General features: G+C 44.2%; 1 protein-coding gene and 1 long non-coding RNA gene across 6 annotated transcripts in view; both read right to left on the reverse strand.

Annotated features, from left to right (window-relative positions):
* Positions 1 to 8,342: 8,342 nt before the first annotated feature.
* On the reverse strand, positions 8,343 to 121,670 carry Uggt1 (UDP-glucose glycoprotein glucosyltransferase 1). 2 transcript variants are annotated; one of them, NM_133596.2, is made up of 41 exons: positions 121,334 to 121,356; positions 112,726 to 112,861; positions 107,770 to 107,852; positions 104,838 to 104,968; positions 99,067 to 99,179; positions 96,299 to 96,473; positions 90,553 to 90,649; positions 89,296 to 89,374; positions 86,553 to 86,653; positions 81,971 to 82,070; positions 80,948 to 81,008; positions 77,110 to 77,201; positions 75,826 to 75,976; positions 72,418 to 72,537; positions 68,484 to 68,569; positions 59,141 to 59,276; positions 57,203 to 57,334; positions 55,391 to 55,555; positions 51,219 to 51,339; positions 49,656 to 49,754; positions 48,839 to 48,862; positions 48,279 to 48,373; positions 47,002 to 47,208; positions 46,186 to 46,317; positions 45,516 to 45,646; positions 42,231 to 42,326; positions 38,285 to 38,387; positions 37,300 to 37,379; positions 36,297 to 36,486; positions 35,576 to 35,734; positions 35,022 to 35,107; positions 33,619 to 33,703; positions 31,937 to 32,025; positions 31,456 to 31,557; positions 30,164 to 30,248; positions 28,629 to 28,811; positions 22,653 to 22,813; positions 21,378 to 21,492; positions 15,219 to 15,335; positions 14,673 to 14,826; positions 12,201 to 12,658 (listed from the first exon to the last, which is right to left on the reverse strand). In NM_133596.2, exons 2-41 carry the CDS (start codon positions 112,845 to 112,847, stop codon positions 12,633 to 12,635), a joined length of 4,584 nt encoding a protein of 1,527 aa, NP_598280.1. In that variant the 5' UTR covers positions 112,848 to 112,861; positions 121,334 to 121,356; the 3' UTR covers positions 12,201 to 12,632. The 2 variants fall into 2 exon arrangements, with proteins under 2 accessions (XP_006244797.1, NP_598280.1); XM_006244735.5 differs by lacking the exon at positions 48,839 to 48,862 and having other exon boundaries at positions 8,343 to 12,658; positions 121,334 to 121,670.
* A 3,055-nt stretch (positions 121,671 to 124,725) lies between these two features.
* Positions 124,726 to 127,877, reverse strand: part of LOC100909803 (uncharacterized) — a 16,701-nt gene continuing 13,549 nt past the window's right edge. The window contains exons 5-6 of one of the 4 annotated variants that reach the window (XR_001839787.3): positions 127,073 to 127,877; positions 124,726 to 125,114 (exon numbers count right to left, since the gene is read on the reverse strand). The exon at positions 127,073 to 127,877 is cut by the window's right edge and continues 1,235 nt beyond it. This is a non-coding gene — a long non-coding RNA (uncharacterized LOC100909803). The remainder of the gene's footprint in view (positions 125,115 to 127,072) is intronic. The other 3 variants (XR_010054752.1, XR_010054751.1, XR_010054750.1) reach the window with 3 other exon arrangements.

Below are 127,877 nucleotides of genomic sequence, written 5' to 3' on the forward strand. Positions count from 1 at the left end.
ATCAAGAACAACCTGCCTAGCGGAGGCTGTCCCACGGATTTGAGGCAGTATGACCATAGCTGTTTTATGCCACAGTTTGTGTGTATGTGCATGCATGAGCTTACATGTGTGTCACTGCTCCATGCTGGCCCGTTAGTACTCTCTGACCCGGACCATCGCTGGGCCATTCCAGCCTGGCACCTTGCCATACTGCTCCCTAGAGTTAGTTCCATCCCCAGAGGGCCATATGGAACTAACCTAAACTCAGGGCTCTAGAAGTCCAGCAGCGGCCGGCCTATCGCGGCTCCCTGCCATGGGCTCCGCCCACATTCTCAGCAACTGCCCCCAGTAGTTAAGGTTTAAACTCCCAACTAACCGGTGAAAGGAAGACTCAATAAACTGTAATCTAACAATCAGATTTATGTGTTAAATTCTCAATCCACAATACATCCACACAGTAAACTCACAACCAATTGATAGAGATATAAAGCACCCACCTAGATAAATTTGTCTACAGAAATCCACCCCTTAAGATATATACATAACTACATTGGCAACTCAAGACCACCATCATCTGGGCCCTCCTTCTCTGTCTCCATCTTGATTCTCCCTCTCCTACCCCTTCTCTCCCTCCTAACAAAAGCTTTGTCCCCACCTTACATTTTTACTGTCCAATCATGGCCTTGACCTAACTTGTGCCAGCCCTCACCTGCATATAGACATCAACCTACATTTATGTGTCTGCATATGTTTGCATGGGTAACTGTATCTGTGTGTGTGTACATGTGTGTTGTGTAAGTACTCACAGGTGTACTTACACATGAGTGTATCTGGGTTGGGGGTTATCGAGCATGGTACCTTACACTGACAAACTCATGCTTCTCCCCCGGGGTTAACACCAGCCAGGGTCCTGTTTGCTTCCTTCCAGACTTCCTCTTCCTCTCCTATTGACCTGTTTGCTCTTCATGACCCTATTGCTCAGGGTGGCTCCAAAACTTTGAGCTTTCCATTCTCCTGCCTCAGCTTCTCTGTAGTGGGATTACATAGAAATATACATAACTACCTAGGGCCATTCTAGATCACCCAGATCTGGGTCATCCTGCACATTAAATGCAGCTTTGCCCTGTTCTCACATATCTTCTAATAATAACCTAATCCATGGGCTACCTACTGCCTATGATTTCCTCTACACTCACATGTCATAATAGCACACATGTGTACACTGAAATATATAAACATGGAGAGGGTTTTAGTGAATCTGAGTTACAAAGACCAAGTGCCACAGCCTTCTGCTTCTTGATTTCCTCATTCAGTGGCACCTTGTAGAAAGCTCTATGGAACCCTCTGATCATACCTCCTCCTGGCCTTTTCACGGCTGTATAATATTTCACAGCAACTCACCCAGTCCTTGATAATGAGCTATCCTTGGTTATCAGTTTGGGGCAGGGGTGAGCTAAGGTCAAAGCTCAAAATCTGGCAGCCTCCCTAATATGTCAGGTCTGGCCATCTGTTCTCTGGGAGTCAATCAAATGAAGAAGAATACTGAAGGAAAAAAATGGAGATTTGTTTAATTTGTATATCAGAAGAGGAACAAGGGTGCTAGGTGACAGCACTCCCATGTCCATGTGTGCGGTCCAGATCCAAAGATTAGGGTTAAATTGAGAGCAAGAGGTATGAGAGAGACACGGTGGTCCCTGTCTGCCCAACCCCTCATCATTGTCTGGAAAGCAGTCTCTGTTGCAAAGTGTTGCAAAATTGTAACTCTTCTGCCTGGCCCAGGGTCTCAGCCTCTTTTTTTCCTCCCAGCAGGAGATACCAAGGAAATGTCAGTTTCTTGGAGTCTGTTCTCTCACCAGTCTGATAGTTAAAAGTAGAGAGACCAACTAACTGTCTTAGACCTAGCTTCCTTCCTGCTGGAAGTCCTTCCTGCCTGGCCTCCTTGATCTTTATATCTACAAGCACCTGGCCTGCTAGGACTGTGAGACCTGAGGACATATGTCCCTTAAATTTTAGCAGGACACTTGCCAGAGCATCCACATCCAGCTAAGGCAAGACTTATGCTAAGGCCATTGCTATTTGCTCTGGGCCATTGCTCAGTGTGATTCTCTCAACCCAGTCACTTGCCTCTGTCACTTCACTGGCTCAGCTAACCTTCAGGGCTCATCAGCACTGCTTAAGTCTAAATAAAAATCTCTCGTGAATTTCCTTTGCTAGTTCCAGCCCAATGAGGCAGGGAGGCGCACCCTAGCCATCCATCCACCTGTGTGGTTCCTGCTTCTCCAACAGGGACTGTCTAGCCACAGATATGTACCCAGTCCTGAAGACAAATGTTGCTTTTTATAAGTGCTGGGGGCGGGTCAGTCCCACTAGGGATGGGAGCCGGGCACCACATTCTCACTGTCAGAGCCACCTAGTATCTCAGAAAATGTCAGGCTTTAGGACCCAGGAAGCGACCAGGCTCATATGTTAAGTAGTTTGGTTCACTGTACTTAGCGAACACTGATAAGCTAATAACACTGTTGTATTAGGTGCGGGAGAAAGCCTTGGGCATAGCCAAAAGAGATCTAAGATGCCTGACGCATGAGGGATTTCTGAACGAGATCACCTCCAGGCAGAGCGGAGCCAAACAGACCCACAGCGGTAGCAATCAGCAAAGTGGAGAATGCAGAGGACCTGAGGCTGGGAAGGAAAGAGGTGCCTTCCAGGCCGCAGCGGCTACCAAGGTGATCTGTAATAAGCAATAAAACCCAGAGGACAGAATGCATGGTATAGTGAGGAACAGGCCAGGCAGACTCCAAGGCGACCAGGCAAGAAGACCACCAGAATGCTGGGTGGGACCTTTGCTCTGTGGTCCTGGTTCAGTAGGATGCTTGAGGCTGCCATCCGCACTGAGGCAGTGGGCTGGGGACACAGAAAAGGTGGAAATATCTCTAAGTACCAGCAGTAGGAGCGGACTATAGGAGAGACCTTGGGGAGACACTTTAGGGCTTAGTGAACTGAATAGGGGTGGGGTAAGGAGATATCAGGGAAAGATATCCTCACACAAAACTCAAGATGAAAGGGCACTTGTTTCTTTGTTCATCTAAATGGATTTGTGACAGGGCTCATCCAGTACTTGCCACCAGCCCTGACAACCCTGAGTTCAATTCCTAAGACCCACATAATGGAGCTTTGGCAAGTTGTTCTCTGACCTTTACATGCATGCTGCGATGAATGGTGAGGACACACACTACCCCTCACATAAATGTCACTTACATTTTAAACTTATTTTTATTTTTTATCTTGTTATTAATATCCTGTTTGCATGTATGACTGTGTACTACTTGTGTGCAGTGTTCATGGATGCCAGCGAGGGCATTTGATCCCCTGGAACTGAAGTTGTAGACAGTGGCGAGCCACCACATTGTGCTGGGATTTGAACCCTAGTCTCTGGGAGGGCAGGCAGCACTCTAAATCACTGAGCTAACTCTCCTGACCCCTAATTTATTATTGTTTAAATTGTCTGCATTAAAACTAGTTGGAGACAATGGTGGATGCCTGGAAGGAAGGCCAGCGGATCCTCAGCGGGTAGAAGAGCTTCCTGGGTAAACCTGAAAAGCCGACTGATCCCTGATCTTGCCATGGAAGGGAAGGGCCATCTTGAACAGTTGTCCCCCACACACTTCCCTTCCTGTGTTCTAGTCCTGCCTGGTTTTACTTTTGTCTCTTTTTGTTGGTTTTGATAGTTTTCACATTTACAGGTTTTCCTGCAATCGTCAGTGTATATCCTTCTTCCAAAAGCGGGTAGCAGGAACTGGAGGGCTGGCTCAGTGAAGAGCATTTGCTGCGCATCCACAAGACGAGAGTTCAGTTCCAGCACCTAGGCTGGGCAGTAGCCGAGCTCTGGCCTCAGGGGATCTGATGCCCTCTCCTGGCTTTCACCAATACTGCATGCACAACCACAGTGTCATATATGTACACAGACACATGCAAAAAATAGCTCTTTAAAAAATAGGTAATAGGGCTGGAGAGATGGCTCAGTAGTTAAGAGCGCTGACTGCTCTTCCAGAGTTCAATTCCCAGCAGCCACATGGTGGCTCACAACCATCTGTTACAGGATGTGTCTGATGACAGTGACAGTGTACTCACATACATACATTAAATAATAAACCTTTAAAAATAGGTAATAATATTTCATTTCTACTTTTGAGTATTTGCTCGCGCTCTCTCTCTCTCTCTCTCTCTCTCTCTCTCTCTCTCTCTCTCTCTCTTCCCTCATCCCTCTCCTTCCTCTCATCCTACTAAGGGTCTCTCAATTTTGTTGACATTTTCTAGGAAGTAATTTCGGTTTTATTGATGCGTATCCTCCCTCTTGGCATTTGATAACCCGTGCTCTTGCATTTCATTAAGACATTCAGCTGGTAGTGAACTTGAGACTCTCTTCCGTGCTGAGGACTGCCCCCAGAGATGCCCACAGCCCTCTTGGTTTATAACATGGCCATTTATAACTAGACATTTCCCAGTTACATTTCAAGAGTTTCACCTGCTGTAGTTTTTCACTTTAAATATATCAGAGTATTTCCAAATTTCCCTTTTGATTTTTTTCTTTGATTCACTGGGGAAGAATTTGATGTTGCCAGGTACCCAGGATGTAGCCTGAAGACCTAGCTGCTAAGGAAACTGAGGCAAGAGGTCCACTGTGAGGACACACAGGGACTCATTAAGTAACCGGAGCTTCACTCGGACTGAGTTAGACCCACTCCCCTTCTGACAATGCACAATCTCCTAGGGCCTTCTATGTGGCCACTCGTCCCTCTCCAAACTGTGGACCTGGTTTCTTCAGAACCTCCTCAAACCCCCACTTTCAAAGGACGGTATGTGCTCTCTGCAGAACAGTACAGATTCTCACTCCTAATGACAACCTCATTAGACCATTTTTATTTCACTTTATTCCCTATGTATCCATCAGGAAGAAGAGAAGTGGGGCACACACACCACCGAGGTACACTGTGTCCTTCCAGGTTACCTTGAGGTAGACTCCCCTCTTGACCATCTTCTGCCTATGTATAATTGCGGGTAGAGTAAGATGCATTATGGGAAGAGGCACTCAGTATGACGTAATCTACCAATCAAAGTACAATGTAACTAGCTGCCTCAAGCTCCTGTTTCCACAACTTCCCTCCGGTGAAGCACAATTGGGAGCCAAAGGAAAGCCTTAAATTGCTTTTGTCACTTTGTTGCAGCAATGAGAAAAGTATTAGCATGTGACTGTGACTTCTTTATATGTTTCTAAAAACAGACAGTGTGCTGGGAGCATAGGATAGCGAGCGGCAAAGCATGGACTTGGCATGGCTGGGGTTCTGGGCTCTGGATTGGAAACCCCAGAAAAAGCAAAACCAGGAGTAGTGATGGATGATTAGTGGAGAAAAGACACACATGCAGAGGATAGGTACTGAGGAGAAGTAAGGTTGGTGGAGCCCTGGGTTCCAGCACTTAGGGGATAAGGGAACATGATTAAGAGTTTAAGGCCATCCTGGAGCCATACGAAATCTGAGGCCAGTCTGGGGTGGGATGGAGAGACACACAGAGACAGAGAAACTCTAGTTTTGTAGTACAGCTCCGGGAGGAACAGCTAACTAGGCAGCAGTAAACGAGGGTGACCCTTCCACTAAGAATCATGGGAAGGAGGAGGTGAGGCAGGGCGAGCAGGCTTAACCTGCTGTCATTTGATCTCAGCAAACACAGGACATCAGTTGCCCCTATGTGTCCAGACAAAGCCCAAGGGTGACATGGCTGGTGGTCTGGAGTGTGAGCCCAAGAGAGAAGTGGCTGAGGGATTAATTTGACCTCTATGTCTGTAGAGGACAGACCTCTAGTCAGAGCCTCCTGTTTGAATCAAAGAGGTGTTAAAAAGAAAAACTATTACAGGGTTATCAGACCCAATGACCTGAGTTCAATTTCTGAGAGAAAAGCTAACTCCTATAAGGCATTCTCAAACCTGCATGTGTTGTCTCTGGTGACAGGGCCTCTGCTCACTGCAGTCTCAGTTCTACACACAACAAACTGATCCGTGCATTGGTCACACCAAACAGAGCCAATGAACACTGCCTGGGAAACAGTGATTTAAGTACAGAAAATGCACACTTTTAATACTTTCCACCCCTATTTCCCAGCATGTATCAATACATCTTTGTATTGTGTTAGACATGTTGGTTTTTTGTTTGTTTCTAATTACTGCTTGGGTTGGAGAAATGACTCTCAGTGATTAAAAGTGTCCCCTCTTTCAGAGGACTCAGCACCGATATCAGGTGGCTTGCCACTGCGTGTAACTGCAACACAGGGGATCGGACGCACTCTAACGTCCTCTGGTTGTACCTGCACACACATGGCACACACAAATACACACAGGCTCACAACACACACATACACACAAGCTTAAAATATTTTAAAACTGCTGCTTAAGTTGCATCTTTAAAAAAATCATTAAAAGATGGGGCAAACTGGGTCAACGGCTAAAGCGCTTCCTGCACAGGACACACAACCTAAGGTGAGACCGCTACAAGCCACGTTACAGAAAAGGGGGATGTTGAAGGATAACTGTTCCCCGTGAACTTACGGGGAAATGGGAGGTGGAGACAGGAGAGTCTCCGGCAGCTCTGAAGCTAGCTAGCCTGGCAGAAGGAGTGGAGAATGAGACCCTGTCTCAAAGTGGAAGGTGAGGGCCGTCAACTGATTATCCACTGACTTCCATGTTGTGTAGATCCTTTCGGAGCAGTGGTGTATGCTCTGGACCATGTGTGGTGGGCATCTGTTTTTGCTTTTCGATTTTATAGGGACCTTGCCTTGAGTCTCAGAAGAGACTCTTGGTGTTGAGCTTCATGCACTTGGCATTCTGATGTGGTCACAAGACAATGGGGCCCAGGGAATGGAACGTGGAGATGTCCCCACCATCTGATGCATTTGGTTACTTTATCTGCAGCTGGGGAGTCGTAGGGTATGTGGTCATGTTGGAGCATCTGCCTGTCACTGAAGGCTTTCTGGGTTTCGCTTGCCCCATTCCTAGTTCTCTCTTTCCTGTCTGCAGTTCAGGAGATGAGCCCTCAGCTTCCACTCCAGCCTGCTGCTTGCTGCCATAGTTCCCTCCCATGACAGGCTCTTATCCTTTTGGAATCACAAGGGTAAATAAACCCTTCCTTCTATAAGCTGCCTCAGTCATGGTGTTTTATCACAGTAGTATAAAGGTAACTGATACAAATGATAAAATTATATTTATACAAATGTTCTAAAATACATCTTTGATTTATCATCAATAAATGTCTGATGTGTGTACTTATTTTCTATACCCAGGGACACATAAAAGTTCTTCAGGCAAAAGGAGACCAGGATGAAGAAGGGTTGAGAAGCTCTGAGCTGGAGGTGAGTTGAGGTAATGGAGGATCCTGCTCAGATAGCCTTCCAGCTGGAAACCATCTTTGATGTTTGGTGACAGGCGGCAGGTGTCATGCACCCATTGTGGCAATCATCAATATACTTACATTTCAAGCTTTCACACTGAGAACCTTGAGTACTCATACATTTATAAATTAAAACTTGCGAGTAAAGGTGCAAGTGCAGGGCACATTAAGAGCAAAGGAATTACCAAGTGAGATCTAAGAGGCAGAGCCCGGAGATCCCTGGGGATTGCTCCCCAGCTGGTTAGGTGGGTTCTGTCACAGAAGAACTTGTCTCAAACAGAGGAAATGACTCCTGAAGAGTAGTGATGGTACCCTCTGGCACACACACACACACACACACACACACACCCCAGTCCCCCATACACAAAACCAAACACACACAGAACTCCCCCTTCTTTGCCAGGCTGTATTTAAGCTTCATTTCCCTGTAGAAGCTTCTCCTGCCCACTAACCTCCTCCCCGCATCATGCACCAGGACTTGACTACCACCACCTCAGCAAGGACACTGGGCACATCGGTCTGAAGTGTGGACTGATCCTGGAGTGGTCAAACTGGACTTGGCTCCACTCCCACCCCCGAGCAGCTCAGAGAAGGGGAGTGGGGCAGAACCCACATGTCTCCTGGGGGACTCAGTGAAGAGGTCTGCAGCACGCTCTGAGGCTCCATGCACCTGCCTCTCATGGTTGGCACTGTGCTTGTCACCCAGGCTCTGCTGGGGGCAGGTCCCAGAGTTAGGGGCCTGGCTGTTGGCCCAAGACCTGTAGGACTAGTTGTGGCCAGACCCTGGAGCCCTCCAACCTCTGAGAAGGAAAGGGCTAGATTACCTTCACACACACACACACACACACACACACACACACACACACACAGACACACACACACACACACACACACACACACACACACACACAATGACCAAGCAGACAGCTGTAAGAAGAGAGGAGGGATTTTATTGTGTTGGACAGAGCTTACTCTCACGGTGACACCTGCATTGGACTAAGACATCCACAACATTAACCTCATCGCTGAATGAGGTGAGGTGTTGGTTTGAATGGATGGTGGGACAGAGTTTCTTTTTAAAACCTAAGCTCTGTCTCCATTTTCCCTTTTCTGGTAGGAAAACAGAGTGCTTGGTAGTCTCTTGTTCCAAACTGCCAATCTTAGGCTAATGTAGTTTGCATCTGGCTAAAGGAATGGTGCCGAGTTCTCTGTCGAGAGTTCAGTGGGGACAAATAAGGTGGTGGGAACAGGCTGGAAAAGACCCCGTGGCGCCAAGTCCTGCTCATACAGCCGGTCACAGACCCTCCACATGCTAAGGACCCAGGAGACTCGGGAGAGGTCTCCTGCTCTCTGTCCCCGGTTTGATGGGCTTCCCTGTGGCATGTGGATACTTGGCACTGACCCTCATCTGCTGCTGCAGACTGTCAGCACACGATGACTCCGTGAGGAGAGTCTGCACGCTTGGCCAATCCACCACTGTTATGTAACACAGAAGAGCTTTCTGTTATTATACAGAGACACAAGACAGCAGCAGTGAATGAGAGAGGAGAACCTTCCAGACACCTGGAAATTTCTGTAACTTCCTGAGTGACAGTGTTTAATGTGCTTGATCCAGCATTTGAGAAGTCCTCAGTACCTTAAGGCAGAGAAGCGGGAGCTCATGAAACTCAACAGAAAACAGCTACCTACTTACTAAACAACAGTATGATGAGCCGTTTGATTGACTCTGTCGCCACACAATATCCCATAAAGCCAAGGACTCAACAACTCAAGAAGACTGAGCCCTGGAAGCCATGCTCTGTGCTGCCAGCATCTGTCCCTCTAGACAGATAGGATCTACCCAAAAAAAGTGCAGGCTCACCCTCCTAACGCCTCCAGTGCATCCTTTCTTTGAGAGTAAGCTCTAACTGGGAAGGGTAATTTTAGAAGGCCGTTTAGTCCTGGAGGATAAGGGCACATGAGGAGCGACTTCATGCTGGTGACCATGTCCAACCAGTCTAAAATATGCCAGTCAAGCTTGCTTCCTGGTTTCCTCTTCCTTCTTTATCTCTGGGCTCTCAGCTCACCCTTCAGCGATTCAGACGAAAACCAGGTAACATACCTGCTGTGAAGTCTGCTTCTGACCAGACAGGCCCAGCGCAGTGCATGCACGCCCGGAGACGATCACGTTCAACCAGAAATGCAGCTCCTGCCAGGGCAGCGATGCCAACTATCCTCTGAAGTCCACCCACATCTCAACATGGGCACCTCCAGTATGCTTTTGGCTAAGCCCAGGACTCTGGAGACCTGTGCCCTGGCAGCTCTAGGTGCCAGTCACGTGCCGCTTTTCACAGAACACAGCAACCGACTCACACTGGCACATGTGACTCTGACATGTCACAGGTCACACTGCCCTAGTGATTCAGAAAGGAAACAATTCTACTCCTACATGACAAGAGGTCAAAGAACCGTTTAGACGCAGGCCAAGAACTTGGAACTTTCCAGAAGCCTGAATAATCCATGTGATCAGTTACTTCCTGCTTCTTGGAGAATAATTCATTTCTTTCTTCAGTCACAGTATGCTCTTACATGGTGATGTCAGGTGAAACTGACAGGGATGCCCTTCCGAGGGGCACTTGAAGGCGGCATCCCATTTGTGGCAGTTGCTTTATCTATAGAGATGATTAATCCACAGGAAGCGAGGAAGGAACCGGCAGAGGAGGGGCCTGGACAGCTTTAGAAGCAGGCTGGGTCTGGCTAAGCCAGCATCAACTGTGAATACATCAAGGTGGTGACACACTAGTGGGTAAAGGACCACAGGGGACCTACATCTTCCTTTTCCACAGAGGATGCACACATGTCTTGGTAAAAAGGAAACTGGTCACCGGGGCCAGCATTTATAAGCACGGACTATTCCCTGCCCAACACTCCAGGCTCCTAGGACACAAGGAGGACGGTTTCTGCTTACAGTTGGGCACAGCAGTGGGGCATCCCTGAAAGCTTAATCCAGTGTGGACATGAAGCCTGAACAAAGGCTGGATCTTAAGATCACAATTGGATTTGAAAATGGGGCAAAAAAATTAATTACTTGATATATGTGTGGTAAATTTTTTTATTTTTAAAATTCATGTTGTAATATACATTGTATCAATAAATGTGCTAGTTAAGCTAAGACGCTAGCTATGGGACATGTTTACCTCAAAGTATCCTCCATGGCCTTTGTCTAGGGATGTGTGCCCCTCCCCAACTTCATAACAAATGACAAAACAGTTTGATACTCCAAGAGTCAAAATACAACATCCTTGGAAACAGCCAGGAAGTAATTTATCCCCAGACACCTTTCCAAGGTCAGAGGGCTCAGCTACAGCCTGTCCTCAACACGAAAGCGCCTGCAGTGGGAGAGGGATGGACGGACGCACGCCCGGGGAAACTCTGGCTGACCGTGTCAGCTTCCCAGCTGGTTTCTTGGGGAATGTTGAGAGCACCGAATTGGATGATGTTATTTTTAGTGTCACTCTTTGTTCTTTTACTTGGAAACCTCAACTGAGGGGGGACACTTGTGCTCTCCCCAGGGCTCTCAGCAGGGAACTCCAGCTGACTGAGTTAAGGGATTTATGCTGGTTCTCTGAGTTCCCAATCGATTTATTTTTTTGTCTCTCGCTATTTATTACTTAACAACTGTCCACTCAAATCCCCAACCATGGCTCAGGTAGGTCATTCTTCCTTGAAACCTAACTTAGATAGATGGGGACTTAGTCACCTACAGTACTCCTTCCTCATATTCAGTCTTTATTTTTTTTGTGTATGTGGGGGTATAGTGCCAGACAGAAGGCAAGGCCTTGGGTTTGCTGGATAAGCTCTCTGTCTGCCACTGAGCCACACCCCAGCTCCCTTCTGATTTTTTAAATCTGCCCCTGTGAGGTGGAAGGCAGCCTGGTGCCCAGCAACACTTACTCTCTGCATAGATCCCTGAGTCCTGGGCAGAGGTGATACTACACACCTACACCTGTCCAGCCAGGTTAACAACCCCTCAAAGGCTCCTCAGCCCAGGCTGCTCCTGAGGTGATGCTGGGCTGTGGCTGTGAAAACACACAAAGCAATGAAGGGCGCTGTTTCAGATAGCAGCAGGTACCTTACAACCAGACCGGACCTTGGCAAGTCTCAAAGGCCAAAAGTGACCGACCCTCAGAGCCAAAGCCAAAGGGAAAGACAGAAGAGTATAGGAAACTGAGTTCCAGAGATAGAGTCATTCCTGGTCATAGGTCTGAGAGCACTTGGGGGAAGAAACATCCAAAGACACAGTCTCCAGGGTCCGAGAGAAAACTCTACAAGGGAAAGGGCAGACAGAATGGTGACCATCCGGATGGAGGCCGAGTAAGCTGAGAGGGGTTACTGAGGGACTCGGGACGCCTATGCCCAGCCAGGTAACTGATAACCAACAGCTTTTTAGAAAGTAGGAAGAAAAGGCAAAACATTTTCATAAATATAAAAATTGTTTACAAAACAATTACCTAGAAAGTTCACTGGGAACAGAATCAAGCTTCCTTTGACTTCAGCCATAGTGGACTGAAGAGAATGGCCAATGTTTCTATCTTCCCTTGAACATCCCAAAACTCTGCTACCTGCTGTTTGTCCAGTCTTATCCACACCACCCCAGTTCTCCTGAAGACCGATTTGCTTAGCAACTGTACTGAGCCAACCCTGAAGACACATGATTATTGGTTTGGCTCAATTAAACAAGGAGCCCAATGCTTGGGAAGGGGAAGGGGAGGGGAGGAGAGGAGATGGGAGGAGCGTGTTGGCGTAGACCTCGAGGCATGGATGAAGCATCTGCCGGCCTGACCTGGTACAGGGTGGGCATCTGCACTGCAGCGAGGGCTGCAGGTAAACTGAGGTAAGGAAGAGCATGGTGACCTTTCTGGCCAGCTCCTGGACCAGCACAACAATGTGTGCTCTGGGATGTGGGCACCGAAGGACTGGGCTTCTTTCAGTTCCCTCTGGCGAGAAGAGAGTCCCAGAAGATCGGTCACTTGTCTTCCTCTGAGGTACAAATCCAACAGAGCCTTAGCCCCAAGGATCTAGCACCCACTAGGGTGCAGTAGTCTAATCAAATGCTCAGATCAATAGGTGTGATACACCTGCCCAATCAGTCAGTTCATCAGCAGTTGTTTCAACAGATCAGAAAAAAACAGCATTTAGTACAAAACTGTCAGACGTGGGTCCCCTATCTTCCTCCAGAGATCATAATTCTTCATGCTTCTGAGATCCTGGGGAGAGAACAACGGAACATGAGGTTTAAGTCATAACCCAGTGTGAGCACAGCCCACAGCACATCTGCAGTCCTCAGATGGTTTACAGAAGCTTGGCATTCACCTTTCTGTATGAAGGTCTGAAAGCAAACCTAAGAGAAGGAGATGGTTTCAGTTTTAAGAACTGCCGCTTGCCCTTGGGCTCTCACTGCCTCTACAAGGGCAGCGCCACACACTTCTTGGAGGCCTGCTGCACTGACACATTCTTTCTGTGAGCCAGGGGAGCTGTTCTCTGATCCTCAAACTGTTTTAACGATGCTAATTGATATGTATCAGGAAAGTAAGCCTCCCTCTCCGCGTGTATTGCTTTTCCCTTGAGTTATTTAAGATGATTCTCAATAGAGGCATTGCTGAAGAGAGAAGCATTTCTTGCATAACATGCTTGTACTTGCTACCATTATTGTACACGTGTCACGGAGCACACGTGCGCACAGGACAACTCTGAGGAGTGGGTTCTCTCCTTTGCTTTGACCTGAGTTGTGGGAATGAGAACTCAGGTTATGAAGCAAGCACTTGTCCTGCTGAGCCATCTCTCTGGCCCATTGGTACAGAATTTAAAGGCTCAGACCCGCTGCTTTTAAACAAGGCTTTCCAGACACACGGACAGCTTCAGCAAGGCTCGTTCACCAGTCTCACCACCGTCCTTCCTCTATGATGGCTTTACCACTCCATCTACATTTGAGGTACAGATACTAATGGTGACTAATGTGATCACTGTCTCCATACCTCACGTATGGCTCTTCTTTTGAACAGTCTGTTCCTTTTCTTTGTCCATTTATCCATAGGTAACTGCATAATGAATTTCTTAAAAATACCTATTTTCATTCTTTATGTGTCTGGGTATTCTGCCTTGTGTCCCTGTACCACATGCATGCTGAGCTCACAAAGGCCAGAAGAGGGCATCAGATGCCCTGGAACTGGAGTTACAGTGATTTTTAAAGCTGAGCTGTCTCTCCTGCTCCAGATCCGAGTTTTTGTGGTGAGTGTGTGACTGTAACCTTCTAGCTATGACACTTATATCCTGCAGTCTCCAGGACGGACTCTCAAGTCACTCCAGATCCAAACTCTGCACTTGCTTCTTAGGATGAGTTTAAAGGAGGAGAAGTTCATAATCAAGAGTCCAATTTACTCACTGGTATAGGCTGGTGCAAGTGAGTTTACCTCTTGGTCCTCTCACTTCCCAGCCTGGCGCAAACCCTCTAGACTTGCATTGACAGACAAGCATATGAGAGTTTATTTGCAAGCTTTAGTGGCTTCAAAAAGAAAACCCCACAATTGCCCCATGAGCGGTTTGCTGTAAGGCTGTGGTAAGTACACTGGCAGAAGGAGAGAGCTGGCCACTCAAAGTAAGCTGTCCTGACGTCTACAGGCGTGCTGGTGGTACACACCAACACCTGTGTGCACCCCACCACCAAATACACACATAGGTACATACACACATACATACATACACACACATACACACACCAACACCTGTGTGCACCCCACCACCAAATACACACATAGGTACATACACACATACATACATACACACACATACACACACCAACACCTGTGTGCACCCCACCACCAAATACACACATAGGTACATACACACATACATACATACACACACCAGCACCTGTGTGCACCCACCACTAAATACACACATACATACATATACATACGTACATACATACACACATACACACACACCAACACCTGTGTGCACCCCACCACTAAATACACACACACACACACACACACACACACACACACACACACACACACAATTTTTGACCAAAACAAGTAAGCACGCATGTTTGTTGGGTGGAGGACGACAAAACTGCATTGAATGTGCTGTTCAGAAGGCTGGCTGAGGGACAAAATGAAAAACAGACCCTGGATGGGGTCAGGGCAAGGGACCCCTCCATTGTCTCGGCAACAAATCGGAAGCTGGGAATGACTTATCCAAAGTCAGGTTCACACTCACCTTCCTGTGTCTCCTCTTCATGCAGGGTCCCCAACTCTTTCTCCTCTTGGAAGAGGGTCTGCAACTGCTTGATCTCCTGGTCGTAGTCTTGCCACTCAGGGACGATCCGCACAGCAGCCTCCAGTTTGGGCTCCTTAGTCATGGGATTATTACACTGAAAACACAACCAACACACCTCAGTGGTGCAAAGGCACTCTGTCCAGATGCCACAGGGCTCCAGCAGCACCCGTGAGACTAAGTAAGGGAGAGCAGGATTTTAGGGCTTGCCTGGCTAATCAGTAAACTGCTCTCAAAACCAAGGTCAGCAACGGTTACAGGTTAAACAGAAACCTGTCCAGGCACAGGGATGAAGTGGAAGACAAGGGTGACGCAGCAGAAAACAGCCCTGCAGGCTGCTGCATCTGGCAAGCAAGGAAGAGCCCTGCAGACGTGACCAGGACATGCTTTGCAGCTCCAAGCACAACTCAGAGAACGCCAACTTGAATGGGCGTTGGCAGCCGCCAGGCTCTGTCACAGGCCCCAGGACAGGGAGGGAGGGCAGCTCACCAGGTCGATGGTCTTGGCCCGCTTCTTAGAGGCATCATCACACCACGTCTCACACCAAAGCCACTCCTGAGGGAGCGATTTGATTGGCACCTGATGGATCATGTTATTGGGCAAATCCTATTTGGTAAAGAAATAAAACACAAAGATCTAAAATGCAGAAAGAAATTTAAGTAAGCAAGCAGTGTTGGCTTAGAGTTCAACTGGAGGGCTGGAGAGCTGGCTCAGCATTAAGAGCATCCTGTTCTTCCAGAGCGCCGGGTTCACCTCCCAGAACCCAGGGGATCTGATGCCTCTTTCTGGCCTCTGCAGACACCTACACACACCTGCACATTTCCACGTATAAGCACGTGTACACATAAGTAGAACTTAAAAAAAAAAACACAATAATTCTCCCTCAGCTAGGAGCCAAAGGGGTGACTATGCAGTTCATTCAGGGCATTAGCACCTCTTACAGAGGATCCAGGTTGGTTCCCACCATCTGGCCGCTCACAACCATCTGTATCTCCAATGCTAGGGAATCTGGTGCCCTTTATGGGCTCCTCCAGCTCTAGGCACACAGATGGTACATATACACACATGCAGGCAAACATGTATACATATAAAAAAGAACCAAAACAACACAAGCAATATTCGACTACATTTCCCAGTATGAAAGTAAATTTAAAAAATTCCCATTGTTTTGCTTTGTTGAGTCTGTTGCCCATGCTGGTCTGGGTCTTGGGAAGTCCTCGTGCCTGGCCTCTCATGTGCTGAGATTACAGAGGTGAGTCACCATGCAGCCTGCTCACTTCTGAAGGGTCTTACACTCTATAGTTTTCCAGAAGAGAAGCACTGACTTCCTGCTCCCAAGTGCCGGGGCCCACATTTCTCCCACAATAAAACGTTCTACTGTCCTAACACTCTGGGGGAAATCCAATATACCACTGGAATAAATGCATAGAACTGACTGGCTGAAGCTTGTAAAGAATGGCTGAGTGTAGCACTGTGCACTGCAATCCTAGCACTCTGGAGGCAGAGGCAGGAGGGTTCACAGTCACTGAGTTCCAGCCAGCGTGGCTACGTGAGATCCTGTCTCAGAACCACAACCAGGCCACACCAAGTCATCTGTTGCAAGCAACAAGCACCACAGCCTTATATGCAATGGGGTAAGACAGACAGACGGCTCCTGTGCTGGTCTGAACACGGATCATAGGTCTGAATACTTGATCCCACATGGTGGAACTATTTCCACCAACCATATGGGGCCGGGTCAGGAGGTGTGGCCTTGTTGGAGGAGGTGTGTCACTGGGGGCAGACTGACATTTCAAAAGACCTACACCATCTCTCTCCATCTCTCACTCGTAGTAAAGATGTGAGCGCTCAGCTGTCTCTGCTTCCATGCTTTTTGGTTTTTGGTTTGGCGTTTTCTTTGCCTGACTATCAAGGACTCTGACCCTCTGACACCACAGGCCTAGCTAAGGCTTTGCCAATGGCCTTGGTCATGGTGTTCTGTCACAGAAATAGAAAGTGACAGAGAAGTTTCCTTCATCAAACCCTGTCAACAAAATAAACTGAAATGATCAAATGTCAGTCTTGGTCTGAGTTTACCTCTAGACACTGGAACCTGCACTACTGTGGTAAGAACAGTGTCCACTAAACGCCATGTTCTTCAGGAAGAACAAACCTACTTCCAGCATCAGCAGATGAGGTAAACGAGACTATGGATCCCTGAGATGCCGAGTAGCTGACGGTGTTAGGAAAGACACATGGTTGAGGCTGGGAGTCAAGTGGTTCTGTGGTGTGTGCTCTGCATGTACAAGGCCCCGCTCACTGTCACCACCACCATCAAAGAGAATAAAAGCATAAGCTTGCAGGCCTCAAAGACCAATAAGAGAACAGCGACTCTCAAAGCCTGGTGTTCTTTCTCTAGCACAGGTGCTTAGAGATGCCTTCTAAGGGTTTCAGTAGCCACCCATCCCCAGCAACTAAGATTCACATACAACGCTTGTTGTTGACAGGAGTTCTGAGGGACCAGCTCTGCATACTAAGGACACAGCTGCAACTTCAGGGTGAACTACTGGGGTGGTTTGAAGGAGAATTCCCCTCACAGGCTCAGTTCTTGAGCTCAGTTCGCAGCTGGCTGGGCTGTTTGGGAACATGGTGTGGCCTCTCTGGAGGAGGCGCACTGTGAAGCACTGTGAGTTCATAGCCCTGCTCCCTGCTCTACTCTTGGCCTGGAGTTTTCAGTTGATCTCAACCCGAGGATCTGGGAGCCCACTGTCAGTAACACACAGTAGCTGACCTGATTTAGTCCCAGCCCACAAGATGGAACCCATCCCTGTCACTGCTTGACTGACCAAGAACCTGAGACTAGACAGCCCAGGAACCTAGGTAAAACAAAGTCCTTAAAAAAACCTATTGTCCTTCAACAAAACAAAACACAGAAATAAAACGACCCCTACTGACATTCTGCTACAATCATAGTTCAATCATGGGCCTGCACAGGGTCCCAGAGCTGAATGGAGAAGTGGACACTGTTCCATTGCTAACCTAGAAGCTAGCTCCAATTAACAACCACTGGCAGAGGAAAACTTAGTTTCCTTCAAGGAAGTCTCCTTGGTGAAACAAACTACTTAAGGGCAGGCTGCACGCCTAGTAGGAGAAGCCCAGTAGGAGAAGCCTAGTAGGAGATGCCCAGTAGGAGAAGCCTAGTAGGAGAAGCCCAGTAGGAGATGCCCAGTAGGAGATGCCCAGTAGGAGAACCCAAGTAGGAGATGCCCAGTAGGAGATGACCAACAGAAAAGCTCAATGGTATCTTTGGAGGTTCTCGGATTCATAATGTCACCTTGGGGCTTTTTCCCTTTAAAAAAATTTTTGTCTTCTTTTAATTATATATATAATGTCTATTATAATAATTTATATTATATTTTATATTATAAAATATACCTACACCTCCTTTGCAATATATATCATGGCTTCCAGTTTGGGGTTTGGTTTTTTTTTTTTTTTGGTTCTTTTTTTCGGAGCTGGGGACCAAACCCAGGGCCTTGCGCTTCCTAGGCAAGCGCTCTACCACTGAGCTAAATCCCCAACCCCCCAGTTTGGGGTTTTTATGGGATTGCTAAGTATGCAAATGAGTGGGTTTCTGATTCTTGTGCTTTTTCTTGCTTCTATTGGTTTTGTGAATGTGTTAGCTTTTGTTTTATCTTTTTATACTGTATTTTATTATTATCCCTTAGAAGCTATTTTTCTACTAAGAGACAGAAAGCAAGTGAATCCAATGTGAGCGGGGGAGGAATGGGAAACTAGAACCAGGATATATTATGTGAGGGGGAAAAAATCTATTTTCAATAAAAGAGAAAAAACAGAGAAAAGAAACACGGCTGAGAGAAAACATGAACAAAAATAGTCATATGCACAGAGGTCATGAGGTGAAAGCCAGCAGGTGGGTCACAGACCTTGCAGTCCAAACAGTTGCTCTGCATGAGACGGCTGCTAAAAATAAAGGTAGAGAACTTCAGCACAGACTGAAAACAAAAATACTGAAGTGGAAGCAAATCTGTTAACTAAAATTAGGGACGAACCCTGAAGAACAAAGTACAAAAGACTAAAATAACAAATTAAATGAGAAGGGAAGGGGAGGGGGAGGGGGAGGGCACCGAGTAAAGGCAGATAATTAGTCAGGAAGCTCTACAGAGGCTGGAGAGATAGCTCAGTGGTTAAGAGCACCGACTGCTCTTCCAGAGGTCCTGAGTTCAATTCCCAGCAACCACATGGTGGCTCACAACCATCTGTAATGGGATCCGATGCCCTCTTCTGGTGTCTGAAGACAGCTACAGTGGACTCATACATTAAATAAATAAATCTTTTTTTAAAAAAAGGAAGCTCTGCAGGGCGCTGCCTAAAGACAGTCAAAGACAATTTCCAAAATAGAACAGAGTCACAAATTTTAAAGAAAAAAACCACAAACCCTGCTAAAACCAAGTAAGAAAGAGGGAAATGGAGGCAGAAGTACCTGGTAGAGGGATCCCTGGGAACGTGATACTAATGTAGCATGAAGCGGCCATGCGGCAAGCGCCTGTGCCCTTAGCCCTCGGGAAGCTGAAGCAGGAGGATGGTAAGATGGAGGCCAGCCTGGCTACAGAACTGAGCTCCAGGCCAGCCTCAGCTACAGTGTGAGCCCATCTCAAAAAAAAAAAAAAAAAAAAAAAAAAAAAAAAAAAAAAAAACCTCACAACAACACTCCACCAGCCAACCACCACCTGCCCGTGCCCCTGAAATACAGATCTCGAGCACAGCCAGAAGACAGTGATCTCAAAACAAATTATTCAGGGCGGCAGGTAACAGCCCAGCTGGAAACTCAGAAACCAAAGGCAGGAAAGAGGAATGACACTAAAACTTCTAAAAGACAGAACTGCCAAGTTGCAGGCTTAAATTCACTGAATATATACTCCAAGCACATGGAGCTGCAGGTGTGTCTGGTGCTGGGGTCCGGCCAGCACTATGAGGTCCTGGTTAAACCACAGAATGATGTTCCTCCAAAGTAATGGGGATAAATACAAAAGAACAAAGACAGATTCTTTCCTCACATTCTCTGCAAACCAACCAAACTTGTGGCAAAGACACAACTGCTAACAGTCCAAAGGAGGAGCAATGGAGTGGCTCTTATATATACACTTCTAATGCTAGCTAGCACTCATGCAAATCGTACTGACATAAATTAAGATGTTAACGGCACTCATCAGTACACAAAAACCAGCTCAAAAACATGCAGCGGCATGGTTCACATAAGTGAAATGTTACAAATATTTCAGGACAGGGTGGCACAAGCTTGTAGTGCCTGCTTCTCAGAAGGCTGAGGCAAGAGGACTGCTGGAGTCCAGAATTCACAGCTAGTTTGGAAAGCGTATTTCCCAAACTTTGTTTTGTTTTTGAGACAGGGTTTCCTTGCTGTCCTAGAACTCTCTATGTAGACCAGGCTGTCTCTTCCTCCAGAGGCTAGAATTCAAGGTGTGCTTCACCATGCATAGCTAAAAGGAAGGACAGGAGGAAGAGGAGGAAGAAGAGGCGCAAATGGAGATCAGCTAGTGAAGGACACACAAAACTACAAAGGAATGTGAATAGAGGGCACACATCTCCAGGGCAGCAGGGGACAAGAGACTGAAAAGAAGCATGGTACCCAGGCGAGACTACAGGCTCAGTACTGAGTCTACCGAGCAGCAAAGAGGGTTGAGTCCCATCAAAGTCGGGGTGAAGGGCAGCAGTCTGGTGTCCGTGATGACATGCCCCTGACGGGGTTCTGGTTATGACCTTGGCTTTGTGCTGACTCTGGGATACACCTGAAGATGGATTCTTTTCATGATGCTACATATCACAATAAATGACAAAATATTTTAAGAAAGACTTTAAACAAAATTCTTAAAATACATGAGACTAAGCTGGCATGGTGGTTCATGCCTTTAACCTCAGCTCTCGGGGATAGAGGCAGAGGTGGGTGGATCTCTAGACCAGTCTTGATTACAAAGTTCCAGGCCAACCAAGGCTACAAGTAATACCTAGTCTCAAAACAGCAGCAGCGGCAGCCACAGCAGCAGAGTGGCAGTAGGTATCTAAAACACCTAAAGCTACAACTAGGGCTGAAGAGAAGGCTGAGGGTAGGAGCACTGGCTGCTCCTCCACAGGACCCAGCACAGCATCTAACAACTGTCCGTCCCTCCAACTCAGGGTGATCAGACTCCCTCGCTTTTCTGGTCTGTGGGAGCACAGCACACACAGTGCACAGCCCTACACGCAGGCAAACCACCCATGCACATAAAGACGAACAAACACAAACCCAAACAAAACAAACCTGAAACTTCACTTCTGAAAATCTGCTATTTTAAAAGTTATTCCGCAAGCCTTCCTGAAAGTTTCTGACATGGGGGTCAGTGTTAAAAAAAATTTAATACTTTATTGTGTGGATTCTGAGCTATTTGACAGTCTCGGTCCCTTTGAGATCAGACATAAGTCAGTCTCTCTCTCTCTCTCTCTCTCTCTCACACACACACACACACACACACACACACACACTTACTTTCTATGAAGGAACAGTTCAGTCTGACAGAGCACACAAACACTACTTCATTTTCAGACACAAGCGGCATGCTTTTATGTGTCCTGCCAAAGCCAATGGTCACTTACTTGATCAAGATTTGAAAGACTGTTGGGATCCTGACTCAGACCTTGGTACTGTCCTCTGAGTCTGTCACCAGCAGCTATTTTCCTAAACTTCTTCAGATCCACGACATACAGCGCACTGAGCAAAGAGGAGACACTTGTTACAATCAAGCCATCGATGGGTGTCAACAATGAACCCAAGTGAACAGTGTGACAGGCCATGAATGGAACAGGCCAGTGTCCCCGAGAGAGTGAGCGGAAGATGGTCATGGAGGGTGTGGCCACACAGCAGAGAGGGTCACACACCCTGCTCTGATGGCTCACTTTGACCAGCTTTTTATTTTGCTGTCTAAAAAGGAAATTAATTCCTGAGGCAAGATTTCTAGCTAATCAGAAGATTTAGTGATAAAGATCATTAAACTGATAAATAGTAACAATCGGCCAACACTATCCTGATGACATCTTAGATGATGGGGCTGGGGGAGAGGCAGGGAACAAGTATAAAACTGAATCCCTGTATCTCATCATTCATCTCTGTATGCGTTCATTTCAGCAAGGAGTTATTTAGGGCCCTGGAGGCTCAGAGGTTGAGAGCCCTGGCTGCTCTTCTAGACGGTCAGAGTTTGGTTCCCAGCATGCACACAGGGGCTCACAATCTCCTGTAACTCCAGTTTCAAGGAATCTGACACCTGCTGGCCTTCATGCATGCAAAATACTCATTCACATAAAACAGGTAAATCTTTTCTTTAATTTTTTTTTATGTATATGGGTCTATGCATCTATGTCTGTACATCATGTGCAAACGGTGCCTACACAGGCCAAAAGGCATCAGTTGCCTGGACCTGGGGTTACAGACAGGTGTGAACCCACGTGTGGGTGCTGGCGATTGAACCCAGGTACTAGGGAAAAGCAGTCAGTCTTCCTCACCTCTGAGACATCTCTCCAGCCCTGTGGTGGTGGTGGTGGGTTTTGTTTGTTCGTTTGGTTGGTTTTTGAGACAGGATCTCACTTTGTAGACCAGACTGGCTTCAAACTCAAAGAGATCTGCCTATTTTTGTCTCCCAAGTGCTGGATTAAAGGCATGTGGCACCATGTCCAGCCCATACACTGACCCAAGAGGCGACAAATATGCTTGAAATAGGCAAAACAATGTTTTGAATAGATTATCTGTCAGGACACGCTAACAGAGAAACTATGAATAACAGAGTGCAGTATATGCAGCTAAATAAATTAAGGCTCTCTTTATACACAGGTAAAGAGCCCTAAGCAAGGCATTCTGCAGGGAGCGCCCTTCAGTACCTGATGTGATACTTTCGTCCAGCCAAATGACTGGCCCAGTAGCCTGACTTCCAGAAGCGGTAGCCATCCATCTCTCTCCTGCTGTCGCAGAAGGGCGTGTAACCGTAAGGTGCACCATCCAAATTGAAATCTCTTAACTCCTTCAGATCTGTCCGCACAATCTGCAGTAAAGGAAACCAAACCATTTGTTAACCGAGCTAAGGTAGCTTCCCTACGCTATGATACACTTCACAAGGCAGCAGGAAGGGCGGGGCACTGGGTAACAACACAGACTCTAGAACACAGGCCGAGTTTCCCCAGTGTTACATGTAACCTGAAACGATCCCCATACACTCATGTATTTCAGTTGGTCCCCAGCTGGTGAATGGTGCTACTCTGAAGGCTATTTTTAAAAGTACTGAACCAATTTCAACAGGGAAATGTCAAGACTGCCTTGCTATCAGGCTGCAAGATGGTCCTTAAGCTCCCTGCTTTGGGTCAGATGTGTGTACAATGAACCGGATCAACAGGAGAGGAGAAGGATATCAAAAAGTTTAGCAGTGTGAAGACAGCAGCTGTAACTCTTAGAGATGAGCATCACCGAGGGGAAGGTATGCACTTTGTACCGACTGCCCGAACCGTCTGCAGCATTCTTTTCATCAGAACCAAGCATGCCCCTGAACTTCAAGTACCATCCATGCCAGCGACTCCTGTCCTGGCTGGGTATGGTGGCAGAGGCCTGGAGCCATAATTGTCCTAGCTGGGTATGACAGCACAGGCCTAGAGCCCTAGTATTCTAAAGGCAGAGACAGCAAAACAATTTGGATGACAGAGAAAGGCTCAGCTTCAAAATCAATGGAGGAACTGTAACTAAACAATGAAGTAGCTAACTTTTGGGGATACGGTGACCAAGTAATATTAGCCTTTACTTTGTAACTTTGGTATTTATGGTAAGTGAATTAATATGTAAGATATAGGACTGCACACAATCTGACTCTGGTTAATATCCACAGGCATGCAAAGGTCCACAGCTCAGAAAAGCTGCAGACCTAAGCAAGATAACCACATTTCCACAAGATGGCACCCTCATAGGAAGGCATAAGATCAAGACCTTGTTCCTATAAACGGGTCCCACACAACAAACAGCACCTCAACCCTACTACAATTTAGTCCTCCCGTGAACACTACAACCACCACCACTAAAAGACAAGAAAAGTTTATTTCAATTTAAAAAACAAAAAGTACAAAAGAAAGAAAAACTTAACCAATAAACTATGAAGTCCCAGAGCAGAAACAAAACCAAAACAAGGTAACATGTCTCCTTCAGGACTAACCCCATTGTTTTGGCTCCTAATGAAAATAGCTTGGAAGAACTTGCAGCCAGAGAGCTTAAAAGAATAATTATAACTATAATCAACAACTTAAGGGCATGGGTATATTCTGAGAACAAAATAAAAGAGCTAGATGAATAAGGAAATCAACCCATGATATAAAAATCAAATGAGAGAGAGAGAGAGAGAGAGAGAGAAAGAGAGGAGAGAGAGAGAGAAGGAGAGAGAGAGAGAGAGAGAGAGAGAGAGAGAGAGAGAGAGAAATACTGAAGAAAAACCAAAGAGATTGAAAAGAAAATCTCAGTTAGCCAAGTTAAAGCTCAGTTGGAAATCCTCACGAACAGAATGAATCATGTGGAAAACAGCATCAGGGCAGGAAGATAAGAGAGGGAATTCAAATCATGCAGTAAAGGTCAACGATAAATGGATGGAGGAGAGAGCGTGGATACAAAGGAAGAGATTTGGGACAACATGGAAAAACCAAAATATTGAATCTTCTAATTATAGCAGATAAGAAGCCTACTCCAATGGCATAGACAATATTTTTAATAAAATCATAGAAGAAATTTCCTCAAATCTTTTTTTTTTTTCCGGAGCTGGGGACCGAACCCAGGGCAAGCGCTCTACCACTGAGCTAAATCCCCAACCCCTCCTCAAATCTATAGAAAAAAAAGATGCCTAGTAAGGTACAGGAAGCTTACAGAATTCCAAGTAAGACAAACCAGAAAAGAAATTCCCAACATATTAAAATACTAGAAACACAGAATAAAAAAAGGGTACTTAAAACTTCACGAGAGAAAGGTCATGTCATCTATATGGTAGATCCATCAGAATAGGTCCTAGTTATTCAACAGAAACACTTAAAAGACAAAAGGAAAGAAGAATTCCAAGCTCTAAAAGAACATAACTGCCAAACAACCCTATTATACCCAGCAAAACTACCTACTAAAATTGAAGGAGGGTGGTTAAAAGCACTGGCTGTTCTTTCAGAATACCCAGGTTTGAGTCCCTTACCTGGCAGCTCACAACTATAATGCTGGTTCCAGTGGATTTTCTGTAAAGTTGTACCAAAATTTCAAAAAATATATGAATTCTATTCAAATTATTCCATAAAATAGAAGAGGAAGTCTTTTGTGCTCTTCTTATGAAGCCAGTATTACTCTGACACCAATCAGATAAAAATATATAACAAAAAAGAAAATTACAGGCCAATCTCCTTGATAAACATAGATGCTAAAATCCTTGAAGAATGCTACATCACAAATATCACACATCATGACCAAGTTGGCTTTATTTCAGCAAACGTAGAAGTGATTCAAGATATGTAAATTAGTTAAGTTACATCAATGAACCAAAGAACAGAAATCAAGTTTCTCTCAAATGGGACAAAAAATGTCACTGATAAAATTCAAGATTTCTTTCATGACAACAATCAAAGAGAGTCTGGGGATGGTGGGCTCACACTTCAATAAAATAAAAACTATATAAAAGCAACCTGAAGCTAACATCATATAAAGGGAGGAAAAACTCAGAGCATTCTCCCAAGATCAGGAACAACTTCTATTTAATATAGTGCTTAGAGTCTTAGCCTGAACAATGTGACAAAAGAAGAAAAGAAATACAAACAGGAGAAGTCACTGTATTCCTTTTTGAAGATAACAGTATTCTATATAAAACAGATGCTTAAGACTCCAAAAAAGTCTTTGAGCTGATACATTTCAGCAAAGTGGCATTAAAAAAAAAAAAAAAGTCACCTTCTTATATTCCGATAATAGCCTGGAAAAGAAACCAGGAAAAGCACAAACAGACATAGGAACAACAAAGACCATGGGGAATAACTTAACCAGGTAAGCAAAAGCAGCGAAGGAAACTGGGGGTAAGGGGTGGGGGGCTGTGACAGAAGAGAAAAGAAAGAGATGGTCTGCTCAGGGTCTTAGAGGGGTCATCATGAAAATGCCATCCCCCAAAAGACTGTAAAGACACTGAGTGCAGTTCAAACAGAAATTCCAAGGCCATGCCTCAGAGACGAGGCACAAAGACCAAGGATGGCCAAAACAATCCCAAGCAAACAGACAGATCAGGAGGCCTCGATGTAATATATATATATATATCTCATTTCACATTATACTAGCAATAAAAACAGCAGGAACGGACACCAGAAACAGACATGGAGATCAGTGGACTAGAACGGAGGACCCAGATACAAGACACATTACGAGTTTTGAATTTTTTTTTTTTTTTTTTGGTTCTTTTTTTCAGAGCTGGGGACCGAACCCAGGGCCTTGTGCTTCCTAGGCAAGCGCTCTACCACTGAGCTAAATCCCCAACCCCACGAGTTTTGATTTTTAACAAAAAGTATCAAAAGTACTCACTGGAGAAAAGACATCATCTTCAACAAATGGTACTAAGAAGATTGGATTTCAACATGCAGGAAAAATGAAATTAGATTCTGATTTCTCACTCTGCAAAAACTAAACTCCACTTGTTAAAGAACTTCGACATAAAACCTGATACTCTGGGCTGGCTCAGTGGTTAAGAGCACTGACTGCTCTTCCAGAGGACCCAAGTTCAATTCCTAGAGCCCACATGGCAGCTCACAAGTGCCTGTGTGTGACTCCAGTTCCAGGGGATGCAAAAGCCTCACACATAGGAATGCAAGCAAAACACCAATGCACATAAAAATAAGATGAAATTAAAAGATCTCGTACTCTGAAGTTGTTGGACAAAAGAGTAAGGGACCTCAACTCACAGCAGTGGTTCTCAACATGTGGGTCGAGACCTTTCATGGGCCTAAGGCTGTTCTGCGCTTGGATCTTTATTTACGTTACAATTCACAACAGTAATTAAACTGCTATTACAAAGTCGCAACAAAAGTAATGTTCCGGCTGATGGCCACAGCATGAGGAAGTGTGCTAAAGAGCCGCAGCATTAGGGAGGCAGAGAGTCTGAATAGACTCTAATAAGCCCAGGAAATAAAGTATTCAGTGAACAAATGTGCTCTTTTGGAACAAAAAGCTTCTGTCAAGCTTTGCTGTAAGGTGTGTGTAAACAGTCCACAGAGTAGGAGAAAGCGCTGGCACCAGTGCAGCACGGTGACTATTATGGGATGACTAATGGCTTTCTGACTGGATTTGAGGCTTGCTCCACAGGAGGAAACTTCATACCTAGTATTGAAACTATGGCCAAAAGCCCATAGGCTACAGAGCAGAACCTGATATTGTTATTTTATTAAATAGTGATGCTCTCAAGGTACCTTCTACATATTTATGTTAAAACCTTCTGAATATTTATTATTAGCACTGCCCTTAGCCTTGGTCAGAGAAGCTTATGCAGTAGGCAGCAGATACAAAGCCGGTCAAAGTGAAAAGGAGACTGAATGCTCAGTGCTGAATGGAGTATCTGCATCCTGAGACTCAGAGAACAATGAGGAAAATGAGACAGAAAGGACAGGGAGAACTGCTGCAGAAGGATGGGGAGGACTGTTATGGAAGGATTGGGAGGACTGCTATGGGAGGATAGGGAGGACTGCTATGGGAGGATAGGGAGGACTGCTATGGGAGGATTGGGAGAACTGCTGCAGAAGGATGGGGAGGACTGCTATGGAAGGATTGGGAGGACTGCTATGGGAGGATAGGGAGGACTGCTATGGGAGGATTGGGAGAACTGCTGCAGAAGGATGGGGAGGACTGCTATGGGAGGATTGGGAGGACTGCTATGGGAGGATAGGGAGGACTGCTATGGGAGGATAGGGAGGACTGCTATGGGAGGATTGGGAGGACTGCTATGGGAGGATTGGGAGGACTGCTATGGGAGGATTGGGAGAACTGCTGCAGAAGGATGGGGAGGACTGCTATGGAAGGATTGGGAGGACTGCTATGGGAGGATTGGGAGGACTGCTATGGGAGGATTGGGAGGACTGCTATGGGAGGATAGGAGGACTGCTATGGGAGGATTGGGAGAACTGCTGTGTGAAGGATGGGGAGGACTGCTATGGAAGGATTGGGAGGACTGCTATGGGAGGATAGGGAGGACTGCTATGGAAGGATTGGGAGGACTGCTATGGGAGGATAGGGAGGACTGCTATGGGAGGATAGGGAGGACTGCTATGGGAGGATTGGGAGGACTGCTATGGAAGGATTGGGAGGACTGCTATGGGAGGATAGGGAGGACTGCTATGGAAGGATTGGGAGGACTGCTATGGGAGGATAGGGAGGACTGCTATGGGAGGATAGGGAGGACTGCTGTGTGAAGGATGGGAAGGACTGACGTGGAATGCTGTCTTCTGGACTCAGAGCAGCTGTGGCACCTGTACAGCATCAACCAGGCACAGTGCGGATGAATGGACACCCATTACTGTGGAGAGCTGCCAGGAAGGAGGATCTTTCTCTTTTCAGGATATGGTCACTAACAGGATCTCATGCTCCAGTGGATGGCTCTGTGCCCATGTACCCATGGGCTGCTCTAATTGGATATAGTGGGTTATTCATTTTATTGTATACAAGCATAAACTCTCCAAAAGTTTTTAAAGAAAAGATGTGCTGATGGAACGTAAACATAAAAAGTAATGACATCTGGGTGATTTCTTTTCCTATTTCTGAAATACTGATGCAAACACAGGTGCTTTGCCATCTGAAAAATCATGTTAACCCCGTGTGTGCGAGCTTACCTGATCAGCATCCACAAAGAGGAATTTGTCAACAACCAACGGGAAAAGCACATCCAGGAAGAGGATCTTGTAGCCCCAGATAATTCGCTGCTTCTCGGTCTGCTGGTGAAGCCACCGTGGCCATTTGTACTGAACAAGCTCATACTGGAAATTGTATTTTTTGGCCATGTAAGGTATAAACTCCTATTTTTAGACAAAGGGAACAACAATCATTCATTCTGATTAAGAAAACCAATGCCGGGGTTGGGGATTTAGCTCAGGGGTAGTGCGCTTGCCTAGGGTTCGGTCCCCAGCTCCGGAAAAAAAAAGAACCAAAAAAAAAAAAAAGAAAACCAATGCCTTAATGTAAGTTAGCCACCATTATTATTACCATACAACTAAAACACACTAAAACAAGGTCTAGAAAAATCTGGCTTTAATCCACTTTACTCACATAAGAAAACATCTAAACTCTGGTCCAATCCCTATTTCTTGGCAATGTCTATTCACCACAAGAAATGATGGAAATCTGCAAGGGATGGCTTTTAGATTTACAACTTTATAACTCGTGTGTGTGTGTGTGTGTGTGTGTGTGTGTGTGTGTGTGTGTGTGTTTGTGTGTGTGGTGGGGGTTGGTACATAAGCTCCGGGTTCACTTATCTAAATTTAATTTTAGTAAAACACTCGAGTTTGATATTAAGGTCTTCTCAAGGCTGAGTCTAACCCAGGCTATCACACAGCAGAGCCAGAACTCTGAGTAGGCTCCTGGTGTTGACAAATCCGAGTTCTGTGCTCCAAATAGCAGCTCTCAGGAGATCAGAGGTAAGGTAACGACTCATCTGAGATGAGTCACACTGAATACAAAGTTGTCTACAAATACTAGAGAAAAAGTGAGTTCAGGAAAATCAGGCCAAGCTAATACGAGCCACGCTGGAAACTTTTCTTTTGGCACAGGGAAAGCAGCCCCCTCAGACCTTACTCATGAGAAAAGTATTCATTCTCAAAACACACATCACTGTGCTTTCTAAACTAAGGGACGACACGCAAGCCTCCAAGGCAAGGACTGTGATCTTTTTCTAAAACATTGTCTCTTAGAAAAGACAAAAATGGGCTGGAGAGATGGCTCAGTGGTTAAGGAGTACTGACTTCTTCCAGAGGTTCTGAGTTCAATTTCCAGCAACCGCAAAGTGGCTCACAACCATTTGTAATGGGATCCAATGCCCTCTTCTGGTATGTCTGAAGTCAGTGACAGTGTACCCATATAAATAAAATAAATAAAAAAAAAATAAAAAAGTAAAAAAGAAAGAAAAGACAAAGATTTTCCTCCTGTATCACCTAGCTTCAAGCAGGCCATAATTTTGGGTTTAGATTCATAAACACTATTACCCCAAACAGAGCAACCTGGAAAAAAATACCAACCCAGAAAGGGAGAATGAAATTAGAGTATTCTAACAAAGGGATAAAAGGTAAAGATACAGATAAAACAAACATAGAAAAGAAAATGTTACAGTGCACGTATTCTCTTAACAAGGTTTACCTTTTCCCCATGAACAAACCTTAAATGTGGGGGACAAATAATTCTTCAAGAACCAGAATTTCACAGGAGTTTTGGTATTCTTCAGGACTGATAGCATCATGATGCTGCCAAACAAAACAAATAATCATTTCCCAATGCTTTTTAACCTCAGCAACATCAAGCAGAGAAACTCACAAGAATGACAGCAGAGCTAACTCACGGTTCAGTTAGGCAGAGACCTTTGCTAATGGGAAAGTGTACGTACCGCACTCTAAACATGTCACCGAGAGAGACAAGCATTTCCCTGTAAGGATATTCCAACAGATAGAGGCAGACACTAATTATGCTGCACTTCGAATGACCCATCCCATCAACTGGTGGTGTGAGTGAGTTAGCACTGAGGGCCATGGTCAGGACTACACCACTCTCCAAACCCATGCTCAGGCACAGCAACATTTGGTACAGGGCAAATGCAACATACATAGCCTCTGTCAGCCCGAACAGAGAGCTGTGAGAGAAGGGGAGTCAGTAATGAGGAAGGGAACCAGAGGGCACAGGCTCAGGAAGGCTATCATCACTGCTGTCATTTTATTGGAAAAAGGAGTAAAAATTAACCAAATGACTACTTTTATTATTTTCTTATCAGATTTATAATGAAAACTAAAAAGACAAACAACTGTGAAATTGGGACCTTCAGGTAATGTGTCTTCAAAGCTGAGCTCCCAGTCACCCTGAGACCTCAGGATCCCACACTGATCCTGAAAGTCTCCCCACCCGCCCCACCCTTCACCCTCCCACCCTACCCCCCACCCCCGTAACCACATCAACAGCTGCAAGCAATGACCTGCCTGCTTCCAGCTGCATGACCCAGACAAACTCCCTCCCATTCTAGCATCAGTGTGCAAGTAAAGGAGTTCTCAAATAAAACTGAAATCTTGCTTTAATGTCCTGTGGATCTGTAGAAGATGGCCAAATGTGTTACATAGTTTCTGTTCTTTCTACGCTAAATTCCCTATTTTCTGGGTTTATGCAATATTCAATGGCCAAAAAAACCCCCAAGAATAATCTATAAGGTGTGCATAGGATACTAAAGGTCTATAGCTTTGTAATATCCACACAGAGCACCATGTAGCTCTACTTCATTGGAGTGAACCAGTTCGAAACAAACAGAACTTTATGCAGTGAGCTAGCCACAGCCCTAAGAGTACTACACACACACACACACACACACACACACACACACACACACACACACACAACACATTGAGCAAATCCTTTCGTGCAAAGAATACTGTAACAAATTCATTTATATAACAAATAATGAGAACTAACCGAAGAAACCTTTCGTAGAGATGACCAGATGCAACAGAGAAAATATTGATTATGTCGTCCTTATCTTGCTTTACTTCCTCAGTCTTCTGTCCTGAGAAGCCCCTGTGACGACAGAATTAAAACAGCACTTACAATGTGGGGCCAACACAACCTGTCAGGAGAGGAAAAGGACAGTTGCCTGAGCCTTCCTGCTCCAGAGGGAAGCAACAGGAGATGCTAGGCCGGGTATGGGGACAAGGAGGTAGTAAGGAGGGTGCTCTCCCAAGGCTCCTGGTCATTTAGGAATACTTGGAACACAAGCTACTCCAAAGAAGGCAGCTGTCCAGTGGAAGGTCAGCAGAATAATGACCGTCACCTATCCCAGCAGTGGGCCCCACCCACCAGGAGGGCAGAGTGCATTCCAGAAACCCCTTATTCCAAGGGTGCATGGTTCCCACCTCTCAGCCCCCCTTCCCATGTAAGCGCTTCCAATTCGACTTACCACTTGAATGAGTCCCAGAATCCAGACTCATTCTCATTCGTCCCGTCGCTCAGCAAGTCTTCATTAGCCATGTCGGCCTTCTTCTGAACCTGCAATTGTACACGATAGGTCTGACAGGCGCAAACCTGATCTTCACTGGCTGCACGCTAGTACTGCCAACAGGAAACAATCACCCAATTCAACTAAAGGAAACCCTCACCCAGACAGTCAGTACTACAGCAGTGTGTTTATCAGAATACTCATGTTAAAGCCTTCAGGGAGCAGCTAGCAACCTCTTAGAATTGTACAAGGAGCCAAGACCAAGGTCAGATGCATAGAAACAGCGGGAGTAAACCAGAAGACTATTTCTTCTAGCTGGCAACTTCAAGGGAAGAATGCAGCCTGCAGGAACTGTTGAGAGAGCACATCAGGCCGTGGTCCCTGCTCAGGACTTCTACCACAAAGGATTCTCTGGGGCCGTCCTCCTCCAGCCACTGCATGGCTGACTTTAGGTTTTACCATGTGTAGCAGTTATTTATCCTACAATCATTTTACTTTAAGACAGAGAATTTCAAAATGCTGAGGAGAGAGAGTAAGAAAAGACTTTAAATAAAGTCACCTGCTTTTGGACTCTATGCTTGTTTTTGTAGATAGTGTCTCATATCATGCAAGGTAGTCTCGAACTCACAGTGCAGACAGGGCTGACCTTGAATTCCTGATCTTCCCAACTCTAATTCCCTAGTACTGGGTCTGTCGGTGTGCACCATCCTGCCTATAAAAACTGTCACTTACTGTCCTTCCCAGTCTTCTGAGAATAAAATAATAACGCAGTGAATTGTGGGTATGAAAACGTCCGAGCCAGAGCAGGAGACATGGCTCGGTGGTCCAGGGCACACACATACTGCTCTTCCAGAGGACCTGAGCTCAGTTCCCAGTACTGGGTAGTTCACAAGCCCGGAACTCTGGCTTCAAGAGATACCAATGCTCTCTTTTGCCCCTCACAGGTGCACATGTGCCATGCATTCACACAAGCACATTTACATATGTATAAATAAAGACTTAAATAAAAGGCAAAGCTGAGCTGGGCAAGGCAGGCACAACTGCCTTTAATCGTAACACGTGGGAGGCAGTCAAACAGATCTGAGTTCGAGGCCAACCTGGTCTACATAGCAAGTCCCAGTCAGGTCAATCAGGACTTTGGAGCTACAAGTGAGATAGGACGCAGAGTCTTTGTGGGAACATTTTGTATAAAATGGGACTCTAAGATTACCAAAAGTGACAATCTGTTGACTGAAGAAAACTAGAAGTTTACTTCACAAAGACATTTTCTTAAGCAGCATCCCTAGAATTATTAAGACAAAAACACTTCCAAATGGAATCCCAGAATGACTTCAAAATGCAGCAGTCCTACTTTATCTGATGGGAAACATTCCAAGCCCCCAGTGGATGCATGAAATCTAAGAGAGCACAGAACCTTGTATGTCTATTATAGCTTTGTTCATTCTATTTATAATAAAGCTTAATTTGTAAGTTAGGCAGGGTAAAAATCACAACAATAATTAACACAAAATGGAACACTACACAGTATCTTAATAAGCTACAGTGAGAATGCTCTCCTGACAGCCACTAGAGTCAGCGTCCTCAGGCAGTGGCTGACCGCTGTCTATCCTCAGACGGTGGCTGCCAGAGCAGAGCAGGCTCACCTTCACTTTGATGATCTTGCTCTTGAAGTTATTGAGGATGACAACAACGTCATTTGCATCAGGAGGGGAATCTGTTCCGTCATGGCTTAGAGAAGTAAGACAGAGAGAGAAATCACAATCCCAGAATGCAGTGAATACTCAGGACCACTGCTGTGCTTGCCCATCTTCATCACAGAAAGCTTCAAACCAACAGTTTCCTCAGTCTAAAAAAACACCTTTACAGGACAAAGAAATGTTCACGAAAAATTTCCATCTCCAGGCTAGAGAAGTGAACTGACTTCCTTTCAGAGTACCAGGCAAAGAGTGAAGGGTTCTCAGGCAGGATGAGCACAGGACAGACCATGACAACGCTCATATGTTCATAGGTCCTGTTTACACTAAGGACATTATAACAGCACAAAATTCCCATAGTTGTTGACTTAGAAATCTGCACAAAGCTAGGTATGGTGATGCACGCCTGTAGTTTCAACTACAGGAGACTAAGGCAGAAGACTCACCTGAGTCCAGTTCAAGCCCTGACAAGAGAGTAAAATTCCACATCAAAACCAAAACCACGGGGCTGGGGAGATGGCTCAGTGGTTAGGAGCACTGACTGCTCTTCCAGAGGTCCTGAGTTCAATTCCCAGCAGCCACATGGTGGCTCACATCCATCTGTAATGGGATCCAGTGCCCTCTTCTGGTGTGTCTGAAGACAGCTATAGTGGTGTACTCATATAAATAAATACATCTTTAGAAAAACAAAAACAAAAAACCAAAACCACTGGTCCACACTGCCTCCCCATATCAAATAAGATGCCATGAAGCCAAAGCAAATACACACATTAGGATGTTCACATAAACCATAATGAGAACCATTCCCTATACAAACTGGCACAGAACTAAGGACTAATTTAAACTGTTAAACGGGAAAGAGACCACAACTTTAAAATAGTGTTCTGGGGTTGTTTGAACTTTAAGACAATTCCTGTCACTGACAGTCTGTAATAGAGGACATCTATACAACTGCAGCCCAGGGACCAGGGCTGACAGTCAGACTTCACAGAGAGCTCATGTGCTCTGTGCACGCACAAAGCACCCAGCCCGGGATCAAGATAAACACCTCCCAACAGTGTACTAAACAGGGCCAATCCCACTCCGCTTCCCAGGAAGTCAAGCGGTCAAAGCTCCTGTTGTCTGCATCAGGGACAGAATAACTTCTGATACAGCTCTGACAGGGAAAGCAATGGAGACCAGACCTCACACCAGTCAGCTCTATACCCCTTACTATCCAACTCATTGCTACAACTTCTCCCACACTTACTGTCCCTGAAAGCTAGGCTTTGTCACACACGACGCCTGGGTAAGGCCAGATACCGTGCAACTAAAGCTGAGTCTCTCTATATGAAGCCATCACCTGGTCCTACCTGTAGATCCTATAAATGTCATCCGAGCGCCCCTTCCTCAGTCTCAGAATCCAGGCTCCTGGGTTGGCTTTGAGCTGAAAATATCCCTAGGACACAAACAAAGTACAGGTTCAGTTCTCTTTAAATTTAAAATGTTTCTGATGAATACTAACATTTTCTTTTAAAGTGTCAGATCATGTATGTGTGTATGAAAACCCATCTACACCTCCCTCTCTCATTGTACTGGCTATTGAACCCAGGGTCTTGTGGCCATGATAATTAAAAAAATTTAAAACATAGTTAACAACTTAGGGGAAAGTAAAGCAAAACAAACCAAAAAACTATCACCCAACAAGCTAAGAAGCAAGGACTCAGGAGAGCAGGGCGGTGGAGTCGAGAAGCCTGCCTGCTGTGCTCCATGGAGAGCAAGCCACGCACTTTTACACTGACTACACTCAGTCCACTATTGATTCTTATTTCACTCCATGGTTCAGAATGTTAACTGTCCTGTCATAAATTACGGCATCTAAATAACCACCACGGAAGTTTTCCCATCTGATGAACCGAATACCTACCAGATTGGCCATCACGATTGTGTCCACAGTTGTTGGGTTGGCTGAAGTTCCTAACGTGAACTGCAGTCCTCGAGGGGGCTGGCCTGTGGTGATGTCGTAACAATGACCTTCCAGTAACAGATACTCCAGCTCATACTCAGCAGCCACTATACTGTCCACCTGAAAGGTCAACGTTAACCTCGTCACATTACACATGTATACTCAAAACGCAATCTGCAGGACCCAGGGAAATAATCACAAGGATAAAAATCACTGAGGCTGATGTTGAACTCGATCCTGGATTCTATGACAGAAGGAGATCTGATGTCCACAGAAATTCCCTGACTGGCTCCCATGTACACCATGGTACTCCCCAGCCCCCACACAAACAAACAAACAAACAAACAAACAAACAAACGTGTCAAAAACCAACCACTTCAGCCATGAAGACTACCCGTTGGGTAACAGCTCAGACATCAGAAACAAAAATAAATTCCTAACTGCCAGAGAGACAGGGAGTGGGTGTTATATGCACACACCTCAGCTTCTAATGAGCGCTTTTAAAGGGGCAGCCTTTACTGAACATGACGGGCATCTGAACAAAGCTACTGCTGTAAGGAGGGCACTGACGTATGTGTGAGCAGCGACACACACCACCCTGCTCCAGCGGTCGCCACTGACTGAAGGACAAACGGATTTTACTGACATGTGATTCAATATTCAAAATCAATTACATTCTTACCTCTTCTAGGTAAATATTATCAAGATCATAGGGTGTTCTGACAGATTCTACCATCCAACTCTCGGGTGTGTTCAAATTCAAAGTAAACAGCGGAGACTGAGGCATATCCAGAAACTTTGCTATTGGTCCCTTGGCAAAGCTGTTGTCTGCAGTGAAAGAAATCTCCGGCTCTAAGACATAACGGTAAAAGCTGAAATGAAACACAAGTGTTAGGCTTTCTTGATGCAATCACAGAGTCCACACAGTGAACAAAAAACTGAATTTGGACAGTATCCTTCAAATCAGGACAATAAGCCAAGCCACCTTTTGGTCTAGTGATGCCTCCCAGGGCTGCTGTAAAGTCAAGGGAAGGGAGACAGGAAGTATGCAGGAGATGACCCCTTCACACTTTGGCCATCAGGGTCACAACCACTTTCCTGAGCACTGTCTTCTTTGAGGAGAACCCTTTTCCTTAAAATTAGAGCACTAACTGGTACTGGTGTCCTCCGCCGGCACTGAGAACATAGTATGCAATAAACAGTTAACAGCAGCTCACAGTGGAAGCCGCAGCTCTTTCAGTCCAAAACTGTTGCAGTCCATAAAGAATCCAAGTACAGAACTCTGCCCCTCATTGAGGAAGACATTCCCCACGGCCAGAGCATATGCTAAGCTACCACGGTCATTGTGGCACTTCCACAAATGGCCTCCCACAGCCAAGTCTGCTCCTATCCCAGGAAGCAGGAGAATGAGTAGAGTAAGCTTCCTACATGAGACCTAATGGCTGCCGTTCTTTTAAAGTGAGACATAAATGCGCCAGCAGCTTGTACTGATGTTGTCTAAGTGCTTCAGAGCCCTGCTATGTTCTCAGAATGTCTAACCAGAGCAGAGAGGCGACATCATCAAACCGTCAGGACACATCCTTTCATACACAATCAACCTGTCAACGTTCCCGATTCCTCCCACCCAGTATTAACTTTTAGATTTGGTACTGTTATAAAACAATATTCCTGAAATGGCATTTTACCTTTTTAAAGGCATGTCGGAAAGCTTGGATTGGCAATTCATGAATACTCTCAGACTCATGTTTATCAGCTGAGCCAAAACCTAAAAAAGCAAGCCAGATGACAAAATATTTAGGTTTTCTCTTCAGAACTGTTTCACAATTACTTGGGAGGCAAAGCATTTTAACATCTCAAGAAGATACACCAAGGAAACGCCTGTCGTTGCATCTGCAGTAGAGAAGTTTTGGGCATCAGAGCTCCAACGGAGTCCACACAGAAGGCCTGGTTCCTAAGAGGGCAGGCGGGTGGCAAAGTAGCTCAGCCAGGCAAGGCGTCTGCTGCCTGGCTCACAACACATTTGACCCCTGAGACCCCAAAGGCAAAACGGACTCTTGCAAGATGCCCTCTGAACTCTACCCATGTACTCATGGGTTCCCACAGACAGACTGACTGACTGAATGAATGACTGAATGAGTGAATGAATGAGTACATGTATCTTTTTTTTAAAAGGCTATTGCAGATCACTGCTCCTCACACAGAGTTTAGCACTCGCTTGTGAGGAAACAGCAGGTAAATGATGGAAAACACAAGAGCTCACTGCTTCAGTTCACATTAAAAAGCATGTGGATTAACATTTACAGAGAGGCCTAGATGATCATACTATCCTAAAAAGAATACCAGCTAGGGTTAGAGATACACCCCATTGGCAGAGTGCCCACATAGCAGTGTAATGTTCCAAGTCCAGGCCCTAGTGCGTACACACACACACACCCTCAAATGAAATGTTAGGGTACTGTATTCGTTTTTTTTTTTTAAGCACACATAAAAGTGTCCATATGTAAGGACATGATACAATCCTTGAGGAAAGCAAGCCTGTGTCAGTCCTTATGAAGACACATTGTCTGCCTCCTCTAGAAGATATTTAAGGGACAAAGGAAATGCCTAGACAATCACAGGGCCCAGGACTACTTTGGTTAAAGACATGAACCACCTCCAGAGCAGGCCTACCAAGAGCAAGGGGGCGAGCCTCTGTGCTTCTCTTGTGACAGGGTCGACAACAGCTACCACATCATAGTATGTCTCCCCTTCTTTGGGCTTCAGTTTAATTGCACTGAAAAAAAAAAATCAAAAGAACCAAACATTAGCATGGAGGAAAGAGGAAAACAGTGAGGCCAGGGTGCAGGATACCAGCAGAGAGTATCACAGTTCAGACGTCTTAGCATTTCACATCTGCAGATGAGAACCAACAAGCCGAAATGTTATTCAACTGTGAGACTAAAGCTACAGCCTACTCTGCTGAACCTTGGAGGCAAGGGGTGGAAACCTCTGTACAGACAGGAAAGCAAGACTGGATTATACTTAAACAAAACCTGCTCAGTTCTGGGTTTTTTTGTTTTTGTTTTTTTTTTCTTCAGTTTTGCTTTCTTTTTGTTAATTTCCTAGGCAAGAGCCCTATCTGCCACCAAGCTATGTCCCTCGTCCTATTTCGCTTTTCATTTGAGACGCTCTTACCAAGTTGTCTAGGCTGGCCTTGAACCTGCAATTTTCTTGCCTCAGTCTCCCAAGTACCCAGTACATGCTTGCACCACAAAGCCAACTATAAAATATACTGGATGTTTACTTCTGACATTTATTGAACCTGATGCCAACTTTATTTTCAGGCAAGAAAAGTAGAAGAAGAAAAACACCAATAATTAAATTAATGATAATGGGTCTGGGGATGTAGTTCAGTGATTGAAAGCTGTGTGTAACACACATGAGGCTCTGGATTTAATCTTTAACACTGAAATCAATAATCATCAATTAACCAAACATAACAATCTAGAAAACTTGTAAAACAGAAAAAAGAGAGCATCTAAAGAAATCTCACGACTATGTATCTCACTGTATATCTACATGATCCTTTTTAGATGCTGTATAAAAATTAGTTATTCTTGAAGACAATTTCTTGGGCCAGCAAGATGGCTCAGATAATAAAGAAGCTTTGTCACAGAGCCTGGCATCTGAGTTTGATCCCTGGCAGCCCTGGTAGAAGGAGAGGACCAACTCCTACAAGCTGTCCTCTGACCTTAAATGTGGGTCACGTATACATGGCCCCATCACCATCATATGCACAAGAGAAATAAACCAAATGCCGCTTCCCTCACTATTTCAATATAAACATGTACGTGTTCCTATACACCCAGCATTCTGAATAAGAAACCTCTTACGTTCGCCAAGTAAATCTGTTATATTCTGAAATTATCTTGTACTGCTAGATATTGAGATGGCTTTTGACCTTTCAACAGTTTGTGCATCCAGCCTTCTCCATACCCAGGTCTCTTCCAAGTCTCAGAAGAGCTAGGCATGAGAGGAGAGTATTGTTGGGGCTGGTGTGTACTGTCAGACCAATTTCCTCAGAACCTAGAACAATTCACAGATGAGAAAGGCATACAGAATTCTGCTTTACCGCTGAGAGGATTTGGTTATATATTTCGACTTTTTATTCATCTTAATTCCATCCTGTTAGTATTATGGGGGCATTTATGAGCCACAGTGTGCATGCACCATGGCAGCTGTGTGCACCTCTTTTGGATGACTTGATGGGGTCAGTTCGCTCCATTTTTCCACGGGTTCTAGGATCAAAATTCAGTCACCGGGCTTACACACCAAGCACTGTCATCTGCCGAGTCAACCTGCTCGTGCTTCCTTTCTATTTTACTTATTTCTGACTTCCTGAAACAGGTTTGCTGTGCAGCCAGTCCTTCTAAATGACAGAAAGAGAGAGGACCAGCATCTGTTGATTCCCATAAATCTTTGTGGTACAGTGCCTCTCTCTAAACCACAGTGACTCGGGTGATGTTAGAAGAGCAGGACCTTCTACCCCACTAGGATAAGGATCAGCAAAGTGTTACTGATTAGCAGAAGGAGGTAGACCCAAGTGAGGTGTGTGCTTAGGGAAACCGGAAGCCATGAGCACAAGCCAGCCAGCGCCCCCATCCGAACTCAGAAGTGTGTTCAGCCACTTCCTGAGGTGAGTCTGAAAGAGATCGTTCCTGCTCACCACCACTAGCGGTGCGGCGGTGTGCCCAGTGGACACTCTTACAAACAACGGGCAGAGCTAAGAAAAGCAGCGACTCTCAGACGTTTAAAACATCACCTCTTTGTGCAAAATCATATACTGCATGTTTGATCTGATGAAAATTCTACAGAGCAGGAACATGGCCAGCAAAGCATGCAGCTAGAGGTAGGTCACCTGCTCTCCAGGGACACTGCACGTGGGCGTGCTCAGGTATACACATGGTGAAACACCCATACTCAAAAATTTAAATTAAATGTTTTGAAAATAAAAATCACACCTACATTCTATAGCGAGAGGCAAAAGACTCAAGGAAGTAAGACACAGAGGACAAACAGTACAAACTGACACCACCATGCACTTGATGTACCGGGGAGAGAAAACTGTAGAATGTCCAAATGGGACAGGACATCATATATTCCCACTGAATGGATAAAGCAAAGGTCCAAGAACACTGCTCTCCCAAATCACTGAGGGATCTCGCTAAGAGGCAGACACTGACGCTATCGGCCTGCTGTAGGTGGAAGACAATGAAGCAGGCTCCCAGACAATGACCTGCTGCTGGCCGGTCTAAGGCTCACACTAAGTAAGGACTCATAGAACTGATGGTGTAGTCATTTTTACTTGAAGCAGAAATAATGACTATTTTTATATAACAATTAAATGGGATTTATTTGATTAAAGCAAGTTTCAGGCATATTGAAAAACTGGAAACAAAAAGATCCATATGATGAGCTGAAGGGATAAAAACCTTTGTAAAAAAAGGGTCTGGAGAGATGGCTCAGCAGTTAAGAGTGCAAGCTGCTTTTGCAGAGGACCTGAGTTTGTTTGCAGCCCCTATATCAGCTATGTCACAACCACCTCTGATTCCAGTACCAGGGAGGACTGTCAGCTGGTGGCCTCCACAGGTACTGCACACATGTGCACACACCCACACAGACACATAATTACAAATGAGATGAGTAAATATTTTAAATGAACAGCCAGAACAGATGTTTCAGGTTCTCCAGAAAAACAAACTAGTCCAATATTAAGGGAATAGCCATACTGTGGGGCTCCACAGATACCCTGGGCCTTTAAGAAGTCACTGCCATAAGAGAAAGGGGCAGGGGAGGGGGGTACAGAAGACTTTCAGATTAAAGGAGACTCAAGACATGCGGATAACTGTAATGTGTGGTCAGGGACATCAGGGAATCTGAGCAGAAGTTTATATTAGCATCACTGGATGAAGGTCACATGTGATCAGTAGTGGGGATCAAGTCTCCATATGCTAACACTTTAGAGAGTTTATAACATGTCAGCAATAAGTTTTCAAATGCTAGAAAAAAAGATGTGAGTACATGTGTGTGCAAATATGCAGACAAATAGATGTAGTGTGTGTATGCACGTTGTACACACAGAAAACACTGAATGCGACACACTCATAACTGGTAAATCTGGACTACAGACGTGCAGGTTAGACAGGAGGCACATCTATAATGGTGAAGATAGCTACAGACACATGGTTGTTCTTCATCTATTCATACATTTCATACATATTCAAGACATTTTCATATCCTAAGTCTATTTTTTCTTGGGAAACAATGGGTTTGTTAAATAATAATAATAACAAGAAACAAGTATTTAAGTGGTATATTTAAGCAATCCAATTACTCCTGAATATCAGGAAATTATAGCTGGTTATTTCATTAAATGCTATTTTCATTAAAAGGGTATGAACACAATTACTTCAAGTCTATCTAGAAGTACCATCTCTTACAAACGGAATTTTACATATGAAACTTCATTTCATTTCTCTAACAATGTATACAGAAACCTTATCTGGGAAAATGAAGGATGTGAGAGGAAGGAAGCCTCGGGGTTCAGGACTGTGTGTGAGTTCTGCATCCACTGTACCTGTGCTTATCTTCAAAGAACTGGTACTCGATCCTCGCCTCTCCTTTGGGTTGCGCTGACAGGAGAGCATCCACCTTCATTACCAAATCACTGGCCCTAAAAGATGAAGACACCAAACCTTAGCATCCCTTTATCTGCAGATTTTCTAATTACTGTTTAACTGTATCAGCCTGAACTCAGAATTCATGCCAACAAGGTGGTTTCAAAGAGGCATGGACTCAGTTCCAAAAAGAAAGGCACGATTCTGCAATTAGCTTGGTCATGTCTGGAGTGCTACTTTTTTCTGCATGTGAGGAACAAGAGCGACCTACTCCACTCGGCTCTAGTAAGCACCGGACTGGCTAACCTGCTGGCACCTGGCTGGGGCCTGGTTTAAACAATGTAACGCTATTGCCTTTAGGACTGCTGTACCAAAATCCATTAACCTAACCAGCTAGCCAACATGTATGTCAGTTATGACTTCAATATCAGAATCAGCATTAAGGTGTGCAATTAAAAAAAAAAAAAAACCACCTGTGAGCTGGGGTTGACAGCGGCTGTCTAGTATTTGTGAGTGCCTATCTATCTAGTATTTCTGGGTTTGTTCCTAGCAGGGGAAGAAACAAAAACTGTCGTGATTTGTTTTTATGAAACCATCTCTTGACATCCAAGACTGAATAAACTTTTGGCAAACCTCACAGCAAAGTCAATAACACCCTGTGAGATCAGCTAGGAAGAGGTGTTTAGGCTACTATCCGACTATGCACTCAGACCTTTTAAGTTCAACCTGCCTTTAAGAGAACAATGCAATCTTAATTGCCTTGGATTTCCTATGCAAGCAGCTTTTACAACCCAAGCTAAAATATAGCTTTACTCTAACATGCCCCTGACCCAAAGGTAGGTAGGTAAATAGATATGTGTGTGTGTGAGTGTGTGTGTGTTTGTGTGTATGTGTTTGTGTGTGAGTGTGTGTGTGTGAGTGTGTGTGTGAGTGTGTGTATGTGTGAGTGTGTGTGTGTGTGTGTGTGTGAGTGTGTGCATTTGCTGAAACAGCGACAGATTGTAAGCAACCTTATACTACAAACACCCGCCATAAATAACTGTTGGAAGCAACGTGTGGTCTAGGCAGGTAACACCTGCTGCGTTTTCTACCCTGGGTACTTCCTGTACCCTACTTCTTCCTGTAACACTTTATAAAGAATTACTCATTATTTCCCATGCCATACTTTCTGTGTGGTTTAATAAATACAGAGGAAAGCCCTCTGTTAGGGGAAGGCAGACAAAGGGACAGATAGAGACCAAACACAGACACAGACACATAGACACACACACACACACACACACACACACACACACACACACACGCCAGACACACTACAGATGGCCCAGTAACCACAAACTACATAGAGATGGAGGATACAGGAAAAGAAATAGAGAATTCAAACTTAGGCTCACCCTTGGTCAAATTAATCCAAGAAGTACTTTGTTCTCATCCCTTAGTGCAACATCGATCCATTTTGGTGCCTCTGAGGTTCTTTAATGTGTTACCAGACATAAAACAAAACAAAACAAAACTCCCTGTTTTACCTACCCCCTCTACTTAAAAATGTTAATTACATTTATTTGTATACATGTGCACGGGCTCTTACATGTGTGCAGAGGTCAGAGGTCAATTCTGAGAGTCCGTTCTCTCTGCCCACCATATGGGTCCCAGGAATCAACTGTGGTAGTCATGTTTGGCAGCGGGTACCTGTAGTCCCTGACTATCTCACTGGTCTGCCAGGAAAACCATTCAAAAGCAGCTGTGCTGGACTTCAACTATAACCAAGGTTGCACATTTTCTCTTTGAACCAAATAATCCCACTGTTAATCATCTGTTCCACCTCCCAGGATCAGCTGTGAATACTTGTGGCCACAGAGCAGGCAACTTCCTGTACATCACCAAACACCAGATCAGAGAGTGTCCAGCCAAGGCTCAGAAAGCTACCCAGGAGCAGGGGACTACTCCAAATACAGCGGCCCTGGGGAATGTTTCATAGGCAGGCAAAGGCCACCACGCATGAGCCACTGAGGGAAGAGGGAACCACTGTATCTTGGCCTCAGCACTGAGCCAAATAAAAAGAACTTTTTCTCAGTCTAGAAAAGTAGCTCAGGGGTAGAAAACTTCCCAGTATGTATGTGGATGTATGGTGGTCCATAGCACCACCAGCCACGATCCCCCATAATCTTCCCATATCACATGGCAAAAGGGCTACTGTGACAGCAATCAAAGACAACACATTACAAAAAGATGCAGTGTGACAACACATGAAAAAGATGAGGGAAAAAAGAACTTTAAGTGCTTTATATTGTCCAAGTATGAATCAAATGGCATTACACAGAGTCAAAGGGCAACTATGGGAATAGGGAAAACACTTTCAAATCATGGCTCTGATAAGGAACTGACAGCCAGAATATAAGGAATGCCCACAATTAAATAAGAAAACCAAAGAACCTGGTTAAAGTGATGCAAAGACTAGAATAGACATTTGCCGAAGATACACAGTGGCCAATGCTGTCTGTGCATGAGAACAGTACCTCAGGGGCACCACTGAGCTGTAAGACGACATCACTCCACTCTGTGAGGGTGGACAGTTACTGCTTAAAAAGAAAAACAAACAAACCCACAAACCAGAAGTGCTGGTGGGAGGAGAGAGACTGAACCCGGGAGCAGTGTTGTTAGGAATGGAGATGCCACTGGACAACACTATAGCAGGTCCTTAACACATTAAACCAATGTATCCTCATGGACATGCCTGTGTGACATCTAATGCACAAAGGACAACACATAGCGTGTAGAAATGGATGGAAGTGAAACAGTAAAAGACAGTAGTTGATAAGAATGCTAAAACAGTGAATATCACAAGCCAGCCACAGCCAACTCACCATCGTCTGCTAGAGCAACAACTTGGTTTCCCACACACAGAGGAGGAAAGAAGCACGCATTCCCCCCTACCACCATGAAACTGTGAACCAAAGAACCAGCCGACAGTCCCAACCCGGGCATCTACAGGAAGCAGACTCAGGCTTTTGCTTCTGCATATGTTTCAACATTTCCAGATTTGAAGTGGAGAAATAATTCAGAAACACAAGTGATGTGAGCGATGTTAAGTAAAACTAGAAATACACCCACTGACTTGGTGGTGTAATTGACAATCCATAGCCCTCACTTTGACCAGTGAAAGACTCAGTGACATGAACTAGCCTCTAACTGGAACACAAGTTTTACCACTTGTTTCTAACTCATTACTAAGTATGAAAACTTACACATCTTCTTCTACGCGAAGCTGTTGGATATGAGACTTGATTTTCTGTCCCGATGTTTTCAGAATGATATTTTCCAGGAGGTGGAAATCATCTTGGTTGAAGAGCTCACTGTCCTCCAGTGGCCCAATGATCTGTGAGGTAAGGAGGAGGAGGGCAGAGCTGCAGGGCAGCAGTCATTGCTCCTGGGAAGCCTCTGCCGGGCTGGGACCTAACACAGCAAGCACCTTACAACTCCTGCCCTGAAGCATGACTAGAATGAACAATGCCTCTAACATTTACCCATCAATCCCTCAGACCCCGGAGCCTGCGTGTTCCACATTAACCTAAGCAGGCTGGCATGAGATTGCAGTGCTGTCTGCATCAGTTCTCAGCAGACAACAGTGAGATCTACTTTGTAAGCAGCCATCCTGATCTGAGAGCCCTACACTTACTATTATGTCCCAGTGTCTAGACACAAATAAACATCAGGCAACACCCCACAGGGCTGCATCAGAAGCACACTTTCTTGGAAGGACAGGACAGAACTCTGTGCCAGCACTGAGAGGCCTCAAGAGGCCTTGGCAGCCATCAGGAGGGCCGCTCTAGTACAGCCCAAGGGAGGCTCAGAGAGCCAGAAATCCAGAGAGCCAGAGACCCGTGAAGGCGAGCTCGCAGCCCAGCAAGTCCTCACCCTTCCGTTGCTGATCACCACTCTCTGTCCCTTCTTCAGTTTCAGAACATCCCTGCAGTACAGGGCATGAGACAAAATGAAATCCATTCTGGAAGACTCAAAGACCTCTTTAAAAAGACTGACATCCATGCCCTAGGAAGTAATCATTTTTAAGGAAAGTCACTGTTATTAAGCCAACCACACAACCAAGTGCTAACAACGAGTAAACTGCAATGTGCTTTGGTGAAAAGTAAGAGCTATGTTTCCCGATTAAGACAACTTTAGTTCTTCCTTTACTCATCTTTCTTCCCTCCTCATGAACTCCTCACCCCCGTTTCCTGTTTTCTGATTTGTTTACCTGCCCATCTATTCTCAGCAACTTTTTTTTTTAGCATTTTTAAATCTGTTAACTTGAGGTGACAGCCATTTCCTCTAACAGAAACTCAATATACTTGTGATTTTATCAGAAATTTTCAAACTACAAAACAGTAAAAAATAAAGTAACATCAAACCATTGAATAAACACAGGCTTTCGGAGGAAAAAACAGCTGATCTTCTAACTCATAAGCATCTTAAATCTGTTTTTTTACTTTATAAATAAACCAAATATTATCTTTAAGATTATACAAAGTGGCACAAACTTTTAAAATAAGCATCCTGAAACCAAAGCAAGTCTAAAAGTAAAATGCAACATGACAAAATTATTTACTAAGATTCTAACTCAACAACAACAAAATTACCCTGAGATGCAGAAACAAGTAGACACCCAATTATGAACAGGGTCTATCTGCCCAGGGGAGAAGCTATCAGGCTATCCTCGAAACCTGCGAGCCTTACCCCGACAGAGAATTCCCCAATGTCCACTCCTGCGGCCAGGGCCTCTGCCGTCTCCTCTTTGACCATCTTGGTGATGAAGTTCTTAGCAGAGTTGGAGGTCTGTGTCTGGAGAGCTGCCCAGATGGCTCTGGAGACGGGGGTGCTTGAGTCACTTATCTCTCGGCTGGGGTTATTGATCATACTTATCCTAACATTGTTACTGGTTTTCTATTCACAAAAGAAGGGGAGATGAGAATTACATGCTATATGGTATGAACTTTAAAGGTAACACTGACCAGGCATGCTGGCACACACTTTTTATCTTAGAACTCAGGAGGCAGAGGCAGGCAGATATCTGAAAATTCAAGGCCAGCCTGGGCTACACAGTCAGACCAAATTTACATTAGTTATGTTCCATAATAGCAAGGTCTCTTCTAAACATTTTCAGTAGCTGTCTATATTAAAAATAAAATTCAGGTGATATGTACGGTCGAGTCTGCTAAACCCTGTATAAACTGGCCCCAGTCTTCCTTTCCAGCTTCATTTCTATAAATACAGCAGACACCATAGACCAACAAGAGTTAGTCTTTCCTCAGCATTTATACTCTGAATGCATTCCATCTTTTAAAACATGAGCCTTTCTTTAGGCCCTGTGCATCCATCTTTATTTCCTTGCCTTTTCACATGCCAGCAGCAAGGCCTGGGTAGCGGCCGACTATCTAACAAAACAGGACTAGACAGAGAAGATGGGGGACTTAGGCTGGGAACGCAAGCTGCACAGCGAGATGGCTCAGCTAGTAAAGACACTGCTGGCTTCCAGCCGAGACCTGAATTCAATTCCTATGACCCATGGGGTGCAAGGGAAGCACTTTCTATAAGACGTCTTTTCTGACCTCCACATATGCAGCATGTCATGCATGTGTCTTTTCCCATAATAAATGAGTGAGTGTATGTATGTATGTATGTATGATGTATGTATGTATGTATGGAGGGGAGGGGGGACAGAGATCCAGGGCTGGAGAGATGGCTCAGCCTCACATTCAGCCTCTCTTCATGTCATAGTTCTTGGCGAGCTCCCTGCAGCAGGAACATGTACAGCATGCAGAAAATCCCGCGTTGAGGATCTCCTTATGTTTCCCTTAAAGGATATCCCCTTAAGTGAAGCTAGGCTCTACAGACGTAGACCTCTTTTCTTAGGAGCTGAAACCCTCTGAAGACACTATGCTCCTTTTCCTCAGCACACGAAGTACTAGAAACACCACCTGATTCCCCTCCCAGAGTGAATCTGAGACACTTGCCTGATGTTTAATGGCGTCATATAATAACTGCCGCCCAGAAGGGCTATCAAAATCTCCAACAATCCAAAAAGTCACTGGCCTAATAAAGGAATCATCTGTAGAAAAACAAGAACAAACTCACTAGAAGGAAAAAGAGATGGTCTATGTTGCAACATTAAAATTAGGCCAAAGGATTTCTGAAAAACATGCACAAAGAAGAACAAGAAAATGACTGGTAGATAGAGACAGAAAACAAAAAGTAACGGAATATCTCTACTAACATGAAGCAGAGTGATCGCCCAAGCAGCTCGGTAAGAAACTAGGAGCATGCATTGATTAACTGTCCTGTGATCTGGGGATCTGTTAGCATTCACAATGAAACATGTGGGCAACGCAATGTAGCCTCCAATGGTGTTAATTTACAACTTTCTGAGAGGTCTGCAAACATGTACATTGTTTATCTATGCTCTGTTACCCACAGGTTTCAGAAACATCACAATGGATGTCAATACATTCTGAATAACAATGGTCTGAAACCATACAAACTAATTATGAAAATGAAGGGAACATTCTGGAGTTACCATAGATTTCCTTGGAGGACATTCCTGGACAAAGGCAAAAAAATAAAAATAAAAAATAAAAATAAATAAATAAAAGGGAGAGAGAGCAGAAGAAAAGAGAAGGTCATTTGTATGTGATTAAAGTCAGCACTCAGACACAGCTAACAGGACTGTGGGGCTTCTGCTCTAGCTCCCGCCATGTTCAAGATCTGAGACGCCTCAGAAACAAAATCTTTGGGAAGCACAGCAGACTAATTGTGGGAGCTTATATAGCCTTGGGAAACCAGATGCTCTGAGGGAGACCACAGCTGGATAAAATTAGTTGTCTTAATGACAACTGGGACTTCTGGGAGTGGCAAGATTTACTAGACCTACTCTGGAAGGATAATAATGTCAACCCCGCCAGGAATGACCTGCCTGCAGATGAGAACAGTGACTTTAGACAAGTGTAGCTTAACTAAGTAACTGCATAAAATCACTTTAACCAATCACACAAGGCTCTCTAGAATCCAGTTTATAAGTTAGTTCTAGAGTAAAAAGTAACCCTAGGATGTAACTAAAGAGCCAGGCAAAACCATTTGATAGGATGTTCTCCATTTTGAATCACAAAGGGCTTTTCCTATTGATTTTAATGATAAGCATAAAATTTAAAGAAAATAGTTGAATTTTTAGAGACATAAACAGAACTATATTTTAAAATGTTTTTTCTATACTTGCATTATAAGCAAAAATTAATACAGGAAGTAATTTCTTTTCCCAAGACAGTTAGATGGAGTTTATTTGTAAATACTAAATAAAGAATGAACAAGAGGGACCCAGTTAAGCCCTAGTGGATTACCTTTTTTTGTCAGATAGTTCATACTGTTGGCAATAGCAGCAGTCTTGCCCCGAGAGTCCAAGGCAGAAAATCTGGCAAAGTCATCCACATAAAAATTATCTGGGGGGAAAAAAGGAAAAACGGAAACAGACATATAATTACAACAGCAGGTTCCAGACAAGTCCTAGAGGTTTCTTTGTCTTGCTGGCCCTCAACGACGCTACTGTTTGACTAAGATGGTCAACTCCTGACCGGGAGTGCTTGGGGAACAGGATCTGTAATCTGTAGTCAGGTTTGAGGCAGGCAGGTGTTGACGCTGTGGGGATGGCAGCAGCTGCAGCAGCAGTGAAAGAGCTGCAAAGGTTTTCCACTGGTGGGATTCAAACGGCCACTAAATGTTGGTGGGACTATGTCAAGTGAGAGAGTCAAGCTTTTTGTTCATTAAATGATTGATGAAATCTGAATCCAAAGACTGCTTCTGAGGAGAAGATGCAGCAGCTCTGCTGGAGCACACAGGAGATTCTGAAAGGCTTATGCCAAAGCTCTAGGATGGACTTAAGTTTTCTAGAGAGCATTAGCTCAATGACCGTCTGTCTGTCTGTCTGTCCGTCCCCTGGTCAGTCCCACTGAAGCTCCTTAAACACATAATCCTTTAAGGCAAAGGGGAGGTCCCTAGAAGGCAGAGCAGCCGCCTGTTGCAGAATTGCTTCCAAGGGGTTGGGGTTTTGATTTACAGCATCTTGGTAAGGTTGAGCAAGCAGCTGGGCTTCGTTGTAAGCCTTTAGCCTGTGCCTTAACAGCACGAGAAACATGGCTGCCCACAAGTTTGTGCCTTTTGAATTTTATTTGCAGAACTCATGAATTGACATTTTCCTCTTGGGGAAGTTCCATCAAAGCTGCCCTCAGAGCTAAGCTCACATATGACAGGAAGAAGTTAAAGTTAGGGACTTCACTGAGGGACTGTCGTACGGGAATTTTGACAGGCTAAAATGTTGGAAAGACAGAAGTACCCTTGAAGTTCTTGGAAGTGAATTAAGGTCAATGGGGAATTAAATTCTCGGGGCTCTGTAAGTAGTCTCCAGCACCCAGATCTCCATCTCTGTGAGCGTCACAAGCCACCCCCTCTCCTCTGGCAGCCTCCGCACCCCACCTTAAACTCCTCAGAGTGCCACCCAGGCTCCTACAGCCACCTCCACAGCTGCAGCTTCCTCCTGGGGGCGTGGACCATCATACACTTACTGTGCCCAGCCAGACCTCCATTTTTAAATTAAGATTATTTTTATTTTATGTGTTTTTTTTAAGTGTATGTTTTGACTGCATGAATGTGTATTTGAGTCTGGCGCCTCTGGAGACCAGAGAGGGAGCCGCTCCCCACACCCGAGTCCTCTGCAAAAGCAGTAAGTACTTCTCACCACCGAGCCATCTCTTCAGTCCCTGAATTTATCTTTTGTAGAAGGAAATGCTTGTGAGTTTAGAAGCATAGATCATAATTTTGAGCTATCTTCTTAATATTATAATCTAGTAAATATAAGAATGTGAAACACAAAGCCAAAAGCCAAAAGTTGTTGCTGAATTGCTCCTTACTGCTTGCTGTTAGATCCAGATACTCTCGCTTAGCTGTCAAAATCCTAGAGTTGATTCTTGGAACAACATTCGGCTGATTCATGATGTACTCTACCACGTCTTGATCATGTGACAGTTCACCCTGTATGAAAAGAGAAACAGAATGGGCAGGAGTTTAGTTAAAGGAGAATCAGCAATGACAATCACTAGAAATAGAAAGTTAGTAGATTTGTAACAGCTGGTTGTATGGGCACAGCTAAAGACAGATGTTCATGTGAGCCCAGTAACAGGCCCAGCAGTATGGCTGCATACACACATAGTGCCTCCCTCTGTAGCCCACACTGGGATGTCAGGAACATTCTTTGAAAGACAGGAGGCTCAGAACAAGACAGCTAAGACATCGTTCCCCTGGTAGGAGACACACAGCCACTGTGTGGAGCCACTGCTCTCTTTCCTCCCTCACATGGGCTCTGGGAAATCAAACTCAGGTTGCTAGACTGGCCAGCAAGCTCCTTACCCACTGAGCCATCTTGCCAGCCCTTGAATTCATTTTTATGAGGCATAAAGTAAGGGCCAAATGTTGTTCTGCAGTAAGTTGATATAGAGTTTTTCAAGAACTGTCTGTTTAAAAGACCAGAAATAGGGCTGGAGAGATGGCTCAGAGGTTAAGAGCACTGACTGCTCTTGCAGAGGCCCTGAGTTCAACTCCCAGCAACCACATGGTGGCTCACAGCCATCTGTAATGGAACCTGATATTCCGGCGTGTCTGAAGACAATGAGAGTGTACCATGTATTTACATAAAACAAACAAATAAATCTTTAAAAAGACCAGGAATAAAATTTTATTTATTCGGTTTTTGTTGTTGTGTTGTTTGTTTGTTTGTTTGTTTGTTTTGGGGGGATTAAGACAAGTGTTGTTGTATAAATATAAAAAAATAAAAAAAGTATCACTGCCTTTTATCCCCCACTAGGTCTACACCACAGTGCCCCAAGGTATCTGCTGGATATCTTAATTCTCAGTCATCAAAGCCTCTCACCCACTTTGCTCTATCCCATATCACACTGCCAAAGGCCTCTCTCTGAGCCTGGCAGCAATCTCTCTACCTATCTAGTTCCCAAGGCAGATTTCCATGCCAGAAACACACATCCCAACTCTGTGGTGGCCCAGACCAGTCACCCCACACTCCATTACACTTCAATCAACACATGAAAGACCACAAAACACAATAACTTTTGACCCAATTAATAAGATATAATTGCCCACCTAAACATACAAAGCCCTGTACACATCCATCCCTTAAGAACATTCATAACAACCTGTAAAGGTCCAGCATGGAATCTTAATGTCAGCCCCCATATTGTCTCCGCCAACTCTCTCCTTCTCCTCTTCCTTCAAACTTTTCTCCCACCCATCCTTCCTTCTCATCCAATGACAGGCCTCATTCTATCTTGTACCTGCCTCACCTGTGACATCATCCCACAGACAGGGTTCCTCTGTGAAGCCCTGCTCTCCTGGAACTTGCTCTGTAGGCCAGGGTGGCCTTGAACTCAAGAATCTATCTCTGCCTCCTGAGTGCTGGGCTCAAAGGCATGCACCACTAAACTCATAAATTTTTAAAATAAGTAGATTTGTTCTAAGTGTCACTGTATACATACAAAAAATCTTCAGAGACTGGGTATAGTAACACATACTATTAAACCTAGCACTCAAGGGCAGACAGCTCTCTGTGAGTCCAAGGCAAACCTGGGCTGTGTAGCAAGTTCCAGGTCAACCTGTGCTACTGACACTGTCTGGAAAACAGTTATCAGGGCTACGGAGATGGCTCAGTAGGTAAAGAGCTGGATGGACCAACCTGGTAACCTGAGTTTGACTCCCCAGAACCTGTGGAAAGGTGGAAAGAGAGACATGACGCCACACAGCTGTGTTTGGTTTCCACACACATGCTGTGGCAGGTACATCTCCAAAACATTAGTAATAAATGAAAAAAAAAATAAACTAATTCAAAATAGGTCCAAGGCTTACCCTAAAGATTCGCAAGCATGAAGGTCTTAGAAGAAACCACTAGGGAAAATCTTAACAGGAGACAGGCAATGATTTAGCAGTGTTTTCTTGGATCAAACAACGAAAGTAGAAAACACAAGAAAAGAATGAACTAAAACCATCAGAGTGGAAACATCTGTGCAACGATGGCCGTTGTTCAGCGTAGAGGGCTGGAGCGCAGGTCAGACGGGGAGTGCTCACCCAGCATGCACCAAGCTCTAGCCTCAGTGCGGAGCTCTATGAACAGGACGTGGTTGACAGCAGGATTGTCCAAGACACCAAGAGATACCAACCCTCTAAACAGCCCAAGAGATGAGTGGGTAACAGTGAACACACACACACACACACACACACACACACACACACACACACACACACAATCAACCAACCACCACCAACAACAACAACTTTCCCAAAACTCAGAAAATTAACTACATGCCTGCAAAATTCTGAGGTACCTTTACTGAAGAGAAGCCTGAATCCTGGTAGGAAAGTGGTCTTTAGGACATTTTAATTTGCTCTATTATAATTTACCTCTCTCTAACTAACAAAACCCTTAACAGACCAACAGATCACCCAAAAAAAAAAAAAATGTAGAGTTCCCAGGACTCTTTTTATTTGAGCTGAGTCACATTTCAGTAGCTTTTCCCTGGGATATTTGCAGATACAATTAAGAAAAATTATTATACACCAAATAGACTGAATTGCAGCTGATCAAATAATAAAGAGCTGGAGAAGGGGAAGTTCCATTTTCTGAAGCTCTCCAGAATCTGAAGCATGATATCCACCGGAACACACACGCCCAAGAAAGTCCACAGGGAGCCCTCAACCCTGATGACTAATCTTGATAGTCTATGCAAGCAGTAACTGAAGGCTACCATTGGGGTGTGACAGAGTGAGTGTTTCCTTAGCATACACAGGGCCCGAGATTCAACCCCCACCACCAAACACACAGACACAAAAGGCAGCTAAGATCAGCTGAGGACTCAAGCCACTCCCTAGTGTGAACCAACAGAGATACTTGGAAAAATACTTTCGATCTATACACTTAAGAAAAATGTGTTCACTTACTAGCGAATCAGTATGCTAAGTAAGCAGATACTGCAGAGTTCACACACAGCAAAGAATCTTCTTAAGATTAAACCAAGAACAGCTGCAACATCAACAAACAGCACAAGAAGGAAAACTCCCTTACAGGGTGAAGGCTCAAGCCCAAGAGTTATTACAGCTGACATGTCCAATTATAAAGAGAAAAACACAACAGTCAGAGAAAAAATATACACACACTCGAAACAACAACAAAAAGAAGTAGCTAATAGATACCATTCTTGAAAAACCCAAATGGTAGACGTAAACACAGGGAACCTAAATAATCTGTATTAGCATACTTCAACAACAACGAAAACATGGTTATGAACCTAATTGTAAAACTCATGATTACCAAATAAATAAAGTCAATAAAAAATAAAATATGTAAAAGAATCAATTAAAACGTTAGAGTTACAAAGAGCTGATGGCACACATCTATCATCCTACTACTCTCTGACAGCAGAGGCAAGAGGATTGCAAGTTTAAGGACAGTCCAGACTACATGGAGAGACTTGGTCTCAAACAAACAAAAAAGCAGGTCAAGTGGGCCTCAGAAGACTGAGGTTGAAGACTGGCAAGTGAAGCCCAGACTAGGCTAACACAGAAGCTCTGTCAACATACACACACGTGCGTGCACACGCATACACGCATACACACACACACACACACACACACAAGCATGCACAAGCATACACACACAAAATGACTGATGGGGGTATAGGTGGGCAGTCAAGGAGGGAGGAAAGGAGGCAAGCAAAGAAAATACACATAACTGACAGTCACCGAGGGTTCATTATCAGACTAGCAGACAGAATAAAAACCTGACCCTGACTAGCCTGAAAGTCACTATGTGGACCAAGCTGACCCCAAACTCATCTGTGCCTGTACCTGTGCCCCTCTCTCTCTGCCTCTCTGCCTCTCTGCCTCTGCCTCTGCCTCCTAATGATAGAATTGAAAGTGTGCCTAGCCACGCCCTAGTAAGATTATTTAACTAAGGAACTCGACCTAGAAGCTCCAAGTATAAGCCATCGGCTTCCAAAGCTGGTGTGAAAATATTACTCACCAAATACACGGCTCTTTGGAAGAAGGTGGTCGTCTCCAAGATCTTGTGCATTGTGATGGTTTCCAGCTCGTCGGGGTCTAACTGCTCCTTTTCAAAGGGCATCCCATTGAACAAGACAACAGGCAAGGGGCCTACACCAGTCTGCTCATAGTAGCCTCTGGCTTCCTAGAAAACAAAGGACACAAACAAAACAAAACCATATCTTCTTACATGCCTGTTTAGATTTAAAAAAAAATTAGCAGGGTGATCAAGATAACTTAGTAGGTAAAGACACTTTCATCATAGCCCACAGACTGAACTTGATCTCCAGAACCCATGAAACAGCCTCTACAAAGTTGTTGTCTAACCTCCATAGGCACACAATAATAATAAAAATAAATTCTGAAATAGAACAGAAGGGCTAGAGAGACAACGCAGTCTCGCAGAGCACCTGAGTTCTGTTCCCAGCACACATGGTGGCTCACTACCTAGGACTGCAGCTCCTGCGGATCAGACGCCCTCTATTAGCCAGTGATCTCTGGTACACAAATGGAACGCATACTCACAAATATACACACACAATAAATAAATATTTAAAAAACACCACAACCAACAAAAACTAGAAATATAACAAGAAATGACTAAAGTTTTTTTTTTAAGGGGTAGGGAAACCTTCCACTTAGTAAGTTAATTCTTAAGAGAGTGGTATCACGGTTAATACCTTACTTGATAAGTGTGAAATTAAATTACTGAGTTCTAAGAAACAAAAAAATCTTTATAGACTATGGAGTGTGTACATGTTTATCTATATGTGCGGAAGGCCCTCCAGTCTTCTAAAACCCTATCTGCAAGTGTTGAGAGAACATTCATTCCCCTTTACACTACAGAGCTTACTGACAGCCATCAGGGTCAAGCCCAGAAGGCCAACGGGTCCCCAGAGAACTGCTAACACAGTAGTAGCTGAAAAAGAAACAAAATGCCCAAGCTGAGCGAAATGGGCAAGCCGGGTCTACTGCAGGCTGAGCTCCCACTGCAGCCAGCCTCTAGGCGTCGGCTACCAGTGGCCAGCAGAGGGACTCTTTCCACTCTTTCCACACTAGGCTGGCTGCTAAAGGGAACTGATTCTTGTAGTTCCTGCCAACCTCCATGTCCAACTTTTGAAGTTACAACTAGTGCTTCTTCAAGTCAAGTATTTTCTAACGCCTCTTACAATGCAAAGACAAATGTTGTTTTGGTTATAGGTATGTAAGTATGTACTAACTGGTCACAAAGTACTTAGGTTTCTGTCACCTCACAAAAAGCTGAAGTCTTCTCTTCTTCCTTGACTTCCTACATGCTGGGATTGAAGGTGTTCACCACCACATTCAGATAGTTATTACATTTCTTAAAACATACCCATTTAGAGACTCAACAATGATGTAAAATCAATACGATACATGATGCCCTATAACTGCCTCCTGGTTCTATACTTCTAATAGGTTTTATCCAGAACACACATCATATAAGCACAATTATTATATTATGAAAAAGTTATTGTTTCCAGCTTTAAAGTTAACATACAAGTTTTTTAAAAAGTACTTTCTGAAATAGACTCACTTTTCAAAGACTGACAAGTGAGGCCGGGTGTGGTAGCAGCAATCCTTTAATCCTAGCACACACAGCTGATCTCTGCAAGCTCAAGGCCAGCCGAGAGCTGCACAGTGACACCCTGTCTCCAAGATGTCTGTTGCATCAACACCCCACTATAGCTAACACACAGCCCAAGAAGGACAGCCTGAGGCTGCAGTCAAGTTGCAATACCACGGACATAAGAAGTTCCAAAGAATGTGTTACCTTCCGATTCTGATCATAAGCAGAATCAATCCCCAGAATGCTATTCACTTCAACATACGGGTACTTCTTCTCCAAGACACTGACCACATGCTCAACTTTCACCTTTTCTCCAGTCCTCACTTTGTTGTAGATCTAAGAAAAGAAAACAGGGCAACCAACCACACCTTTAAACCCATATTTCAAATGTGATAAAATCTCTAAACACTCTAGAAAAATAAGACAATTTTTCTTAAAAATCAAATGGAAACTTCTTAGCAATGCTACCATTTCAACATCTCTCACAAGATGCCTGTAATTAGAAGCTGAAGATCTTTCTTTCTTTCTCTCTTTCTGTCTTTCTCTTTTTTTCATGGCAGGGTATCACCATGAAGCCCCCAGCTAGCCTAGAACTTGCTATGTAGATGAGGCTGGCCTTGAACTCACAGAGACGCCCCTCCACCTGATTTTGGGAACTAAAGATTTCTTGAAATGATCCCATTAGTTCATAAACACTTTATATCCTAAGTACAGGGAGTAACAATGCTTTAAGAAATAATAGAGAAGCAAGGAAGTGCAAGCCGACAGGAACCGGATGTAGATCTCTCCTGAGAGACACAGCCAGAATACAGCAAATACATAGGCGAATGCCAGCAGCAAACCACTGAACTGAGAATGGGACCCCCCTTGAAGGAATTAGAGAAAGGACTGAAAGAGCTTGAAGGGGCTTGAGACCCCATATGAACAACAATGCCAACCAACCAGAGTGTCCAGGGACTAAGCCACTACCCAAAGACTATACATGGACTGACCCTGAGCTCCAACCTCATAGGTAGCAATGAATATTCTAGTAAGAGTACCAGTGGAAGGGGAAGCCCTTGGTCCTGCCAAGACTGAACCCACAGTGAATGTGATTGTTGGGGGGAGGGCGGTAATGGGAGAGGATGGGGAGGGGAAACCCATAAAGAAGGGGAAGGGGAGGGGTTAGGGAGATGTTGGCCCAGAAACCGGGAAAGGGAATAACAATCGAAATGTAAATAAGAAATACCCAAGTTAATAAAGATGGAAAAAAATTTTTGAAAAAAAAAAAAAAGAAATAATAGAAACCAGATATTCTGGAACATGCCTGAGATAGCCAACACTTGGGAAGCTGAGGGAGGTAGATCCAGAGTCTTAGGGTAGCCTGAGATATACAGAAAGACCTTATTATCTCAAAAAAAAAAAAAAAGAAAAAGAAAAAAGAAAGAAAGAAAGAAAAGAAAAGAAAAGAAAAGAAAAGAAAAGAAAAGAAAAGAAAAGAAAAAAGTAACAGGTACGGTGCCGCACTGGGAAGGAGAAGATACGAGAGTCAAGAGCTCAAGGTTAGCCCTGGCTATATGAAAATGTCTTTAAAAGAGAGAAGGAAGGAAAAGAAGAGGGGGAAGAAAGGAAAGAAACCACAAGATAGTCTCACAAGAAAAGACTGGATATTTTTAAAACCAAGTAGAGAACATCACATTGCCCAAAGGAATTAGCCGATGATTTCATATAAGCAAAAGGCAGATATTCTCTAATATCCTAGTCTGGCTCTTAAAAGAACTGCATCTAAGGGCCAGCAAGAAAGGGAATTGCTCAACAAGCCTAACACCCAAGCTTGATCCCCAGATGCTGTGACAGAAGGAGAAAAGCCATCCAAAGATTGTCCTTGACCGCCACCCAAGTACTACAGCCTCCCCTGCCTCCACATACATGACTCCCCCTACCCCCACATAATAATAATTTCTAAGCATAAAAAAGAAAAAACCCACAGCATTCTCATCAGTGGCTCAATGAAGTATAAGGAACCCTGAAATATAAAACACTAGAGTACCCTCTATGAGAATTTACTTTTCTTTTTCTTTTTACATAAGTACAAAATTCTCTTACCACAAACTACTTTGAGTAATTTACATTAAGTATTTGCCACTTTGAATAAAAGTATACCTGGGTGAGAGTCTGGAAGGCATGGTAGCCATCCACTTCCTGACCCACATAATTATATGCTCTCAGAACAGCGACTCCAGCATCTTGCATCCCATCAACATCTTCAGAATCATTGACCACAAAGATAAAACCAATCCTGCAGAGGGGGGAAGAAAAAGGGGCATCTTAAAGAAGGCAACCAGCTTGAGATGGGCAGAGCCCTAGTGTCCATCCCCAACCGAGAAACACAGCTCACACCCACCCAAGGCTAGCAATGGTACACAAGCTTCATTTACAGAACACAGGAGTCGGGTCCAGAAAAGGTTAGGCTTTTCCACAGGTTCGATCTGTTTCAGAGTCTTCAATAGATTTCTTTACTGACACAGAGAATACTGCTATTATAGGTAGAAATGCTGTTCTGCTTTGAAACTGGAGGGCTGGAGAAATATCTCAACTATGAAGAGTGCTGGCTGCTTTTGCAGAGCACCTGAGATCTATTCCCAGCACCCACAATCTGATGGCTCAGCAGCACCGCTAACCCGTTTCAGGGCATGTGATGTCCAACTCCAGCCTTTGCAGATACTGTGCATAGGTGGTGCACATACAGAAAGCAGGCACATACACACAGAGAATAAATAAACTCATTTTAAAAACCCAGAAATTGGGGGAGTTGAGAAAATTAAATATAACTAAAGCAACACAAAAGGAAGCCAGGAATGGCACTGCACACCTCTAATCCCGGCACTCAGGAGGCAGAAACATGTGGATCTCTGTGACTTCCAGGACAGCCAAAGCTATTACACAGAGAAACCCTGTAGTAGTTTGGACAGGTCTGGTCCCCCCATAGATTCATGTTTGAATGCTTGCCCACAGAGAGTGGCACTATTAGGAGGTGTGACCTTGTTGGAGTGGGTGTGGCCTAACTGGAGTAGGTGGGGCCTTGTTGGAGGAAGTGTGTCACTGTAGAGGCGGGACTTTGAGGTTTCATATATGCTCAAGCTCCGCCTAGTGAAGAAGATAGTTTCCTCCTGACTGCTTTCAAATCAAGATGTAGAACTTTCAATTCCTCCAATACCATGCCTGCCTGCATGCTGCCATGCTTCCCATCGTGATGACAATGGACTGGCTCTCTGAAATTGTTACCAGCCCAAATTAAATGTTGTCCTTTGTAAGAGTTGCCTTGGTCATGGGGTCTCTTCATGGCAATAAAACCCAAATTAAGACAAACCCTATCTTGAAAAATGAAAAATTCATAAACAAACAAAGAATAATAATAAATAAATGAAAACCAATCATTGTCCTACATCACATTCTCAGAATAGGTTAGTATGAAGACTTTCACTGAGCAGTCTGGGCAGAGGCGGGTAGATCTCTGGGAGTTCAAGGCCAGCCTGATCACATAGTTCAAGACAAGAGAGATCCTATCTTAAAAACCCCAAAACCCCACACAAAACAAAACAAGAAATACCTGCTTTGTGGGGCGGGAGAGAGGACTACAAATGAAGGAAAGGAAAAATGGCAGACAAGTGAAAAATGCCTATCTGAGAAATATAAAAATGACTCTTAAAACTCAGTATTAAACAAACAACAAGGTTTTTAAATGGCCTGAAGCTGAAGAAGCCCACACTTGTACTCCCAGCACTTGGGAGCACTGAGGCAGAAAGACAGTGTGTTTGAGGCTATCCCAGGCTACAGATCGAGTTTCAGGACAGCCTGAGCTATACAGCAAGGTCCTGTTTCAAAAAGTCCATATAAACAGATAAGTTCTGAATAGACACCCACAAGGTAAAAGGCTAAGGCCCTGGGCCATTATAGAGCCATAAACTGCACATGGCCTATCGCTACGCATCTCCTGCGATGGCTGGACACCAACTGCTTCAACAAGGAACAGGGATTCCCAGTCACTGTCAGTGAAGAAGCAAAATGGTTGGACACTTTGGTAGTCACTGTGACTATGTCTTACAAAGCAAGCATATACTCATCATACCATCTAGCAATGTTGCCGACAAAACTTTGTCCACACAAACATCTGTACTGGACATGTATAAGCTTCAGTAGTAACTGCTCACAAATGGAAGAAAGCCACACGCAGGCTCCAGTTGGCGTTTCATCACTTGACACAAACTTAAGCAATATCTTGGAAGAGAGCCCCAAATGAGGAACTGCCTCCATCGTGTGTGTGTGTGTGTGTGTGTGTGTGTGTGTGTGTGTGTGTAGGATCTTTCCTTAATAAATGATCTATGGGGGACAACCCAGCCCATGGTGGGTGGTGACTCCAGGCAGGTGGCCCTAGGCTGCATAAGAAAGTAAGCTGAGAAAGCCACAGCAGGGGAGACAGTAAGCAGCTGTTCCCCCACATACTGTAGACTGTCTGCTCTGTTCCTGCTGGGAACATTCCTATCTCGACTGCTCTTCACGCAAGACTATGAGCTATAGGATGAAATATCCCCCAAGTTGCTTTTGGCATGGTGTTTATCACAGCAACAGGAAGCAAACTAAAACAGGAACTAGCACCAGGACCGCTGGGCACTGCTGTGGCAGATGGCCGTGCTGATTAGCGGAGAACTGTGGAAGGGTTTAGAACTCTTAAGCTGGAAAGGCCATTGAGTGTTCAAAGTTTCGTGGGCTATTCTGTGAAAGCTTGGAAGATAAGACAAGCCAGAGAAATGCCTGGGCTTGTGACAAGACTATTCATTCAAATATTGTTAAATGAAGACTATGTGGTTTCTGGTCAGCGAAAGAATCAGCTGTGATTAACAAAGAGACCAGAACTACTGAAGTGAAACTTCGGCTTTTCTGAGACAACTGATGTTGGTTAGCTGATGCTGAAAGACCAGCTGTGGTTAATAAGAGACCAGCATCACTGAGGTAAGGTCTTCAAAGTTCCTGAAGAATCAGCATACGGAAGCTTCGGTACAGAGAGGACCAAGGCTGTATGTCAACCTCACAACCAAACATGATGATGTGTAAGTCTCACACGTGGCACTGGTTTTGACGGTATGGACAGTCATGTAAGGTAGCTGAGACCTTATGCAGGGAGAGGCCAGGAGAGTCTCCTGGTGAAGGTATAGCCTCAAGCGCAGTGGAGAGTCCGGTGCTAACGAGATTATAAAAAAGCTGAGTCTTTGGCACTGTGAGAAGCTAAAAGGCCAAGGTGAAGGTGCAGCCTTAGTTGCAATGGAGACCTCAGAACTAATGTGGTAATGCAGAGGCGAGACTTGGAACCCTGTGGTAAAGTCACAGTCCCTGAGAGGTTAGGAGAGGCCACCAAAAAAAGGTACACCTTCGCCCTACACCTCAGCTGGGCAGCACAGTAGAGCTGGCCCTGTGGGTGGGGAGGAGTGGTGAGCTGGCCCCAAGGGAGAGAGCACAGGAAGAGGAACCGTACCAATTGTCTGCCAAGGAGTGGCATGGATCATGTCCATACCCCCTCACCCCCAGAGACAGTAAGGAGAGCTGACTCCAAGGTCACAAAAGCAGGTGAGCTGGCGGTAACACTCAGGAGAGCAGGCCCTGCACCTCAGCTGGGCAGCACAGAGGAGCTGGCCCTGCTGGAGAAGTCATGAATGTGCCAGCCCCAGGGTGTGAGAGCAGGAGAGCTGGCCCAGCCCTTCACAGGCTACAGCACTTGGGAGAGTTTGCTCCGCACCTTGACTGGACAGCACAGTGGAGCTGGCTCTGGAGGTATGGGTGCAGGTGATCTGGACCTGAGGGCCGGAGAGTTGACCCTATCTCCTGCTGATGGTGGCATTGGGTGGCTGGCTGGAACAGAGCTGGAAGAGCTCACCCTGGTGGTCCAGATAAGGGAGAGCCAGCAGGCTGACCAGCTCAGCCACCACACAGGCCCAACATCTATACCATCTGCAAACAGATGGGATTCATGAAAGGGACAGCTGATCCAAAGCTTCAGGATCTCCATGACACATGGCAATAGCAGAATAACTAGGAGGAGTCCTGATGACTCCCAATATTGATGGTATTACAGAAGTCAGAGATCTTGAACCAGACCAATGACTCATTGCAATGAATATTTGCAAGTGAAGATATGTGGACAGAGGATATACTGTGTGGGACACACTATGACACACTACAGTTTCCACGATGAGATGTTTTTCTATGCTGTGTGTGTGTGTGTGTGTGTGTGTGTGTGTGTGTGTGTGTGTGTGTGTGTGTGTGTGTTATTTGGGGGGAGGTGGCAAGGACAAAGGAAGGTTATAAGAGGATGTGTAAGAGGAATGGGACCGGGGTGCATAGTGTGAAACTCTCAGAGAATCAATAAAAAGTTTTTGGTTTTCTTTTTTAAAAGGTGCGCCGACAGCTGCAGTAGAGACTCCAGCTTATTAGAGGTGTCAGGTCTGAGGATGACCCCCAGAGACAGCAAGAAGGAAGCTCACCTGAATCTAGTTGCTGTAAATGGCAGGCATGAAGAGGTGGGGCTACCAAGTCCTCTGGAGCCCAGAAAATCACAAGTCCTGAGTAAGTTACTGACTGAGCTACTTACATTGTTGGATTTTAGTTTTATTTTGATCTGACTGTAACTGTTCCCTGGTTCTTCCTTCTTGGAATAAGAAATATGTTCTTTATTTTTTATTTCACAGAAGCTCACAGTTGAGGGAGTTTGGATTTTTAAAGAGATGTTAGATGTTCTAAAGTGAATGAATTTTTTAAAGTATTTATTTTTAATTACGTGTATGTATGTGTGTCTGTGTGTCGACATATGCACAAGAGTGCAGGTGTCTGCAGAGACTGGGGGTGTTGGGTTCCCTGGGCAGTGGGCTGGGCTGTGTGCAATGCTGGCAATCACACTTGATCCTTTGGCAGGGCAGGGTAAGGTCTTAGCTGCTGACACATCTCTCTAGATCCTGAGACTGAACTTGGTTTTAACTCTTTATTGAGTCTTTATTGAGTTTCATGTCATGCACCACAGTCCCCCTCATCTGCCCAAACCCTCATACCCACCCTCCACCCTTGAAAACTCCCCCCAAAAGAAAATAACACACACACACACACACACACACACACACACACACACACACGGCATAGAAAACACTGAGATTGATTTTGTAAGTAACACAATTTTCAAAGACTGTCATTTTTAAAAGTTAGGCTGTTTTATAGTGTGATATTAATACTAACATGAGACCTTGAGGACAAAGAGAAAGGTTCTGACCTAATAGTGACATGTCTGTGTGTTAACCTGAACATCAGGAGGGTAGTGGTTTTATCAACTTCCCAGAAACCTAGTTACACCTAGAGGAGAGGATTTCGCTGAGGAATTACTCCCATCAGACTGTGCTGTGAGCATGTCTATGGGGCATTGCCTGGATTCTTGATTGATACGGAGGGCCTAGACCACTGCAAGCAGCGCCACCCCTTGGTGGGTCATCTGATTGTGTAAGAAAGCAGGCTGAGCGGGGTTGGGGATTTAGCTCAGTGGTAGAGTGCTTGCCTAGCAAGTGCAAGGCCCTGGGTTTGGTCCTCAGCTCCGGAAAAAAAAAAAAAAAAAAAAAAAAAAAGAAAGCAGGCTGAGCAAGACTCCAGGATTTCTCCATGGTTTTTCTCAGTCCCTGTCTCGGGTTCCTGCCCAGAGTTCCTGCCCTGACTTCCCTTTCTTGATGGACTGGAAACTGTAAAGTGAAATAAACCCCAAGTTGCTTCTGCCATGGCATGGTGTTTATTTATCACAGCAATAGAAAGTAGACTAAAGCAAGGGCCTTCAAAGGTGAAGGATAAACAATCTGTAGTATAATAAATCATACACACACACACACACACACACACACACACACACACACACACACTGAAATATTACCTAGTGGGGTTGGGGATTTAGCTCAGTGGTAGAGCACTTGACTAGGAAGCGCAAGGTCCTGGGTTCAGTCCCCAACTCCAAAAAAAAGAACCAAAAAAAAAAAAAAAAAAAAAAAAAGCTGCATAGTATACACAGTATACAGTATACATGTATACAGGATATATGACATTCTGAAAAGGATAAAAGACTATGATGATAATTAAGAAGTCAGTAGTGTCCAAAGGTTCAAGTTAATGGAGGGAAGGGCAAACAGGAGGCATAGGAGTTCTAGTTAGTAAGACATTATAATGTAAATAGTTGATACGGTACTTCTGTCCAACTCCATAGCACAAGCAATAGCAAAAATGAACCACAGTATGATAGTTTACTTAATGGCCATAGATCAGTCAACATACATTTGTTAAGCCCAGAGTCTCACTCACATAAACCATTCTACCACTGAGCCAACCCACAGCTATTTAATCAACATGACTTGGTTTTACTTATTTGGTAGTACTTATGGTTTTACTTATTTACTTATTCTCTGAGACAGAATATGGGTAACCTATACTGACCACACTGCGAAGTCTAGGCTGGTCTAAACTCAGGATTCTGCTGTCTGTGCCTTCCAAGTGTTGGGAATATAATCCTGTGTCAGCAGACACAGCTAGTGGGGCTTCTTTTTTTTTTTTTGGTGGTTGTTGATTTTGAGACAGAGTCTGACTGTATAGTCCTGGCTGTCCTGGAACTCTCTGCAGACCAGCTGGCTTCAAACTCACAGAGCTCCACCTGGCTCTACCTCCCAAATGCTGGAATTAAAGGAATGTGCCACGAAACCCACTCTCCTAATTTCTTTTAATCACTGGGTAATATTTCATTGTGTGATTATATAACACACACACACACACACCACACACACAATCAAATTTATAAACACAGGGGTAGGAGGGCATAAGAGAACATATATGTATTAGACATGGCTAATCTTGGTTGTCAATCTGACATGACTAGGAAGTGGGAGCCTCAGCTGAGGAACTGCCTGCCAGGTTGGACTGTAGTCAGATTTGTATGACTTTTCTTCATTGTTGATTGATTCAGAAGGGCCCAACCCACTCTGGGTGGTGTCTGACTAGACAAGTGGGCTAGCTGAGCAAACCATAAAAGCACACCAGTAAGAAGCATTCCTACGGGCTGGAGAGATGGTTCAGTAGTTAAGAGCACCGACTGCTCTTCCAGAGGTCCTGAGTTCAAATCCCAGCAACCACATGGTGACTCACGACCATCTGTAATGGGATTGGATGCCCTCTTCTGGTGTGTCTGAAGACAGCAACAGTGTACTCATATAACTAAAATAAATCTTTAAAAAAAAAAATCTTTTAAAAAAGAAGCATTCCTACACGGTCTCTTAGCTTCCTGTGATGGAGTGTAAAACCAGAAGAAAGCCTTTCTTCTACAAGGAGCTCTGGGTCACGGTGTTTTATCACAGCAAGAGCAACCCAAACAAGAAGACACACACATACATGAGGATAACGGAGGCAAGAGCAGGGGAAGAGACAAGCAGGAGGTAAAAAGAGAGACACAGGAAAGTGATGGGGTCATTATGAGCAAAGGACAGTGACATATTAAGTACGGAAATGTAAAAATTGTGAACATATTTATCAAATACTAGCTGTTAACAGTGGCCTGATGTGGTGGCACAGGCCTGTATAATCAGCACTTGGGAGCAGAGGCAGGAGGATATCACTGAGTTCTATGTCAGCATGCTCTACATGGTAAGATCCTATCAAAGGAAAGTTAGTACTGGTTACCTAGTGGTGTGTGCCCACATGTACATGTGTACACAGAGATTTGTTTTAGGTTAACTTTTACTTTTCAAGACTATGCTCATGACAGAAACCATGTAATCAGAAAAACCGGCCTAATCATGTTTATGTAGGCAGGCATACCAGGTAACCAGTTCACATCACCAGAGCCCATGTCTCCTTATGACTAAATCCACTTCCCATTTCCACCCAGGCTTTTGTGTCTCCTGGTCCTCCCCATTGGACCTGGGTAACCTAGGGAGTCCCTCGGACACCCGCCTCCTTTCCACAGCTTATGTCAATCCACGTGGCGGGATCAAATCGCCCTCACCAGGAGTCGAATGCCAGCCTATCTCCCAGGCTCCCCTTCAATGCTCAAGTGCCTTCTTTGCCTACATCAGTAATCTTCCTGACCCGCACCACAACACACAAAGTTCAGTTAGTGTCCCATGTGAGGACCAGCTCACGTGTCCTCAGATCCCCTTAAACACAGCACAGCTATGGCTGTGACTTCCCCATTTGCCAGGTGCTGTTTAAATTTAATGAGAACTCAGTGCACTCAAGCCTCTCCTCTCTCTCTGATCTTGATAATCCTCCTTTCCTTCAACGCCCTGGGGAACCCGGACCCTTCCCACAGAGCTCCATGCTTCCTACAGCGCTCGATCAAACACATCTTATAGCCACTATAACAAACAGGACAGACAGAGCAATCATACAAGCCTGCTACCATTCAGTCAGGACTGAGCAGTGAACACTTTGCAATGTTGGTTTACCAGGAGCTCTGCTGTCCCTTAGATTCTTCACTTTGGAAAACAGAATCTGAACTCTTACTTTATTATTTACCTGGGCATGTGTGTCTTATGAGTGAGTGTATGCCAGGTATATGTGGTGGTGGGTGCAAGACCAGGCAGGGGGAGTCCCACCCCAGCCTCCTGCTGGAGTTCAGGCAGAAGAGAGCCACCTGACATGGGTACTGGGACTTGAACTCAGATCCTCTGGAAGATCAGCAGGTGCTCTTAACCACCAAGCCATCTCGCCAACACCTCATTTCTTCATTTTTAGGAACTTAAGTTTTAGCTGGTATAGAGGCACACTCATTCAAGCCCAGCACTTGGGAGGCAGAGGCAAGTGGATCTCTGAGTTTAAAGCCAGCCTCGTGTATACAGTGACTTCCAGTTCCCTGTCTTCAAAGAAGAAGGAAAAAAAAAAAAAAAAAAACCTGAAATTTTATCAACTTGTAAAATTATAAGATTATCGATTGTAAGTGAAAATATCTTAACACACATATGTATTGCTTATATATTATATGTATTTATAGATATTGTCATATATTATTGTCTATGAAAAGAACAAGGAAAACCCAGCTATCTGGTGCCCAGTTGGTGGACCTGCCAATTAGGCTACCGTAGAAGCATCTGTCTGTGTGGACAGACGGCCACTTAACATTCTAAAGCACTTAGTTCTTGAAAACCTAACGAAGGCCCCCAGCAAAGCACTACATACGATCCTCGCTATGTGGGCATGCATCTGGGAACACTCCCTTCCAATAGGAAGCAAGTGAGGACCACAAACTATTTTTACACAGCCAGTTGTTAATAATTCAATGGCGGTAAGCTTCTGTGCATTTGGAATTAAATTCTCGGTCCCAGAAGACATAGGCGTCTCACCACGAAGAAGATAAAACTGCCATTAGTAAATCCGACTATTAATTATACTACAGCTTAATGGACCAAGTAACAACCCAAAGCTCAGCTAGACACCCCAATGTTACCTTAGTGGTATATGATTGCTGAGGAACATCTCGGCTATGCTAACCAGCTCTGCCGTGGTCTCATGAACAGGATCAACAATGAAAACCTGTCAGCAGGAAAACAAAAAGAACCCATGAACTGGCATTCAAGTATTCCTGGGCCAATAGGAATGACATAAACTGTCACCCGTGAAACAAATCTTTCTCAAAATACCACCAAACCATATATAAGGGGGTTACAAATAAAAACAGCAGCTGCCACCCACAACCTGCAAAGGACGTGGTAGTGGGAGGACATGTGATTCCTTCTCATGGACAACACTGGTGTTCCTTCCAGCCTCCTGGTACCTGCTCTACAATAACCACCGAATGTCAGTGTTGTCAGTTCTCCCACCGTGGAACTCAGAGCCTGCCTTTCAGTTGTGTGTGTCTAAGGCGCCCTGAGATGATGGTCGTGCACATCCTCACAGTGAAGTCTCTGGAATGGGGCTGTGAATCATTTGGTGGAATGTTCACCAAGTGGACAAGAGGCTCTGAAGTCAACCTCCAGCACTCCACAAAACCAGGCTTGGTGCTGCACTCTGTAATCCTAGCACCTGGGAGGTAGAAATAGGGATCTCAAGTTTAAAGTTACCTCCACTGTATAATGAGCTAAGAGCAGCCTGAGACACACTGACTATTACCTAAAATAAAAAAAAAAATTAAATCAAAGAATAAAAATTCATTCATGTGGTAATAAAGAGAGTCTGAGTTTTGAAAGAAGGGTAGTCTGAAGACTGAGAAAATCACAGGACTAGCAAGATGGCTTAGTGCAGTGGTTCTCAACCTGTGGGTCAAGAACTCTTGGGCATCAAATGAGCTTTTCACAGGGGTCATCTAAGACCATAGGAAAATACACATATTTCCATTATGATCCACTACAGTAGCAAAACTACGGTTATTTTATGGTTGGGATGACCACAGCATGAGGAATTGCATTAAAGGGCTGTAGCACTGGGAGTTGAGGAGACTGGCTATGAGTTGTGTGTCACCAATTCCCACAAGTTCCATCTCTGGGTCCACAAAGTAGATCCATCAGCAGACGGTCCTCTGACTTACATACACACTGTGGCCCGTGCAGGCCTGCACGCATTCACACTCGGGATAAATAAATACATGCATAAAAAATTAAAAAGGGTGGGCTGGAGAGATGGCTCAGTGGTTAAGAGCACTGACTGCTCTTCCAGAGGTCCTGAGTTCAAATCCCACCACCACATGGTGGCTCACAACCATCTGTAATGGGATCCGATGCCCTCTTCTGGTGTGTCTGAACACAGCTACAGTGTACTTACTTATATATAATAAATAAATAAATCTTTAAAAAAAATTAAAAGGGGGAGAGAGAAGTACAGAAGATTGCTTCAAGGCAACCATGGCTCCTCTGCCTCTCTCTCTTCCACAGGAGGAAGAGGGAAGAGACACAGAAATGATGGGGAGCGATCAGCTAGGAACCTTCCTTCCCAATCTTTCTCACACAGGGAACCATGGGATAAGCGGGGAGAAAGGTAAGAAGGTTTAATTAGCAGCTGAACTCAACTACTAAATGTGAGGAATTAAGATATTAGAGCTTCAGAGGCCCTGCCTCTACCTGAGGGGCTAGAAACAGTTAACGGCTGGTGGGGAAGGGAGACTTTTTCTTACATAGACAGCCACTGGGAAGTTGCCGGGGCTCCTCTAAGTGACCCTGTATGTTGGTTGGTTTTGTCAACTTGTCACAGCTAGGATTACTTGGGAAGAACGACCCTTAATTGGAAAAAGCCTCCAACAGACTGGTCTGTGGGCAAGCCTCTGGTGCATTTTCTTGATTAATGGTTGATGTAGGAGGGCCCAGCACATTGTGGGTGACGTCATCCCTAGGCACTAGGCTGGGTTGTGGAACAAAGCAAAGTGAACAAGCTTCTCCTTCAGTTCTGTCTCCAGGCTCCTGACCTGACTTCCTTGCACGAGGACTTTAAGCTGTAAGAGGAAACAAAACTTTTCTCCCTAAGTTGGCTTTGGTCATGGTGTTTATTAACATAACAGCAAATAGGACAGAAACTGGTACCAGACAATGGTCTACTGCTGTGACAAACCTGACCATGTTGTTTTAGGGAGGACTGTGTAAGTGTTTGGGTTGAAAAACTCATTAGTGCTCAGACTTTAATGAACCATTATGGGAGCTTGGAAAATGTCCTCAGGGTCAGCACACAGAAGTTGTAGTCCAGAGTGGGGCAATGCTGCCTTTCATGCTGGCAGCCAAACTGGGTGATGTACAGTTGTTGAAGGTATGAAGAGGTCCTGAAGGCCACCTGAAGAGTGGCAACTCCATGAGAGGGCAAGGGGAGCCTCAGCTGCAGTAGAGACCCCAGAATTCAAGGAGTCACCATGTGCCAAGGTCAGCAGCCCCAAAGAGAGCCCAGGGTAGGCTGTTGGCGAAGATGCAGCCCAGGTCCCCGAGACCCCAACACAAAGATGTGGAGAGTAGACAAGCACCAAGAACGTGGCAGCTGTGGAGGACTGACCTGTGCCACTAACAAGCTGCATGTGCTGCAGATGCAGAGCTGGGAAGTGGCACTGACTCGGCCCCTTGGAATCCAGAGGATCATGGGTAGGTCTGAGATACCAAGAACTAAGATATCAAGAACTACATGTATGCTGTGGAATTTTAGGTTTGCTTTAATGAAATTGTGATTGGTTCTTGCCTTGAATCAAGAAAGCACATAATCTACTCTTTATTTTACAGGAGCTTACTATTGGAGAGACTCTGGACATTTAGAAAGATATTTTAAAGAAATTAAATGTTAGCAATTTTAAAGACTGGGACTTCCAATGATATGCTATGTTTAATATTGTGATATTAATATTAACATAACATCTTGGGATCAGACCAGAAAGCCAAGCTGATGGTTTAGTAGTGATGTGTTTGTGTGTAAAGTTGATGACAGGCCAACTGTGGTAACTGTTGTGTCAACATGACACACAGTACAGAAATTTGGGAAGAGGGACCCGCAATTAAAATAAATGCCTCCATCAGACTGACCTGTAGGAAAATCTGTGGGGGCATTTTCTTGGTTTATGATTGATGTGAGAGAGCCTGGCCCACTATGGGTCAGGCTACCCCTGTGCAGGTGGTCCCGGATTGTATCAGAAAGTCATGGAGAACAAGGCAGCAAGAAGTGCCCTCATGGTCTCTGCTTCAGGTGCTGCCTTGAGTCCCTGGCCTGACTTTTGTTCACAGTGAACTATAAGCTGTAAGAGGGGACACACTCTTTCCTTCCCGGTTGTTTTTGGTCATGAAGTTTGTCACAGCAATAGGAAGCCAACTAGAACGCCCTACTTAAACTGGTGCGTTCATGTCTCAAATACAATCTCACATAGCCCACTAGCTTTTTTTCCTGAGGATTAAGATAAAAAACTCTATTGAGCTCTTTTAATCTTTTGTCTGAGTTGTAACTTGAAATAAAGTGAAGCGTATTAACATACACTCAAATACATGACAAAGAAGAGCAGTCACAGATCTTTTGAGTAAAAAATAAAAGTTGTCTGGGTTCGGTCCCCAGCTCCGAAAAAAAGAACCAAAAAAAATAAATAAATAAAAATAAAAATAAAAAATAAAAGTTGTCTTAAACTTCTAACACATCTCTAAACCTAAAACTGCTCTAGAAAAACAACGTTTTAAAATATGAGACTTTGGTGAGTGGTCCAGTGTAAGCTTCAGTTACGGATGAGGTGCAGGTGCGTGTGTCACACAGCAACACGAGCTGTCACACTGGTGAGACATGAGCATATCCCAAAGCCCTTTGTGTGTAAACACTGTGCACAGAAACAGAGAAGTGTGAACATGCTACGTGTGATGGAAGAGACAGCAAGGAACGACAGTTACAGGACGGCAGCTACCGGGTGGCCGACATGGGACAGTGGCAAGGACTCTACTTACCATGTTATGTAGGTTCTTTCTGATCTGCCGTATAACGCCAGGAAACGTGGGGCGAAGTAACTCTTGTAAACTTGAAGGCCATGAGTTATATCGGCTATCAACCTCTAGGTTGTTGACCCACTTGAATGAGAAAAAAACAAACCACACAACAGGATACACATTAGTCACTGAGGAAAAACGATAACTAATGAGACTTTAAGAATCACACTAGACAAGACAAGGTGGCACATGCCTTTAATGCCAGCACTTGGGAGGTAGAGACAAGAGAATCAGGCATTCGACCATCATCTGTCATGACCACAGAGACTGACGCCAACCAGAGCTAAATAAAACCTTGTCTCCAGAAAATACACGAGCATACAAGGCAACACTATTCTCAAATACACAAAGATTGAATAGAAACATGAGTAACTGCAACACAGCCATGAACGGGTGTACTTATTTACAACCAAAACAAGCAACTAAAGACCACTGGCAATAAATACAATTAAAAAATAAAGAAGTCCACAGGAAGTGAGACAAGAGTAAGCAGAGTAAGTCTACATAGGAATCCTAAGTGACCAGTAAACACAACACAGACAGCATCACAGTTTGTGAAACGTAAACAGATACACAAGGAAACTTCATTCATTAAAATGGAAAAAGTAAACAGTTTGTCAATGCCTAAGACTGGGCAAAAATACAGAGCACACAGGAACACTCAGGGCAGAGTGATGTCGGCAGCACTCATAAGACCTGACTAGAACCACTAAGTACTCCACATCCAGGTATGGATCCCAGCTGACTGCTCACATGTAAAGGAAGGTCCCAGAGAGTCCACCTGGCAGTGTCTATAACAGCAGGAGGCAGAAAGGAAAGCACAGAGACAATAAGTGCCTGCGCTGTGGATGAGGGAGAGCCAGGGAAATGCAAAGACGTGCTCCTGCTTGTGTGAGCAGAGTACTCTGGAAGGACACACAGCAATCCTGCTTGCCACCTCTGAGAGGAAAGATGGCTGGTGAAGAGACTATTACCATATGCTTTCTGTGCTGGCTAGTCTTAGGTCAACTTGACACAAGGTAGAGTTATCTGAAAGGACAGGATCTCAATTGAGAAAATGCCTCCATTAGATCCAGCAGTAGGGCATTTTCTTAATTAGTGATTAATGGTGGAGGGTCCATCCCATTGTGGGTGTGGCCATCCCTGGGCTGGTGGGCCTGGCTTCTGTAAGAGGGGCTGAGTGAGCCATGGGGACCAAGCCAGTAAGCAGCATCTGTCCATGGCCTCTGCATCAGCTCCTGCCTCCAGGTTCCTGCCCTGTGTGAGTTCCTGTCCTGACTTCCTTCAGTGATGAACAATGTTAGAGAAGTATAAGCCAAATAAATACACCCTTTCCTGGGGCTGGGGATTTAGCTCAGTGGTAGAGCGCTTACCTAGGAAGCGCAAGGCCCTGGGTTCGGTCCCCAGCTCCGAAAAAAAGGAAAAAAAAAGATATCACTTTGTGGAATCATTGCTACTTTTTGGAGGGAAGCTCTTTCAGTTGAAGCTCTCTCTCAGCTCCTTCCTAGTTACGCCTTTTCTCCCTGCAGGCAGCGCCTTCCTTCCTTCCTGAGGCTGGGGTGCATCCTTCTACCTCTAATTTTATACCTTTATTTCTTTTTAAGTGTTTTAAAAGTATTTTCACAGTCTGGTGCATCTGTTGGTGTCTCATTCCGTAACCCCAATTTTATTTTTGTAACCATCTCTTAGGGCTCCGCTCTTCACACTCTCTTTATAAATGGCAAGGGCCCAGCATGTAGCAAGTAACAATTAAAGTCTTTTTAAGTCGGGTAATTAAGAACATTTTAATAATGGTTTTAAATTATTCATATTGCTGGGTATGGAAGCCCACGCCCTTGATCCCGGCTCTCAGGAGGGCTCTCAGGAGGCAGAGGCAAGTAGATCTCTGTGAGTTTGAGTCCATCCTGGCCTGCACAGTGAGTTCCAGGCCAGGCAAAGCTACATAGTGAGACCCTGTCTCAAAAAAACAAAACAAATCAAGCAAATTTAACAAGCTTTTATTTAACAAGCTTTTTCTTTTAAGACTTGGTGAGGATGGTGTAATTCATCAGAGCTAGAGTACTTGATGGTTTGAAAGGTCTTCAGTTTTATTAGGTTGATGAGACTAAACTGAGAGCTCCAGACACTAATGTTGAATGAGGGTTCCTATTGCTTTAGTTTTTAAGATTTAACTTCTCTTTTAAAAAATAGCATCATTTCTGCTCTTACAGCTGAACATTTAAGATATTCAGAGGTGTTTTAGTTTTGGCTTCTGTTGCTGAGATGAAGCACCATGACCAAAGCAAGCTGGGGAGGAAAGGGTGTTTTTTTGGTTTGTTTTTTTTTTTTTTTTTTTGGGTTCTTGGGAGCTGGGGACCGAACCCAGGGCCTTGCGCTTCCTAGGTAAGAGCTCTACCACTGAGCTAAATCCCCAGCCCCCACAGAGTGATATCTTAGTAAGCATGGTGATGGGCCACATGGCCATTAATCTCCGTGGTATGTTATTTTCTTTATCCTTTATAAGCAAAACCTATTTGTCAGAAATCAAACCATATACGTCAGAATATGCAATGGCTCAATGACCAAGACAGAATGCAGACAAGGAGTGTACACACAGGCAGCCCGAAAGCTAACATCTATGCATACACTGAGCTGCAGTAGTGGCTGTCCTGGGATTCATGAGGCTGGAGAGATGCAGGATTGGCGTGCCTGGTGTACAGTATAGCATTTCTCTTTCCACAAAATGCCTCCAAAATAAATGCAGACAGAAACCATGGGGAGAAGACAAAGAGCCACCATCCCCTCATTCTTTTTACAGATGACAGAGATCACACAGCAGATAATAAGGGCCTTTTAAATAAGGCTACTAACTGGAAATAAAAGCTGGACTAATAGTTTTAAATTACACATGTCACAGAGTCACAGAAAACTGAGACACAATTGGAAGAACGTGCATTTCCCGAGATGTTCATGTGAATCCTGTGAATATAATGCAATACAGAAAAAGAGCTGAAGTCACCTGTGACTGTGAACCACCAGATGTGGACTCAGGTCCTCAGCTAGAGCAGTGTTTTAACTGCTGAGCATCTCTCCAGTCCTGGAAAGAATACTTCTCACAGTGGTTGGAAGACAACTCTTTAAGGCATGTAAAAACTGATCTCTGTCCAGAATGGTAGTGCATGCCTTTAAACCCAGAGAAAGACAGACAGACAGACAGGCAGACAGACAGACAGACAGGAAAGCACATGCCCATCTTATGACAGAGATAATCTCACATCTTATGACAGAGATAATCTCACATAATAAGCACTTGTATATCTTTGATAAAACACAAATTAAAAAGCTGTAAAGAGACCAGAATGCCTCAGCCCACTCTAAATGAAAACTCACGGAAATAGCAGGACTCCTGATGTCTACTGCGTAGTCAGTCTCAGACGGCTGGATGTTGAGCTTCAAAATATTATGTAGAGAAAGGCCTTCTATTCCTAGTCTATGTAGACCCTCCATTACCCGGGCTTCATTTCTCAGAGTATCAAACAGACTGCCAGAAAAACAAAGGGTCTAGTTAAGGGCAGAGGACTTGCCTAGCATATGAGGCCCTGGATTAAATTCACAACATTCAACCCACACACACACACACACACACACACACACACACACACACACACAGATGGAGCTCTTCCCTCGTTTCACCTGACCAGAGGACACAGGACAGAGGCAGCTTTCCTGGTACTGCTCATTTAAATTCTCAGCGGATGTGCAGATCATCTCTCAGTATAAACTTAATTACCTCTGTATAAGTAATGAAATAGCCCTCCTTTTATACTGCATTGTATGTGAGTATGTATACATGCTTATGTTCATGTGTGTTCTCCTGTATATGAGCTTGGAGGCCAGCAGTCAATGTTGGGATTTTCATTGCTCGCCACTGTATTTTTAAAGTAGAGTCTGTGACTGATCTGGAGTTGACTGATCCGTCAAGACAGCTGGTCAGAACCCCATGGATCCCGTCTCCACCTCCCTGGCAGTAGGGTCATGGTGTGTGCCACAAAACCTAGATTTTATGTCGGATCTCAGGCCCAAGCATTTCTCTGATTAAGCCATCTCCTAGCCCTATGCCACAGGTTTTGTTTTAATAAATGTACTTTTTTTTTTTACTAATTATTGCATGTACTGTGTGTAAGATGTGTGTGACTGTGTCTGCATGTGTGTGGATTCAGTTCTCTCCTTCCACCTATACATGGATTCCAGGGATTGAACACAGCTCTCAGGCTTGCACATGACATCAGCTGCTGAGACATTTCATGGGTCTTTATTTATACTTCATATTGTGTGCAGTACATATGTGTGTATATGTAATTTACATGTTTGCGAATGAAAGCACGTGAGGGAAGAGGCCAGAGGTCCACATCAAGTGACTACACCTCCAAGGATTCACCCTTAAAAACACTCCACCCTTGCAGCACATGCCCTGGTCCACAGCACGGAAAGGATCATGCTGCCCCCATCAGAGCATGGGCCCACCTCCTGCAAGCATCACGAGCAATGAGCCTTCCCTCAGGCCACATCGAGGAGAAACATGAACCTGAACATGTCAGCTATAAAACGAGAGAGAGAGAGAGAGAGAGAGAGAGAGAGAGAGAGAGAGAGAGAGAGAAACTGTATTATCCATACCTGAAGATATCCTGGGTGTCTAAATCAATATGAAGTCCGTTGATGAAGAGAGCTGAGTCTCCAGGCTGTAATCCTATAGTTCCCTTGAAATACTGAAAGCACACACAAAGGCAGGAAGAGAAGATTTAGCAAAGCTTGCTGCTCCTGGCTTTATTGCCCACATACATCCTGACATTCCTAGGCTAGGTTAAAACACGCTTCTATATTCCCCACATACCCTTATGAGCGCCCACTACAGTGAGCAAAGACACTGCTTTACTGGGCCTCCATCTTCCATCCTCTCCTCCTCTCTGCATTCTGATGGTAAGACGACTTCTCTAACGTTGGGCATATGAAGCATGACCAACACTGAAGGTCATGTATCAGAAAAGAAAACAAGAGTGGCCAAGGGGTGGCTCAGTGGATAAAGAAAGTGTCTCCCATGCAAGAGGGGCCTGGGGGTCAGATCCCCCGACCCACCCACAGGAAGGCAGGTAGGCAGGCATGGGGATCCGACTGTAATCTCAGCACTTTGGGAGAGACGGATTCCCAAGGACAAGCTGGCTACCTAGATTAGCCGAATGTGTGTGTTCTGGGTTCAGTCAGAGACCCTGCCTTAGTAAACAAAGTGGAGAGAATTCAGAAAGACACACAACATCAACCTCCAGCTCTTGTACACACATACACCCAAATGCATGTGTACTCACAAAAATGTGTTCCACAAACACAATTCACACAGACACACACACACACCTCTCCCTCACACACAACAGAATATAAATAGGACTAACTGAACAAATCTTATCTCTACTTGTTAATTTTTAAAATAACATGTTTCTTCTTGGCCCACAATACAGTAGATATTTATTCTTTGGGGTTTCTTTTCCAGTAATTCTCTGGATTACAACAAACTAAAGCTTACAGTTAGGCCTTATGCGGGACTCCAATGGAATGTATATGTTTGTTCACTGTCTTAGTAACAATGAAAGTCCTTTATAAAGGGCCTTAAAAGGAAGGCAGAAGCTATCTATAATCAGTGTCTCAGGAGGATTCTCACTTCTATCTGTCAAGGCACATGGGCTCTGGAATTTCCCCTACCTGTGTCTGCAAGTGCCAGATTAAAGTGCATAAGCTCTGCCTTTTTATGTTTCTGTTGCCTTCCCCGACTGTGATGCCAATCAAGGCTGAGCTGGCAAGCAACACAAGGTCCCCTTGATGAAGTAGAGGACTGGAAGAAGGGTTTCTAAATACCATGCCCTGCTTAAGCCTTCAAACCAAAGAAACCAAGGAATTCTGGATTATTGTGCTGAAGCCAATACCCACAGCTGCCTATGCCAGCAAGGCCTGGTCAAGAGCATTTACTGAGTGTGCTCCAGAGGCTGTCCAATGCACTGTAACTATGCTACCTGATCCCTGCCAGAAACGCTGATGTGACTCCATTCTGATACTGCTGTTGATTGTATATACACACCACAGTACAATGTGCAGTACAATAGACAGCGCAGTGCGCAGTGCACTGGACAGCACAGTGTGCAGTAAACTAGACAGCGCAGTGTGCAGTACACTAAACAGTGCAGTGTGCAGTACACTGGACAGCGCAGTGTGCAGTACACTAAACAGTGCAGTGTGCAGTACACTGGACAGCACAGTGTGCAGTAAACTAAACAGCGCAGTGTGCAGTACAATAGACAGCGCAGTGTGCAGTACACTGGACAGCACAGAGGGCAGTACACTAAACAGCGCAGTGTGCAGTACACTGGACAGCGCAGTGTGCAGTACACTGGACAGTGCAGTCAGAGGACTAGGAAAAAGTATACTTTTAAGTCCCAGCACTGTGCGGGAAAACCAAACAGTGAGGAGCTGTGTCTCATGCTTCACAGACATGGCAGCATCAATCAGAAAACAAGATGAGAGCAACGCAAAACTGTGGAAAACACACATCTACATATGCAGCAATGACCAAAGAGACTATAAATCTGAAAGAACAAATTAGGGGGAGGTGGGAGGGAGGGAAGCAAAGAAGGAAACGATGTAATTATAACTTAAAACATACGAGGCTTAATATGAAAAACAACAAAATTTGCTTAAAAACAGCCCAACAACGCAAAACCCAAGAAAGGACGGAGAGCTGAAGCAGCTGGGGACTAGAATTCCAGCCCAGGGAAAGGGATGGCAGGCAGAGGACTAGCCCTCAAGCCGGCTCAAGTCGTTCCACAGAATGCATGTGAGACGCCAAATGTGGCAGTGTACATCTATAAACCCAAGCAACCTACAGCACAGCCAGGAAGCCCAAGGCGCAAACAGGCTGGAGCATACACAGCATCAGAAACAAGACAGCCTGCCTCCATAAGGGAGAAGACAAGAATGGCCTCGACAGTGAGCCATGATACCATGATATATGATATACTCATACGCGCACGCACACATATGCAAACACACACACACACACACACACACTTAAAATAAAATAAAATAGAAAAGAATTCAAATTTTCTCCTCTCTTGGGCCCCTGAGACGGGAAGAAAGACTAACTCTAAGTTTGTGCACGTAACCCAATGTAGCTCCTATGTAGAGTGAGATCTAACACAGGTGAGTTCATGGCTCCTCCCAGGTGTGGTGGCTAAGAGTGATTTACGTCATTCATCACAGGTGCCTACTGTTACTTGTTTACAGGCCTCTCGGGGAAACATGGTTTGGCCACATGTGGCTGCCTTTATGATTTGGACACTTTGTGACTATTCTTAATCCTGAGAGTACAAATTGTCTGACACTCTGAATAAAACTGGCTAGAGCATGAAACTTTAGTCCACTTCATTTTTAGGCTTCATTCTCCCAGATCCCACTGCTTTTAGAGCAATAAACAAGGGATCATAAAATCAAAGGAATATTTAATATCGCTATTCTGAAAATTAAAAATACATACAATTACTAAGTTGAGTGTTTTTATTTAATTTTTGAAACAGAGCCTCATGTACCCCAAGCTGGCTTCAAACTCACTACATAGCCAAGAATGGCCTTGAAGTTTGGTTCTCCTGCCTCTACTCCTATACTCAGAGATTACAGGTGTAATTACCACCACAAGTGGGGATGATTTTAATTTAATAAATGTGTGAAAAGATTTGGTCTCTTTCTTTCTCAAATCTATTTAATTAACTAACATCCTACACATAATGAAATCTGGGAGTAAAAAATGGCTAATTGAAGCCAGGTGTAGCAACACACGCCTTTAATCTCAGCAGCTGGGAGGCAAAGGGAAGTCAGTCTCGGAACCAATCTGATCTACAGAGTTCCAAGACAGAACACAGAAGCCCTGCTTTGAAAAACCAAGAATGAATGAATGAATGAGGAGGTTAACGGAACATGGGGGTTCCTCTTACCCCCACAACTCTAAAGACATGCCTGGAAGGAGACAGATCTGCCTTTTCTTTATCAATCCGTATGGCAAAGAGAAGAGACAGAGAAAGGCCAACGGATTCCGGAGCAAGAGGGATAAGTAGGTGTGGAGTGAGTAGTGAGTGTCCGGCAGTCTCCGGGCGCTGCGTGTGGGGCTGGTGGGAAGAGAGGACAAGAGCCCAGCTCCCCCAAGCCCAGCTCCCGAGTGGAGTGTGTCAGGCAGGAATGAAAAGGCTTAAAAGAAAACTGCTCAAGAGGCCCACACTCCATGTTGACTGAACCCCCAAACACCCTCTCCTTAAACAAAATGCTACAAATTTGATAAAAAACACTATATAATAACAGTATTACTAAGAGGAATACTATTAAATGCCACTAATTTAATTTAAATTTCTTCCTTTTTTTAAAGATACAACACAGGAGAGACGGTTGAGAATTCTGAGTATTTTCTACCAGTTAGTAATACCTTCTGGTTCTCTTCCACTTCCGCTCTAAGCTGTGCGCTCACAGCTGTTTTTGTTATTGCTCTAAAAAAACAAAAATACAATCAGTGCTTAGCGTTTCATATAAAGGTCTTCAATTTCCCTATTTTTAGATATGAAACGTGATTCGATAAGTTACAAAAATAAGAACTAAGTAAACCTCATGGCTGTAGAGCTGGCAAATGCATTCACCCCTCAGATGTGGAAAGCTGCATGGTGACACTACGTGACAAGTCCAGTTGCTTCCAATTCCTTACTGACTGTGTGGCCCTACTCCTGATGTAACATTCGCTACTCAGACAGCACTAGCCAGCAGAAATGCACTAAGGCCGACTGCTGGTCCTATTAAGGCCTCTGGTGGGGATTGGACCTTGTCTGTGTGTATCTTCTAGAAGCACGATGCATTAAGAAATCTTACGTAGGCACTGCACGGTGAGGAAGAAGCTTCTTACAAAACTCTCCATCCATAATTTAAACTTTAGATATTTGAGACATACATCTGTAAGTTTCCAAGACTTTGGCTTTTAGACAATTTTGCCTAGCATTCACAGGACAGAGAAACATTACGGAATAGGTAGCAATGCAGAATTCATTCTGTTACGATAAACGAGTCAGTCTCCATAAGGCTGTTTCTAAGTTAGCGTCCTGAATCCCCTTCTCCTCTTTTCATCAGTACTGAGGATTAAGCCCAGGCCGTATGCCCATGAGGCAAGTGTTCTGTCACTGAGCCCTAGACAAAGGCCCTCTTCATCAGGATTCAAAGTGGCACTGTGGGCCAGACTGTGGATTAGCTGATGTGGCCTAAGTGGGGCAGAGCGATGAGCATCTAAATCCCACTCTTCAACCACACACCCACCAGTTGTCATGTTGGGAAAAGAACTAATCACAGCAGTACTTACTAATAGGTTCCATTCCAAGCGTTTTAGCTCTGTCATGTTCTATGCAAACATGAAGATAACTGGAAACAATATTAAGGAGCCATGAAGCAAAACCTTGGCACACCTTACCTGGCTTTGGTAGGAAAGTTCTGACTAATGTCCTTCATCACCACCAGAGCTAACTCCACAGGAGCAGCCAAGATGCGGGCAGCAGTCTGGAAACTGAGGTCTGCACAACAGCAAGTGTGATGTTAGAACATAGGAATCTATGACACTGATGGTAGACCAAGTCCCAATACTACCCACAATCCCTTGAGGGTGAAGATGCCGTAGAATGCAACTCTTGCAGACAGTGCCCTGGGCCTAGTTCAGACCTCATTCACTTCATGGACCCTGGAGTTTTTACCAAGTTATTCATGATCTACATCCATAAAATCCTAGGGCCGTGGGCTAGCTAACACATTTAGCAAAAGCAAACTTGAGCCAAATCCTGTCGTCATCTGGATTTACAATATATTATAAATATAGCATTAAAATATAGTCAGTGACCTAAGGGAAAACATCTTGAGAATAGTTTGGAATATTCTTTAGAACAGAAAAGTGCACATATATTCTACCCTTACGTGGCTTTATCATTCCTGGTTCCACAGTTTAAGAACTGTGTACAAATGCATACAGAAGACCAGCTAGAAGGCTCAGGGAGTAGATGCACTTGATGCCTACAGTGCAAGCCGCATGGACAAACTAAACTCTACAGAGCTGTGCTCTAACCACCACATAGGCACTATGGCACACCAGCCTACCTAAGCAGTGATAGTAAATTGTAAAAATGTATGCGGGGTTGGGGATTTAGCTCAGTGGTAGAGCGCTTGCCTAGCAAGCGGAAAGCCCTGGATTCAGTCCCCGGCTCCGAAAAAAAAGAAAAAAAAAAAAAATGTATGCAAGACCGTGGTTATAGCTCAGTGTCAGAGTGCATACCCAATGTGAGGCCTAGATCTAACCGTCAGCACTACTAAAAAAAAAGTATAAACCTAGAATTAAAAACTGCCACTTAAGATTTTTTAAATGTATACATAAAGGAACATAAACAAGATACCTATTTCTCGTATTACAAGATTATGTATCTGATCCCAAAAAGCTGTGCATGTATCCCTGAAGCTAATTATGTGCTTACAGGGGATTTCCTTTCTTCTCTTAACCATTCTGTCTTTGAAGTCTGAGGTACTTGAATCTTCAAATTATAGGCATAGATGACGGAGAAGAATCTTAGGTCAATGGCATAGACTAGATGATCTTCAGCAAGATCACAGAAGAAAACTTCCCCAAACTAAGGAAAGAAATAGACATGGATACAAGAAGTACATAGGACACCAAAAAGACAAGACCAGAAAACACTCCCATAGTATGAAAGCTACAAGAGAAAACATGCAAGTCAAATATAAAGGAAAGCCCACCAGAAAGACTGACAGCTCATTTCTCAGTAGAAACTTTGAAAGCCAGAATACACTGGAGTGATGCACACTAAGCTCTAAGAAGCCATGGGTGCTAAGCTAGACTACTGTGTCCACCAAAAGATTTGCCATGGTAGAGGGAGAGAAAAAAACTGTGGCATTAAAAGACTAAAAGAATTCCTTTTTGCAAACCAACCCTAAAGTTAATACCACCAGCAGTAATGTCAGACTGGAGGGATGAATAAAGATATCTGAGGTCTGTAGAAAGATCAATGTCATAATTAACAAAACAAAAAGTACAACTAAGAACATAAACTTTGGGGTTGGGGATTTAGCTCAGCGGTAGAGCGCTTGCCTAGCGAGCGCAAGGCCCTGGGTTCGGTCCCCAGCCCCGGGAAAAAAAAAAAAAAAAAAAAAAAAAAAGAAGAAAAAAAAAAAAAGAACATAAACTTTAAAGGAAAAAAGACTGCAATCAACACACACTGTTCAATAATAACTGTAAATATTAACGGTCTCAATTCCCCAATCAAAACACACAGACTGGCTGAATGGATGAAGAAACAAAACCCACAAATGTGCTGTGTACAGGAAGCTCACCTCAGCTTTAAAGGAAAGCACCTTGTCAACAAGAGAGGGTGAGGAGGAGAAGCAAGCAGCCGTGGCTCTCCTAGACTCCAGTCTAGACTAAGCGAAGGCAGGAGGGTATTTCACCCTACTCAAGGGAGTAATTAACCAAGAGGACATCATAACTAAGCATCAAATTCTAGTGCACCCAATTTCATAAAAAAGCCTACTAGTCAAATTAAAGACAAAGAGTAACATCACCCTAATAAGAGTAGGCAATTTTAATACCACACTCTCTCCAACAGAAAAAACTCAGCAGAGAAGCGTGAGAATTAAGTAATGTCATACATCAAATGATCTTAACAGATTCCACATAAACACCAGAGAATATACATTCTACTCTGAGCCCATGGGAGCCTGGCAAAAACAGACCACATCCTAGGACACAAAACAAATCTTAACAAATTCAGAAAAATAGAAACAACGAAACTTAAAATCAACAGCCAACAAATCTCTAGTGAGTACACAAACTCATGGAGATTACAAAACGCATTAATGAATGATGAATGAATCAAAGAAGAAATCAAGAAGTTCCTAAACTAAATAAAAATGAAAAGACAGCACAACAAAAGTCTATAGGTGCTTACCTTACAAAATTAGAAAGAGTACAGATGAATGGCTTAATGGCACAACCCAAGAATTGAGAAAAACAAGAACAAACAAAACCCAAGTCCAGAAGATGGCAAAAAATAGTAAAATTCAGAGCAGAATGTAATAAAATAGAAATGAAGAAAACAATACAAAGAAGCAAATATTAAAAGCTGATTCTTGGAGAAATTGAACAAGGCTGACAGACCCTTGGCCCACTTAACCAAAAGAAAGAATGAGATAGCCAAAATTAACAGAATCAAAAATGAACAGCGAAACATTACAACAGAAGAAATTCAGGGCCACATGAGAGGGAATTCTTTAAAAACCCAAATTCCACTAAGTTGGAAAATGTAAAAGAAATGGGCAGATTTTTAGATCCATGAAAACCACCAAAGTTAAACCAAGAAAAGATCAACACCTGTAACAGGTAAGAAGATTTTATGCAGTAATTAAAGTCTTTCAATGAAAAAGAATTCGGGCCCAGATGGAGTCCCACAGAACTCTACCAGACTTCAAAGAAGCTCTAAGCCAGTATTTCCTAAGCTTATTTAAAATTATACAAACAGAAGGAGAATGTCCAAACTTCAATATCAAAGTAAAAATACAACAAAAAAGAGCCCTCCATGCCAATCACCATGAAGAAAATATATCCCTAAGTCCTCACTAAGACTCTTGCAATTCCACAAAGGCAGTCAGCAAGATTATCCACCATGACAAAGTGAACTTTGTCCCCAAGTTACAGGGGTAGTTCAACACATACAAGTAGATAAATGTAGTAAGTCATATAACCATGGCTAGCCAGGCATGCGTGGTGGCACACACCTTTAATCCCCGCACTCAGAAAGCAGAGGCAGGCAGGATCTGAGTTCGAGGTCTACATAGTGAGTTCCAAGCCAGCCAGGACAACATGATGAAACCTTGTCTCAAAACGAATAAACAAAAAGTCATATGACCATCTCAATATATTTAGAAAAAAATCCAACATGGCTTCATGAAGTCTAGAAACTAACCCTAGAGGGACCATACCTCACCACAATGAAGGCTATATGTGCAAACACACAGCCAATATTATTCTAAATGAAGAAAAAGTTAAATCACATCAACACTAGGAAAGGAACAGGGTTGTCCTTTATCTCCACACCTTCTCAATTAAAGGCTCGAAACACCAGCTGGAGCAATAAGGTTAAGGGTAAGAAATTGGAAGGGACAAAGATAGGAAAAGGGGCCAAACTGTCCCTATTTGCAGATGACATGATCCCAAAGTCCACTGGAAAACTTAAAAACAAAAACCGGTCAACAATTTCAGCAAAGTGGCGGGATACAAACTCAACTTAGAAAACTTGATAGATTTTCTTCTATACACCAACAACAAACATGTAAAAAAGGAAGAATTGGGCTTACCAGGGGATGAGCCCCCAGTTGGTTATCCAAAACCAAGTGGTTAGCCCTGAAGCTTACATACACAAGCAACGCTACACAAACACAGCACATTATCTATTTATGCACTTGTGTGTGTGTGTGTGTGTGTGTGTGTGTGTGTGTGTGCGCGCGCGCACGTATGAATAATTCAAGAAAAAAGAGGCCATGAATCTGAGAGGGAACAAAGGGAGAAGGGGCATGGAAGAGGTTGAGAGTTGCAGGAGAGAAATGGGGGAAGTGGTGTAAAATATATTTCAATTTTAAAGTTGTGTGTGTGTGTGTGTGTGTGTGTGTGTGTGTGTGTGTAACCAATATCTAGATGTGGTATTCTCAGAATGTAGATTTCATTCAAACTCTGCAACCCCTCTACCCCTGCCCCAAGACAAGGTTTCACTTAGAGCTCAAGTTGGCCTAGAACTCACAACACTAATTGTGCCTTAGTCACCGTGCGGGATTACAGGCATCCAGTTCAAATCCTGGTCAGTGTGGTGCTGGGAGTCAAATCCCGGGCTCTGTGCATGCTAGGCAAGCACTCTAACAACTGAGCTATATCCCCAGCCCAAGTTCTGCATTCATTTATCACCACAGATACAGCACCACAACTCCGTGAGCTGAGCCTCCATTACCTTGCAGCTGCCAGACTTTCAAGGGGGCCATTTCATTGGTGCTCTCCACGAGATGCTTCCGGAACTCTTTCAACTGTCCTTCCAAGCTGGGGTACAGTTCTCTGACAGAAACAGAATAGAATCGGTTCTTTTCACTGTTTTCTCTCATAGTACCCTTAGTGAAGGACTCCCATTTAATCTTCATAATGCCCCCCTCCCACACCTAGGGAACTTCCCTCAGTACAGGCAAAGGATTTTAAAGCACAACCGTTGTCCTCTAGACACATGCTAACGTTGTGTATTCTCCATGAAGCTGTTGTGCTATGGGCACATAAAACCACAGCATTAGCCAACGGACAAAAGGGCTCAGCAGGGAAGACTGGCCACCAAGCCTGACAGCCTGAGTCGGATCGCCAGGACTCAGGTGCAGGAGAGAGAGCCAGGTCCATGTGCCTGCCGTGGACTCACGCACTGTCCCCACAACACACACAAAACAAATAAATGCAACTAAAAAGCATAGAAAGAGTAATAAAGGTGGCTCTGAAAGTCTTCATCCAATAAAGGTGGCACCTGACTATAGCCAGATGACAGGCAAGTGTGCACGGCAGCGAGCCAACCCAACAGTACACAACCGGAAGGGAAGACACTGCAGCCACAACTGGAAACCTGCGTACACTGTGCTTGCACTGTTTCTTTCTGCCAAGTGTCACAAAGCTGAAGAGCATGAGAGTAAGCCTAGCATGTTATTTATTGTTTGTTGTTTTTATTTTTTTTCCTTTTTCTTTTTTTCGGAGCTGGGGACCGAACCCAGGGCCTTGCGCTTCCTAGGCAAGCGCTCTACCACTGAGCTAAATCCCCAACCCCTGTTTTTATTTTTTTAAAAAGGCAACACACTGCAAATTTTTAGCTAAAATTCCCACACAGCAGAATTTGAGACTGTAAAAAATGTACCAAGTCACCACAGTTAGGAGTAATTTTCTGCTATAAATTATGATGTTTTCACAAAATGATCTGTGTAATTATGAACCAAATTCAATCATTAAAACCGTCTTCTCAGGACTGCAGCCCCTAGGGGGATAGGAAATCGACAAGAAGATCAACAGAGTCAACTAACTTGGACTCTTGGGGCTCTCAGACTCTAAATCACCAACCAAAAACATAACAAAGGCTGGATCTAGGCCTCCCCACACATATGTAACAGATGTGTGGCTTGGTCTTCATGTGGGTCCCAAACAACTGGAGCGGAAGCTACCCCAAAAGCTGTTGCCTGTCTGTGGGCTATGTTCTTCTAGCTGGGCTGCCTTGTCTGGTCAGTGGGAGAGGTAGGGCCTAGCCTGGCAGAGACTTGAAGTGCCAGGGTCAGGGACATCCAGGGGAGCCCTACCCACTCAGAGGAGAAGGGAGGGAGGGTGGGGGAAGGGTCGTGGGAGAGGGTTACCAGGAGAGGGCAGTGAATGGGATATAAAGTGAATAAATAAAAAAAAAAATTAATTAATTAAAAAAATTTTTCTGCCAGGTATGACCTCCCCTTATCATTGACCTGCATCCAGGAAGCAGCAGCAGTCAGATCTCTGCATGACTGAGATACCTGGTCTACACAGAAAATTCCAGAACAACCAGGACTACAAAGGGAGACCCTGCTAAAAAATACCAATAACATAGGCCACGCATGGTGTTGCAGCCTTTAATCCCAGAACTCAGGAGACAAAGGCAGGCAGATCTGTGTGAGTTTAAGGCCAGCCTGGGGGCTGGAGAGATGGCTCAGAGGTTAAGAGCACAGTCTGCTCTTCTAGAGGTCCTGAGTTCAATTCCCAGCAACCACATGGTGGCTCACAGCCTTCTATAATGAGATCTGGTGCCCTCTGCTGGCCTGAAGGCATACATGCAGGCAGAAAGCTGTGTGATGTATACATATATGATTTTAAAAAAACAAAAACAGTCTTCATCTGGGGCTGGATTAAGAGCTCTGACTGTCCTGAGTTCAAATCCCAGCAACCACATGGTGGCTCACAACCATCCATAATAGGATCTGATGCCCTCTTCTGGTGTGTCTGAAGACAGCGACACTGTGTGTATATATATATATATTATATATATTAAATATATTTAAAAAGGGGGGGGGGGGGGTTGGGGATTTAGCTCAGTGGTAGAGCGCTTGCCTAGCAAGCTCAAGGCCCTGGGTTCAATCCCCAGCTCCGAAAAAAAGAAAATAAGAAAAAAAAAAAAAAAAAAAGGCCAGCCTGGTCTACAAAGCAAGTTTCAGGACAGCCGGGGCTACACAGAGAAACCCTGTCCCAAAAAAACCTAAACAAACAAGCAAACAAATAAATATTACAGAAAAAAATTCCCCTTTGGCTGATGGAACATTACCTCTGTTGCATGTTTTTAAGTCTACTATAAGCTTCTGCTTATTTTTTCAGGTTGTGCTCAGCATAAGAAAATAGCCCTAGTCACTCTGATTTAAAATCCACACTACTTCCAACCGTGCAGACAAAAAAACAATGTGCTCTCTTCTGTTACTCAAAACAAGGATCTGTAACTTTGTTATCAACTGAGAGGAAAGAAAGCCCCTTCAGCCACGGGCAGGTAACTACAGTGCCATCCAATAGCAGGGTGCTTCCGAATAACTAGAAATGGCTGACCTAACTTCAAACGAGATGGGTTCTCACTGTGGATTATGTATATAAAGTGCAGTAGAGCCGCAACTCTGACAAGGAAGACGCAAGGAGCTAGGGGAGGCGTCCCCTAGTCATGATTAACATACCTTAATTTTCCAAAGAGGAACCCCTGAACTTCATCAATAGGATCGTTCTCCCCAATGACTGTGGTGTTTACCTCGGTCCCTATAAAGACACAGTAAAGCTGTGTCTAGTAGCTCAGAACAGAAGTACAAAGGAACATCACAGGCGAATGTTAAAAAGAAATATCAAATGCTTCAATTAACATTCAAATGTAGGCTTTTAAACCGATGATGTTTTAATATTTCTTGTGTGCCTGGACAAAATAAGAATATATTTTCTCTCAAGCCTTAGAATATTTTACATTAAAAATTTCAAAATTAATAGATTTAAATATTATAAATATCTTTTCACAGTTAAATTCTGAAGAATTTACAGTTAGAAAACCCTAAACATCACTGAAAGAACAGCACGCCATTTTCCACTGGCTTCACTACTCAAATCCCTCATTTCATGTTTAAAAAAGCTTAGAGAATAAAATGGCAGACACCATAATTCCAGCTATTCGGAAGGCTGAGGCAGGAGAATCAAGTTCAAGACTTGCCTGAATAGTTTAATGTGCCTAGATAACTTAATGAAAAGCAAACAAACAACAAAAACATTAAACACTGTGGGTGCAGCTCAGTGGTGGAGAGCAGAGGACTACATAATACACACAAGACTCTGAACTCAGAACTGCGCAGTACAAGAGACAGTCAAAGTGATCTTCTCAAAGGTACATTTATTTATGCATGTGAGTACAAAGGAAACTGTTCCTAGGACGAAAAATAATAAAGACAGAAGCTATCCATGAGGCCTAGGATATTTAAATGTTCATACTAGAATCACACAGCAATGCCTAGTTTGTGACACGTACAACATGGACAACAGCTACGGCTCATACATCACTTGTGTAAAAACACCCCACTGAACTTCGTGGGCTTTGTTTTGGTTCTGTGTCCCCTTGTTTCTACTGTCTGGGGGACAGGCCAGGCAGCCTTGAACTGGAATCCTCCTGCTTCAGCACTCAGACTGTTAAGCACACACCACAATATCCACCCCAAATTCTAGACTTCTATTATCTTCCCTTCTCCTCCTAGACACTCGAGAAAGAACACCTAGCACTGTCCACTTATTACAGAGGACAAAATACAGGCCTCGAGGATGTGCTGAAGGTCCCCACTCAGATGTGACAAAACCAAGGTGTGAACTGGTCCTCACACTCTTTACCAAGATGGGAGCCAATTCCCTATTAGCTCACACTTGAAGGCAAGAGAACACTCGGTCTTATTTTACAAATTCACCTTTCACCTGAGTATCATCCTTGGCCTTGTACTCCGTGCTCTTAATGGCCAATTCTACACCATAGCCAGAAAGGTGGACCGGCTCCTTCCTGGGATTCTGCAAACAGAACAAGAATTCCACCATCACCATCTGGCTCGTTAGGAGGCACAGCAGGCCCCTCCTTGCAGCACATCTACTGGTGCCACCCCTGCTCAGGACACGTAGAGGCAGCCACACTGATGAGACTTCATGGAAGAACACACCAATCGGTTGTCAATATCAAATGGTCAGCCCTGAAATATGTATGTACAAGTAACATCATATGGACTGAGCAGGTTGTGTGTGTGTATATATGTGTGTGTGCTTATATGCATTTGTGTGTTTAACAACATAAGAAAAATGGGATAAATGTGAATGAAGTAAGATAGAGTGTATAGGAGGTGCTGGAGGGAGAAAAAGGAAATGATGTAATTCTATTATAATCTCAAATTTTTAAAAATTATCTTAACAATTGAAATATAAAGTTATTACCTATATATTCAAGAGAGTACAGTGAGGAGTCGACAGTAATAGAAGTACTTGTCTACCATGAAAACATTCATCTTATTTGTGAACAAAATCAATCTAGAATTTGTTTGCCTCTTTGGGAAATTGTAGACTGATGTCTATATATAGGTGAGGGCTAGCACAGGTTAGGTCAAGGCCCATGATTAGACAGTAGAATGTGGGATAGGGATGGAGTTTTTACAGAGAAGAGAAAAAGAGAAGAATCAAGATAGAGATGGAGGACGACCCAGTCCTGGGAAGTCTTAAATGGCCCTAGGTAGTTATGTATATTTCTTAAGGGATGGATTTCTACAGGTCAATTTATCTAATCTAGGTGGGAGGTTTATATCTTTATCATTTGGCTATGAGTTTATGGTGTGGATGTTTTGTGTAAAATTTAAGTAAATCTGAGATAAAGTCATTGTTAAATTACAAATTTCTAGAGTTTTGAATTTTTCGGGCTTGTTGGAGTGTGGGCAGAGTTTGAGGCTAGCAGAGAGCTGCCAGGAGAGATACTAACCAGAGATAAATTACGGTTAGTTCCATACGGCCCTCTGGTGCAAGAACTAACTCTAGGGACCAGCATGGCAAGGAGCCACCCTGCAATGGCTCACAGATCACCTGTGTCAGAGAGAACTTGGGAACAGCGTGGAGTCGCTGAGATAGATTAATGTTAGTTCTATATGGTGCTCTGGTGCTGGAACTAACGCCAGGGAGTGACCACCCAGGTAAGAGTTCCAGGGGGCCAGCATGAGGCAGGGACAGGCTAGAACCAGCCGCTGCTGAGATGAAGGTATTGCGCAGATGCCATGTGGCCTGTGGTGCTGGCAATAGCACGAGATAAAAAGAAACCGGTATTTTTAATATTTACCGCAACAGGAAATCCTAGACTCCTTTATATTTTAATCTTGTCACAACTCTGGGAATAAGAATTTCAAGGTAGAAACAAAACTAAAGGTTTGTGAAAAGCCTCATGGAAACCTACTACTCTGTAAAGTAACTAAAAATACATGATTAAAAATCCTGTGTCTTTAGAACAGAGGTACCCTGCACAGATGGACAGTGCTACTCCAAAAGATATTAAATAAAACCCCTGTGCCAAACGTGGGACACTCTCTGTGAGTTATTTGTGAGGGTGGCCTCAGAGATCCCCACAACAGTACAAGCGACTGCCACTGCTCTTGGTCCCCTACTAGGGGTAAGACCCGATTGCTAAAGACACCAGACACATTGCGGGACATAGAGAAATTAGTTCTGGAACTAACCAGTAAGCTTCCTCACAGCTGGCTAGATCTCACAATGCTGGAAGGTGCTATAAAGTCCACTAGGAAAGAAAGGACACCAATGCTCTTAGCTGGCGCTGGAGCCTACATGCTACACCACTGACTCCTAGGTAAGACATCCCCACTGGTGCTATACTAAGTAGCATGACTATTCTGGGGCAATCACGTGCTTTCTCAGACATGCACTCACAAGGCTTGCTTACTCCACAGGGGGAATTAATCCCTGTGAACCTGGTCAAAATCTGAGATCTGGGTATGTCAGTTGGAAAGGAGCAATTAAAAACTGGACTTTGACCAGATGTAGCAGCACACAGCTTTAATTCTAACATACAGGGGCAGGGGGACAGACACAGATGAATCTGGAGTTCTAGACCAGCCTAGACTATATTGAAACTAGTCTCAAAAATATAAAAGGACAAAAAAGGGGGGGTGGGGGCTGATAAATATATCTGTCTCTACTCAATCTAATTTTCATTTGGAATTTTTATTCTCTTAGCACATACTCACCAACTACCATTACTAAACTATGACACATAACTTCCATAATTTAAATACTCAATGAAATAAGTTTAATTTTATATTAATTCTGCTTTAATCCACCCTTTTAGAAACCCTCCCCTTCCACCAAATAAAAAGATACCGAAAAGAGTAAGGTCAATGTTTAGCAATCACATTAAGAAGAGTGTCTCATCAACAGTTATTTGGACAGACCTGGTTTCTGAACTACTAACAAGTAGTTAAAAGGTACAGCTAATCCTCTGGATATTTAATAACCACACTTGGAAGCTATACTACTGTGGCCAGACAGACTTAAGGGGAGATCTTGCCCTCCAAGATCAACTAGCAACTAACTCCCAGGGGACTGTGGGAGACCAGAGACACCATCCAGTGAAGTCTACCCAGCATACACTCTACAAAGACAGTCAGTGTAAAGGATTTCACCACTGCTTCCAAGCAAAGCCAAGGTCAAGCCGGCCTCTGGCTTATGCTCACACAGATGAACTGGCAAAGAAGGAACCAAAGCTTCCCTCAATCACAAGTGACCCGAGAACTAGACCTTCTTTTTTGTTTGTTTTAAAGATATATTTATTATGTATACAGTGTTTGCCTGCATGTACACCTGCAGGCCAGAAGAGGGCTCCACATCACACTAGAGATAGTCATCATGTGGTTACTGGGAACTGAACTGAGGACCTCTGGAAGAGCAGCTAGTACTCTTAACCACTGAGCCATCTCTCTAGCCCTCAATTAAACACTTCAATGCCTATCCAAGAGAGGCAGGCTCAGTATTGTTTTAACTTTAAAAAAAGGATAGTTAAATCTCTTCTCTCTGTCCCTCTCTGGAAGCCATCTGAGAGGGACTTCGCACCATTTGTAGTCTATCCGACCACTTTCAAAGTGCATGAAAATAGATCTTGGTTTCATGGTTGTCCAGTCAGCCATGGAGGCCGTGATAAGAACAATGAGGACCCAGCAGATGGATACTCCTATGAGCCCATCAAGAGATTCCTAATGGACTTTGGTTTGGACATGTCTGGCTTCTCCCTGCCTAGGCTAACATCTCCTCCCTCACATCTTTCCAGACAGCAGCCCTTTCCTCTCTATATCTAAGAGTTAAGGTTTTTAGACAGGTTCCTGGAGGAGGTTCCCGTGACATCTGACACTCCAAATTCAGCTGTAAGACACCAGATTGGTCTTCGTCCCAATCCCTCAATGGCAGTTGGAGTTACCTCTTCAGAGCAAAGGGATGAGAAGAACAGGAGACAGAACTGGCTGCATAATTTAGGGGGAAAATCCTCAATGCAAACAACTAGTTTCTCTCCTAGCTGAAAGCCACCCTTGGCATCCCTGGCAGCCTCATTCCTGCAGACTAGAAAGGTCAAAAGTGTCTGGGGCTCTGACCTTCGATCATACCTCTTGGGGTATGGGTGTTAAAGTAATAATGAAAGCCTGCTGAGAAAAAATCCTTCCTGGTCATGAAGCACTCTCTAGCACTCTCCAACCAGGTCAGTCTCTGGCCAAAGGACCCTCAGGAAAGCCATGACAATGAAAGAGATGGAAGAATTACTTTCTTATACAAGGGACCTAACTCAAACTTACTGGGTCAGCTATGACTAAAGAAGGACCCCTTCCCATAGCGTTTCATACTCTCAAAAGGATAGAGAGAAAGCTAACACCTTCCGAATGAGTGTGGACAGAATGTGTGGAGTAAGAAGAGGGACTTGTAAGATAGAGTACGGATTAGTCTTTTCTGTCAGACACTGCACTGTGAGACTTGAGGCAAATGTTTTAATTTGCTTCCCACCCCCAACACATTTACATAAAGGCCCTGCTTTCTTGGAACTTAGGTGACCTCTCTCCCCTTTCCATTTCTTTTGCCCTCATTCTTTTAAAACTTTTAACGCCACCTGTGAAAGACAGCAAGTGGAACAGACACAGTCGTGACTGCATTAGAATCCAAAGTGCATTTCCTGCCCCAGTGTGCTGCTTTTCTGCTGGTGAAGAGCACACCATTTCAATCAAGAGTCAAGATTCTCTGTCGAGACACTTTAAAGAAAGAAAAAAAGATCTCACAAAGAAAATGTGGACAGTGAGGACAGACCCCAGAAGAGAACACAGCTGCCCATGTACACCTCACAAACACAAAAGCTCAAATGCACACGGAGATTTCAATGATCAGTTCTAGTTAGGCCTGGTGAGTTGGATCTGTGATAACAGCTAGTAGGGAGGCTGAGGCAGGAAGACTGCAAGTTCAAAGTTTTTCTGAAGGAGTTCTAAAGCCTCTTACATAATACAACAAGACCATGTTTCAAAACAGGTCCCCTCGGGGAGACCCTAGCGAATACAGCTCTGTAGGATAAGTGCTTACCAGGATATATTAGGACTCAGGTTCAACGCTTAATACCCTAAGGTTCACGTACAGTTGGAAGACTACCTCAAAGTTTAATATACAAAAGTTTACACAATTTTTAGTTTTTGATAAAAAATGACATAGGATCTTGGTATGTAGTTTTGGATGGCCTTGAATTCACAGTAATCCTCCTGTTTCGGCCTTCCAAGTGTTGAGATTATAGGCATCAGCCATCATACTTAACTCTATGCAGCTAATATTAAAATCCAAAAAATTACCCCACTTTTTAAGAATAACTGTTTGACATTTCTTGGAAAGGCAAGCAAGGAAGGACCACCTATGTACAAGTAAGAACCTGATGCAGACCGAGGAAGAGGCTTAGCAGGTAAAGCCCTTGCCACCAAGCAGGAGACCAATGTTCAGATCCCTAGCACCAGACTGCAGTGGCTGCTTGCTTGTAATTCTGACCCACAGAAGGCGGGAACAAGGAAACCCCTGAGCAATTGGGCTAGCTGGACGTAGCTCCGTCAGCTCAACTGAGAGAGTGCCTCGGTGGATGGAGGAAAATGAGTGGTGAGCAATCAGGCAGCTATTACATCGACTTCAGACCTCCACACACACGTGACGCTCGCTCACGCACGCACGCACACACACGCATACAGGCATACACACTGGGCATATGAACTCTTTTAAAAAGAGAAAGTAAGAACATTAATTAATTTAAAAATGTCATGTGTGGTAATATACACCTTTGACCCTGCTTTGGGAAACAGGTGGATCTCTATCTATGACTTTGAGATCCATCTGATCTACATAGTGAGTTTGAGGCTAACCGGGCAGCACGGTAAGACCCTGTGTCTCAAAAAAAAAAAAAAAAAAAAAAAAAAAAATTAGAGGGAGAGGGAGTAAGATGGGGGGAGAAGAGTGAAAAAGACAGAAAAAGACAGTGCAGAGAGAGAGAGAGATATTGAACTTATCAAAAAAAAAGAATTTCAAATTAAATTATTTTTAAATAGGAAAAGAATCTTCTAAGGTCACTTTAAACAAATTAATATTCAAGAAATTATAAAATAAGTCAATACTTACAGATATATAATGTCTGAACACATAATTAATTTTTCCTTCATTGCTTTTTGATATAAGTTGGTGGTGAATATTAGAAAATTCTTCATGGCCAATCTCAGAATAAAAAATGACCACTGGACTTTCAGGATTTGATGAGGGATATCTGTGATCTCCTTTGAACAATAAAGGTTTAGGTCTGGAAATAAACATTCAATTAAAAAAAATTTAAACAAAAACCAGGAGACCCTTGACAACACTTTAAAACAGCAGAGACTTTATCTTCGTGAGGACATCACAGCTTGCACAGTTTGCATTTAGAACATGTCATGTGAGCTTTACTCATTCGTGACCACAAAAGAGTTTATTACATGAATATTAAATATAAATGCCAAGTTAAATTAAATACTGTCAGTTCTTTAAAAAGAGAGGAAGAGAAGCCAGGATGCATACCGAACCCCACAGCAGTAAATATTTTTCTGCGGTGCGGACTCTTACTTTATCTCAGAATATGGGGCCAAATAGTTGGAGCAGCAGATAAAATTCTTTTTTTTTTTAAACATTTATTTATTTATTATGTATACATCATTCAGCTTTCTGCCTGCATGTATGCACCTGCAGGCCAGAAGAGAGCACCAGACCTGATTATAGATGGTTGTGAGCCACCATGTGGTTGCTGGGAATTGAACTCAGGACCTCTGGAATAGCAAACAGTGCTCTTAACCACTGAGCCATCTCTCCAGCCTGATAAAATTCTGAACAAGTAACTTGTGAGCTACAGTAAGTCTCCCTCTCTGCCATGTTTGCCATGATCTTCCTATAATGAATTTGTTTTGTTTTGTTTTGTTTTCTGTTTTTTTGTTTTCCAATACAGGGTTTCTTTGTGTGCGCTGGCTGTTCTAGAACTCACTCTGGAGACCAAGCTGGCCTCGAACTTGAGATCAGCTGGCCTCTGCCTCCTAAATACTGAGATTTAAGGAGTGTGCCACCACCACCCCTTAATTTTTTTAAGCTTCTCAAAATACAAACAAAAAATTAAAAACCACCACACCTAAGACTGGCATCAAGACATTAAAGTTCTTAAAATATGACCTACTGTGGTGGTCTGAATGGACAATGTCCCCCACAGTCTGCTGTTGAATACTCGGTCCCCAGCTGGTGGCGCGGTTTGGAGGGAGGCTATGAAACTTTGGAACATGGAGAGCACCATTGGGGACAGGCTTCTGGAGTTTATAGCCCTAACACATCCCAGTTCTTACTCTCTCTGCTCTGGATGTGACAATGAGACGTGACCACTCAGCTTCCTGTTCCTGCCAGCATTCTTGCTCTATTGTGATGGACATCTAGCGAAACCAAGCTGCTCCAGTTTTTTGTCAACATGACAGAAACTAGAGCTAACCGGAAAAGGGAACCTCAACTGAGAAAATGCCCCCATCCCACTCTCCTGTGGATGAGTCTGAAGACTATTTCCTTAACTAATGATTGATGGAAGGAGGCCTAGCCCACTGTGGGCATGGTAGGACTGGAGAGATAGCTCAGTGACTAAGAGCACTGACTGTTCTTCCGGAAGTCCTGAGTTCAATTCCCAGCAACCACATGGTGGCTCCCAACCATTTGTAATGGGATCTGGTGCCTTCAGACTATTAAAAGTAGCTCCACCCTCAGAAGAGGAGACAGCACTCTACACAAATCTACATAGTCTCTCTAACAAACTCAACGCAGTTTTAAAAGACCAACAACGTCCTCAATTACGTTTCACCTATGAAAGCATCTCTACCCTACCATACCAGCACTCTCAAATATCCACCACACCCGACGCTGAGCTGCCTGAACATACAGTGACTTTACTGTAGTCATTCGAGTAAGAGACACCAGTGCCATGTGTTGAGCAGAGGATTTGTTACTGGTCTGACAGTGTCATTACACAAGACTTACACAACCAAAACTCCCATCAATGTTTCTGGTAGAGCGAGCCATCATCACATGGCCTTAGAGCCGGTCCAGAGAGCTGCTGCTCCAGCCAGCCAGCAAATGCATACTTGTGCTAACTGCCTGCTGCAGGAGACCTCGGCCTCCTCACACAAAGAAAATGTACTTCCATTATTCAAATCACTTTGCAATTAGCTTCTAAATACTGTCTGCTGCTGTTAATAATATCCTGAAAGATCGTTATCATTAGTCTCTGCTACTTCAGGTACTGGGTTTTTGTACAGACAGTATTATTCTTTGATAAGCCAACATCAAAGCCTATAAAAATCTCTCAGAAATCATTGTCCAATAAACAGGAATATCAATTACTTCTAATTTTGAAACATGAGGGAACAAGCTAATTTGCACCATTTTATAAGACTACGTTAAGTAATGAGGCGATGCTCACATTAGCTAGTAGCTATTCTCTAATACATACACAGACAGTAAGGTAGAAACTGAGGACCAGGCATGTTCCACATGTTCACAAACCTGGCACTTGGGAGGCTGAGGCAGGAAGACTGAGTTCAAGACCAGCCTGGACTACAAATCAATACCTTTTCTCAACAGACAGACAGACAAAAGTTAGCCAGGCATCAATAGAGACATACGCCTTTTATCCCAGCACCCCAGAGGGAAAGGCAGGCCAATATTCGTGAGTTTTGAGCCCAGCCTGGTCTGTTCTAGTTCTAGGGCAGAACTACTAAGTAAGAATATCTGAAACAAACACACAAAGAAGCAAACAAAACAAAACTCAACTCAGAGTACACGTGACAGAACAAGGCACAAGGCATGCAGCCCATTAAAATGAAGAATACACCGACCTGTCAGGTGCAGTCAGCAGAAGGCTCTCAAGAGTGCCCAGATCACAAGTCTGCTTTCCATGCACTGAGAGAAATGACTTGCATCCTTCTGGTGGAGGCTCGTCGACTGCTATCTGTCAGGAAGACAAATACATATTCTACTCAAAGACAAGACAGAAATGTATGTTGTAATGAACATGTGGTTAAATGATAATTCACTATCAATAAAGCAGACACTATCATCTGCTGAACACTCACATGGGCCAAGGTGGTAAGAGCAGGCCAAGCCAGAGCTCTGATTGTTATTCAGTTCCTCCCATTCCACCCCAGGTCAGTTCTAGTGTTATAATTCCACAAGAGAAGGTTACATTTCTATCTTACCTCAGACTTATCAAAACACATCTAAGAATCCAGATTGTACCTTCAAAATACCCTTGGCTCAAAATGTCAGGGAGTGTGTGTGTGTGTGTGTGTGTGTGTGTGTGTGTGTGTGTGTGTGTATGTATGTATATATGTTGAGGTCAGAAGTTAACATGGACTATCTTTTCTAGATTAATTCAAGTTTATTGTTTGAGACAGGTTCCTTCACTGAACCTGAAGTTCACCAATTCAGCTAAGATGAATAGATGACCTTCAGGGATCTCCCTGTTTGTCCCCCTACCTCCTAGCCCTGGGTTTACAAGTGTATGCCACCATACCAGATATCAAGGCATTTTACCACTAAACTATCTCTTTAGCCCCTTAAAATATCAACTAACCACCTAAGTTCCATCCCCAGGATCCACATGGTAGAGGGGTCAACCGACTGCTGCAAGCTGTCTTCACAAACACACACACTAAATCAATAACAGATAAATACGTAATAAAATTTTCTATGTCAATTGTTCTGTGTTTGACACTGACTGCTGAGAATGCCAGATGGGAGAGAGCAGGACAAAGCAGAGATGAAGGGGTGGGGTTAAACTGTGGGGATAGAGAGATCTAAACAGGAGGGTGGGCAAGAAAAGGGGGAAAAGAGGACGGAAGGAGAGCGGGTACCAAACTAAGGAAATACAGAAAAAGCATATGGAAACCTACGATCATACGAGCTTATTTAAAAATGGTATTCTTTTTAAACAGTCTGAATGAATGAAGGTACCCTTCGTTAATGGATGGTGCTTCTACCAGAAGTCTTGGGTCATTATCAAATGTCCCAGTGCTGGGTGTGGACTATTTGCTTATGAATTGTTGACCAGAGAAGCCCAAGAGCCCTTCCCTCAAAACAATATAAGCTACTGCCAGTGAGCTTGGCACCACCAGACCCCATGCTCAGGACATACTGCTCTTGCAGAGGTCTCGAGTTCAATTCCTAAGACCTACATCAAACAGCTCACAACCACCTGTAACTCCAGCTCCAGGAGGACCTGACAGCTGTGTAAACCTGTGCTCATGTGCACATACCTACAGACACATGCATGTATGCAAACATAATTTAAAATTAAAAAAAAAATTCTATTTCTAAAGGTTCCACACATTTTGACCACAGGAGAAACAATCAAACTGGAGCTTATTAGACCCTTTCTCCCTACAGGCTAGCAGCCTTCCTACTGCTAGAACATGCTGTGCAGCTGCTGAGAAAGAAAACTGTCAACAGTCTTACTCAGATGTGAATTTTTTGCTACAATAATGACCTGCGGGACAAGATGTGCCTACCTGTGGCATGGATCTCACAGCAGTGACCAACCACTTTCTCAATGATGGGACCTGAGGCCGCTCCAAAGACTAAGATAGCTTGTGTCTGGTTCTGTAATTCTGGTCAACAGCATATTGGGGTTTGGGGGAGAATCCTAGAAGGCAACCTATGATTACAACTGTGTGGCATCAGACTACATTCTAAATAGTCATCCATGTTTATACCCACAGATTAGTGTATGCCCACACCGTCACTGGAGATGCTTCTGACTGTGGTGAGTAGCAGTTTCCACAGAAACCCACTAGTGCCAAATATAGGTGATGTCAAGGACTCCGCCCTGATGGGACAGCTACGACCACCTCCTCCAAGGGTCAGAGAGCAGTGAAGTAGAGGGGTAGAAAGACTGTAAGAGCCAGAAGATGGGGAAATGTGAAGAAAAAGATACCTTTTTTTCCTTTCACACTCATGATGGCTGTGGCTGTCCACACACGGTCTATATAAGATTAGGTCCTTCAGACTTCATCATGGACAAAGGAAGAGCTGTAAGGCCTCACCCCCACCTCCCAGGACTATTGGCAGCTAGGGGTTGCTAGCTCCAAGTTCAGTAAGACTCTCTACTTCTATATAGAAGATAAGAATGATTAAGGGAGACACCTGATATCTACTTTAGAGATTCACACACACACACACACACACACACACACACACACACACACACACACACACAAAATACAAGAGCAAAAAAAAGTCTCCAATTCAAAGCCCGTACTAAGCCAACGATTAAAAGAATAAAAAGGAGCAGCATGGCATCTGGAGCACACACCAGCTCCACCTAAGGGAGATTACTTTAGGCACAGGAACCATCGCATCAACTGCCCAAGTTCACAGCTTCCGCCGCACGTGGCTCCCGGACAGCTGAGCGTGGCTATGAAATGAAGCGTGAAGCCCGTCTTTAACTCGAATGACTGAAATCTAAAGAGCCTGCCCTCTGGAAGAGACGAATATTTACTATACAGTAAAGCACACTGCTACAGTCATAAATATACAGCCAGAGTAAAGAGAAAAAATGCGATCTTTGGGCTTAGAAAGATGGGTCACTGGTCAAGAGTTCACTGCTCTTGCACAGGACCCAGGTTTGGTTCCCAGCACCCATATCAGGCGGCTGCCTCACAGCTGCCTGTCCTGCTCAGGGGCATATGATACTTTCTGGGGCCTCCACAGCCACCCGCACACACACGCACACTGCAACATGAACACATACATGTTTAAAAATTTTGTTTCTTAATGCAACCTATCGCCAGATCTATAATCCCAGCTTCTTCAGTGGTTGAGGCAGGAGGATAACAAGTTCAAGGCTAGCCTGGGAGAGCAGCTAAGTGAAATTCTGTCTCAAAATGAAAATGAAGAAGGCTGGGGATAAAGGCCAGCGCTAGAGCACTTGCCTAGAATGAACCACAACTTAGGTTCTGTCAAGAAAGAAAGAAAGAAAGAGAGAGAGAGAGAGAGAGAGAGAGAGACAGACAGACAGACAGACAGACAGGGAGGGAGGGGGAAGGGAGGGAGGGAGGGAGGGAGGGAGGAAAAGGAAGGATTATATTTAATATACTAAAGGGAAAAATGCAAACCCATCACATTTCACAACAATTTCTTGTGTATGACCAGAAGAAGAGCAGACATCCACAGCAAAGATTAGACAGCAGACATGGTGGTAGGGGCCTGTTATACCGTCAACAGGGTGGCTGAGGCACGACATCTACCGTTCTAGGATGGTTTGGGCTGCATAAGCAAACCTATGTTTAAAAAGACAGAGAAGAAAGGAAAAGAGGGAAAGAAATAGAAGAACTAAGATGTGACCACACATCTCACCCTTAGTGTCCGAGATTCAAAAATGAGGAAGACGTAGAGAAACTAGAACCTTGTACTCTGTGGGTGGAAAGTAAAAATTGAGCAGTCACTATGCAAAGCAGGTTGTGGTTCGTTATAATATTTATACAAGGGCCTACGGATGGAGTTCAACCATAGAGTACTCCTTAGCATAGGCTAAGTCCTGGGTTCAATCCCCAACACTGCCAATAAAGGTTAAGCACAATCACCATAGGTCCGCGACTCCCACACTGACATACAAAAGCAATGGAAGTGAAAGCAGAAAGTCGAGCAGACACAGGTGCCAGCTCTCTACAGCAGGGCTACTGATAAACGGCAGAACAACCCAATGCCAGCTAGGGAAAGAAGAAAGAAAGTGTGACATACACACACGTGGAGGGGTATTCAGCCAAAACTAAAATCGAAAACCTAAGACTTGCTACACATGCATGAACATTAGCAATTATGCTACAGGAAACAGACGGAAAGGACAAACATTGTAAGAATGCACTCATGGGCAGCACCTACTATGGGTACAGTCACAGAGATAGCAGAATGCTGGGTGCTGAGGTAGGGGGGTGGGGGAGGAAGTAAACAGTCAGCACTGTAGAGGTCTGTGTAGCATCAGCCTCAGTCTGGAAAGGCTCTGAAGTGCAAGTGTGATGGAACACACCTGTCCATCCAGCACTCAGGACTAGGAGGCACAGAGTTCAAGTCAGCAGCAGCTACACACCAACCAAGTTCAAGGCCAGTGAATTAATTACTTTTTTATTTCTGGGACAAAACACCACAACCAAGGCAATTTATAAAAGAGTCTAACTGGGCTGAGAGCCCGTGATGGTGAAGCAAAGGCGTAGTGGCAGGATCAGCTGTGAGCTCACATCTTGATTCACACGTAGTAACAGAGAGAAAGCCTCAACTGAGAGCAACGTGGCAGCCTACAGAACTGGCAAAGTCCTTACCAAGTATATAACCTGACAGAGAGTAGAATCTAGAATATATGAAAACTAAAAGAAACTGGACATCAAGAAAACAAATTATCCAACTTAAAAACAGTGGTGCATGCCTTTAATCCTAGCCATCAGGAGGCAGATGCAGGCAGATCTCTGTGAGTTCAAGGCCAGCCTGGTCTACATGGTAAGTTCTTAGACCATAAAACAGTATAAAAACAGAGTTATAAGAGGTGATTCTGGCAGGAAATGGCCATGTGGCTCCTTTTGGGGGACAACAGTGGCTTTGACAGAGCACACAGAAGACTTCAAGGGCAGCAGCCAGTGCGCGTCTTAGCCTGGGTAAGCAATATGAAGGTTCTCGCTTCACACTGACCTACCCACGTGATCTGTCTGTTCTGAGTGGCCTTCTATATCTTTTGTTTTATAATGCAGGATGGTTTTAAAATCCACATTTCTTCCACATAAATGTCTAGTCGATATATATAGATATAGATATAGATATAGATATAGATATAGATATAGATATAGATATAGATATAGATATAGATATAGATAGATATAGATATAGATAGATACAGATATAGATAGATATAGATATAGATACGGATACAGATATAGATACAGATATAGATATAGATACACACACACACACATCTGGTTCTCTCATGTCCCTGTCTTTCAAGATCCAAACAAGATCCGTGCACTGACTTTTTTCAGCCTCTTTTTCTTTTGCCTTTTCATTTATCCCCAGGATAAATCAGAACACTTCACTATAATGGCTCTCTAACCCTGTTCCCTTAGATTGCCTGACGCATCTCTTGTAACCTCTGCTTTTACATCCAGAGGTTGTGACTGGATTCAGGTTTACTGCTTAACAAGATTACATCTTCCAGACAGTCTTGCCTAACAGTACCTGCCTGTCCTTCTTCTTGTGACAAGTTTCTTTTCATTTCTCACATGAAAATACATGCAAATTACTCCCTAAAATGTTTTATATCCAAGTCCAGCCCTAATGCAAGAAAAGTAAAATAAAATGTATGTATCTGTGATTGGTGAGGATATGTGACTCAGTAGTCAGATTTATTACTTTGCCTACATTGTCCAAGGCCCTGTGTTCCATCCCCAGGGAGGACCAGGGAGGGAAAGAAGCATCTAAGATTTAAAGACTTTAATGACTTAAAAATATCAGTTTTGCTCATTATTTAAAAATAAATTAATCCCCCAAAAAATGTTCAACAATCAACAGAATCACCATGTCATGCCCCTACAAAAGGCTGTCCTCTGGACATACAATGTCTTCTTACCTGCTGGAAGGCTTGAATTGAGGCTGAGTAGGAACGGAGAGAGAGACAAAACTTCAACAAATTCTGCTGCAGAGGTGACAGGAACCGAAACGCAGCTTCCAATATGGCATCATAATAGGAACGGTCGGTATCTGTCAAAGAAGCATAGCAACCAGAAGTCATCCATCACTACAGAGCAGCAGGGAGGACAGGTGGACAGATCATAAAGCACAAGCCAGCACTGTGAAGGTGCAGGTGACGAACCGTTTCCAGTGTTCCATCAGTACACCACCATGAACTTCAGTCAAGTGACGAGAATTCCCTGAGGCCCATAACACAGACAGACCCTTCTCTCCTGGCTCTGAGCTGGGCTGCCCACCTAAACTGCTGTTTCCCTACTCACGAGATGACCGAGTCCTGTGACGAGCTCAGCTGTGAAATCACTCTCTCAGGAAAGTAGATTTCTGTTCTACTCTGCCTCCACAGGCCCACTACATCACTGCCTGGCTCCCAGAACATGTACCCCGTCATTTATCACAGTGCCTATGACTGACTCTGGATGCCTTAGACAGAGGAGATGACCGCAAAGGATCACAACAAGACTTACAAGATATCAATAGTGTCATAAAATTTAATGGTGGGCATTTAAACAAAAAAGCTAGGCAAAGCTGCTTAGAAGAAAAAGACATCCGTGTGCTAATATGAATAAATCCTCCAACAAATGAAAAGCAGAAGTACAAAGCTTGTTACATAGCAAGTGGTTATTTTTGCCAAGACTGTGACATAAAGATACATGTGTGTGTATACATTTGCGTATAAGTGTAGTGCAAAAAAAGAAATAAAACAAAAATAAAAATGTTTTAAATGGCTTTCAAACACAAGCAAGAAATACAAGAAACAGACACCTCAGTTTTTATATAGCCTTGACTGCAGTATGAGTTACATGAGTTATTAATAATAAAAATCTTTAGTTGGAAAAATATTGAGTTGGCATGGGAGTGTGTGTACACACATGCATGTGTGAGAGCACACTTGTTTCAAAGGGTCATGAACACGCCTACATGTGTGTATGTGGCCCAAATTTATACCAAGCATCTTTCCCAATCTCTCTCCACTGACATGTTCTCTCCATGACGCCAGAACTTGTCAGTAGCAGGTAAATCTACCAGCCAGTTTGATCCAGTGATCCTGAGTGGTGAGATGACAGGCGGCTGCCATGTCTGCCTGGCTCTGACAGGGCTCTGGGATCTGAACGCTGGGCCTCCTGCTCACACCATAAGTGCTTTAGCCACTGAGCTATCTCCCTAGCCTCAGAATCCACATTTTAAAAATCAGAATACAAAAAGTTCCATATCACATTAGCATCTTACATGGGGGAAAAAAAACAGAAATACCTCAAAATATTCACAGAAGTGAATGACAACCTTTGGATGGTAGAGCTATGAATGATGAATGATGCTTTTATGAAGTCACATCCCTGTAACATTATCCAAAATATGTCATTTATAGTGAAATATCATTAAATGTTAAGACTTGAGGTTTTATTTAAAGATCCATATTGATAAATTTATTACATGAAATCATAAAAGTAAAATATGTTTTTAAGATTTACTTTATTGCTTTTAGTTATGTGTTTGTCTGTGTGTTGGTACATGCCCATGACTGCCCTCAGAACCAGAGGCATCAAATCCCCTTGGAGCTGGAGTTACAGGAGGCAGCAAGCTGCTGGAAGTGAGGGCTGGGAATTCAACTCACTTGAAAACCATGTGCACTCTTAACCACAGAGCTGTGTTTCCAACTCTGTGAAATAATCTGTTACAACAATTCTTGTTCACTCTAAGTTATATGACTACATGACTAAAACTTACAAATGACTGATCACGAAATTCAGGTGGCCATTAAAATGCTATTTTAGCAAAAATGAAAAAGTCACCCATTCCGTTTAACGTAACAGTAGTCAGTTTCCAACCATCTCTGATCCAGTAAGAAGTGACACTTGTCCATGTGGTGTTCCACATTTTAATGACATTCATATGTCACTAAGGGAAAATATGCTCAGAGCAATACACTATCAGGTGACTCTGCCACTATGAAAATCAGTACACAACAACTAGAGCTCACTGGGTGGCATTCTGTGGCATCCTGTGGCCCCACTCTCATATATGGACAGGGCCCACCCTGAGCAGGACACCCTTAGTAGCACATGACTGTCTCCTCAATTAGCATCTTTGGTTAGCAATATCTGTGACCTATACTACATCTTTTGTGTTAGACTCAGGAAAGCACACCATAAACTAAAACTGAACTATACAAGACACATCTTAATCTGACATCTTGACACTTCAATATTCAGTGGCTGGCAGGCATATCGAAGAACATGCTTGGTGGCATTAACTTAATGATAACACACTTAACACAAATAGACCAGTTGTGCAATTAGTTCATACCAAAAGGAAGAATCAGACAGATAAACTTAATACCAAATGATCTACAATAAAATGTGTTTCCGTTAAGTAGTCCCAAAGCACATTAACAAAAGCACAACAGAGCAAAAGCAAGGAGAAGAAAGGAACTATTTGCAGGCACAATGATAAACTGTGTGCACACACAAAATGATCTGTGGCTACACACAATGGTGTCTGCCAATAGCCCCAGTTATCCAAGAGGCTGAAGCAGTAGGACTGTGTAATCAGCCAGTTCACAAAGCAAGACCTCATCTCTTCAAAAGGAAAATAAGAAATGTGTTGGTCTAAACTAGTGGGAGTTTGGGAATAGCTCAGCGGCAGAGCACAGGTTTCCCATGCACTAGGCTAAGATCAATCTTCCTACCATGACAACTCTAGTCATTCATGTTTTCCATTAACTGCCATGGTACTTGTATTATACAGAAAAAACCATTTTCTTCTAACATTTCCCCAGACCACAAAGTCACAAGTATTCGCTTCAATTTTACCATGTTGATCTGATGATCCAATGTTTTGACTGGCTTCTACAAAACTCCAAAATTTCTCTTGACTGTCTTCTGCTAGGAACTCACTGGGGAAAAAGTGGAAGATGTCAGCAATGAGATGATAAAATCTTTCAACACAAACTATATTAGAGAATATACAAACTATAGAGAGAATAAAAGGGGATTTACAACCCCAATTGTCTGTAGTCTGGCTTTTACACACACACACACACACACACACACACACACAATTATACATCTTTATGCACAATGGGAATTTTCTTTTTTTTTTTTTTTTTTTGGTTCTTTTTTTTTTTCGGAGCTGGGGACCGAACCCAGGGCCTTGCGCTTCCTAGGTAAGCGCTCTACCACTGAGCTAAATCCCCAGCCCCAGGAATTTTCTTAACAGAAAGTAAGCTTCGTTATTTCCTTAGCTATTAGTAGCAACATATAATGTTTCACTCTAGCTATTTCTTGAGAAACCTGGAACAGTAAAAATGCTACAATAATAGGGAAGCCCTAATGTACACATGACTTATGAAACCCATTAGCAGAACCCCTCCGCCATAACAGCAGAATTATAGGAACTGGTCATTCTAGTGTAGTTCTGCTCACATCCTTTCTCAGATCTTACAAAGGCCAAATGTGTTAGCTAGAGGTTCTCCCACACCAAACATGAATCTCAGAACGATTTCTTGAAGGATGAAGGCAGTGTTTGTAGGATAATGTCATTATGCAGGTGAAGGCAGGTACAAGATAGAACGAGGCCTGTCATTGGATGAGAAGGAAGGATGAGCAGGAGAAGTGTTTTAGAGAAGAGAGGAGAAGACTGGAACCAGAGCAGGGCAGCTGAGAGAACATGGAAGCCAATGTTAAGATTCCTCTCGGCACATTTACAGGTTGTTATGAATGTTCTTAAGGGATGGATGTGGACAGGGCTTTGTATGTCTAGGTGGGCAATTTTATCTTATCAACTGGATCAGAGGTTATTGTGTTGTGTGTTCTTTCATGTGGCGATTTAAGTTCAAGAGGGTATGTGGTGGCTGGAGACACTAGGCTGCCATGGAATTGGGATGTGTGTGTCTGGCAGCCTCCCTTGGGAACTAGATGGGCAGAGAGATTGCTGCCAGCTCAGAGAGTAGCCATCGGCAGTGTGATATGGGATGGAGCAAAACAGGTGAGAGGCTTTGCTGACTGAGATGAAGAGATCTACCAGATTATCTTGGGGCACCAAGGTGCCGGACCTAAGTGCGGGATAAAAGACAGCATTTTTTATAATTTTACAACAACATGTGTTAAACTTTTAACATCTATAAAAAAAAAACAAATTTTCAAGATCACTGAATTTTAACTTAAAATTAGTACACATCTAACAAAATCAAATCTAAGAACTTCTCTTTTTTAGCATTACAGTATTATCTTAATGGTCTTTCTGAATTTCCTTTCATTCAAGAGTCAGTATTTTGCTGAAATAAATGCACTGTGTGCTTGAATGAATGACTCATGTAACTGGTGATTGTCACCTGAAGCCCAGTCCCCGTGTGGTGGTGACCTCTCACTGTCTTGACAAACTACGACCTAGATCTCAGCTTCCCTAGCCACAGGAAGACCCACCCATTTCTCAACAATGCTGGGATGTGCAACTCTCACTCTACTCCACAGCTGACCACAGAAACATGGGAAAGTGAAACAACTCCTGGTGATGCACAGCTTCTCTAAAAATGGGCTTCGAGAATTTCTCATTACTAGTAACGCTATTCCATGCCTCCATGAGACTTGTTTTTCTAGGCTGCCTAATGACTGATATAAACAGACTGGTCTTAGCATAGTTCATACTCTAAGAAAACAGGTCCTAAGAAGTCAGTCACGATTGGCAATATGCAACAGTGGTAACAAAACAAGCATTCGCTCGGGCTAAATACTTCCCGCATGATCATAAACAAGCATCTTACAACACATTTTCTATCCAACTTCAAAGGCCTAAGATTGCAATAGTCTGGGCTGGAGAGATGGCTCAGCGGTTAAGAGCACCCGACTGCTCTTCCAGAGGTCATGAGTTCAATTCCCAGCAACCACATGGTGGCTCACAACCATCTGTAAAGAGATCTGATGCCCTCTTCTGGTGTATCTGAAAACAGCAACAGTGTACTTATATATAATAAATGAATAAATCTTTAAAAAAAAAAAAAAGATTGCAATAGTCTTACTAATACTACTAAATCCACTGAAATAATCCAGAAGAGGATAATAGAAGGTTATTAGAAATAATGGTAACTTTTGTGTAGTACTATTAAGTCTGCTTTTTCCTCTGTTCTGCTTTTTAGCTTTGTATCCCTACGGCAGTGAGTGAAAGTACCTGTGGATTTGCTATAAAGCATTTCAGTTGGGGAAGAAGAGGATGCTGCTCTCTGTGCTGCACACCTTAGGGCCCCAGCAACCTATGGAAGCACCTAGGAAAGCCTAATCATGGAGAACTTGAGTGATGTGCACAGAACACATGCCGTTTCTTTACTGACAAACACCTTTAAAGCATCATAACACAAAGTTTCTTCATCTACAGAAAGCTAAGAAGAAAACCAAACCAGTGTTTCCATGGCTACTGTGGTGCTCAGGTGAGTCCCCCGCAGGGGTGGAAGAGTAAGGCAGGCACCGCAGTGGTCTGTGCACTCAGCTCCCTTACTCAGATGCAAGTCCTCGCAACTACCCACCCTGATTACAGCCAGCACCCCTGACTGCAACCACACTCCGAATACACAAGCTCTAAACTCACTAAAGTCTTCATCCACAGAAAAACTAAAAAAGGAGCTAGCTGGGCTTGCTCATGCCTACAATCCCAAAGATTGTTATTAGGAGACATAAGCAGGAGGATCACAAGTCTGAGGTAAGCCCTATCTCTAGATAGCAAAACTGTCTCTCACACAGAGTGGCAAGGGAGTGAGAGAGAGAGATGTATTCATCCCTACAAGCAACCTGACTTTCCTCCAGAATCTGTAATGTGGTGGTAATTTCATTTTATTTTCCTAGACTAGTAGTCAATATAAATTCAAGGAGATTTGATTTGTAACTCATTAGCACTCTATATCCTTTGGCCATTATAATATCTGACAATAAATGACTGCTACTCTCAATTTTAATAATAATACTTATTTACACATTTCTAATAGTAACTATAGCTCCTCAAAACATTCAACTAGATGTATATATCATTTCATGGGCAATCGCAGAGCTAAAAATCCCTTCATAATCATCAGGCATAGTCTAAAAATATACAAAGGAATGGTTTTGGTCTCTGAGGGCTAACAGAAGGAAAACAAGATCTGTAACAGTCACATGCCCTGGTACATCCTATCCACAGAGACAGTGTCGAAATTCATCATTAGAGACAGGAGGGAAGAATGGTGGCCTCGGTGAGCCCTAGAGGTAACTGCGATGATCTCAATACACGAAGCTCCTACAATGCCTCCAAGGCCATCATCTTGACCACCTGTTTGCCAACACCTACTGGAGAAGGGGCCTAAAAGTAACAGCTGGGAATGGAAGACGGCCAGAGATGCCCCGAAATGGGGAGATGCTGTAATAAGGAAGCTGGTGAAGCAAACGTCATAGCCTACATACTCAGTGGTGATCAAAGAAACCGGGGAAAAACTGAGGAATGAATTAGAGCTGAGTTTCAGACATGGTTTCTCAACTCCATGGGTAGGGATGTATCATAAGATACTTCTAAGGGTTGGAGATTCAGTTCAATGTTAAGAGTGCTTGCCCAGCATGGCTGGTATCCTAGGTTCATTATCCCCAATATTGCATAAACCAGGCATGATAGACAGCACGTGGTTATAATGCCAACACTGAACAGATGGATGGAGACAGCAACCAGGAGTTCAATGTCATCCTTGCCCACATAGTAAATCTGAGGCAAGTCTGCCATACACGAGACCCTGGTCTTTAAAAGCAAACAAAAACCCAAGAATCTTTTTTTTTTAAAAAATCACTTAATACTTTTTTTTTTTACTAATTTAAGATTTAATTATTTTATATAATAACCTACAGCCTGTTGTTTGTTTGTGACAGAGGATCACGATGAGGCCCCGTCTGGCCTCAAACACACAATTCCCCTACCTTAGCCACTCCATGTGCTGGATGGAGGTGTATCCCATCACCCTGGCTATTTCTATCTTTGGGGGAGGGGGCGGGGCAGCACTGAGGACTGAGCACAGGCTCACACCTGGCAGGCAGGCAAGCATTCCACCGGTTACACTCCCACCTTCTCACTGCTGTGCTGCTGTGTGATGACGATGTCCTCAGACAGTGTCTGCATCACTTACCTTTCATCTTAGCTGCCCCATCAGATGCGTCACCACTCCCGGCTTGAAGATGACTTTTTTTAACATTGTCTTGTGTATCACAGGCTGATTTTGAACTCTCTGATGACCATGAACTCCTGATCCTCCTGCCTCAACCTCTCAAGTGCTGGGATTACAGGCATGTGATCATCACCTTATTGGTTTACATAGTATCAAGGACCAACATAGTTATACAAGGGAATACTATGTGGTACAAAAAAAACTTTAAATGTGTATATATGCTGATATAAATTAGTAAGATATGACATAACTACAAAAGTTAAAAAAAAAAAGTAATAAAACCTCTAAATTTAAGAGTGTCCAGATTTGGGAGATTACAAAGTAGAACAGGAGCATCCTTAAAGGCGAAGACCTGGTGGGTTCTTCAGCTCCTTCCTCCCCCACCCCCATTCTCCTATCCTAGGGTCTTATGTGCAGTGTCCTGAAACCTGCCTGTGCAGCTGACAGAGTCGCATCCATGTACACAGACATCCTCCATGTACAGGGTACAGGGGCACTGCTAGGGTGGTTAGCACAAGCAAATGAACAGAGCATCCATTTACTGCAGACCCTAGGTCTAGAATATCCCATCAGAAGAAGAGAATAAATACCTCCTTACCTGGCTTCTAGCAGCAGTGGAGCAGAAAACCACTTAGTGGTGAGAGAGGTGGTAATGGCTTTTGAATTGGCTTCTGCTAAGGAAAACAGGCACAGTAAGGCCAGTGCAATCAGGAGTCCCATGTTGTAACAGAGCCCTACAGAGGGAAAAGGAAAAGAAGGTATTGTTCAAATTCCACAAGGAAGCACAAAATGTTAATAAGATAGCACAAGATAACGGTGAAGGAACAAAAACAAATACTTCTGAGACCAAGAGCACTTCACACCAGGATGGCCTGCAGCGGGGAAAGTCAGAAAGTGAGAGTTAAAGCTGGCTAGTTGACTACAGCCTTTCCTACAAGGGTACCACTTCCCTTCCTAAAGGGTGATGTTGGTCACACAGCAGGCCGCATGCAACTTCGAGGGTAAACAACACTAAGACAGACAGTGTAAATGACTAGTAGTACTGGAGGCTGATTCATATTCTCCAGTGGGGGCAGGGTGTGTTATAGCCATAACCCTGCCACCTCAGAATGGGAACTGACTTGGAGACAGAGTGTTTACAAGGCGATAACATTTTGGTCATCAGGACAGTTATCCAGTATCACTAGTGTTAAGTGAGGGAGAAATGTGAACAGACCCAGAGTGCCTGTGAGCAGGGAAGCAAACACTGAACTATACCACAAGTCAAGGAGTATCTGAGGTTCTGGGGCTACTAGAGACTGAAAGAGGTCTGCAAAAGTTCTCCCTCGTAGTTTTGGGGGAATATGGCACTGCCACACTGAGGACATGTAGCCTAAAAACTGAAAGAGAGTGAAATCTGCTGTGAGAAGCCACCCAGTTCACAGCTCAGTTTCCTTAGCTCTAGGAAACAATGTAGTGCGTTTCCAAAGTAACAACTCAAAGACTGGATCTGCAATCCGCCAAGAGTTCAGGAGTTTCTCATGCCATCAGCTCCCATCTACAAAGGAGGGAATCCAAGTTCCTTGGGAAGCGGCACAGAGCCTCCCATCAGCAGCATCCAGACCACAGCAGTTTTTGCATGACCTGACGATAGTAAACTGCCAACAGAATTTCCTAAATCAGACACTCCCACCGCTGCCACAGAGCTATACCTCTTCCAGAGGTCCTGAGTTCAATTCCCAACAACCACATAGTGGCTCACAACTATCTGAGATCTGATGCCCTCTTCCAGTGTGTCTGAAGACAGCTACAATGTACTTATATAGTAAACAAACAAATCTTTTTTTAAAAGCCTACTTTACACAATGTACAAAAAGACTGAAACATAATTGAAACAAAATAAAGTATAGAAATACAAAGTACTTCTTTTAGAAGAGTGTTAGGTTCAAGCCCAGCCACCTCTGCAAACAAACAAACAAACACCCAACACTTCCAGTGTTAATGAAGCACTCAGTCCTAAATGCAACATCTTCATCAAATCCTCTCCGCAGGTCAGGGAGCTTGGCAGAGATTGTAAGGGCCAGAGATGAAGGATGGCACTGAGGAAAGTATCCCCAGACACAACAGGACCGATGCCTGTATGAACTCACAGAGACAAGAGAAGCACACACAGGGCCTGCACAGGTTCAGCACCAAGAGGGGGAAGTGGACACAGGCTCCCATCCCTAACCAAAAAGCCACCTGCACCTGACACCCACTTGCAAAGGAAAAATAGAGCCCAACTGGGGATATTAAACTCCCCAGGGCAGGTCCCACACCTAGCAGTAATGGCCAACACAATACAGACTCAACTGTGCTTCTGTAGATTTCGTTTGTTCGTTTGCTTGCTTGTTTCGAATTGCTTTATTTGGGTCATTTCTGTCTTGTTGGTCTTTTACTTGAATAATTTGGTTTCCATTTTCTTTCATTTTTAGGTTTTGAGTGTTGGGGGTGTGTGCTTGTTTTGGGGGTTTTGTTTGTTTGGTTTTTTGTTTGTTTGTTTGTTTGTTTGTTTGTTTGTTTTGGTTCTTTTTTTTCGGAGCTGGGGACTGAACCCAGGGCCTTGCACTTCCTAGGCAAGCGCTCTACCACTGAGCTAAATCCCCAACCCCTTGTTTGTTTTTTAAAAGGGAGAAAAAAAGGACATGAAGTTGGGTGGGTAGGAAGGTAGGGAGATTCTGGGAGGAGTTGAGGGAGAAGAAAATAATAAGCAGAATATACTACAGGAAAAAATATTTTTCAAGGAAAGAGGAAAGAGCACACATGGCTACAGGTCTGACAAGCCCAACCTCGAACTACAGCCCAGAGCTAAAGGGATAAAGAGAGGCTGGTCCTGCAGCACTGGCAGACAGGCAGATCAGTGGACAGATGCCCTGACACTAAATGACAAAGTTAGCAAAGAGCCAAAGACACACTGGGGAAAAGAGAAAAGAGCATTTACTCAACAAATAGCGCTGGAACACTCAGGTTCTACCTGCAGAAGACAACAGCTGATTACCTTTCATCTTGTACAAAAAATATTCGAAATGAGTTAAGGACCTTAATTTAAAACCTGAAACTTTAAAACCTGAAACTTTAGGGCTGGAGAAATGGCTCAGTGGTTAAGAGCACCAGCTGCTCTTCCAGAAGTCCTGAGTTCAATTTCCAGCAACCACATGGTGGCTCATGACCATCTGTAATGGGATTTGATGCCCTCTTCTGGTGTGCACTAATAAATAAAAACGTGAAATAAATAAATAAATAAATAAAAACATGAAATAAATAAATAAATGAGATAAAAATAAATAAAAACTTCTAGAAGAAAACGAGATACTGCTCGATACTGGGATAGGCAAGAGCTTTTTTAATAGAATACCAGTAGTGCCGAAACTAACCCCAAGAATTGGAAGAGACAACACTAAAGACTTTCTGTACAGCAGCAGAAACAACCAACAGGGCAACCAGCTCACAAAATGGGAAACAGTCTCAGCTATGCTTCAGGCAAGGGAAGAATATCTACAATTTACAAAGAACTACTGAAATTCAGTAGCAAGGAAATAAAACTGTCAATCACCAAATGGGCAAATAAGATGAGTAGGCAGTTTTCCAAGGAAGAAATGCAAATGGCCAACAGGTATTTCTAAAAGTGTTCAATATCACTACCCACCAAGTAAATTAAAACTCGTTTAAGATAACGCCCCGCCCCAGTCAGGATGACTGTCAACAGCCAAATTGACAATGAATGCTGGAGAGATGTGGGGAGAGGAATTCCTATTCCCTGTTGGTGAGGACACAAATACAGCCATTGTGTAGATCACACTGGAGATTTCCCAGTAAATTAAAAACAGAGCAACCTGACCTAGCTACTTCACTCCTAGGTAGACATCCAGAAAACCCCACACCCTGGCCTAGAGATGTGTGTGCCTCCATGCTTACTGCTGCTGTAGTCAATATAGCAAAGAATTAGAATCAACCTAGTTGTCCATCAATACATGCTAAACAAAATTCACACACACACACACACCACACACACACACACACACACACACACACACACACACACACATGAATCCTATTCAGTTCTAAAGAAAAACATCAAAATTTTCAGGAAAATAGGTAGACTAAGATGTATAATATTAACCAAGGTCACAGAATCAGACAGAAAAAAAGAAAAAAAAAAAAAAAAACCAAACCCTGCATTGACAAAGTTAGCAAAGCCTAGCAGAGCTAGAGTATATCTGTGAACAAACGCATGTGTGGGTATAGTGTAAGAGCAGACAGAGAACAAGGAAGGCTAAGCACTTGGGGTGAGGAAGGACTCGGTACGGGGACAGGTAGGAGCTGTGACGTGGGTGTAAATGTCCAAGTCCCTCACGTGCACCCTGTTACCTGGTCTCTCTACCCAGTGAGCACAGGACCAACATGTCTACTCGTTACACAGCATGACACTTGGCACACAGCAGTCAGTCTACAGATGTGCTGCGAGAGGAGGAAGTACCGCTCCCCATTTGAGAAGAAGACAAGGGAAGCCCAGAGAGGTTTCCCTTCCAGATGCTGGAAACTACCTGGCAGAGTTTAGAACCTTGTCCTGTCCCATTAGTGGGTTTGTATGTTTTTAAGATCTTACTCAGTAACCCTGGCTGCTGGGAACTGGGGAGCTTCTGGCTTCTAAGTCCTGGGATGTTAGGAGCACACTGCGGTGCCTTACAGGGTTAGTAGTCTACAGCACCGTGCTCTCCATTTCCTATCTGTCTCAGGGGAAGTGGTGATGTAGTCTCTGCAGACTCACACGGAGCAAACCACATTCTCTCTCAAGAACAAAGGCAGGTCCCGGTTTTTCTGCATCAGGTGTGCTGCGTGCCTTTGGACCCAGCACTAGGGAGGCAGAGACAGGTGGATCTGAGACCGGCCTGCTGTAAAGTGACTTCCAGAACAGCTGGGGCTATGGAAGAGGGTCCCTGAATCAAACCCCTCCCCAGATGGAAGTTTGGGGTGTTTGTTTGTTTGGGTATGTCTTTGGAAGGAACTCTGTCAATCTAAAGGGAGCAGGCCTAAACCTGGCACCGGGGCAACCCTCCCAACCACCTGACAGGTTCATACTTAGGCTGACTTCTGGGGCTAACAATGAGCTCCTCGAGCGCAGGGAGTTTTGTCTGTCCTGGGCTTCAGGCCTAGGATGAAGCCTGGAACACAGCAGGCACTAACAGTGCAATAGACACCAGTTCACTCATGAAGGGGTTAAGAAGGACAGAGAAGGAGTATGAGGCCAAGATTCACTATGATTTGCAAAGGCCAGGACCACACCGCTAGTGCACAGAAGCCCTTGAAGGGGTGTTACAGTAATACACATGGGCAGGGGAAGAAACAGAGGGAAGCCACTGACATGTGGCTTCTGGTTTCTAGGAGACTTTTCAAAGGGAAAGAGCAGGAAGGCTTTGGGGTAGGTATCTTAAGAAGATCAATAGGAGAAAGAAGAGGACCCAGAGGACCCATAAAATACCCAAGCCAGAAGCACCTGAGCAGACTTCAGTCTTAGGGCCTCTCCCACCCCAAAGGAATACAGTGGTTACTTCGACTTTCCTCCAGACTTGGTCACTTAATGTCAGAAACCAAACCTGAAAAACAGTCATCCTTGTTTTACACTCAGAAGACAAAGGCAGACAGAACTCTATGAGTTCAAAGACAGCCTGGTCTACATGGTAAAAAACATCACGTTAAAAGTAATTTAATAAAGTAGAGAGTAAAAAAGACTTTTTAATAGATCAATAGATAGATTTCTAAGAGTATTTTTATTTTAAAGATTTATTTTTATGTTTTGTGTGTATTGGTTTTTACCTGCCTGTAGGTATGTGTACCCCAATTGTACCTGAAACCTGTGGAGGCCAAAATAGGGTGTCAGGTCCCCCAAAACTGAGCTATGGACAGTTATGAGCTGACATGCAGGTGCTAAGAATCAAGGATGGATCTTCTGGAAGAGCAGCCAGTGCTCTTAACCACTGAGCCATCTCTCCAGCCCCATGAGGAAGACTGAGCAATGACCTCAGGCCTCCATACACCCACAAATGCACCTCCCAAACACACAAGGAAAAGCATAAAGGTTAAGACTATAAGAAAGATATGGGTGAGAAGCTTACTGAGAGGCACTCTTACAATAGTTTAAAGATTGTTTATTTTTACTAGCATGTCTTGTACAAGAGGCTAAGTGGATTTATATATGCCATGTGTGTGCAGGTACCCAAATAAGCTGGAGAGCATTGGATCTCTTGGAACTAGAGTTCCAGGGCTTGTAAACTGTCTGTTGTGGGTGCAGAAGACAGAATCTGGGTGTCTCCTCACAGAACAATAAATTCTCTTTCTCAACAGCTGAACCACCATCTCTCCTGCCCTCCTTGCAGTATTTTACAGAGGAAGTATACACCCTTCCTATGTCAGCACCACTGCAGATGGGGACAAGATGAAAGGTACACAGTAAAGAGCGGCATTGCAAACCTGACTCCATACTCTAGCCCGTAAGTGATACTGGAAGGAAAACTTGTCCAGAGGAACAGGGAAGACCCTCACTGAAGCGCTTGTCTGTTTGACAATGCTCTCTTTCATTATGTAAGTTCCACTAGCATTCTGACCCTAGTGGTCCTTTTGTGCTGCTTAGGAAGATAAATATTCTGAGCGACCGGCAATTGAAAGAGCAAAGCTGGCCAGCACGCTGGGCAACCAGCAAGCACTCTAATGAGTTCTAGGCCCCAGTCCATTAGCAACAGTCCATGATCTCCTAGAGCATTTAAACTAAAGCTTACATTGTGGATGATCCACAATGAAATATTAAGAACTGTAAGTAACAAGTAGGTGTTGTGGATGCTTTTGCTTTCTGGAAAGCAGAGCAGGCACCATGATTCTTCAGTTATCACCAAACTCCTTCTTCCTCTTTCAAAGCAGGCTCTTGCAATGACCTGTGCTGCCCTCTACCTTCCTATGTAGCTGGACACAACCTTGAACTCCAAATCCTACTGCTTCTACCTCCCTCCCAAGTGCCAGGGTTACAGGAGGGCACCACCACAGACCCAGCTGCTTAGTCATTTTTAAACTAAAGAAGAGTCAAATAACTCTTAAGGGCTGGAGAGATGGCTCAGCGGTTGAGAGCACCGACTACTCTTCCAGAGGTCCTGAGTTCGAATCCCAGCAACCACATGGTGGCTCACAAACATCTGTAATGGGATCCGATGCCCTCTTCTGATGTGTCTGAAGACAACAACAATGTATTTATATATAATAAATAAATCTTTTTTAAAAAAACTACAAAAAAAAAAAAAGTCTAGGGGTTGGGGATTTAGCTCAGTGGTAGAGCGCTTGCCTAGCAAGCGCAAGGCCCTGGGTTCGGTCCCCAGCTCTGTTAAAAAAAAAAAAAAAAAAAAAGGAAAAAAAAAGTCTACAGGCTGAGTTTCAAGGTGTGTATGGGTGTGTGTGTGTGTGTGTGTGTGTGTGTGTGTGTGTGTGTGTGTGTGTAGCAAATAAAAATAACAGGAAACATCCAAGTGAGAAGGAATTAGCTAAACTTGACACATTCGGTTCCTAATAGCTCTTCTCTGTGACTTCAACTCCAAGGAGTTACTATTCATCTGAACCTGAAGGATTGATTGGACGGCAGCAGAGACCTTCTAACTGAGGTTTCTCCAGAGCTCCACCTATTGCCCTCTGGTTAAATGTGCACTAAGATACCCTGCTGCTATACAAAGTATTGTTTAATTATTAATAAAACAATTTTTATTAATTTTATTAATCTTTAATAAAATTTGGGTCGGGGAGATGGCTCAATGGATAAAGGCACTTGGTATAATGCCCGATAACTTGAGTTCAATCGCCAGACCTCCACAGTGGAAGGGGAGAACCCTCTCCTAAAGTGGTCCTCTGATCTCTACATGACATATCCATTCTCTCTCTCCCTCTCTCCCTTTCTTCCTCCCTCTCTCCCTTTCTTCCTCCCTCTCTCCCTTCCTTCCTCCCTCTCTCTTTAGATAAGATAGATAGATAGATAGATAGACAGACAGACAGACAGACAGACAGATCTGTCTCTCTATATCCCCCCTCAAGAATGCAAAGAAGAAAGTTCTAGCAAGAACTTTGTGGGTAAAAGCTCTTGCCCTGCAAGCCTGGTAACCTGAGTTTGATCCCTGAAACCCACACATGGTGGATGGACAAAACTAACTCCACTAAGTTGTCCTGCACACACAGAACAGAAACTAAGTAAACAAAACAAAAAATTTTCATTTAAGAAAGTTTCGGCTAAGTTTACCAAAGCAAGTCAAGTGGAAAGGCTACAATCTGCTCCAGTTTTGTAGTGTTAACTAGCTCTTTAAAATGTCTCCAAGTAGGGAGATGGCCGCAAGTCTCTATCCCAAGGCTGGCCTGGGACTCTGAGACCCTATCTCCAAAAGGATAGGGGAAGCAAACAGATATGGTTGTCTGCGTGTGTTAGCCAGTGTACAAGGTATCCGTAGAAAATAAAGAACTTTGGGGTTGGGGATTTAGCTCAGTGGTAGAGCGCTTGCCTAGCAAGCGCAAGGCCCTGGGTTCGGTCCCCAGCTCCGAAAAAAAATAAATAAATAAATAAAGAACTTCATAATACTACAATAGGCTTGCAAGTGCACAGATGTTTCCAAGGCACGGCTAGGGTAAAATCCCAGGTCTCGGAATAAACAAAACATGCCTCTCCATCTCAAACCTGGCAACAAAGTCAGAACAAGAGAAATTTCAGCTCGGCAACAAGAAGAGCTCTCGTCCATAACGTATTGGAGATGCATGCAGATCACAAGCTAAAAGTGAAGTGAACCGTCCAATTTCACACCAAGAGATCTTATCACCCACAGATGCATCACCTGAAAACAGAAACCTATAAAAACACCAACTCGTTCTCCAGAGTCATGCAAAATACTGGTTCTCAACCTACTTAGGGTCAGACTTGATCTAAAGTCCTGGGGGGCGCTTCCTTCTCCTACACTTCAAACGGGGGTCAGGACTGCTGGAGTGAGCCCGCCGCCCCCGGCAAAGAACAGAAGACCGCTGAGGACAGACAGCTTGAGGCGCTCGCAGAGAGAACACTGGAGGGGAAACCGAGTCAGAGTACAAGAGGAAGCCCAAGGTGACTCGGACTCACGCTCGCCTCCCGCGCTGGCCCCTCTCCAGTTCCCGAGGCCTCCCCTCGCCACCCGAGGTACCTGTCACCCGCCGCGCAGCCGCGGCACCCGCAGCGTTCGCATCCCCCCGGCTGCACATGCCCGGGCCGCGCTTCGTCCACTCCAGTGCCTGCAACGACGTCTGGGCAGGGCGGGGCAGCGGCGATTGCCGGGGAGGCTGCGCCAGTGAGAAGCCGACACGCGCCTTTCCCGCCGCTCCTCACAAGCCGGTTTCTCAAAGCAATAACCCAGTTGCCAGCTGCCCCTACACTTCCGCTTCCTAGAGGCGAAGGCAAGACGACTTCCGGCTACCGAGTGCGGGCGGGGATTTGCCAGAGAGTCCTGAGGCCGCCATATTGGAGGCATAAGCCCCGCCCCTCTTCCAGGCCCCTCCCCTCTCCTGGTTGATTCCGCCAGCCTCCTGTATCTAAGATCCTAGAAGACTTAGTGCATGTGGGTGAGCATCAAGACTGTACCCAAAGGTACTGGAAAATAGTTACTTCAACTTTTTTCTCCCTACTTTTATGATTTATTCCTCTCAAGTTAAACAAACATACACTGTTAAGCTCAAGAGGCAAAAGCAGAAGTATATCCGTGAGTTCGAGACCAGCCTAGTCTACAGAGTGAGTTCCAGGCCAGCCCAGACTACATAGAGAGACCCTATCTCAAAAGGAAGTAAAAGTTATAAATTTGTTTCAGAGTATGTGATGTTGGTTAATACAAAGACCCATAACTGGTCAAACCGGCTGGGACTATGTGAGCTCAGCTCTAAATAAAACACCTCCAAGACTCAAGCAGTATCAGGGGAAGCGAAAGCAGAAAAGACAAGTAAAGTTCCTTGATGCCAACCTGGAAGACCCCAGCTCAATCCCCAGAATGCACTAAAAAAGCCAAGCACAGGCTGGGGAGATGACTCAGTAGATAAAGTATTTGCTGCCCAGATGTGAAGATGACAGTTCAGATCTCCGGGATCCCTGTAATCTCTGGGAAATTGTAGTACTAGCTGCCTGGAATCCCAGCTCTCAGGAGGCAGAGACAATACCTCTGGCAAGGTGGCTAGCTAGCTAGACAGAATTCTTGGGCTCAAGAGTCCTACCTCAATAAATGCAGTGTGATTGGGGAGAATATGAAGTGTCAGTTGAGCTCCTGCAGAGTCAACACAGACAAATGCATACATACATATATACATACACACACATACATACACACACATACATACACATGTGCACACACAGACACACATACATAAATACATGCACACACAGATACATACATGCACACACACAGACACACACATACACATACATACACATACATACATACATACATACATACATACATACATACATACATGTATGCAAGACAGACACACTAGCCAATTAACCCTGGAGGTAGAGACAGGCAAAACTTTGGGGCTTACTGGCCAGCAGGCTACCTGCCAAATGGGTGTATTCCAGACTAGGGAGAGACACTCTCAGAAAACCAAACTGGACAGTGTCCTGAGAATTGACAGCACTCAAGCTGAACTCTAGCTTGCACACCCATGAGCACACATGTGTGCCAACCCGGAGGCACCCACACAGAGGAGAAAGAGAGAGAGAGAGAGCACAAGCACTGATCATTACTCCGGATCTTCTCTCCAGCTTTTGGAGTGGCACATTTGTGCTCTGAAATCAGTTCTCTGTAGGTTTTTATTTTTATTATCTGTTTTATTATTTTGTCTGTTGTGAGGGCAGGAGAGACAACTGTGCCTCTTACAGGTAGAACAGAAACAATAAGTCGACAATTTGGAACACTTGAGGTGAGTTAGTGGCAGAATTCAGGTCTCTACATGACCAGCGCTGTGCAATAGAGTAGGTGAGACGGCTCAGCAAGTAAGGGCGCCCGCCAACAAGTCTATGGACTGGAGGTGAATACTCATGGGAGGAAAAAAAAAAACCTTCCCAAAGTCGTCCTGTCTTCTGATCTCCACATGCACACCAAGCCACAAATACACCTACACACATACACACAAACAAATGTAAAGGGTGGGCCACATAAGCAATTTCATTTCCCCTTGTTAGCAGTGTAGTTTCTGATGTTGGGGGTTAAACCATGGCCCTCATGCATTCAATGCATGTGCTTTACCATTGAGTGGTTATCCCCTAGCCCTTATGCATCATCTTCTGACCTCTGCAGGCACCAGGCATGTATATGGTCCACATGCATGCAGGCAGGCAAAACACTCACTGTCTGGCCAGGATTCCCTAAAGTCACAGAACTTACATGTAGACTCTATATAGTAAGGGAATTTGTTATGATGACTTCCAGTCTGTACCTCCTCCCCAACAATGATCGGCTGTGAATGGGAGTCCAAGGATCCAGTAATCGCTCAGTCCCACAAGGCAAGCAGAAGAGCAAACAAATCTTCCTTCTTACAATGTCCTTATGTAGGTCTCCAGCAGAAGATGTGGCCCAGGTTAAAGGTGTGTATCACCATGCCTGGATCTGGGACTTGTTTTGCCCCAGGCTGACCTTGAGCTCAGAAATCTCCTTGCCTTAGTCTCCTGGGTTTCATAGCCACTACGCCTCAGATCTCCATGCCAAGATTACCTCAGAAACTTGTACCTCCCAGCCTCAAGACCTGGCTCAGAGGTGAACCTTCCCATTCTGCACTGTAGTTCATGCGAGAAGTAGTCAAGTTGACAACCAGGAATAGCCATTATACTCACACAAATAAAATAAAAGAAATAAACCTTTTCAAACTTAAAATATGCTAGTAACCGCTTTGTTTTCTGAGACAGGATCTCACTATGTGGGCCTGGCTGGCCTGGAACTCAGTATAAACCTGGTGGCTTGGAACCCACAGAGAAGCCTTTGTACTAAGGTTAAAGGTGTGAGCCACCCTACCCAACCCCAAAACCACACATTTTTTTTTAATACAAGGAGGGCCTGGGGAGATAACTCAGTCTGTAAAATGCTTGTCAAACAACCATTTGGACCTGAATTTGATCTCAAGCAATCATATAAAAAGTTTGATATCGGATGTCCTAGAACCGCCCCTCCCTCCCCCCATCCCCAAATAAAGCAGACTACCACCATTGCTCTGATTGCCCACCAGAACTTGATGGTAAGAACCTTGTTGCTAAAGACAGCACACACGGGGTTGGGGATTTAGCTCAGTGGTAGAGCGCTTGCCTAGCAAGCGCAAGACCCTGGGTTCGGTCCCCAGCTCCGAAAAAAAGAAAAAAGAAAAAGAAAAGAAGAAGAGGAAGAAGAGGAAGAAGAGGAAGAGGAAGAGGAAGAGGAAGAAGAAGAAGAAGAAGAAGAAGAAGAAGAAGAAGAAGAAGAAGAAGAAGAAGAAGAAGAAGAAGAAGAAGAAGAAGAAGAAGAAAGACACCACACACTTTAGCCACAGGACATGGTGAAATTAAATTAGTACTGACCAAAAAGCTTCTCCCCAGTAACTAGCTTTTATAGTGCTGGAAGGTGATGTTGTGAGAGTCCAAGAATCACCAAAAAAATGATACCCCAGACTCATACTATGCGAAAACAGAAAGCGTTTGTTCAACTGAATTTCCTGCACTCAGTGTCTCCCCATCTGGGAAGGGAGACCCAGTGGACTGGCAGCCTGGCTTTTATTGTCAGTTAGGGGAATTCCAGGGAGGAGGGCGTGCCCTTCTATCTTGATTGGTTAACTCTATCTCTAGAGACCTGGAGACTTCCCAGGGGCTTGATTACTCATTCCAGCTACCAAGTCTTCCTTCAGGCCAGATGACAAGGTGTTCTCAGATTAGCTGCTCTGGTTGGCTGACCACAGGTTCCTGGATCCTGGTTCTCATTTCTGGGAAACAGAAACTTAGGCTTAGTCTCCCAAACTGCCAGTTTGCAGCTAGCTCAGTCCTCTCAGTATGCAGGCTGCTTGGAGGAAAAGTCATCAACTATCTTACCCAGTTGTGAAGCCCGTGAACTACAGTAATGACCAGCACGTCAAGATATGCCTATGGTTAGAATCATAGCATGAATGGTAGAAGGGTAACCTACTCTCTTCTGACTGGATTTAAGGTCACTCCACAGGAGAAAATACAATGTTGTTACTGTAAATCTGACTGAGACCCAAGACTTAGGAGCACAGGGGCCCAGGGTTAACCTCCTACTACCATTTTGACAAACATAGCATCAAATCACCCTCTAAATTCATATCTCTCTATAATCAGATGGATACAACTCTCAGATCTCATCAGAGAAGTCTCCTGTGACAGAGAGTCGCACATAAGACATTAAGGGACCCTGTCACCAATTGGTAACAAAGATGACAGCATCCAATGGCTGAGCAGACAGAGTTGGGACTTGAGGATTTCAGGGCTCGAGACCAGGAGGAGGAGAAGAGAAGAGAGGTCTGCCAGGCCGGCAGAATGTGGTGGAGAGGAGAGCTGCCATGCCTGAGAAGAGTGGAGGACAGGGAGGTATAGCCAACTTGTGAAGGAGGAGCTGGGAAAGCATGGCCCAATAGGGCTGCCCAACTGGTCCAAGGCAGCAAAAGGGAGAACACGGAATTTAGTAAGTAGTAATTTGAAATTATCGGTGGGAGGTAGATTTATTTAATCAGCAGCGGATTTAGGTTAGGCATTGGTCCAGCTTTTGTGCCATTTGAGGCATATTAAAATATTAAGGCTGCGTGTGTGTGTGTGTGTGTGTGTGTGTGTGTGTGTGTGTGTGTGTGTGCCAAGTTAGCTGGCCTATGAGTTTCTAGGTATTCTCCTGTCCCCACCACCCATACCTCCATAGAAGCACTGATATTACATGGGATTGCAGATGTGTACTACTGTGCTCTGCTTTTACATGGGTTCTGAGAATATGAAGTCATTTTCTCTTACTAGAACAGCAAGTGATCTACCCACTGAATCCTGTGTGTGTGTGTGTGTGTGTGTGTGTGTGTGTGAGACTGAAATCTAGTGCTCACATTATACACATGTCAAATCAATTCCAAGGCTCAGTGCTCAGTATCTGAACTCTCTGTAAACTGCTGTATTGCTAATTTTCAAGTCCAAGGTCATCTTCAGCTATAGGAGTTAGAGGCTATCCTAGGCCATAGTAAGATCCTATCTCCCAAAGGGGGGGGCGGGGGTGGGAAATCACACCTGTGCATTGCTGGTACTAAAAGAAAACAGGAGAAGAGAAAGGAACACTCTAGAAAAATAGAAAGGGGTGTATTCAGGTAGATCTTAAGATCAGAAATGCGGTTCTTAAATATTTTCATTCATGCATCCATTCATTGAGAAAGAGGTTCATTATGTAGTCGTGGCTGGCCTGGATCTCACCACATAAACCTGGCTGGCCTCAAACATATATATATATATATAGAGAGAGAGAGAGACAGAGAGAGACAGAGAGAGACAGAGAGAGAGAGAGAGAGAGAGAGAGAGAGAGAGAGAGAGAAGAGAGAGAGAGAAAGAGATCTACATAAGATTGCGTGGAGGGTAGAAGTGTCCAGGCTGGGCCTAGGTTAGCAGACAGAGTAAGTCTGAGGATGGCAATTACCTCAGGTGTCTTACATCTGAGTGTCTGCATCATGTGTACGGGCACCCACGGCAGCCAGAAGATGGCATTAGACACACACACACACACACACACACACACACACACACACACACGCCAGAGCTCGAGACTGTTGTGAGCTACCTGACATAGTTGGAAACCCACTCAACTCCTACAAGAGCAGGAAGTGTTCTTGGCTGCTGAGCCATCTCTCCAGCACCCCCTACTACCACCAAAGCTGCTGATTTGGATGGAGATAGTTACCTTTGGCAACATGGAGCCTCGTGGGCCAGGATTAGGTCCTTGAAGTCGCTGCCCTTGGAAAGAATTTTTACCATCTCGAAAAGCGTATTTATTCTGCCAAGAGTGAGTTATAAAGAGAGTAAACATGGACCCCGAAGTCTTCTGCTGCCTGCCACACCCCGTGACTGCATCCAAATTCCAAAACTGCAAGGAAAAAAAAAGCCTCTATTCTTATAAAATACCTAGTCCCAGATATTTTGTTAGGCAGCAAAGGAACCTGAAGAGTGCCGCTGGGCTCTCTGTTGAGGTAATTTTAAACTGATGAATTCAAACGTGTTCTAGGAGACTTTAAGGAGAGAGAGAAACTTAGAGAGCAAAGTGTGGTGGTGATGAGTGCAGCCAAACGGAAAAGGAGTGTGTTAGGTACCCTCTGCTGCTGTGATGAAGCACTGTGACCAACTCAAGGAAGGGTTTATTTGGACTTATGGCTCCAGAGGGAGAGTCCAGTCACCAAGCCCTCCTGCTGTTACTTCCCTTCTCGGAGTACGTGGATATATATATATGTTCACACCTTCCCGGGAACCATGTTGTACAACAGGGCTCCTGTTGGATTGAGGCTGATTGAAGCACCATGAAAATAAAACAAGGAGACCAAACCTCTACAGAAGTAAGTTAGAACATGAAGGAGCATGGTACTGCACACGCTAGTCCCAGCACCCCGGAGGCAGAGGCAGGCAGATCTCTGTGAGTTCAAGGTCAGCCTGGTCCACATAGAGAGGTCTAGGACAGCCAGATTTACACAGTGAGACCCACACCCGCTCCCCAG

This window comes from Rattus norvegicus, chromosome 9, assembly GCF_036323735.1.
Source record: "Rattus norvegicus strain BN/NHsdMcwi chromosome 9, GRCr8, whole genome shotgun sequence".
In the NCBI taxonomy this organism is placed as follows: Eukaryota; Metazoa; Chordata; class Mammalia; order Rodentia; family Muridae; genus Rattus; species Rattus norvegicus.

Coding starts and splice junctions, on each gene's coding strand:
- Uggt1 (XM_006244735.5), bottom strand. CDS start 121,391: ATGTGCAGCCGGGGGGATGCGAACGCTGCGGGTGCCGCGGCTGCGCGG. Junction 90,650..96,298: donor TGTTCAGACATTATATATCT/GTAAGTATTGAC, acceptor TTCTGTTTGCAG/AATCCCAGGAAGGAGCCGGT. Junction 33,704..35,021: donor GACATTTATAGGATCTACAG/GTAGGACCAGGT, acceptor TACTTCTCTAAG/CCATGACGGAACAGATTCCC.